This window comes from Cryptomeria japonica, chromosome 1, assembly GCF_030272615.1.
Source record: "Cryptomeria japonica chromosome 1, Sugi_1.0, whole genome shotgun sequence".
NCBI classification, from domain to species: Eukaryota; Viridiplantae; Streptophyta; class Pinopsida; order Cupressales; family Cupressaceae; genus Cryptomeria; species Cryptomeria japonica.
Window position 1 is genome coordinate 205489685 of NC_081405.1, and position 144179 is coordinate 205633863.

Consider the following 144179-nt stretch of genomic DNA (forward strand, 5'->3'; position numbering starts at 1 on the left):
CCTTTATTTTTGTAATTTCTCATGGTTATGCAAAGACTTCGAGACATTTGTCCCAAAATACTTCTTGTTGGTTTCATAACTGTTTACGGGGGGTGGTCGAGTTTTCAGGGAGACCTTCCCTGTTTTAAACTATAAATCAAGGAAAAGTAGAGGGTATAGGGGTTAGATTTAGTGACTAATTCTGGGAGTTTTTTGCTCCGTTTTTGGTATTTTCTATTTTATCAAAGGAAGAATCAGACTATTAAACCTGGAATGGAAGAAGATTTGTAGATGTATTTTTGTGTCTTTTTTGCATAAGTATATATATATATAAAGTATGATCATATTGTTTTTGGGAGAAGGAAAATCTGTGTGTTTTGAATCCAAATAGATGCATGTCTTTGCATATCTTTATCTGATCAAGTAATAGTAATGATCTTTCCATTACAGAAACTTATTATTCTTCTGATGTTCTTTCCTTTGAATGTTTGTTTACTTTAGAAAAGATTCATGATCGGGAGCAGATTTAGTTTTCCTTAAATTTGTTCATTCTTTATTAGATTTGTGAAAGAAGTATATTGAACTTTGTTTCAGTTGTTGTGGCTTCATATATTGAAAGTGAGGAAAATGGCTTTTCGTCTTTTTGAAACATGTGAAAAATTTCAGCCTTTCATCCAAGAATGAAATAGGCGGCCTTACACGCTTTCGGCTTAAAAGCTTCTATTCAGAAATAAATAGTTTAGCACATTCCTTGAAGAACTAAGATAGGGAGCTGTACCTATGCAAAATTCAGAGGGAAGTGATTTGAACAACACTTACCCAACTGTTTAGTGAAACACTTGTTCTTAAAATAAGGTAACAGAGTTCAAGATTAATCATTTGGAAAAGAGAGCAAATCTATTCACTAACAGTCATCGTCATTGTGTTCATCATCGTCATCGTCATCACCATCACCGTCACCATCACCATCACCATCACCATCACCATCAGCAACAGCAGCATCATCATCATCAGCTTCTTCTTTGTGTACATTTCCATCAGGAACATCATCGACTAACTATCGATCGTGATCATCATCTATATCATCTTCTACTTCTTTGGTATCTTATTCTTCCATCACATTATACATTATCGGCCTTCCTCTTGGATCATGTGTAACAACAAATGACCAACCTGGTTTATGTGGAACCTCCGAGTAAAATACCTGCTCACATTGACTTGGAAGAACATAGGGCTCATCCCCAACTTGTTCAAATGACCTTGTATTAACCATTGTAAATCCATTATCATGTTCGATAACAGTTCTATCGGGATCATTTTTATTCAGTCGTAGCCTATACCATTTGACGACGAACAGAACTAATTTGAAGGAATTAAAGTCACACTCAAGTATATCATCCAAAATGTCATAGTATCGATTTTGAGATTATTGAGGATGTATGTCGTTTCTAGATGAAATATTGGTCACCTCAAAGACTACAGTTATCCCAGAATCACAAGTTTTCTTCGTGTCATCCAACTGTTTGATGCGAAATTTATGACCATTGCAGCACATAGCCTTGTGGTGTTTGACCTGCAATATGTCTAACATATTAAAATTATTGCATCATGAGTTGATAAACATACGGGTGATTAATAAAATTATACGTACCTGTTGATCTCTTAAACCATATGTTAAATCAATTTTCCTTTGTGTAACATTGGAATCTCCATTACGATGAGCTTCTTTAACTAATGAAGCGACACCATCCCATGTTAATGTGCGACCAGAATGTTGACATCGTTCAATCCACACCGTCATCCAATCAAAATTGTTTGCAATATACAAATGTAGCGCATCCCACTCCCGACCAACTATACAAATAATTAATAGACCACTTACAACTGATTTATTTAGAAAATGAAGAATTAATTTACTACAATAAAATCTTATAATTACCTCTCACTTTCTTCAATCTACCTTTCCCCATCAAGTGCTCCCCTTCGAATTTATTAATGGGGTTGGGATACCAAATGCGATCTACGTGGATTTTTGCTGCAAACTTAGGAAGATATTCAGTAATGTACACCATAGTTTGGTATACCATATATCCCTCCACCATAGAACCCTCAGGATGTGCTCTTTGTCGAACCAAAGCCTTCAAAAATTTCAAGTGCCTCTCAACCATCCACATTGACCTAGTGTGTACAGGTCCACACAATTCGATCTCCTCAACTTGGTGTATGAGGTAGTGTTCTTGTGCATTGAAAAAAGTTGAAGGTAGACACTTTTTCATTTCACACATTAGATGAGGGATTTTTCTCTTCCAATATTTTATATCTTCCTTGTGGATTTCTTTAGATGACAACCACCTAAAAGAGATTAAAGACGCAAAAATATATAAACGAGACTTTACAAAATAATATACAATATATTGCATGACAAGTAAAACAAATGGCAAATATAATATCTATACAACAAATTGAACAAACATCACTACTTACCTCATGTATTTTCCAAGATCATATATGACTTGCTTGATATTATTGTCGAAGTGGTCTGGGAGAGATAGAGGTAGAACATACTGCAACAATTATAAAATGATCTTTTCATTGTTTTCTAACATAATACAATGAAAAGTACATGCGCGGTATACAAATATATAGTAAATACACAAGAACGCGAATTACCTTAATGAAGGTATGCCAATCATGCATTTTCATCCCTGGCCCAAATTCACTCTTCTTTGGTATGAGATTGTTTATGTTCGCAGCAAATCCTATGGGAAATCGAATTTTTCGTATGACTTCTTTTATAGAATTGCTTTGCTGCTCCATTAATAACCAAGGAAGGGCACGTACATTAATCTGATCTCCATTGCTATTTGATTGAATGACATTTTTCATTGCATGATTGGATTCCACAATGTCACTACAAATTTTGATAGTTTTTTCTTTGTCACGCCTTCCATCCAATATTTTCCATAATGTCTCTGTTATATTCTTTCCAATATGCATTGTATCAAACAAATGCACAATTTGTAGCTGCTCGTAGTAAGGCAACCTACTGAATTGTCTGGGATAACTTTTTAGTCCCTTTCGAAGGTGGTCATCCATGCCTTGACGACCTTCAGTATCATCAATTACATCATCAGTAAACAAAACACGATAGAAAAATTCAAATTCCAAACATAAACCATTAGATGGAATTACATTACCTTGACGATTAATTCTATTATATTCCAACTTCCATAAGTGAGGAGTCATTCTTCGTGGCTTTGATGTAGTCTCTTCTTTCCCATTGAAAAGATGTTTTTTCAGTATTCCGGTACTTATGATTTTTGTGAAGGAAGTGCCTATACTCATCAAACACTTGCTTTCCTAAACTTTTTGAATGACGGGATTTCATCTTTGGACCACAAACTGGACATGCAAATTTTCCCTTTGTTTGAAGACCTACAAGATAATGTATAATTCTATTAAATCTATTAATTTTTATAATTATAATTATCATGTGCAACTTGAACACTATAACATACCACAAAAATGTGTTAGCCCTGGGGCATCATGTATTGTCCATGCAAGCATTGCATGGACTTGAAATTGTCTTTGTCCGATTGGTCTAGAGATGTCATACATGGTCACACCATTCCATAACTCCAGCAAATCGTCAATAAGAGGCTCAATTATATATACATTCATATCTTTAACTTGGTACTTGCCTAGTGGAATGAACAAAAACATTACATAATTATTATGACCATTTTACTGCAATATTTATAATTAAATGTAGATGACTATTAAATGATAAAATACCTGGAACAATCATTGCCAACATTATGTGCTCCCTCTTTATTGACATCCATGGAGGAATATTATTGTTGATAACAAAAATAGGCCACACCGAGTAAACAGATCTCAACTCTCCAAATGGATTGACACCGTCCACTACCAATGAAAGCCTGAGATTACGAGGTTCTTCTTTAAAGTGTGGCCACTTTTCCTCTATGTCCATAAATATTGAACCATCCGCAAGCATTCGAATAATGTCATCTCAATTTCTATTGCGTGCATGGTAATCCATAAATTGTGCCAAGCTAGTGCACCTGAATAATTGTTGCATACGTGGAATAATGGGAATATAATGAAGAACCTTGCGAGGCACCTTTTTTGTTATTTGATCTGTTCGATATCTACTGATATGACATTCACAGCATTCTGTTCCAAATTCATGTTGTTTATGATATATAATATGATCATTGGGACAAGCATCTATTGTTTGATACTCCATTCCAATATCTTTCATAATCGCAGATAATTCTTGATATGAGCGAGGTAGAATATTTGATGGTGGTAAGAAAAACTCACCTATCAATCTATAGCAAAAAAAAAAAGTTTGAGGTGTTAATATAAAGAATATTAATGGTACATGATTCACCATTTATTAACTGTAATGACATGTATGACACACCTTAACATACGTGAGATTGTTATGTTGGATAAACCATTCATAACCTTCAAGTTCACCAACAACAATACAGCAGAGAGAAGAGTTGTTTGGGAGCCTTGTAAAGGGGCTCATATGCCTTCTCAAGAAGAGGTAAATCATGAACATCAAGGTCATCCTGATCATCATGATCAATTGTGCCAGTACTAAATGTGTCATGGATCAATGTATTTGTACCATCATCTTCAATTATGTTTTCTGGTGCATGATCGTCATCTTCCATGGGATCATTATCTTTAGCTTCGATATTCACACCTCCATGTTCCTCCACTTTGAAAACCATATTCTTCAGGTTGTGTTGGTCCATATCATGTGCCCTGTGGTGCTCGACCTATATTAAAATGATCAACATAAATAAACCATGATCATGATCTCATTATCAAGTGATTTCTTATGTATATAAATTGTTAAAACGATATAATGAACAACTTACCAGTGGATGATAATCATGTCCCCCTTCAATGTGACCATGTTGCCTACAATGTTTCTTAGTTGTTTTGATTAGAAGTCTTCTAGTGTTTAAGCCCTTACAAATTTTGCAGGGACAATAACATTTCCCATCACCTTTTCTTTTCAAGTTAGACCATAATCTAGCAATTGTCTCCTTATTTTGTTCTTCGCTGATATTATCTGACATGGTCTTTCTTCACAGGCAAAAAAATCAGGCTATGGAAACTTCAGTGCAAAAGCTTCACAAAAATTGCAAATCGAACCAAAACCATTTAACTCTTTTTTTTCATCTTAAAACATTGAACTTAATAGAGAACGTATTTAATGTAGCTGATTGTGTGAATTTCTAAGCATTGTGTCTGCAAATTCTTACTAAAGGTTTGCCTGTTGTAGACTTTCTGAGAGACATTTTTCAGTATTCTAAGCCTTGGTTCTTGTATTTTCACTGGTGATAAGTTGGAAACTTTATGGCAAACCTGTAGCCAATCGATCTAATTTTGACAAGTTATACACCAAGCAAACAGGCATCTAGAACTAGCATTGTTTGCAGGTCACCCCTACCCTATGCCATGGGGATATGACTACCCAAAACTCTAGTTTAAGCATCAATCCTTGAAATGATCGGTATATGACTACCCAGAACTCCAGTTTAAGCATTAAGTTACATCATTATTGACCTTAATTTGGGATGTTATGTATGAGATTGGAACCTTTTGTAAGGTGTGATCAATGTGCTATCATAAATGCAAAGCCAAAACCATTTTGATGAGATCATGATCCCACTAATACTATTTTGCCTTGTTAATTTTGCACCCACAAAAATGATAGAACCAGATATAATATGCCATCAATGCCCATATACCAACAATGCTCAAGATGAGCCACTTAGAGGTAGAGTTTAACCACTTTCCGTATAGGTAGATTATCTCTAACCTCATTTTCCCTATAGGTAACTGATTAGGTTCATTTTAGAGTCTTATTTCCAAATATGTACCTCTATGTTAGCTTTTTGCTTTATTATTTGCCTATTTATGCTTAATCTTGTCAATTGTGCATAATTTTACTTAGTTCTTGCATCTTCAATGAAATTATATCTAATCATATCCAATCACATCAAAATGGAACAATTAATCATATTGCTGGTCTCTCCTAGAGGAATTAAATTGAACCAAATTGACTATTCCCCAATAAAATGTTTTGAAATGGTGAATGTATAAGTTTGTAGTCTACTTTCCTAGACTAGGACCCCATTTTGTCAACATTTCACTATGAAAGCATAAATATTTTTTCTTGAAGAGAACATCTTACAGATTATGCTTCAATGTATAACACATTTTCATAATCAATCATTCGACTTCACATGGATAAAAGAATTCACATATTCTAAATCATGATCTGATGATGTGAACAACTCATATGCAACTATATGGCATGCAAAGCATTTATTTTAACATACACTTATTCATCCACATTGCAGGGATAACAATACAAGGCTCACATATTAGTCTAAGAGGATGCCATGGTCTCACAAAGTAACCAAGAACCTTATGAAATGATGGTCTTGAATCCACACACAACTAGGGAGGATCCATATGATTATGTATGACTTCCCCCTTGTTTGTTTAATGGGATTAGCCTCCAAGACATAGCTGTCAATAATCACTAAGAATGTGCAAGTGGATCATAGCTACCCATACAACAAACACTTACCCCTATCCTCAAATTTTCCCAATGTTTGATTCCTTATATACACTCATCCAAGGTTATCTAAGTTGATCTTGGTGAGGAATCACATCACAACAAAGAAGGCAACATTTAAAAATAGCAAGAGTTTCACTAAACTACCAAAGATCATAAATATTGAAAGAAAGAAAAAATAGTACCAATAATAAGTCAAATAAATGTGTTCAATTCCAATAGCAAATCAAACATAGCCACAATAACTACACAATAGAGAAAACTCACAATAGTGATTAAACTAATTCAAACAAGATAAAATAAAATTGTTGGCCCATGCAACAAAGATGAGAGATCATCAATAATTGAAGGAAACTTCACAATCCTTAAAAGTGCACATTACATAACTATACGACTAGAAATTGTGGCTAAATAGAGTGAAGATTCATCATGACTCCAATAATAGTCCCTTATGTGTGCATTTGTGGCATGAACACAAAAACTCCCACATGGCATGGCCATGTACCTAATGGAGAAGACATGCCTAGGCTACATGCCCAAAAAACATGACTATAATAATAGTCCCTCATGCATGCATTTGTGGCCTGCACACTACAAATCCTAACATAACATGGCAATACACCTCATAGAAAAGATATGCCTAGGGCCACATTGCACATAGCAACGTGCCTCACAAAGAAGACATGCATAGGGCACATGCCACATAGAAATGTGTCTTATGGAAAAATGTGCATGAATTCACACACCAAAGCTATATGTATACATCATGAGGCACATTCATATGTTATCAAACACAACCTATTGTATCTAACATGAGTTCCTCTCTACATGTATGCAAATATTCCAACACTAATCGCCACTAAGAAGGAATAATATAAAATGCATCTTCAAATATTTGTGTGTGTGTGGAATTGTGTCTTTGAACCCAAATCGCTACCATCAACAACATGTAACCATCACCTACACTATATCAAAACATAAGTATGGTGTGACATCATATCTATTTGCATAATGTCAAAACACATGCAAACATGAAAATCATCATAGCATGACAAAAATCAATCTCCACATGTTGGAACAAAGATATAAATAAGATAATAGGGTAAGAGGAAACCCGTACCAAGAACCACATACCAACTACCGGCAATGCCATCAAGATAAATGTAGGATAGGATACCACTATGAGCCATCCAATGGTCCATTCTATGAGGAGAACTAGGGGATACTATCTTTGAAAGGTGTGGTCAATAGAGATAATCCCTACTAATGCCACAATATGTCACCATAGCTTCTTGAGTTTTCCATTCTTCTACTTAACACCACATTTATTGAGTTCCTCAACAACAAGGTTGGTTCTCAATAGGATGCACAAACATGTAAACACACAAGCATGGTTTCATCATACTTGTACAACAATACAAATTCATTTTTCTAGTTAATTACTTAGTGTAAAAATAGCTCCATTACATAACATAGGGCAATAATCACCATAAGTTTTCAAATAAACTGACCAAACATCAATTGGAGTTACCCTTTCTAAGGTACAAACATAATTTATTTATAACTTCAAAATTAAAATAATCACAATACATCCAAATAAGTTCAATAGTGCATGGAAATAGACAACATGATCCATAATTAAACCCATAAATTACCCTAATTGGATATGCTAATAAAATGGTGTCTCAAATAATAGAGATTATGTTGGACCTATAATAGAGATCTGGACTTTGTTTCATCATACTTGCATCCAAATACACCATTCATAGATAGGTACTCAGTACCACAATCTCGTGGGTACCCTTTTAGCTGAATTACCCTATATTTAGGTGAATCTACCCTTGTATCATTCCTTGATCTAGTATGTCATTCCACCAATCAATAATTTTTCCATATTCTTGGGAGAATACGCTATCCCTTAGGTGAATATGCCATATCCTTAAATGAATCCTCCTTGTCATCATCCTAAGTCCTCTTTTTGTTAAGTCTTATCCCTTCATCTTTAGGAAAATCCACCTATCCTTATGTGAATCTACTTTCTCTTAGGTGAATCTATTTCACATAAATCATTTATCTTATCCATCTTTCTTACGCAAATGGTGAATTTTTCCTATCCTTAGTTGACTACACTCCCATTTAGGTGAATCTATCTAGTTTTAGTCTCCTTCCATTATTTTGTCCAAATTTGTATCCTCTAGTTTACATGAATCTACTTGTTCTTAGGAAAATCAACCCTATCATTCTAAGGAAAATTCACCTTGTCATCATCCTTAATCATCTACCTTTCAAGTGTATAGTCCATCCATCCTTGGGAGAATCTAACATATTATTGGGAAAATCCACTCCCTCTTAGGTGAATCCACCTTTTCCACCTTTTCCACCTCATTAATCTATTATTTGTTCTAAGAAGGACACAAAAGTGGATAGAAAATAATAGAGGAGATAGTACTCAAACAAGTACTAAGGAATTGCATTAGTGACATGTCACAAATGTGAGTTATACATGTTCCAAATTGATTGATTCTCATGAAGGAACTAAGTTATCTACAATAAATAGCCACCCAAGAAACCCATTTGCTTTAGGCAAACTATCTTCTTAGTAGTAGCTTAATTCTTGAGACACTTGATTTAGATATGATCTTGTAAATGGTGTTAAAAAGAGTAATTAGTCACCAACCAACCACACTCTTCATTTGTATATTTAAGAATTAGTTTGGTCAAACCTTGATTGTAACAAGCATAACCAAATCCTCCATGATAAAGTTAACAACAAATATATTATTGCATAACCAAATCTTTGTGGTGGGTGTGTTCAACAAATATATTATTGTGTGAATTGCTTTTGTCCAAAATGTAGGAACTTGATCTACATATCCATGAAGGCATGATTAGGTCTCTATACAACACTGTTTTGTTGATGCATATATGTAGTGGTTAGTTGTTTTCTTTTAGTTGTGGATAAACCATTTTGAGTGATTTTCTCATTTACTTGAGCATTTTGCATTTAGAGAACAACTGGATGACCATTCAACAAGGGGTTTAAACTCTTTGAACTTCACAAATGCTTGAGCTTTTCTTGTCAAGCAATGTACCCACATCTTAAAGACATCAAATTATGAAAGATGATAGTCCCAAATCTACAAATGACTGTCACAACATAGTGAATAAGGGAAATCCATAGATACATTAATGAGTAGCCCTAGATCAATACAAAGAGAGCACATGCATGCTAAGGGAGCATTGAACAAGCCTTTTTCGGGATAATATAATGGTAGTAAAAGAAATCAATAAAGAGCATAAGTTCATCAAGAACAATTCTTAGCCACAAAGATCTAAGGTAATCATAGAGGAGCTGATAATAAGTAAGTTCAAGAAGACACACTCAAGCCTTCATCACATTCCATAACAAGAAAATCATTATTCCATATAATTGGAAGGAAATGATATATTGCAAAGATTACTATGAAGGTCTAAAATAGTAAAAGAGATGAGACTAATCTTTTATTTCTACTTACAACAGTGAATTGGTTGAGATATACTCATAGACAAAGTGAATGACATGTATGAGAACAACCTCAATAAAGGTAAAAAGGACAATAAATAGTAGTGATAGATGACAGTGCATTGAATGTGCCAAGAAAAAGACACTGGAAGTCATGGAGAAATCACTATCAAAACAAAGCCATTAAATAAAACTATGTTGGTGCAGCTTGAGAAGCACAGTAGAACAATGAAAAAAGAACACTACTTGGTCCTTGAAAAGCATGTAGTCGCAATGATTGAAAACCACAATGACAACATAGAGGGCATGAATGTTTGGAGTATTTCCATTCTTAAGAATCTCATGATAGTCCATTATTAGGATAGGTGAAGTGCACTATGAAAGTGTCTTAAAAAGCTAATATAGCCATAAGTGATAGTGCCAATGCTTTGAGTTCAAATCCTCATGAAATACAGTCATGTTTATCTCAATGCAACGTTTGCCAGCATCCTCCCTGCGTGTGTTTAAAATAGGAGCTTTGGAACAAGGTATGGACATCCATCAAAGCATAATCGAAGGGGGTTTTTTGTCAGAAATTAGTTGCAAATGCTCCAATAACAAAAATCGCAAAATGGGGTAGCATACACATGGCATGTGAACTGTATGACGGAATACCTCAAAGAGATGTCATTTCATGGAATTTTAAGATCGCAGGATATGCACAAAATGGATTAATTCACAAAAAAAAACCAGTTGCCCTTGATTGCGAAAAAAAATTAGTTGCCCTTCATTGAAAAACAAAGAGTTCCTTTGATTGCAAAAAAAACCTTACCTTGCTTGTGCAGAGATCGCTCCGGCGGGGGGGAGAGGGAGGCAACACAGTCGCCGCTTGCTTCGGTTTGCTTTCAAAATGAAAATGCGTTGTGTTTTTTTTTTTTAATAAAATGCTCAAGGTCGTCAGAATTCCGACGAACACGAGCATTTTTTTTTAAAAAAATCAAATTTTCACACAATGCTTCTTGTCCGTTGGAAACCTCCGTCGGAATTTGACCCCAAATGTATTAGTGTTCCAGTATTCCATTTAGAAATGTTGACTTCACATCCATCTGATATACTTTGAATCCCCTATATGTTGCAAATGCAAGTAGAGTCCTAACACCTTCCAATCTAGCAACTGGTGTAAATGTCTCGCCATAGTCTTCGCCTTCTTCCTGTGCATAACCTTTGCATACCAATCTTGCTTTGTTTCTGACAACTACTCCATCTTCATTCAGTTTATTCCTGAATACCCATTTAGTACCTATCACATTTTTATTCACTGGTTTGGGTACTAGGGTCCATGTATTGTTCTTCTCAATCCAGTCAAGCTCCTCTTCCATAGCTTTGACCCAGTGATCATCTCCAAAGGCTTCCTTAGCAGTTCTAGGCTCAATAGTGGAGATCATACAAGAATTCTCTCTAATTCTTCTTCTGGTTAACACACCAACATCTTTATCTCCAATAATCTGGTCAGGATTATGGTTGAGGCTTACATACCTTGGAATAACATGATAATGGCCTCCAATAATCTGGTCAGGATTATGATTGAGTCTTACATACCTTGGAATAACATGAATAATCAAGAATATCTCCTTGCATGGTCTGGCACATCGAGTTTATGCAGAATATCAATCCTTGATTGGAGTAATGTACAAACATTACCACACAGTAGACAAAGCTCCAAATTTGCTTCGTAGGTTAAGTGATATAGAGACAATCTTAACCTTTAGCAGGTCTTCTCCCTATGCTAGAAGAAATGAACATTCTTGTGAAAAAAGCCCAAGAAAGAGCTATGTATATTACAGAATATGCTAAGCTACATAAAATGGCATGCATGACCCTCGATAATCTCTATCAATAAGAACAAACAATTGTAGATGTAAAATTTGCTAGCTGGTAGACATTGACAGATTTGAACAATCCTAACAATTTTTTTCAGTTTAATGCAAATAGAGAGTTGTGTTTCAGTGTACGTGGATTTGAGATACCAATGCACCACCTTGCCATGATCACGGAACCAGGAAAGCACTCTAAGAAACAAGAAGTAAGTGTCACAAGGGAAGATTTTAGAAAGATTGTTGATTTTGTGACTACTAATTTGATGAAAAATGTCTCTTCTATTTCTTTAAAACTTAGAAAATGATTCCCTTGTGATGAGTTACTTGAAGCCATGTCTATTGTGTTTCGTCAATATTGGGAACACAACAATCCTGTTGATTATCGTCAGAGGATAATGAATTTGATAAACCATTTTTTCAAATCTGTAGAAATCAATGGACAAACTATAGAAGGAATCTTTAATGAAACAATTCTTAGAGAGAAATCAACCAGTTTTGCATTAACTATGAAACATCATTTTGAAAATTTGAAAAACAAATGGAGAACCCCTTGGAAGAGAGATCAATAACAAAGGTTTGGACAAAGATAGGTTAGAGCCCACAATTGGCGGATTCATTATCAGAATTTCTCAAACTTGTTGATTTATGTCAAAACATGATATTGGGTTCAGTGGAGAATGAGAGAGTTTTCAGTGCTTTGGGGTTCTTAAAATCAAAGATAAGGAACAAACTAGACAAGAATTTGGAAAACTGCTTGCAGCTGTATACATCAAGGTATGATGTCCAAAGTTTTCCTTATGAAAGGGCACTGGGAATTTGGAAGTTCAAAAATAAAAGAAGAAAGTTGGGCAACACTACAAACCAAAGTGGGACAATTGACAATGACAAAATGAATGCCGGTGACACATGTACTAGTAGTTTTGAGATGCAATTAAGTGGAGGTATGCAGAGTGAACAAAACATTGACAGTAATCAAGGAAGCTCTCCATTTGATGAGCAGGATGAAGAGATGATTTGGCAAGTTTAAGAGATTTAGCACTAGCAGTTACTAGGTATTTATTAAACTTTTACTGCATAATGTATTTCATCATTCATATCACAAAATCCTAAATGTGGTTGATGATATTTTATGTTTCTATCAATGTCATTTAATATTGATATGCAATTGCATTTTTTTAATTTCTATTTACAAGTTAATAGTTTAATGTACCACTATTTTTCAGTGTTTAAGAATAAGGTTGCATTAGTAATTATTTGTTTATTCAACATTCAAGAATTAAAAAAGTGTAGTGTTGCATTAGTAATTACATCATAATCATGGAGATTGTTATCGTTTTTTATTGCTACCTTCAATCCTAGGGAGAAACACAACACTAGATTATGAGATTGGTAACCTAGAATGTGAAATAAAAACTATCAATACTATCCATAATCAACCTATCATACTATCTATTGGTTCCCAAATTACAGTGTCATTAACAAAGTAATTCCCAGGTTCCATTAGAGAAGACAAATTACATTGTGATTAACATAGTATTTTCATACAACACATACACAAATAATAGGGGCAATTTGGAACTGATTTCTTCTATTGATTTTCAAAAGATAAGATTTTTCAAAGAGATGTCTTTCTCTGTTGATTTCAACTCCTAGTACATTCTACTTCAAAAAAATTAGAATCCTTTCTTACTGGCCTTGATTTCCCTTTTATAGGACAAGGGAGCAAAACAAGCTTCGGGCCGATTAAGACACTTGTCAAAAAATGATTGCTAATTACAATAGAATATGCCAAAAGGTATCTTTCATAGGTACATTCAAAAAATCCCCTTGGAAAGAGGGGCGGAAGGCAGCTACAATAACTAATTCTTGGAAATGGTGCAGCAAGCCTGATAGGAGTGGGCTAATATGTCTTCATTCTTCTTCTCCTATCATTGTCAAAATTTGAAAGTTGGTGTTGGAGGTGGCATGGGACTGGGTCAGGTATGCATTGATTGTGTACTCGTTAAGACACCTACAAAAATAGAAACCTGCAAAAAGAATGAGGCAGACACAAAAATGACAAAGATGTCGACTATTCCTCTTCTTTTGGTTGCTCCTCAAGCGAGTAGTATTGCTTATGCTAGTTGTCTATCTGCTCTATAGTAGGCCAATCAAAAGCTTTTAGACCTTGAAACTTGCTCATAGCTTCTTTTGTTTTGTTCGCAGGTATAGTTGTAGCCTCTACAATGAATGTATGGTACAAAGAATCAATCTCCAAAATTCTATCAATAATCAAATGATAAATATCTTTTTGATTGTTATCTCCTTTTACTAATGAATTCAAAACTGAATTTATTGATTCTTCAAATTAGACCCTCCATTTGTCCAAATCCTTGATCCGATTATCCTCTATTAAAATATTGGAGGTATCCCACTTTTACAGACCCCTTAAAGATGTGATATTTGCCCTCAGCAATTTGTCTTCATCTTCCTCGTGGGGGGGTTCTCTATCAATGTATTATAATTATTCCACGTCATCCCCACAACTTTGGTTGCAGAAGGTTCATTTTTCATTGCCAAAAGAATTTATTTCAATGTGGTGGCCTTTGGGAACCAGGTGGTTCTCTGTGGCTGGAAGAATGAAAGAATATCACCCAATTGGGTGCACACCTGGAATACAAAAGAGTATGAGGCATGCACCTCATTCAGTTTATTCATCATTTTATTGGTTATTTGCAAAATTCTTGACCTCCTGATTCTACTTTTGCTTGTCTTTTATGCTTTTGGTTTGTGGATTGACAAACTATTTATCTTTTCTTTCTTTACACTTCTTATTGCATGGGCTTATGCTCTTTACCCTTATCTCCTTCTAACTTAATTTCAAAGTACTCTTTTCCAAGGATTTCTTCCCAATCTACTACTTTATCTTATTTCTCTTTCGTTTATTTTGTTTGTAGTATCTCTTCAACCAAAATTCTTCCACTCTAATATGGCTTGGGGGATGGGTCTTGGTCTAAGGGTTGTGACTCTTCATAACATCTCTTCATCTTTTTATTTGTTAGTGACATTTCATTAGTTAGTGAGCCTAGTTCTTCATTCCAAATTTCATCTAATCTTCTCTTCTTTTTCTATTTCCTCTATCCTTGATTTTGTCATGCTTCTATAAACTAATTCCTCCAAATATTCCTCTTGAATGGACAAAACCCTTTTCAGATTTTTTAATTTTTTGAGAAATCTATCATCCAACTTGATTGTTAGGTTAGATAGATCCAATTTGATTTTAGGACTTTTAGAGAGTTGTGATAGGAGTGGAGCCTCTATGCTACTACGATCTTGACATTTTTTTTACATTTTCTATAATTGTTTTTGTCCTCCAAACTGGTTAACAGTTGTCCTACTTTTTCCATCTTGATCTTGATTTCTCTAGCATCTTCCATTCTTCATGTTTTCTTTTCTTTTCTTTTCAACAACACCCACCTTGGTGCATTCAGCAACACCCTTATTGGTGCACAATCCTTATCTTTTCCACAATTTCCATTCTTTTGCAGTGTCTCCCCTCTCAACATTTTGTCTTTGTATCCTTTCTTCTCCATCCCTTGTTTCCTAACCCCCTCTCACAAGGCAGACACCAAGAGGATAGTGTCACAAATTTTCATAACCCTCTCATCCTTCTTTCTTCTTTTGTACCTAGCTTTAACATATGAAATTTTGAGTGAGTCCCTACTATCCTATATACAAGCTAACCAATGTCCTGACAACATAAACAATGTTAGCAAGAATAACGGGGAACATAGACCAAAGTTATGATCCCAAGTACTTTTTGAGTGTTGTACTTAGACCACAATTTTACAAAGGGAGCAAGGAGTTGATCCAGGCAAACAACAAACTAGTTAACTAAACATAAAATAATATATTATAACACAACATATATATAAGATCAATCAAGTACATTTGTTCATCCTTATATATATGCATGTGTATGTGTGTGTGTGTGCATGTGTGTGTGTGCATCAAGATCAATCAAGTACATTTGTTCATCCTTATATATAGCGCGTGTTCTCTACCCTTACTATATTCATACACATATCTTCCCTCTTTGTACATATATCATTTCATATACATCCTAGATGGTGTTTTTCAAATATCGGTATGCTTTCGTGTGTGTGTGTGCACGCACGCACATGCATGAGTATGTATGCGCGCGTGCGTGCATGTGTGCGTATGTGCGCGCGCGCGTGCATGTGTGCGTACGTGCACGCGCGCATGTGTGTGTTTTCTACCCTTACTATATTCATACACATATCTTATCTCTTTGTTACATATATCATTTCCTATTACATATATCTAGATGATGGGGTGTGACCCATCTATCCTATCCCTGTCCTAGATGGTGTTTTTCAAATCTTAGGCTCTGTGAGCTCCTTGAGGTAAAATGTGGTAAGAATTGCTCGACTATGTCTGCATTATTCTACTTTCTGCCACCAATTCTTAATAATCACTAGTATTTTCTCACTATTGACGCACTTATGACTTTTTAATTGTTTTCTATAACTTGATGTCAATATAGGCAATTTTCTCTTTTCTTTAGCTCCTATTGAAAAGAGGTCTTCATAATTTGTCTTGGATTAAAGAAGTCACCACTTTTTTGTCAACATGATTAGTCACATTTCTACACCTCCATCATGTGGTTTAAACTTGCATGGATCTTCCAATGGAAAACTTTTCTTGCTTAATATGCAGCACATATTGCATAGCTTCCCTAATTGTACAAGGTTCCAACAAATGAACATCATGCTTAATTTGATCATTTAGCCCATTGATGAAGAATTGAAGCATTTGATAATGTGTCATCGTACATTTTAATTGTGAATTTCACATACTCAAAATTATATTTCGCTACAAATCTTATTCGTTTCAAATTTGTCAATTGAATGAGAAAAAATCCCTTCCATAGCTACTCATGGTGAGTTGCTAAGTCATTTGCAAATTGTTTTCAACTAAGTACCTACCCTTGCTTGTCACTCATCATTCAACGACACCATTAATAAGGTTTATATTCTAAACGTGATAAGGTTGTGTGCATTTTAAAAGTAATGAAACTATGTGCACGCTCTCAACATATATTTCATATTTCATTCTTAGCATATTTCATATTTTATTCCTCATTTGTGCAAGTTATTCCATTACATGGTTTGCAGTTTGGAACCAAAGTAAAGTTGCTCATGATGTATCTGATTCCAGAGTTTCATGAGTTGAGCTTCAACAAATAGAAAGTTAGAAGTGATAGAGTGGTCACTACATGAATTGGTCGACTCGATTGTGGTTCCATAATGATGTGCCAAAGGATTGTAACGTATGCTCACAAGAGATAGTGAGTGGATGACTGCTAAGACCAAATAATAGTGCATTGGATAATGCATAGCGTGTTCTTTCTTATGTTATAACATGTGGGATTTTAGACCTGGCCTATTGCATGTTTGGTGAAGGATTATGCTTGCGGCCGACTTGTAGATGCATTAATCTTTTTTTAGGCTGACATGTGAATGTAATAATCATTGTAACACATAAATATATAGTTGATCTAGGTTCATTGCTAGTGTGTCCATTAGTGTAATATCTAATAGTTGAATGATTAATGTGTAGTATGTGAGCGATGCCATGTGAGTTGCATCCCAATGATTGTGTGGTTTCATAAGAAGATATATAAAGTGGGAGAGTGTTTTGAAGGTTGTTCAAATCAAAAGCAAGTTGTGTATTCAATCTTGAAGGCCCACAATTCACCATTTGTATTCTTAGCAGGATTGGTGTCTCACATGTTGAATTGGTGCTTGTATCTTGGTGTAAGGGATAGGTGTGTCCGAAAGATTGGCGCCTACAAAAGAACTTGGGGATTGGTGTCTCTGGTAGATTGATGCCTACTTCATATTGCAAGTGATCTAGCCTTTTGTGAGGTTGGATTTGGATATAATATCCAAGCAGCTATTCTCATTCATTTTTCCCTTCAAGGTTTGACGTACAGCTAGTGTTCTTATGTGTTGATCTGTGATTGTGTTTACTACTTAGCTGCACTAATGTTAAAGTAAGATTGGTAACTGTTCTAATGATTTGGATTTGAAATTGGTTGTGACATTTGGAGAAGTTATTAATGGTAATCAATATTCATTGAGTTTGATATCTGTCATGGGCAAGAAAAGACCTCATCCTTCCAACCCTTAGCCCACCCCTTGAGCCTAGGCCCATCCAATTTGCAAATACTACCTAGATTTCAAAATTGACAACTTGGTATATTTGCTAGACTATTGCTGATTAATATTTTTTGATGGATTGGCAATTCAGTCTTTAAATAATATTTAAAAGCTTTACAAAGAATTGCTGCTTGAAATTATTATATTTATTGCTGATTGTATATCTGACTTGTTCTAGATCGACGATCTGAATTGATATGTTGAATGGATTGTGAGTTTATTGTAATTTGATGCCTTCTCAAATGAATTGTTCTCCTCTTTTATATCTTCAATTGTGGGGGAAAGTCACTTCTCTTCATTAAGATAATAACCTTTAAAAGGGATACATCCCTTCATTATTAATCACTGTAATGACTTTTGATGAGTTTTCTTTGCATGTTTTGTGGAATCACTGCCTAACAACATTCCTTAACTATTCCCCATCAACTCCTTTAAAGAATCGCCACTATTGATATCTCTTTTGTCAAGGATAAGGCAGCGATCTAGATTTAATAATGCTGTGATTTTGCCTAACATGGCAGGAGCATGACAATAGTGCCTTGCAACTTCAAGATTAATAAACTTCTAAATAATATCAAATTCTAGCTGCATGTTGGAATGTTGATTATAAATATATCACGGAGATTGTTGGCGACACAAAAGGGGTTGGTTGGGGTACTACTAGATGACGTAGATCCTCATACTGCGAGTGTTTGAAACTCCAATTTTGATGCAATGATAACATATGAAGCTTATGTGCAGTGGCAGATTGTTTATGTTTTCATAATTATTTATAACTTGTAGCCCTTGGGCATTTTGTTGTAATTTTGACATGATATATAAACACATTGACAATGAAAACAATAAAATTTTGTTAATTTGTGTCAACTCATGTAAATTCTCAATTTAGCTCTAAAGTTATGTAATGTAATTCTATAATGTATTTGATGGATGCCTTATATATGAATAGTTGAAATTTCCTATATTTTGAAAATTTTCCTCATCTTTTTAATTGTCATCCCTTTAATAAAGGTGTCACAGCCCCTGCTGTGTTCATCTCAAAAACTCAATGGTACATAAGAAAATGCACTAAATAATATGGCATTGAAAGGAGCTACAGTATATAATTCAAAGAACTCTGAATCTCAAACATTATCTGCCTCTTACAATCTAACTGCCCTAACCCGCATGGATATTTGAAAGTCAGAGCAAACATAGACTCTCCTGTTGTCGTCATAATGTGACATGGAGGCTGTTCATCGTACAGAGAATATTGAGTTGCATAATTTTGAAGCTGACTATTGGAAGCAATGACCCTGTCAAATGACCACCAAAACATTCTCTGCTGGAATTTGATCATCACATTAAGAAATACAGCTACCTGCTACGGGCTCCTTACTGCAAGAACATCTACTAGGCAATTTTAAGCTTTCCTTTTCTTCTGCATCCATAATCATAACAACATCCTCATAAGGTGTTAAGCCTGATTGAATAAATATAAAATTAGATGATCGGATCACGCATGTTATGAATACCACTAACCAATTCAGCAGGTTTTGCAATGCGGTGTCTTTGCTGTTTTTGTGGTCTTGGTGATGGCTTCTTTGTCTCTGTTGGTGCAGCTTTGCGAGGACTTGGCCTATATAGTATAAAGGTACGACCAATTTGCCCAACCACTACTGATCTTGTTGCTTCTTGCAACTGTGAAGCTACAGCATCTGGCTCACCTGGACAAGTGCCATGCACCTTCAACTGCAACACAAACCATACTTATTAAATGATAATCACTTGAGATTACAACTCTATACAGAATCATGTGATGACATGATTCCAATATTTGAATAATTAAAGCCAGCATTCCTTTCAAAAATAGCATTTTATTAACGAATTGTAATAAGCAACTGAACCATGCTTTTTATTACTTGCTAGTCACACAGAGAATTTGGAATGGACCCTTTCTATCATTCCGAGAAACTCTACAAAGGGAAATCCCAACAATCTCAAACAATCTCAACCCATAACTGGAATGACTAACAGGAACAGATGTATTGATCTACTTGTTTCATAAACACGTAGAGATTCATACCCTGACCTGTGGTAGTTGTCTCCCTACTGGAAATGGATCCATCTCAAAGACACATCTGGGGATGTCTCTAGATGTAAGGAGTAAAATGAAGTTCCTGAGCATCTGTATATGTCTACTAGAATCATATCTTCAAAATTGTTAAAGTTCCCATTCCAGTTTCTTAGATATCTCATATAGATTACATTGTTTTTTTCCTCCAGTGCTAATATCTGATTGACAAGAGCTAAAAGAACCCAAGAAGTACACTAGCAGACTTGTAATTTCTACTTTGAGCATTAAATTTTACAAGTTCTTTTACAATATCACGCACGCGCACACACACAAGGTATGTATGTATATTGCCATCTCTAAGTATCCATGCACCATGCTTTTAAACTAATGGCATACCCTTCCCCATCCACATCTTCTATACCCACAAAGTATCCCATCCTCAGGTAACTATGCATAAACATATCACAAAGGCTCTTATAAAGAATCAACGCTGTCAAAATTTATTAGAATTCATGAGGAATTTTGTAGTTTTGCTCAATGTTGGAATGGATAAGCAGAAGCTACAGAATTTTGTTAAATCTTTCACATTCCAAGACATGTACTATGGGTGTTCCTTCATGAGGAAAGAAGTCCAAATTGGTGCTACTTCTGTAGACTGATACCAATGGATGCAAAGGGCAAATGCTAGTGGATGTACAGAGTCATTTTGCCAGTCAGTCAGGCCAAAGAAGATGCCTTTATAATGATGATAGAAATTTGTTGTGTTTAAACAAAAAATGCAGGAATCAACTTTTTCGCACATAATAGCAACAATTATCACTATTCATGTCACTTTTACTTCCAGGTATCATCAATCATCAGAACTTATGCATGCAAATGAATAGAAGCTTCAGAAAATACCAAACAATGGATGGATATACACAAGATTTATGGCACATATACTGCCAAACTTTAAAAACATACTGGTCTGGTAACTAAAGATATCATACAAGAATGTGATGACTGAAGAATGGATTACATAGAAAATCTAAAAATGCATGCCTACCTTTACTCAAATAATATGGGAACTTGCAAAATGCATGTCATTATTACAATATCTATAAGCTTAAAAAAATAAGAACTTTATGATCATAGCCATTCCACAAATTATGACATCATGTAAGCTATGGATCATCAAAATCATTTTACAGATTTTAATAAATCGGACTCCTAATGCCTTTCGGTTTTTGTTTTGCAACTCTAGTTATTTACAAACTATGGAATTGAATTGGAAAAAAATTTTAAAATAGCTGATGAATGGCATTAAAAACCTAAAAGGTCACAGTTGGAGAATGAACAAAGAGGCAGATAGTGGAAATCAGTACCAAATCCTATGGGTTGACCATCATCAGTGTAAGAGTTGGCATAGAATGCTCTATTCCATGCAAGATTGGCTGAACATTATAGCCATCCAAGATCTAAACACTTCATGAAAGCACATGAGAGATCAGCTATGAAAGAATAATGCTATTCTATCAAAGGATGAAAATCATAGATTGATAAAACGTAATGAGATTACAAAGGGGACCCCTTGGTCATATAGGCCAAGGTGAACAGATTATGACATGCGCATTCATCTTTATGACTTGCAATGACTAACATGATAACCTAGGAAACAAGAAGTAAATGTGATAAGATCACATGACAACTAAGACTTCTAGAAAGATTCCTAGGACCTATGTGCATACCCTAAGTAAACTTAAGTAACATATATGATTAGGACCTAGGTGATGAACATGATAGGTAAATGCCCCTTTCACACCAACAATCAACAATATTTTTAATGTCAAATGCTTTTCTCCAAATGTATAATACACTCCAAATATATAATTTTACACGTGCTTTTTCATCTAATCCCAATTCTTTAAAATTCAGCCACTACATTATGTTGTCATGTAGCTAGTTATGACATAGGTTATTATGAGATGCATCTCCAGACCCCTGGGACACGTCTCCAGTACAGGGGACGTGGTCAGGGACATCCCTGGTTGCAGGAGACACCACATCAGAGTCTCCCTGCATCTCCTACATCTCTCACACAAAAAGAAAAAAAGAACCCTAACTAAAACCCACATTGCATGAATTTCTTTTCTAACAAACATGCTGCCAAAGGAGAAAACGCACCACCGCAAGCAGGAGCAAAGATGTTGTGACCAAGAGAAAAGGAGCCAAACAGATGCCACGACCCCACTTCAACATGTATGAAAAGCTTCATTTATTTAAGGTTTTGCATTTGACTATATGTTTACGCCATATCCAACATTTTTAACTGCAAACGATCATTTAATAGGTCTGGTTTATAAGATGTTTGAGAAAATCTCAAGATGGCATAGTTAAACATAGCTCATAGTGCTACCATTCCTGCATATAGCAATAATAAACAAGCTAATGCATCAACAATGGAGGAGCACAGTGTTATATTAACCATGGTTATGTGTCTTGGCAAGCCTGCACCCTTGACTTGAAGATTAGGTTGAGTCTAAGAGTTAAAGCCTCGTGAGTCCTGACAATCAGAATCATGAGTTCACCAAAGAAACAGAAAAATAATTCCAAATTTGAAAGCCATTGAATATATTTTTTATATTTCATATTTCACAGGATGTGGGTGTTTGCTAGGTTATTTTTGCCAAGTCTGAGTCCAAAAGGCCAGCCAAGTTTGTGCCCAGTCTGAATCTTCTGATCATGATATTGATTTAATATACCAATATTTCCTTTTCACTAGATTACAACAAGAAACGTCTCTTGTGGCTTTCACCATAACTTTGATCTATCAAAAGCCCGATTGGAACGACTTTGCTAGGTTTAGCAAAAGAACACCAACCGAGCCACCCATTTATTTCAAATTTTCAGGAAATTTATTGAATTTGAACTATATTGGACATTGAATGTTGTTGCTTGCATCTTGTTGTCAAACCTAAAAAAAATTATTTTTTGTGTGGAATGTTGAGTGGAGGAAAACAAGGCTTGTACCCATTGTGGAAGTATTGTGATCGTGTTAAAAGGCCAAAGGGTTCGGGTGGAACAACCACGATCACATGTAAGCTATGTCAAATGCCATGGCAAGGTACTTATACGAGGGTGAGGGTTATTTCCTTCCAATTCCTGAAAAAGGTGTTGATCCTTGTCCAATGAGGTACAATGATATGATGTTGTGAGGGATCAGGATGCCGGTCAGCCCTATGGTTCACTGAGTTTTGCCCATTAGTGCCATTATTTCCATTGTTTCCTCTGTTGTTGTCATTGTTGTTGTTTTGGTTATTGTTGTGCCATTAAATCTGCCAAAATAGATATACTCTGTTGAACATCTCGTTGTCCTCTATCAAGATCATTAAGAATATCCCTCATGTTGGTATCTACGTGATCTCTCTGATTCTTGTCACCCATGTTCACTTCACCTATCTCCCAAGTTTGGTTAATCTCTGGTTGATTTCCAAGGTTTTGATTTGATCTATTCCTCCTGAGATAATAATTATGAGTGCTGCAATGCATTACTCATCCCAATAGGGTGTAGAAAATTTTAAAACTGCTGCAACTCAAAATCAGAATAAAGAGCCAGAGGTGGATGTGTCTTCTAGAGATGTAGCACCACAATATTCTCGCAAAAGACCACACGTTGGCAGCTCAAACCCAATTGGAATATTATTTGATGTGCAAGGTTGAGAAGCGGTTGGTACAGCAATTGCATGATTCTTTTATGCAAATGGAATACCATTTAATGTTGCTTGCTCCCCTTTCTATGGAGAGATGGTCCAAGATATCAACAATGGACCAACAAGGTATAAACCAACTGGGTATGAAAAACTTTGCACTACTCTGATTGATAAAGAAAAAATTAGACTAGAGCAACAGACTACACCAATGAAAAGAGTGTGGGCTACAAAGAATGCAATATTGTGATGGATGGCTGGATAGATGCTAGAAATCGTCCACTACTTTATACCATGGTAACACATGCAGCAAAGGGCCTTATTTTTTGAAGGCAATAGATTGTTCAAGGCAAGAAAAAAATGTAGAGCTTTTCCATAACCAGCTATGTGACGGCATTGAGGAGGTGGGGGCATCACATAGTCCAAGTTGTTACTAATGTTGCCTCTCTTTGTAAAGCAACAGGCATGTTGGTGCAAAAACAGTACAAGCATATATTTTGCACACCATGTTGTGTGCATTCGATTAATAACGCACTCAAAGATATTGGCAAGTTCCAATGGATTTCAGATCTCATAAAAAATGGCAGAAAAATATAGATGTTCGTATGTAACCATCACCACACAAGCCATTTATCGAAAATTTGCCAAGGTGGAACTTCTCAAACCTACTAATACAAGGTTTGCTTCTTATTTTATTCTTTTTGATTGTCTTTGTGAAGTCAAAGGAGATTTGTGTTCCACAATTGTCAGTAATGCATGGGCAACTTGGAGACAATCTACATCAAATACTACAATTGAGTTGAGAGGTATGGTTCTTGATGACCATTTTTGAGTTAATGTTAACTTTGTTGTGGACTTTATTAAACCCAAATGTGTGGTGATCAAATTTGCAGATTCAGACAAGGCATGTTTGGGAGAAATTTATGAAGAAAGAGATTCCATGTGTGAAAGAGTCAAGAAGATAACAAATGCAAAAGATCTTTCTCTATATCCTTTAATCGAAGAAAAATTACATGGAAGATGGAACAAACTTAACACACCCCTTCAATGTGCTGCCTATGCCTTAAATCCTAAATAGTATGATACAAAAGTGACCAATAAGAGGGCTCCATGTGAGCATAGAGAGGTAATGAAGGGATTTTGGGCTGCAATAAAAAAGATTTATAGCCGAGGTGAGGATGCTTCAATTATGAGTCAGTGGAATAAGTTTCCACATGGACAAGGTGATTTTTCTTTTGTGGAAGCTTTATATGATATGCAACCAAAGAAAGACACTATAGAGTGGTGGTGGAACACTAGAGGTGAAACCCCTGAATTGCAATCATTTGCAATAAGATTGCTCTCACAACTAGCTAACTCTTCATCTTGTGAGAAAAATTGGAGTACTTAGGACTTTATTCGTTCACTAAAGAGGAACTGATTAGGGTCAAAGAAAGTAGGGAACCTAGTGTACATTTATAGCTCACTTTGTCTTCTCTCTCGTGCAGATCCTGGGTATAATGAGGGTCCTTTGACAAAATGGGACGAAATTTCATGTGATGGAGAAGTTGCAACCATGTTGAATTAAGTAGTTGAAGCTAAATTACCTGAGGACGCATCCCTGGGCCTTACAACCCTGTCCCAAAGATGCGGGGATGGCCCGAGAAACTCCTCAATTAGGCAATTTTCACAAGAGACATCCCAAAAACCCAAGGACAAAAGGGGACGTCTAGGACGTCCCCTGACCATCTCAAGGACGACCGGATGACCATAGTGTCCAGACGCAATTTAAAAAAAGAAAAACTCAAGTTATAAAAAAGACATTTTCTTTATTCCCTTGTGGGCCCCGACTTCCCAGCTCGCCCTAAAGGTGAATAGGTAAAACATTTTGACTCATTTCATCATTTGTGTGAGAGGAGCAAAGTGGAGCAACAAAAGGACTTGAAGCAAGCCATTGAAAGAGGAGCAACAAGGCAAATATCTTGCTTGAAGCTTGAAAGAGGTAAGTTTCATCCTTTCATTTTTTTTGTTTTCCAATTTTTTTCAAAGCTTGAAGCATGAAATGTCTGATTTTCATTAAAAAAAAATTGCATTTTTTCAGTTTAAAGTTGCATTCAATACCAAAACAAAAAGAGCAACAATGAGGGTGATAGTAGTAGTGAGAATGAAGTAGAAGTGGGTGGTGGAGATACAAGGGCAAGCGTTGAGGGTGGTAGTGAACAGCCACCAAATCTATTTAAGTGCCCTTCAAAATTCATGGAAAAATATGCAAAGGGCCCTTTCAACAAGAAAAAACCTCTTCTCCAATGTGTTACAACTAAGGATCAAAAAAAAAAATTCAAGGGGAAGTAGAGTGTGGAATTGTCATGTTTTCTTGACAGATTTTAGATATAGCTACACAAGGGCAAGGTCTCATTGTTTGGGTGTTACATGCCATGGACTTAAAGTTTGTCTAGCACTAAAAAAAGAGAAGATAGAGTGCCATAGATTGCACATGGAGGCAGAAATGGGGAAACAAGGTGTGGCAATGCTGGCACCTTTTGCAAGTGCACAATCATCTTTGCCTATGTCATCCACTATTGGTAGTAGTCAAGTTGGCACAAGAGGAAAGAGGAAGGTTTTGGGTGGTGACAAGGGAGGGTCAGTAGAAGTGTAGACGGTAGATTTCTAATTTTTGTTTTTGTTTGTGTATCAGCCTATCAAGCTATCAAGATTTCTGAATTTCAAATGTAATCTTATCTAATATCAAATATGTAGTGTGAATTATGAACTCTTTGACTCTTTAACACTCATTTGTGTACTTAAACTTTAAAGTTAATGTTAACCTTTACCACTATTCTTGTTTTGAAAGTTCGATGTCATGATATTTTCTATAAATTATTAAATTATATTTAACAAAGGGTCTCCAAGTACCCCCGTCTCCTATTTTGAAAAATAGCTGTACCAATTCAGTACCATTACCAATCTCCTAGCTGTAAATGTTATTGCAATTTCCAATTTAATGAACAAGTTATATGCAAGATGGTGTATTTCAGATTTAGGTATTATGACTATGATAATAATATTGTTGTCTTTCTTTTGCTGCAGGTATAGAGGATGAACATGTATCGATTTCAATGTCATCCCCTTTCTTTTGAATGATGCATATATAGTAAGGTAGTCACGATCAAGTGGCACCTTGATCGGACATGTCTTTTAGACATGTCCGACCAAGATGTCACTTGGTCGTGACTCTTCCATATGGCAACCAATCCATTCGGTGGCTACGATAACTAATCTGTGCCATTGTAAACACACCCGATAATGAATCGGTATCAAAGCAAACAAGCCCGATAACTAATTCTGGTCAATTCTAATATAACCCGATTATATATCAATAATGTTTTGGACATGTATTAATTGCAATTCGATAGTGAAGAGGTTCGATATATAAATCATTCATATGAAATATATATCTGCATTACCGTCTTTCTTCATTTGATATAAACAGATAGGTATATAGTTTTATCTGATCGATGCTACTTGAATCAACACTCCCTCTTAGCTAGGGAAGATAAAGTTACCATATCTATCATCTCATTTCTTATGATGGTCAGGGTTCCTTATGAGGTTTCATAATCTTACTCTACATAGGATTATACCATTCAATTATGAAGTATCACCTAAACATGTGATACAAGGGGTTAGTCAATTTGTAATGACATGATATCACCTAAGCACGTGATATCAGTATTGCCTACACACGCAATACTAAGGATAATCATATGAAAATAATTAAATTTTCAACATATCCAAGTTGTGATAAGTGCACTAGCATTCTATTTCAAATGTAATATCACAACACAATCATGGCACATCCATGACATACCAGAGATCCTATCACGATAACTGGTTTGAACATCATAAGATCGTCACCTTATGATGTTCCCATACAAGTGTACAATATTTGAGAAGTCGTCACTTCTTGAATATGAACACAGGGGGTTACACCCATAGAAGTCCTAACACATTAAACATCTTATTGATATGCAAGTATAGGTTACAAAACAGATTACCTTTCTATCATACCCAAACCTTTTCTGAAGTGATCAACCTTCACTCTGGAAAGGGGTTTGGTCAGAATATCTGCAGTCTGGTCTCCTGTATTCACATACTCCAATTGGATCACATTTTTGTCTACCATATCTCGCACATAATGGTATGGAATCTCAATATGCTTGGATCTATCATGGAACACTGGACTCACTAAAAGTTTTATGCATCTTTGATTGTCACAATGGATAATAGTAGGCTTCATAGGATCACCAAACAATCCCACAAGTAATTTTCTAAGCCACACTGCTTCTCGAGCAGCCATGGAGGCCGCAATATATTCAGCCTCGGTGGAACTTTGCGCTGCAGAAGACTGCTTTTTGCTGATCCAGGATATCATGGTTGATCCCAAACTGAAGCAGCACCCAGAGGTTCTTTTCCTGTCAGTCACACTTCCAGCCCAATTTGAATCTGTGAATCCGTGTAGATTAAGATCAACTTTCTCATACTTGAGACCAAGATTCAAGGTGCCTTGTAAATATCTCATAATGTGTTTTACTGCAACCAGGTGTACCTCCTTTGGCTCACACATAAATTGACTCAAAGCATTCACTGCATAGCAGATATCTGGTCTTGTATTTACCAGGTACATAAGAGACCCAATCATCTGCCTGTATAGAGTGGGGTCAGTAGAAGGTGATTCTGCTGCTGCTTCTTTAAGTTTATGAAGATTGGTTTCCATTGGAGCGGTCATGGGTCTGCAGTTTAGCATTCCAAATCTCTTCAGGATGCCCAAGGTATACTTGCCTTGGTTTAGAATAATGTTATCAGAATTCTGCCATACTTCCAACCCTAGGAAATAATGAAGGAATCCCAAATCCTTCATATCAAATTCTTTGGATAGATCTTTCTTGCATTGATCTATAAGGTGATCTTCTCCTGTGATTAATAAGTCATCAACATATAAAATCAATATTAGCATATCACCTTTGTTCTGTTTGTAGTAGAGATTAGGATCTGCATCATTTTTAGAGAAACTTAGTTTTGATAGGTATGTGTCAATTCTTTCATACCAAGCCCTGGGAGCCTGTTTAAGCCCATATAGAGCTTTCTTGAGTCTACACACATGAGACTCTGCATGATAAATCTCAAACCCTTCAGGTTGCTCTAGGTATACTTCTTCAGAGATCTCTCCATTAAGAAAAGTTGTCTTTACATCCATTTGGTGTAACTTCCATCCCTTTGCTGCTGCAATGGCTAGCACAGTCCTTACTGAGGTATATCTCGCTACGGGAGCAAATGTCTCTTCATAGTCTATTCGTTCCTTTTGAGAGAACCCTCTGGCTACAAATCTTGCCTTATGTTTTTCAATATTGCCATCTGCTGCATGTTTGATCTTAAAAAGCCATTTAGAAGAAACAACAAATTTCTTAGTTGGCCTAGGAACAATCTCCCATACATCATTTTTCATTATGGATTGATACTCTTCAAGCATAGCATCCTTCCATACTTGATGTTTAAGGGCATCAGTCACATTGTCAGGTTCATTTTTAGATAGATCATTCATAAGAGCAACATAGCTAGTAAATTTATTAGGCTTTTTGCTTTCTCTGAAGGTTCCTAAAGGAGCAGCAAACCTCTGAGCTTCTTCTACTGTTTTGGTGGCCCATAGTGGTCTTTTCTTGAGATTTCTAAGTGAGTGTTCATTTTCATTTTCAGTTTCATCTAGATTCTCCCTCTGAAACTCAGGAGCAGGATCTTCATCTAAGTTAGAAATAGGGACATAGATTTCAAGTTCTATGGAGCTCTGAGCTCTTTTGAAGGCTAAGTCTTCCTCAAAGATTACATCCCTACTTAGTTCAATATTTCTTTGACAAGGTACATAGATTCAGTAGGCTTTGGAGGTTTCACTATATCCTACAAGCATTCCTCTTTTTCCAGAGGGGTCTAGTTTTAGTCTTTTTTCTTTAGGTACATGGATATAGACAGGACACCCAAATATCCTAAGGTGGTTGATATCTGGCTTAATTTTAGTGAATACTTCCTCAAGAGTTTTATCTTCAAGATGGGAGTGTGGGCATCTGTTCTGTATATATACAGCGGTGCTGGATGCTTCTGCCCAGAGATTTGTGTTAAGGTTTTGATCTAGAATCATGGCCTTGGCAGCTTCGACTATAGTCCTATTTTTTCTTTCAGCTACCCCATTTTGTTGGGGGTTATAAGGTATAGTAAGCTCCCTCTTAATCCCATTATCTCTACAAAATTCTCTAAACGAATCTGATGTGTATTCTCCCCCATTGTCAGTTCTTAGGGTTTTAACTTTGTTTCCAGAGTAGTTTTCAGTTAGTGATTTAAATTCTTTAAACCTAAAGAGGATCTCTTCTGATTCTTTACATTTCAGAAAGTAGATCCAAATCTTCTAGAGTAGTCATCAACAAATATTACATAATACAAGAATCCCCCTAGAGAGGGTACGGACATAGGTTCGCATACATCAGAATGAACTAACTCTAGAACTTTACTAGTTTTCCTAGTACTATTTTGGAATGTACCCTTGGTATTTTTACCTAGGGCACATCCTTTGCATGCCCCTGAATGATCTTGTTTTAACTTAGGTAGACCTATGACAAGGTTTTCCATTGAAGATAAAGCCCTAAAATTCAGATGGCCTAATCTTCTATGCCAAACTTCATTTGCATTATTGGCTTCATGGATTAGGGCTAGGTTGGGTTCTGTGCACAGCTCATACAAATAGCCCTGTCTCTGTCCAATGGTCTTTGCCTTCTTGATGGAAGAGTTCTTTGGCCAAGCCAATACTCTGTTGTCCATGAATGTCACTCTGTATCCGTTATCTTCCAGTGCCGATATAGAGACTAGATTCCTTTTGATGTCGGGGACATATAGTACTCCTTCGAGTTGTAAGGATATGCCTGTCTTCAATTTGATGGTGCAGGTTCCCATTCCTCTGACTGGATGTGTGGAGTCATCTCCGATGGTTACTTCCTCATTACTCTCCTCTGTCATGGAGTCAAGTACTTCTCTAAACCCTGTAATGTGCCTGGATGAACCATTGTCAATCACCCATGAGTTGATCTTGTTAGAAGCTTGGCTTGTGAGTGCTGAGTAGAATACATACTTTTCGGAGTCATCTTCCGCTTTAGTCTTTCCTGCTTTGGCAAATGTAGCATGTTGCTTGGTTCTTTCTGGGCACTTTGCAACATAGTGTTCGAGCTGATCACATCTGTAACATTGGATGTGAGATAAGTCCTTCTTTGAAGTGTTCTTGCCTTGACGACCTTTTCTCTTCCTAAACTGCCTTTTCTTGTTTTGCTTGGTGGAGTTAGTGTTTAGGACTTGTAGGTCTTCATCTATATTCTTATGTTTTATTCCTTTCTTATTTAGTCTAGATTCCTCTTGGAGACAGTCATCTCTTAGTCTTTCAAACTCGGGATATTTGTCCCTTGCACTGATGCCCTAGACAAATGTTTCCCATGTACTAGGTAACCCATCTAGAGCAATGAGTGTTAATTCTTTGCTCTGGATCTCATATCCTAGAGTAGCTAGTTCATCTCTTAGAGTTGAGATCCTCATGAAGTAGGCATTTACTATCTCTCCTTTGTTCATGGTTATATGATTGATTTCTCGCTTCAAGGCCAGAGGTCGACTTGCATTTGATATCTCAAATGTGTTTACAAGTGCTTTGAACATTTCAAAAGTCGTTTCATGTTTCTTTATAATGGGCATTATGTTATTTCTCACCCCATCAACAATAATCTTGATTGCTTTTTCATTTCCTTCTAACCATGATGTTTTGTCGGGTTCGGTCTCTGGTTCCATAGATTCAGTCTTGATAAAAGTTTCGACTTTGCTCTCCCTTAGAATCATCTTGATTCTAAACTTCCATGCGGAGAAATCATCACCCACACCAAGTCTATCTTCGAATCTCATAGCATTGGCCATTAGAGAAATAGAATGCTTGATATAAACTAGTTCTTAAATTTTCCACAAAATTGAATAGCCTCAGGTTCTATAACTTGGCTCTAATACCATGCAAATGTTATTGCAATTTCCAATTTAATGAACAAGTTATATGCAAGATGGTGTATTTCAGATTTAGGTATTATGACTATGATAATAATATTGTTGTCTTTCTTTTGCTGCAGGTGTAGAGGATGAACATGTATCGATTTCAATGTCATCCCCTTTCTTTTGAATGATGCATATATAGTAAGGTAGTCACGATCAATTGGCACCTTTTAGACATGTCCGACCAAGATGTCACTTGGTCGTGACTCTTCCATATGGCAACCAATCCATTCGGTGTCTACGATAACTAATCTGTGCCATTGTAAACACACCCAATAATGAATCGGTATCAAAGCAAACAAGCCCGATAACTAATTCGGGTCAATTCTAATATAACCCGATTATATATCAATAGTGTTTTGGACATGTATTAATAGTAATTCGATAGTGAAGAGGTTCGACATATAAATCATTCATATGAAATATATATCTGCATTACCGTCTTTCTTCATTTGATATAAACAGATAGGTATATGGTTTTATCTGATTGATGCTACTTGAATCAACACTAGCAACCTTGGATATGAATGAACTGGTTTCAGTGATTGCGCTAACAGTTGTGTCTGCCATTGAAGTAAAAGAAAAAAAAAATTATGAATTCAGCAAAATGCTTTCTTTAATTTTAGAGCATTTTAATCTTTTTTGGCCATCTATGATAGAATTTTTCAAGGCAGTTCCACAGGATATTGAATAAATAGTATGTATCAAAGGGTAATTTGGTCTTCCTTTGCTTTTTGAAGATGATATGCTTCCATAGAGTCTAGTTGGATCTATGCAAGCTATTTTGGTATGAACTTATAGTTTCTTATTTGACATTGTGGTCTTAGATTCTTAGGATTCCATTTGTTATGTAAGTGGGACCACTTATATTCTGTGCCACAAACTGGAATAGGTTAGGGTTAGGGTCCAACCCCTCTTCTTATAAAAAATATCTCCCATCTGATGCATCAATATATTTCTATCATCTGTACAAATCTGTGTATTATCACATCTTTTTAATGGAAGCGTATTTCCTCTAACTTAAGGATTGAAAGTGTGAGCACAACCCATTTCTTGCGTGTACAAGTGCCCTCGCTTTACTTATCTTTGGTATAGTAAATGATAATCAAACTTTAATTTATATACAAATCAAACAACAGCCTTGCAACCTTGATGTACAGTTTTGATCTTGAATTCAAACATCACAGAGACCCTTTCAATGGTGAAAATGATAGCCTTTTGAACAAAAAGACTGGATTAAATAACATCCCTCGTAGTCCTCAAGGGCCAGTTCTATCCTTTTCTGCACTTAAGTTGGCTTCAGATTTTAATAGAGGATTCAGGTCCATGTTCCAATGTATTCCACATACTTTGCATTTTCTCTATGTCAAGACTCATTAGGAAAATGGAATAAACTCTATTTCACTGCAAGGGTTCTCCCTTGAGTGATTATTAAGCAATTGCATACTGTGACACTAACAGATTATGCCCATACGAAGCAAATATAAGTACAAGAAAAAATTATGGCAAATTGGTTAAGACATAAATCCATATCTAGGACTAAAAATAGAAATTGGCTAAATCACCTAGTGATTTATCAAACATCAGGGCTCTACACCCACTACAACCAATTGCATTCCCGAGGAGGAATAAATAAAAACACAGGCAAGAGCAGGAGCCAGAGCAATGATGGTCAAACAGGCATGGAACAAACAATTGCTCAAACAGGCATGGAACAAACAAGATTGACCTTTTCCATTTCTCTGGAGAAGCACGTGTGCAGACTTACCCCTTAATTGAAATCACAGGTGTGCTTAGCCCTCAGGGGCAATACTGATTATGATGTTTGATCTTCCTTTCTAGCACACATTACAATCATAAATATTAAAAATTATTAGAGACCAGGTGAGTTGCATGCTTAGAACAGCTTATGGAATACAGATGAATGGCAATGGATGGCATCCTGGATGCCAACAATCTCAAGAAACAAAGCACTACCAAAGAGCATTATGTTCACATAGAATAGAAATCTTATTGCCGAGCCTACATTGTCAAAGTTGCTGTCACTGAGTTTATTTTAACTTCAAGAAATGCATGATAATCATGCTTTATCCATATCATTGATTTTGATTGAACAAAAGCATGACAATCTTGCCTTAAATTTCAGCACTTAAAACTAGACAATTTAAAGATATTTTTGAGTACAATGATTTGTTAATACAACAACTAAAAATATGGCAAAAACCTGAGAATTTAGAGATCCTTTTGAATACAATGACTTGTTGATATAACAACTAAACATATGACAACCTTTAGACAAATGGGAAATGAATTGCTCAGATTCTCTAGAAGATTTAAATCCATGGTCCTGTTCATTTCAGTTGGTTGGAACATTCTGTATGAGAGTTTGTTGTCTGAAACATAGAATTATTGCTATATACAAAGGCAGATTTTCTCCCTGGAGTGATAGCGTAGCAAATGCAGACTCAGACACTACTGACTGTATCTCTAAATACAAGTATAATGCAGTACTCACCATATACCACATACAATTAGGAAAACAAGTATTTGGCTAACTCACCTCAAGAATTTGCTTGAGTATTGAAGGTTCATACCTCATATCACAAATTGGGTACCTGAGGAGGTCTACAAAAAGGAAAAGAAAATGCATGGAGCGGACAAGATCAAACTTTCCCAGGTCCTTTGAGAAGCACAACCTGTGGGCTTCAAAGTAGCCCCTAATTAAGAAACAGTTGTCCTCAATTTCCAAGGGAATGACAGAGGTGACAGCTTTAACATTACCAATATACTGGTATCATAAATAGAAAGTTATCTCCTCTTAAAATACATCTCTTGCTCTGATTTTTAAACTCCCTGACAGTGATAATCATCACATCTTTTTGCCTGGTTTACTTTAATATAAGTAATTGTCTAATAATGAGAAATTATCTACCACAACATTTCGTCCTGTGTGTGAATTTCATCCTTGCTAGGGGGATGTTCAAGTCAGGAATGGGTGAATGCCAAGTTTGGAATCCCAACATTTGCATGTGGAAAGAATGAAATAATTTAAAGATGCTGTCAAGGAAAGGTTGAAAGTGAGAGATGGAATATGGTATACCTTTGATCCATTGAGTGAGAGCCCTTCCACATGGGATTCCCAGATCAAGGAATTTCTCTAAGGATAGAGTTACAATGAAAAATCATGTTTGAGGTGGGTTTCCCTTAGGAAATCTGCCTCTAGATTAATTTCTCCCCTCAAAATTCCATGTTTGAAATGTCTAATTCCATGTTGAATATTTGAAAATCTTGAATTAGAATGTGAGATTCCTTATTTAAATTGCAAAATCTTTCACCATGTTAAATTTGCACTATGCAATCTTTCTCCAAGGCGACGAAAAGTTGAAAATTCCATCTTTAAGTTGTGAAGTGCGTGTAATTTCCTTGTCCAAGTCTTGGAATACAAGAAATTCCTCTTCCAACATACAGATTGCAAGATTATCCACCTCTAGGTCATGAAATTACAACAAATTCCTTGTCTGAATCATAGATGCGACTTAAAAAATTTCCCCAAGGCAGGAAAATGCTGGAAAATCCTTGACAAATCCTTCTCCAACATGAGAAAAGTTAGCAAATCCTCTTTTAAGTCATGGAATATAAGAAATTCCCTTTCCATTGCATGGAAATGCAACAAAATCCACTTCCTAATTGAATTGGTGCTCAAGGAATTACCTTTCAACACTTGGAAATATTGCCAAATTCCTCTCTAACGTGGATTTGCGCCCATCAAATTCCTCATGTGGAAATGCGCTCTCAAATTTCCTTCTTCATGTGGAAATGCACTCCAAATTTCCTCTCCAAGGTGAAAACGCTCTCCCTTATTCCTTGTTCCACATGAAATCGCACCCATGGAAAATCCTTCTCTCCATCGTTTTTGCACCCATCAAATTCCTTCTCACCTTCGAATTTGTCCTCTCAAAGCTTCATTTAGTTGGTTTCAAAGGTGCATAAACAAGGTTTTAAACAAATAAAGGCACAAATCGGCCTTGTCAAAAGCAAAGGGATCAATCAACATAGGGCAGACCTAGATTGAGGAAACAAGGCAAAACGTGTGAACTAGGGCAGAATTTGCATAGCAAAGCAGACCTAGGTCGAATTTCTAATTTGGAATACAAGGTTGAAGTGTGGTAGTGCTAGGTGAGCGCTCACCTTATACTTTAGCATCCAAGTTAATGAAAATCCCTCTTCAAGAGAGCCAACCTGAATTTAAATATTAAATGCAAAACCTATCTTGGGAACCTGGCTGACTTGATCAAAAGGATGAGAAAATTTTGAAGTTTTTGAAAGCACTTCAAAGATGCAAAACAAAATGATTAGACTTAGCTGACCTGAGTTGAGCATTCAAGGCTTTCATATATAAAAGAGCTCTCCTCAAACCATTTTATCATCCATTTGAATATGAAAAAGAAGAACAAGAGCGAAATTGGAGCAAAAAGGTGTAGATCGAAGGATAAGAAAAGAAGAAATACAGATTTAGTAAACAACAATCAGGTTTCAAATCAGCAAATTGTTCCAGCAAAGGTGCAAATCTGCTCAAGGAGAGATCAATCATTCCTTCATTCACAAAATCATTTGCAAAACAATCCAAATCAAAATCAAGGTAGACTCCAAAAGGCAAGTTCTAAGAGCAGATCAGCAGAGAGGGCAAGTTCGAGCAGGAAAACCAGCCCTGGAACGTCAACATTTCCAGATTGGGAAGGGTCTGAAGAACATGATTCTTGAAGCATCAATGTCCTTTCCTTTCGTTTCATAATGTTTTTAAGAAAGAATTATGATGAAAAAAGCTTAAGGTCCTTCATCATGAATTAAGTATGTGTAAGTTTGAGTTTTATTTCATTCTTCTTGATTTAAAATCTGTTATTTTTCAGGTTGGATACAAGGAAAGATGCATGGAGTGATGGTGAGCTAAGGATGAAAAAGTGAAATGAAAGACTCAACCACATGGAGGAGACAACAAAAAAATCAAGGTCAAAGTCCAAGTCATGCAAGGAATGGAAAGATGATGGAGAATGCAAGAGAGTGGATTTTTCAAGATAATGGAATCCATGATGAACATTTCAAACAAGCTGATTAAAACCACCTTCGATTTCCTTTGAAAATCCAAGATCAAAGGAAGAAACTCAACAATGTGAAGGAGGAAAACCACACAGAATATACTACAACAAGAAGGAGATTCAGATCAAGGTCAAAGACATCAAGGACCAAGTGTTGGATATTTTATCATTGATGTCAAAGGTTTGTTGAAAAGAGAATTGGAATGAAATACTAGTCAAGCTGCTGATTATTCATTAGATTTTCATCAGCTATTTAGTTACTTGCTTGAGCCGGTTGCTCATTTGCTTGAGCTACTTGGTTACCTAGTTGAGCTACTTGGTTGTGTACTTGAGCTACTTGGTCGGGTGCTTGAGCTGCCTAAGTGTCTACTTGAGCTACTTGGTCAGGTGCTTGAGCTGCCTAAGTGTCTACTTGAGCTGGTTGCTTGTCCACTTCACCTGCTTGCCTGTCTACTTTATTGTGCCAAGTCAGAAGTATCTACCACGTTGTTGATGTGTTTTTTAGGCACACTCAAACACAGAATAAAATACCAAAAGTATTTTATCCTCTTTTGATCAAAATCTTCCCAAATGCTAAATTGTGTGATCAATTGGAAGACTAAGGTTTCTATTGTTATGTCTCGACTTGGGGATAAACTCAATTGGTTGATGTGATTGCTGTTAATCCAATGGGCCTTACGTACTTCTTAAGGAATAGACGTCTAAATTTCAAGGAGTACTTTTCGAATGATATGCAATGTAGCTCTCTTACTATCACTACAAAATGTTTGATAAAGAAAATGCAAACGTTTGAGGATTGAAGGATGCTAGACTACTCCTAAGAATGCAAAGATGAAGGATGACATTTGATGAAACTCTATTAGTCTTTGCTTTGACATACAAGAACAATTCCACAAAGGTTAATGCAATCTTTTGAGGAAATTAAATGATTTTTGAATTATTACCAAACATAGACACCATTAATTAAATGCATATCAATGATTGAAAAACAATTGAACTTAAGCACATTCAAGAATTCCAGTTGACCACACAAGGCGAATTTGCAATCAACAAACTGCTAGTGGTATGGATTAGGAGTTTCACCATGAATTATATTCAACATTCTATCATTCAACTTAGATACTTAAACAAATTTAAAGCTTGAATTGAGAAGATGAATAACCATGCAAATACTTCAAAGATTGAATAGAAAACACCACACTTCAATGTCTTTATTCATCTAGTAGCAAAATAGCAACAATTGTCAAGTCTCTAATCTCCTATAAATGAAAATGAGTGGGGCTTATATAGTGCTCCCAATTATGACGAATGGCCAAGATTGAATGAAGATCAAGGGCCAAGATTTTGCCACCCAAGCCCTAAATAGGGTTTACTACAATCAAAACCTATCTAGATAAACATCATCAAAAACATCAGCCAATGGGAATGTGACATCCATTTGGCACAAGTTATGAGGAGGAATCCTCCAATAAGAAAATTCATTGCCACCTAGGATTATAGCAAATTGTCATCTAGAATCTTGTTCCCTTTTTCTTTTTCCCATTTTCTTTTTCCCTTTTGGCAAATTCAATGAACCTAGTCGTTATGCATTCCATTTCTGTTACTGGAGCTACTAGTAGGTTTTTCAGTTGATCTTCCAAATAACTAACTTCCTCAACAGGGTGAAATCTCTTGTTTTGCTAACAAGTGCCATGAGTGCATGAATGTCATCTATTTGCTTTTCTGTTATCAACCCATCAGTTCCATAGAAGATGACTTTCAATCCAACTCATTGATATCTATGCGTGTCTCGGCATCTAACTTCTTCTCAAGAATGATTTGTGCTACTTCACAAACTTGTTGTGAATCGAGTGGATTGCCTCATCAACTTGATTGCACCCATTGTTGATGTCTCCAAAGATAACCTTCCTCATGAGAAGCAAGTTGCTCCAATGCAGAAAGTCCGATGACTGCCCATCTTTCAATATTCCTTCTTTCGCCAAAATTTGCTTAGGCGTTTTCCTTATTTCTTGCAAAATAGGGATAGTGAAGTCCCTAGTGTAGACAAAAGCGTCAAATGTTGCCATGAGAGCTTGAGTTTTTCTGAGGATTCTCACAACTCTATCAAGTATCTTCATTATATCTCTTACGAATTTGTTAGCCTTCTTGAGGGATTTATTTACCCAAGCATCCATTTGATGTGCTGAATTTCTTACTTTCTCCACATGATCCATTGATTTTGGAGGAAGCAACGGCGATGGTGTGACCGATGGATCATGTTGCCTTAATGGCTCCTTGAATTGTTAGAAGTAATTTCGCCATGCACTTCTCTCTCCAGTTTTCTATTCTTTTCTACTTCCATCCTAAGCATATCATGAACTATTTTCACCGAATCATTCATATCACCCAATGCTTGCTTTGTGGTAGGCAGACCCAAATCAATAGTTTCCACATCATACTCTTATGCCGTGATCTCACCTTCAAATTTATCTACCCTTGGGGTGGCCATTTGTATGGCTCGAGAACATGTATTATCTCTTATCACTTTGGACATCTTTGTTGCTTTCTTCCTTTCAGTGATTTCTTGAGTTTGATTTAGAAGACTATCCAAATCACCCAACGGTTTTTCCTCCACTGCTATTACTTCTTTCGCGAGCCTCTCTTTGAGCCATGCTTGGATAGAGGATCTTCCTTCTTCCACTTGTGTTTCTTCGAGCAATTGTTCATCTCTAGGAGGAGAGGTCGTCTCATCACTATCTTCTCCTTCATCCTCATTGTTTACTTGGATGTGGGGAAAGGGATTATCTTGATCTTGTGGCTGCTTCCCCTTGTTTTGTTTCTCCCTTCTGTCACTTTGAATTGTCGATTCCATTAATTCATTCACTCCACGACTCAAGTCTTCTTCAAGTCTTTGGTTCTCATAGCCTCCATCTCTACTTAACGCCTAGAAGAGAGACTAGTTGAAGGATGACCGGAATTTGATTTATGCCTCTTACGTGATGATCATGTTTCTTCATGATTCTCCTTTCTCTTGGAACCTTTGGAATGGGTTGATTGGGTGTCACTTCCACTTGCACTTGTCTCTTCTTCATTGTCATTTGACAAGTCTACTCTTCCCACTAAGTCAAAAGTTAATTGCACATTTTGTTCTTTCAACTTTTGATGTTGGATATCTACCCATTTACGTGTGTAAGTCAAGACTGGCTTCATCAAATCTTTCAAATCTGTGATTTCTACATCGATCCAATTGACCTTTACTTCCTTGTCCTTCTCTTCTTCGTAGGTAGGTTGGAGACATTTATCGTTGTCTTGTGCTTGATTGGTAATATTGAAGATTTTACATCTCCGAATGATGTCAATGGGCAACCTAGAGTGCATCCTTCTTCTCACTTCGAAATCATCTTGAGCATTCATCTAGTAATCCTCCAATTGACATTTGTGTTTATGCTTTTTCCCATCGGCTTTTTTTATGTTTCCATAAGGATCAAAATTATCTCTAGGAACATACTATGTGAGTGAGTAGGATGACAATTCTTCTTCGGCATTTTCAACTGCTTGTAGAGAGAGGCAGACTTTTGTGGACTTTCCAAGTGTAATAGGAAAAGAAATACTAGTCTTGTGTTTATTCCTTTGCACCTTATCATAAGCCACCAACTGCCTTACCACTTCTAGTAACACTATCTTATCCGTAGGATAGCGTGGCAATATGTAGGGTGGGCAAGAGTGTTGATGTATATATCTACGCGAGTCTCCTTGGGGACCGATTCCGCCAAATATGCAATTGGCCTTCGGCCTTGCATATTTCATGTTGCCCGATAATTATCTAAGATGTGTGATTTCTTAATTGTGTGCAAAATAAATATAATAAATATATTTATTAAAGGGGGCCGACTTTTGGGAAAGTCCGCCACCCTTAATGGAAGGATACTTTGCTCTGTATGGATTCAATCTAAGAGAGCCGACTCTTCATGGAGAGTCACCTTGCACGGGTATAAAGGGAGATCGATTGATTTCTCCTTGGCATTCGAATCACACACCAAGCAGACCGAATAAGATACACAGCAGATCGGACTTCTAAGGCAGATCGTATATCTTCATAAGCAATTTGTATATCCTCTTCAGCAGTTCGTGGATTATTTGGTGATCATCAAACAGCACATTCAGATCAGATTGTGTGTTATCAAGTGTTTGCTTCTAGCTTCAAGGAGTGAAGCGAATCTATTGTAAAGACAACTTGTTTTCTGATAAATATAATAAGAGACATTTTGTTGCTGGGTTTTTCACCTTCAAGTTGGAAGGTTTTCCCAAGGTATATGTTGTGCAAATTTGTGTAAGTTGTCTTATATCTGTATTGCTCTAAATCTGATCATAAAAATTAACAAGGAGCACCCTTGAATTCTTATATATGTGAACTTTGGGAACTAAATGAACCAAGAACCAAATTGCTTGACCAGTTCCTGAGTTTCCGGAGATAATCTTTCATGAATTCCACCTTGTAGGTTCTTGTGATATGCATAATGAAGGTGTCATTGACTCTTCTATAATGTGGCTTACTAGGATATTGCAACTGTGTATGATTCACACGCTCTTATTTCTTCAGGTCCTCTTCCAACTGTACCTCTATACATCAATCAAGCATACTCATAATTTCAGGCAACAGAGTATATTTCTATAATGTAGATAAGAATTATTGCAGTAAATAGAAATAACAGAGACAACATAGAAACACACCATAACACAAGATATTTAACGAGGAAACCCAGTGTGGGAAAAACCTCGGTGGGATTTGTGACCCACAATATTTACTCATTGGCCAATGAATAAATACTACTTACAATGAGGGGCCTGCACATGCAGGGAGGCAAACATCCTAGAGCTCACTGCCCAATAAAGAGACACTGACTACAAAATGGATTATCAAATCCAATACAATGTACTGCTCAAAACAGCATCTCTCATGCCAAGTTCGGTACCGGTTTAAGCTCAGTCGATAACCAAAACCTTCGCGGTCAACTATATCACCTTATACAAAATTGCCTTATCACACATTATAACTTTCTTCCATCTACATCCAAAAAAATGACCTATAAGATCTCATACGTATATGAGTCTTTTACAATATACCATGTCGGCTTTACAAAAGATAATTACATTACAAAACAATTCATATAAACAAAACTTTATCCCATGTCGGCTGGAGTGTTGGTATGCTTGTTGCCGATGTAATCTGAATGTCAGTGAAGTGCCTGCCGGTGCCAGTGTCTGCCGGTGTATGAAGTTTGTGATGTCGGGCATGTAGAAACCAATTGCCGGTGACTTTCCAGTTGGTTGCCAGATGGTTGCCATCAATGACAACATCAACTATTCTCATAAGAGTGTAGAATGCCAACATTAATCTGATATACATGCATAAGGGATTCCTAATATTCAGAGTTTATTACTTATGGAAGATCAAACCCTTCACCACACACCCGCTGAAACCCACCGTACGGTTATACCACCGTACGCCTCACCCCCACCGTACGACACACATCCACCATACATCTCCACCGTACCTTCCCACCGTACACCTCTCACCTCACCGTACAACTCACCCCACCGTACATCATCACCATACATCCCACCGTACACCCTCATCTACACCATACGGTTCCACACCCTCACCGTACGTAGAACCCTCACCTGCCACTTCACCTCCACCATACACCCTCACCCTCACCATACGGTCACACCCCATACATTCACAGTCTTGCTGTACATTAGCAAAGGAACATTACAGCAATGTAAGTTCAACTATAGTTCAAAGATAGAATCAATTTCGGATTGAATTAACTCAACAATTGTGGGGAGAAAAGGGAAACCCAGGTATGTGAATTGGAGACCCAGAACCAGCAGCATGAAGAGTTCCACTTGAATGACTCTCTTTAGCCCCCCATTATAGAGGAGGTCCCCTACATAGACAAGCAATGGACCGAAGGGAATGTATCTGATTGAGCACCTCTCACATTTGGAAATTTGTACAACTTTAGTGAATATTGTCCTATATATGTGACAGCAGAGTTCGACAAAGAAGTATAGAGCAGTGGGCACTGGAGGAGCCTAAGAAGAACATTGACACATAGACAAACCCAATGCAACACTTGTGAAGGAACACCTTGCATCTATGATTAGCTGCAGGCAGCATCTCTAGGACAGCTTTGTAATGTCGCCTTTTATTAAGTGCCCTAGTTTTTGCCCTAAATCACATATCCTGGTTGAGATTCTGGATCTGATCTGCTCCTCTTTGATTATCTCCTTTGATCCGATTCTCTTTTTGCTCCAGTTTCTGCATTAATCTCCTTTAATTTACTCAAACAATCACCTTAGACTTGCTTCAGATCTGCTATGTATATTAAATGAAATGCCTTATGAGAATTCTTGATAATCTTCCTACTGCAAATCTGCTCTTAAATAGGAATTGTTTTTCAATTGATTTTTATGGTTGAATGATCCATATACACCTCTTATTTATACCTTTCAAATCACACCTCTTCACCAAAGGTTGCAACCTTTCTAAACAGGTCGGCCAAGGCAACAAACTTATTATATCTTTTTTATTATTTTATTTTCCTTAATCACTGCTCAAAACCTTAGGTCAGCTCCTTAATCCAGGTCGGCCCTATATGCGATTTTATTATTTATTTACTTATTTATTTTTCTTTTCTTATCCTACTAGGCCGGCCCTGCTTATCTGGGTTTTATGGCTGCGACCCTTTTTAATATACTTGCAGTTACACAAATTGACCGGACATGACAAGCTTGGTGCTCCTTTGGCATACCCAAATAGGAGCTGTGCCCAGGGGACCGTCTTCTTGAAGAGAGAGCATCCCTGGGATGATCCCTTTTTGTCTGGTTTTTTCAAAACAGCAGGACATATGTTTTGTCCCTGTCCTTGTCCCCACGTCCCCAGAGCATCCCTATTTCAAGAAATGCCTGAAAAGCAGAGGGGACACATCCCAAGGGTACACTACATTTTTGTGTCCAAAAGTATATCTATGGCACCAGTACCTTACATGCCTTATGCCAGCCATTTTTTTATGTTGTCTGGAACTCTTCCCATACAATGACAACCAAAAGAAACAAAGTTTTTGAGAACTTGTGCACTTTCTCTTTAAACATAATTTTAAATCTACTGTTGTTAACCCTCTAAATAGATCGTTATTCAACTTTCCCATTCTCTCGTAACTTCTTACATCAACAAAGAAGATTAACTTCAAAGTCAAGAGAGAGAAATTTGTATGACAAGGAAAAATAACTATACTAGTACAATGTTCATTTATGTCTATTTTACTTAAAAATTGCATGAAACGTGAGAGGCACAGACATTTGCCACAAGGCATAATCTAATTTTATGAGTGTTCAATTAATTTGCCTCATAGATAAAAGTACAGTTTGTTTTTACATTGTAGCACATGCTCATACCCTGCCACACAGATACCATGGGAGGCAGCATGCTTACAACACTTGCCCTGTTAGAGGCTTCTTTGCTTGCCTAGACTAAATTAAAATTTAAGAGCACACAGAAACTAATTCTGCTGAAAAATTATTCCCTGCAAAAGAAAATTAGAAGAACTTGCCTTTATAAGCTCATTGGCTTCCAGTGCATCACTGACAGAAGTTTCTAAAGATGAAGTCACGCCTGACTTGCCAACCTGCAAGAAAAATGAATATCAAATATAAGACTGAAAGCATTAAGAAGGCTATCGCTCACAGCATGAGATTTCAATAGAGGAGCAATATGTGTGGAATCTATTTTCAATAATGGATAAAGATGTGATTAGTTGGTCATATATGTAGTGACTTGGAAGGTAGTAATGAGCAAAAAAGCCTTTCTCAATGAGGTTAATTAGAACTTTTGACAAACCAGTAAAAATGAGAGTTGTCAGCTCATAAGCAAAGATGTACACATGGGTTTTGAAATAACCACATCGTGGAGCTATTGCACAAAAAGAATCTGAGAACATGAATTATGCAAACACATCGGAGGATACATAAGAACAATCAGATATCATTTTTTATCCATTTGAAGCCCACTTAAAAGTAAATTACAATTGAATTTAAAATATGTTTCTTCTTACGTATCAGGTCAGCTGCATGGCCAAATGCTTAATATATAGAATAATTATTGAATTTAGAAAGCATTTAACTGTTAAAATGAGAATTACAAAAGTCCAATGAGTACAATTACTAGAAGTTTCTACAATTTATCCAAATGCAAGTTACAGGCAATCTTTTTGGGCTTCTCCAAAGATATATAAGCACTGGAGCTTTACCATGTTCACAAAATCATATTCTACACACAAGGTTGGGTAATCAAACTCTTGGCTTAGATTCTATGGTAAATAAATATTCAAACAAGACACAAAGAGACAACATAAAATAAATAGATCTCCTAGCATTCATTCAAACTAGTCCTTGTACACATATTTATGATATTTTGGTGCCTAATATTTCATTATGGCTAACACCAAGAACATCCATCAAACCATAGGCTTACAATACAATAATGCAAAACCACAGAAGACTATAGCTAGCATTACCACAAAGACTCAACACATACATATAACCATTTCCCGTTGTATAGCTTGACTTGCTCATCCATAACTCTTTAAGCGAGGTCCTGATCCGCTACAAAACTGGTCTGGGTATTGGTGCCATGATGGGAGTAACCTGAGTTCATCCAAGGTCCCACCTGGGCACCTCAAGTTCAAGGACCCGCAGGGAATGTAGGGTGCCCAAGCAAGATCTTGGGCTAACCCAAGCGACTCCTGAGTGAACCTAGGGGAATCCAAGGGCTGCCCCAACAAAATAATCGTTTTTTTGAACATTTTTATAAACAAAAATGTCAAATACCTAATTTCATCCTTTAGTGATAAAATTGTGAAAATGGCATGCACAATGAAAGTTTGTGTGGTTTCAAAGGCCTTGATTTGGGCTTGGTGGCTGGGGCTCTAGCCCTCGACCCTACCTTGTATCATGACAAGGAATGCACCAAGGGCATTGCCCCTAAGTCCCACAAGGAGTGTTGCCCCTCAACCCCAATGAGGGCATTGCCCCTAACCCCATTGGGATCTCCACTCCTAGAACACCACTAGTTATTGAGATCTCTCACCCTATAAGAAACTTGATTACAATGAGCGGTATTGTGACGTTTTCACACATTGCCCATTGCAAATGGGGACCCCCTACTTTTTAGGTCCTTTGGGTCTTTTGGTTTTTGTTCTTTGGGTCTTTTCGCAACAGTCTCCTCGGTTTGCGAGTATTTTGATGAAATTTGATCAAGTCTACAAGTCATTTGAGTGAATTTGGCTAAGTCTGGAACTTGTTTTGCCTATTTTAGGGTTTTGCCCTTCAAACTTAGACTTGAAGTCTTTCCCTTAGGGTTTTGGAAAAATTGAACGTTGCATTGGAATCAAGACCCTTCAAGGAACCTACCACTGAAATTTAAGGGCATTCTGAAAGTTCCTATTTTTTAGGGATTTCACTGCCTCCCGGATTGTCTTATTTTGCCAAAAATCAAACTTTCTATTTTTAGCAGTTTCTATTTTTAGTGTCATTTCGTCATGTTTTGCCCTAATCTTGACATTTTGAAGTACTTACTATTTATAGTAAGTCTATTTTTGGCAGGTTCTTCACAAGCAGGGGTCCTATCGCTGAAGACTGAACATTCTTGAAGATTGTCTAAATCCAGAAAATCAAAAAGCATGCAGTTGATTGAAAAATGGCTATGTGGAAATCATTCCAAAAGTGGAAAGGTGTTGAAAATCCTCCTAAGGCAAGAAATCACTTCAATTCCAAATATAACATCTTGATCCGAGAATGAGCAAAAAATTGACTTAAGTCTGATGAGAAATCAATGATAAATCCTTGCCAAGATAGAATGGCTTTCAAGGAGGTGGGCACCAAATTGAGGGTGTGGAGGAACACCACTTTTTCCTTCACCTTGCCAAATTCACGCACATGTAGAAAGTTGGGTGCCAAAATGGGGGTGTGGAGGAAATTTCCTCCACCCCCAAAAATCCTGCATCACACCAAATTGGCACCTAAGGTCAAGGATGAGCATCAGAATGAGGGTGTGGAGTTTTTTTTCCTCAACACCCAAAATTTCTCCCTTGCATAGAAATTATGCCAGACAGGAAGTTGGGCACCAAAACAGAGGTGTCAAGGAAAAGTCAACATTCCTCCACTGCACAGAATTTGCGCCTAGGCATCAGGACAGAGCGCTAGACAGAGGGGGTGATGGAATTTTGTCCAAGGCATAGAATTCCTCCACAGGGTCATTCCAGTGCCCAGGATTGAAGGTTGAATTCCAAGGCATGGAAATTTCAAGGCAAAGAGAAGAATGAGAAAGGAAATTCCCCTTGGGAAAAATTTCAAAAATCCTCTTTCAGGTATGAAAATTCATCTGAATTTCAAGATGATGACAAAATTGGCTAAGTGAGAATTTTCTCTCTCCTGGACCCTGGAACTCAAATTTGAAAAAATTCCTAATAAATGGGAAAGGTGATGAATTGATCAAAAAAATTTCCTTCAGGATAGAATTCCAGGAAAGTGAAAAATTGACTAAGTGTTGGAAATTCCTTCCTTCAGGACAAAATTCTAGGAAGTGAAAAATTGACTAAGTGTTGGAAATTCCTTTGTTTAGGACAGAATTCCATGAAAATGAAAAATTGACTAAGTAATGAAATACCTTCCTTCAGGACAAAATTCCAAGAAAGTGAAAAATTGACTAAGTGTTGGAAATTCCGTCCTTCGGGACAAAATTCCTGGAAAATGTGAAATTTGGCTAAGGATTGAAGAAATTCCTTCCTCGGGGGTAAAGTAGAATCAAGGTCAAGAATGGGTGCCAAATGAAGGGTATGGAGGATTTTTCCTCCTCAAGCAAAATTCCTTCACCATGTGTTTTTAGCGCCCAAGTTGGAGATGAAGTGTTGGATAGGAGTAAGGAAGAAATTTCTTTCCGAATGAAGAATTCCTCCACAACATGAAATTGACATTGGAAGAGAAGCAGGGAAATCCCAGTCAAGGAAGAAATTTCAAAATTCTCTCAGAGAAGAAATTTCACCCAGAATGAAGAAATTTTGAGGCAAGGTAAAAATTGGTCAAGGGAGAGAATTCTCTCTCCTGGATTTTGGAGCTTAGAAATGAAAAAATTCCTAAAAAATAGGAAAGTGACAAATTGATCAAAAACCTCATTCAAGACAAGATAAACACAAAAACACGAGAAAATTCTTTCAAGACAAAATTTTCTCTCTCCAAAATCTAGGCATACAAAATCCTTTAGAAGTGGAAAAGATTGTTAAAATTCTTGTAAGGCAAGAAAATCTTCCATAATGTCTTTTGTGAGCCCAGAATGGAAAGATTCTTGTAAAGGATGAGTTGGTGACATGCAAAGAGAATATTCCATATTAATGAAGCACAACCAAGAAAATTATAAATGACGACAGGGGTCTACTTGCATGGCAAGAATCTATTGAACGCATGGCAGCATGGTGGAGCATTCATTGCCGAATATTTGACCAAATGGCGACTGAGTCAATGCATGGCGAGGTGGTGGAGCATCATTTGCATGTAGCCGTTGTGTTTGGGAGATGATGGTGCATTTATGGCATCATGGGCAATTTTGCATGGAGGAATATTTATTGCATTTATGATGTATTGGGTGAATTTGAAATAAGTGGTGCATTTAATGAACAATGGACGCCATTTTTGGTAGGAATGTAATTAATTATAAGCAGGCATGATGGGCAATCTTTTGGGTCAAACCCTAATTAGGGTTTGCATGTAATCAAGGTTGGAGGCCTATATAAAGGGGTGACCCCTTCATTTGTAAAGCAGGGAGATTTGTATGAAATTGTTGCGATAAGTTATTGAGATAATAACAGTGAAACATTGTTCTCTGATGGTGTCCACTTAAGTTATGTTTTCAAAACTTGCATGGTTTCACCTTCCTCGCTTAGAGTAGAAGTAGAGTAGTGCTTTGATTTCAATAGAGAATGTAATGGTGTTTGATAAATTTCCATGATTCATACTTTTTGCATCTTGTTGATTACAAGTTGCAGTGTAAAGTTAGCCTGAGCCACTAAATTTGTGCTAAGTTCAATTGTGGATAGTCATTTGGATTGCATCGTTTTGGGTATTCAAAAGAATTTTCTCGATGTGAAAATCCTTCAACATCCTTGGAAGATTGCACCAGTTCTTGTGGAGTTGTAGTTAATCTTGACGAAGCAGAACTTGGTTTATTTGGAATTCGTCCATTAGAGCATTATCTATTGGTATCACTACCCTTAGGAGTAGACTTAGATCCTTCTAACCCTTTTCCCCTTTAATTTCACAGTTCATTTGAAGCAGAAGCATCACAGAATTGTTATATTTGATGATAAAGTTCCAGCCACAGCAAAGAAGTGAAAGAATGATTCAAACATGGGTCCCCTTGGATTAGCAACATATCACATCAAGCCAACTGAGTCACGTCCCTTGCATAATCGGAACCTTGGAGTCAATTGTTTGAACTTGTCGCAATCTTAGCAGACAATTAGACTTTGATCGAGAGAGAGTAAAGTGACCATTGGAAAACTTTATTCCGTGTTGCGCGTGGTCACAAAACGCATGTCAACAAGCAGGTGACGAGGAATTAGTATCTAACTCTTGGGTAGGATAGCTTAAATATTATTATTGCAAACTTGCCAAAAAGCTCTTTAGATGAGACAACTTCTACATACGACATGGCTAGTTGAAGTGGCATTGTAACTCATTGTGTTTAAAATGAAATTGAATCATATGTTGACTCTGATGCTCTCGATGAAGAGCAATATGGAGATTATTGAATATCGATTGTAATTTTCTTATGCATTGAAATTTGACAGGGCATTGAATTATAAAATTATGAGTCTTTTCTTTGAGGCATTTAAACATTTTGTTTATTGGCAATTATGAATATCATTGGTTTTAGATTTTATAGTTTTAAAACTTAAACACACACACATATATATACAGCCATACTTAGCAGTATCATAGCCAAGGAAAAAGGTTGCCAAACCCCATACCCAACACCATACTAGAACCAACAACTTGGTCTTTAAGTTATAAAATAAATTCAAGTGCATCCCATCAAGTTTTGTTTGCTACAACTATAGATTGATAGAAGCAATCATTTGTTTCACACTGAACTCAAGTAAACATTATTGTACACAACCATATTTCACTTTAAAAATGGAACTCTCTAAGATCTAAATCGGATCATGGAAGTTAGTAAAATCACTTACCCTTGCTTTTGTGGAATTGGCATTGCATGCTCTTGATGAAGAGTAAAATGAAGATTACTGATTGTATTTTATACAGATTCCACATTTGACTTTGAATTATCAATTATCTTCATCACTATCAATTGTGTTTTCAATTCTGTACTTTTGTCTTGGCAAATTATAGGTAATTTTTATATAATTTTAATATATATTGTATGACCTTACCCAACTGTCCCAAACCCAAGAAAATACAATTGCCATACCAGCAAACCAGTAATTGACCCCATACCCAAACCAGCAACTTAGATTCAAATAAATATAGTAAGCAAGGAGGAGGAATTGGAACCCAGGGATTCTCCCTATGTCAGTCCATTCCAATTCATTAGGGACACCAAAGAACCCAGTACTAGTACCTCTTATATATTATTTTGACTATCAGTTGCAAAATGATACAAATGAGAAGCAAGATGCTGATATATAGCCTCCCAATAATCAATTGAGGGCAATATCAACTAATTGCTATACTGATACTACAGAACCTAACAAAAATGCAACCAAATATGGGCTGCCGTGTAATATACAACAAATGATCAACACATTCAATAGAATATGTTTCGTTAACCTTCAAAGTCCCATGGACGAAACACACACAACCAACAGATTTGAACTTCTTTTAGCTTGGATTTACAAAATAGTGTGTTTCTTAATATCATGAAGATGTCTGCTATGTTAAAGCCACCAACATAAACAAAGCCAATCTGTCTCTGCCAAATTCAAATCAAATTCTCGTAGCTTCAATCTCAATTTTATGTATCTATGGGGAATTATAGCTGTGAGATTAACATTAAAGAACTATCATCAAACATGATACCGTAGTCCATAGAACACTAAATATGCTTCAACCTCAAGCACTTCAGAATAAGGTTTGTTTTATGGGTATCAGTAAAACCCTCTTTCCTGTGAAAAGAAACATACATAATGTTGATTGAGAATTTTGTACACCTGAGAAGATGTGCAAAATTGTGGTTTCAGCCACAACGTTAGTTAAAAACTCTCCTAATTTAAGGGAAGGCTCACCCTTTCCTACTATTACTAATTGACTAAAAACTAATATAACTTGGGTGGGACAACATCCTTTTCTCTTTCTTCAAGAAAGATTATATTATTTTCTCTTTTTAGAAGATAAACAGCAGTTAAGAAAACAAATACAGCAACTTGAGGAACTTTAACAATTACAAGAATGTTTATACAAAAAAGAAGTGAAGTTTCCGTGAAAGCTCAAAGTCTTCCGTCACTTCCCCGAGACAAGAAAATAGAAATAAAGCTCAGTCCTTACTTTCCACTATCTTATCTACCTTTTCAAAATGATTAGAATAAGAACAATGTATGGCATTCAACAACACAAAGTCTGCTAATATAGTGCACTACTAAACTACTACAAATGGGAGCAACTACAAGCACAAAGTCTTACAATTCCTCTCTACTATGAACACTTAATTGTAATAATTTAATCCTTAATACTTGTAGCACAAAGTCTACAAGAAATCAGACCAAAGCTCCTTTCAACAATCTCGTTAGAACCTCAAGCAAATGGAGAAAAATATACCACTATGACACAAGAACACAATGGATATAAGAGTAGGACTTCAACACAAAGTTTGAACTTGAGAAACCAATTTACAAGTATGAAGCACAAAGTCTTCATGACTGTAAATTTTTGCAAAGTTTTCTTGCTTGCTAAAAAGATCGATAATACATAGAGCACCCTTCGATACATATAGGAGAGGGGCTAAGAGCAAAAAGTGGAAGAAGTCCAACTAACTAAGACTTATTCCAAATTACAGTCCTCTTGTCTTTCGACTTGTAATTTGTTTACATGTAATTACAAGTTACAAGAATGCAAGTAATGTGACTACTTGCAATTACAATTTTTGGCATTACATGTAATTTGTCAAAGGGAAATTACAAATGCATAATTGAAATTAATCTAAGTGTCCAAGACACGACTTTATTTACATCATCCTTTGTCTAAGAGCTCTTCATGTTGCTGGCAATTGAAGTATTCAAGATCGATGAAAGTATTTGTCCAGGAATAGCAACTTGCATCATTTGTCCATGAATAATAATGACAGTGACCTCATGAAGATTAACCACTAAACTTGAAGATAATTAACATTCTTTGTTGGTCACTATGACAGTGAAAGTCACTGCTTTTTACCACATAGCGCTCTTATAATGCATTGTAACAATGCATTCTTCTGCTACATTACTCCTTCATTTGTCAAGTTCTCTCTGCTTCATGGTTCATGCTATTTTGATCCTCTTTGTGCATATGACAGCGTACTCTTTTCATTTGATGTCATCAACATATGACAGCACTAGCTTTTGTTTACTATATTTACATGCATTGAAACCTCTTGCAATCGAGTTTTAGATACCTAACTGCAAGTATTGACCTTGCAAAGGGAAAACATAGCAATGAGAGTATGCGAGAGAGGAAAAACTTTCACACTTTGCACTTGCAATCGGGTCTTAGAGACCCGAATGCAAGTTAACAAGTCTTGCATGAAAGTGTTTGCAAATGAGTGGCATTGTATAGGCTTGCAATCGGGGCTTTGAGACCTGATTGCAAGTAAACACACTTGCAAGGATGGTGAGAGAAACAAACTTGCAATCGAGGTTCTAGGACCCGACTACAAGTGGGAAGGTTTGCAAGGGAAGGACAAACTTGAAATCGGGGTTTCAAGACCCAATTGCAAGTAATCAAATTGAAATGTTCATACAATAATGGCTTGCAATCGGGTCTTAGAACCCCGATGTAAAATCCCTTGGCTAATCTGACCCTGTTTCGCTTATTTGAACCCCAAGGAATATTGTCAAACACTTGGCATACAATGTTTGAAGCCGCTGTAGTGAATTCTTTATTTGTCTTCTTTGGGTTTGTAGGCTGCAAATGAAGTTATGGAAAGCTTCTAACAATGCAAAGTTGTTATAGAAATGATATACTAGCTGTTTTAGACCTTTACACACACATGTAATGACTGAAATTAACTAGTACAGCTCGTTGACATTAAGACAAACACTTGTCATGCATCCCAATGTATACCTACAGCCATTAGGCATTTAAGCAAACAATTGGCATGAAAGCTAAGTGGCTGATTAATGTTGAGTGTTACCATGAATGTGGAATATGCAAATTATATCTCCATTAAACATATGCAACCTCCAAGTATTTCATGATATAATCAGAATAGAAAATGATGCAATGAAGTAATGATTTTCTAATACAATGACCATAGATAGAAAACCTGGAATTTCAATGGTTGCCTTGATATATTGGTTTGATTCTCCTCATACGCAAAGCCCTTGTCAAATATATATAGCTGTTCACCTTTCTAAATCCCCTTCTATAGAATTCAAACTACTGTAGCGCACTGTTCACAGCACTGTAGTGCACTGTTCATGGCACTGTTCATGCGCACTGTTCACAGCACTGTAGTCTCTTTCAATTTACAAACAAAATCTGAAATAAACCCTCCAATCAGCTCAATATTGACTTCTGAATGAAGCCAACTCTCACAAGCATAATCAGATGATATTGCACACCCTCTATATGCTGTTACAATGAAGAAGCCACGCTCTCCAATGCCGACAAGCCTTGAATCCTGCAGAAACCCTTGGTATTCTACACTTCAATGCTTCAGAGAAACTTCAATCAAAAACTCCAATCACATAATCAATCCCCCTTCTCTTCTTTTCAAAAGCCTTATATATATTTCCCATGAAGGTTCGATTTTCTCCAATAAGGCATTAAATCAATTAATGATATTAAATGACATTTAATGATATAATATTTTCACTTTGTCATTTAATATTTCACCTTGGTAAAAGAGCCACAATTAATTAATTAAATGGTCCCCTTTAATGATACTTGGACCCTTAAGTTATAATATAAAATTATATTTTAACTTAATAATATAAGCTCAAAACATTAATGTTTATTTAAACTAAATAAACATTAATATCTCCATTAATATTCAACATTTTTGAACGCCGTCTGAACTGGGAGCTGACATGATGAAGCTGCATATGACCATACCCCCTTTACTAAAAATAGCAGGGGTCCATCTCTAACATCCCAAGACTTACTAAAAATAGGAAGTAGAGCAAATGATGCCCGAATGATGCCAAACGAAGACCAAACTGAAGTACTCTGAACACTGGAGATGATACCAATCCTCAAAAGACCCTCTATCCAACACATTAGCCTACGAGGGTCAGGATAATAGGCTAATCTCACAAAATCCAAGTCTGCTAAAATGGGGACATTACACCTGATTGCAAGTGCAATTGAACTATGAAGACAAGGCAATGAACTAGAAGAACATACTTGCAATCGGGCCTTAGAAACCCAATTGCAAGTAAAACAAACTTTATAACAATGAGCTCACTTGTAATTGGGATTCTAGAACCCGATTGCAAGTAAAGTTCATTTACTTGCAATGACATCAAAAAGTTCCTACTTGCAATGACAGCAAAAAATTCCTACTTGCAATGAGGACTTAAAACCCGAACACAAAAAGCTAGAAAAATGAAAGCAAAAACCAACCAAAACTTGAACAACGATGACAAATACATTCACTGATGATTTGACATTAACAAATATGAGTTTTAGACCTCATAAAGCATGCCTTAGAGAAGAAAACTACGAATTTTCAGTAAAAATTTGTAGGGGTTATCTATTTTTTAAAATTCAAAAATTGAGACAACACATAACACATAACTAGGGCAGTTGCAGCTTATGGAATATGTGAATTACTCACAGACTCATGAGTATTCATCTGCCAAAAATGCTCATCCAGTTACTACCAAAAACTCAGTTGTTGAGTTTTTAGTCTGTAGTCGAATTTTGGTGAGTCTTTCACCAAGTTTTTGCTGCATAATCTCCAGAAGCTCTTCAACTAGCAGAAAAAAAAAAATTGTGTTCTTTTTTTTCTAAATATTTTTTCATTGTTGTGGATGTGAAAAATTTTTCAATAATGTTGGTGTAATTATTTATTCACATTGGATATGGTTACACTTTACTTAAGTTTACTTAGGTAAATGCATTTCATTGTAGTTTGCATATGAGACACTTAGGGAGGTGTGCACATAGGGATGATGTATGTAGGAGAAATTCCAACTTTTGTAGTCTTATCTTGTTACATTCCACCTTCGGTGGATAATCCACCTCTTGTGGAATATTTTATTATTTCTCCTACCTACCCTTGCTTCTCATTGAGCCACATGTCATGATTGTGTGCTCACATATCCATATAGCCTTGTCTTTATAAGCAAGCTCATCTACATTGTATGTAAAGATCCAGTTGATAGTATTTGCATCTTGATTAGAATACAGTTTATTCTTATCAAATCTATTGTCTCTCTCTTGTGCAATTCAATGTGCTCTAGATCTTGGCTATATTTGGCAAATTCTTACAAATAATTATCCCATTAAATTCTTGTCTTATGCTTTTTAATGGCATTTTGCATGTTATTTAAGTTCATTTAAAAAAATTATCTTCTTTTTTTAATATGCCAAGATTTTGCTCATACCAAGTCAAAATTTTGGCCTGTTAAGTTTTTGAATTATAAGAATAAGTGTGCAACCAATAATTTTATCATAAGTTAATCAAACACCAAAGAAACACCAACAGACCTTCTCCAACCAACCAAAGCTTCCATGTTTGTGAGAGGCTTGTCTACCAAATTGGAGACCCTAGATGAACAAAGTAGGCTTTTTGTGATACACATAGATCACACTTTCCAACTAGTGGACATGCACACACATAAATACCAACATGCTTCTTTGAGAAGTTGACTGCATCCAATAACAGAAGATAATGGTGTCAAGGTGTTTAGGCTAAACATATTTTGTTGTTTTGGTGATGCATGACAAGATTGACTCTTCTCTCTACACCAACTTTGCAATTAAAGTTAGCCTTGGCATAAAAGTTAAGACAGACAAGCTTCAAAATTGAGCATTCAAATAAGCATGGGCTAGCACCTGCAAGGCTTATGTGGAGAGGGGATGCTGCACCTATTCTTATGCCCTAGTTGGTCCCAGGCAACATATTGCATTCCCAAAGTGGAAGTAACAAAAACTTTTTAAGATGCAAAGTTTTTGCTCAGTCCAAGTCAAAATTTTGGCTTGCTGAGTTTTTGAATTGTGAGGATACAACCAATTGATTTATCATAAGGAAATCAAACATCAAGGAAGCACCAACTGACCTTCTCCAACCAACCAAAGCTTCAATGTTTGTGAGAGGGTTGTTTTCCAAATTGGAGATCCTCAATGAACACAGTGGACTTTTTGTGATATATTTGGATCACACTTTCCACCTAGTGGACATACACACATATATACCAACATGCACATATGAGAAGTTGACTGCATCCAATTACAGCAAATAATGGTTTCATGGCATTTAGGCCAAACATATTTTGTAATTTTGGTGAATGCCTGACACAGTTGACTCTTCTGTCTCTGCCTACTGTGCAGCTAAAGTTAGCCTTGGCATTAAAATTAGACAGGCAAGCTTAAAACTTGGCAGTCAAATATGCATGGGTTAGCATCTGCAGGGGTCCAGTGGAGGGGGGATTCTGCCCCTATTCTTATGCCCTAGGTAGTCCAATCCAACCTGTTTCATTCCCAAAGTGGAAGTAACAGAAACTTTTCTTAATTTATGGAGCAGCTGCTTAGGAAGAATGATTTCAGCCCAAGCTACATGTGAGAGCTTAACATTTGCAATTTTGAAGCACCTGTACATATACAATATAATTTCTTTTTGCCAAATGGCAACTGGACATTTAAGTTAATTTGTTTAATTTGTTTGAAAAAAATTATGGTAGATTTTGACAGCAATTTACTGTGCCAAAGAAGAAAATGATGCAATTTATAGGACCACATTCCTGCAAAAACCTCCTAAAACCTAGTTGCAACATCTGCAGATTCTGCACAAAACAATTTTGGTGTGTTCCCCAAACGGCACCACCAATAGCCAAGCCTTCCCACCTAAAAATATCTTGGCAAAGGGAAAACTTGCCAGAATCAGTTTTCCATTTAATAGAAAAGTCTGCTAGAAAGAGCCAGTCTTGTCTAAGTAAGGTCTATTAATTCTTACAAGTTGCTAATGGGAACCATTTCCATTGTCCATAACAACAATGAAACAAAATGACGAGAGCATTTTACATTTCGATGTGATCGATGGCAGATTTCATTCTACTGTCTCTTCAGAGGAACACAAGGGTCGTTATGAGATCTAACTGTTGGTCTTGTTGAATGGTAGAATGGTCCACAATACTGAGAGGGGGGGTGAATCAGTATTCCTACAATAATAAAAAATTTCCTTTGATATTAACCTTAGCAATTAATCTCATCATCATGAATCGGCAAATGCAGAATAAACGAAAGACATAATCACAAGATAGACACCGTATTTTTACACGTGGAAAACCCAAATGGGAAAAACCACGGAGAGGGTTAACTCTTAAGATAATATAGCTAGTTATATGGTGTTTACAAAAGGGTGGCTCACTGCCTAATTACAACACAACTTACTACCGGAATGCTCACTGCCATAGAAATAAATGAACTGAAGTAGATTGCATCTACAAATGCATGAGATCAGTTTCAAGATAAGCTCAAGTAACAATACAATTCCTTACAGCAGATCCAGTAAGGGATCTCTGTGATACCTTCTCCAATCTGTCAATACAACTACTTGCAGCAGATCCAATAAGGGATCACTGCAACATTGTCTTCAATCTCTCTCCAGTAATATAACTACGCTCACACACTTCTCACTTGCACACACCTTCACTCTTACATACGCTACCTTCAATGATCTTCTACACGCTTCCTTTTTAATTGCCAAAACACAAGCTTCAATTACCAGAGCAAAACAAGGGTTTGTCGAACCCATAGACACGAATTCCAAGCATACCAACTTCCACCTTCAAGATACAATTGCCACAGATTCCGGTGCATAGAATTCATAGATCATATTGCAATACAAACATCAGGATAGCAATTCAACTGTCGCAACTAATACCAACACTTGATACAAAAGGAAAAACTCAACCATGACAAGCAAGGCACTAGATTTCGGAGCAAAGGATCTTCCGAAAATTACTCCTGTAATCCATACATACCTCGCTGCTCAATATCACATACATACCTATCTTCCACTGTTACTCAACCAACTACATCCTGTCCTAACTGGATCACAAGGTTTGACATCAATGACAAGATTCACACAAGTCTAACAAGTCTTTCATTGGAGACATGAACCAAAATAGATTTTGTCCCTTGAGTGGTGTAATGTCCTATTGTGACCTATTTCACACATCACTCCCAGTAGTTTTGCTTTTTAGGGTTTTGTCTTAGCTCTGCAATTTCATAAATCTTTATTTTTCGAGAATTTGAGTTAGAGTTTCGAGAGTCATCCGGGCCAAATAGAGAACCCATGCTTAGAATTGTGTCTGGACACCACCAAAGTGCTTAGAGGGCCCGAAGGACGAAGATTGCAATTGCTTAGGGTCAATTCTGACACCTTCCTATTTTTAAGGAATTCTGTTTTTTTTCTTTTATAGCTTTTTTCTTCTTTTTTTTATTTTTAGCACTTTGAGACCAATCCGGGAAGCAACTTGTTTTTTGCTTTTTGTTTTTTTCTGTTTTTTTGAAAGTAGACCTAGGATTGGGTCCCACAGGTCATGGCGACAACGTTCATGTCTTCAAAATCCAAAATTTTTGTCTCCAAGTGTAAAAAGCAGGGAAGAATCTCCAGGCAAGGGTTTGTTCCAGATGTTCCAGAAAGTCTATCAAGTGTCTGCACCAAGGGTGTGATCATAGAAGAATGGCTTATTAAGATGAAGTCCTCCCACCTTATGGCTGGACATGTATGAAGTCCGCCCCATCCAAGATAGCAAAATGGCCGCCTAAGGGTAAAGTCCGCCATGGGGAAAGCAAAGAAGATGGCCAAACATTGGCCAAAGTCCGCCTTATCAAGATGAACACAAAATCCACCATGCCTAAACCAAGGTCAAGACCGCCCAAGGTAGGGAATGGCAGTAGATTGGCAAAGTCCACCATGGTATGAAAGAAGACAACGTCCAACACAAGGCAAAGTCCGCCCAAGGAAGGTTGGAAGCACATCAAAGTCCACCCAAGGCTAAATGTCCAAGAGGTCTTGAAGTCTGCCTAGCAAGGTAAAGACAATTGTCCAAACAACAGTGAAGTCCGCCCAAGAGGAGATGACAAAACATAGGCCTAGTCCGCCCAAGGTGGCAAGCAAAATGGCACAAGTAAAGGTGAAGTCCGCCAAGAGGAATGTCTTATAAATCTTCAACTCTGCCTAGACCATGGCAATGTCCAAACTATCTTCAAGTTCAACCTACCACTTGGCATGAAGACCTTGAAGTCCGCCCTAAACTCAACATGGCCAAACAACTTCAAAGTCCGCCCAAAGGAAAAGCAAGAGGTATAGATGGCACATGAAGCATGAAGTCCGCCCTACCTAAGTTGGATGTGTCCAAAGAAGTGTCAAGTCCGCCTAAGGTCAAGGTGGCATAGATGAAAGAGGTTGGAAAACCATGAAGTCCACCTAGGTAGAATGGACATGAAGATGACCAAATTCGCCAAGAGGGAAGAAAATGATAAGAGAAATAATAAGTTTGGCATGAAACACATGAAATCCACCATGAACAAAGGTTCAACCAAGTTTGAAAATTGGACAAATAAAACCAAACACTTGGAATATTTTGAATATTTTCCAACACTCGGAAAATCTTCGAAAAAGTTCAACACTTGGAAAAATTTTGGAATTCGAGAGAAGAAACTAGAAGATTCTATGCCAACTCGCTTAAAGGAGAAGATTGAGTTTCCATTTTGGGAGAAATAGAACAAGTCCAAGTTCGATGAATATCAATAAAACATAAAATCAAAAGAAAAACAAAAAAACATGGAGTTTCTAAAAATCGAATTCCCCAACTATATATCTATTCGACTTGTCACTTTCAAATTCATTATCAAGTTTGAAGATTGGAGTTCGATTGTGAAGAAGTTTTCTCTCTCTTGAGGTTATGAAAGATTATTTTTTGAAGAAGTGAAATTTAAGTGTTGGAAGAAGGAATAAGGTGCTTTTTCTAAGTCAAAGACAGAATTTACAGAGTTGAAGGCAGATTTTCGTCAAAATCAGTCAAAAGTAAAGTCTAGAAGTTCAAAAATCATATTTTTGACTGATTTCTTTCATTCTTCTTTTGTCTTGATCATTTATTTCACGAAATTTACCAAGCACTTAGCCAAATTCATCCATTTTCAGTCTGATTTTTCACAAAATTCTAGCTTTTTGACAAGCTGAAGTGAAATTTCGAAGTAAAACATCCAAAATCAAAATTATAACTTTTAAGTTTTCTCGAAAATAATGTTAAAATTTTCATGTGTATTGCAAGTTAATGACCACCAAAGGAGGACCTTCACGAAAAGCCCAGATGAAGTTTGCCAGTAAAGGGTTGCAGACGGAATCAAAGATCAATTCCAAATGGAAAAACATCACAGACACCAACCTTGGCAAGTGGACTTCAAAGATTTCAAGAGAATGTATGGGCTAGATGGATTTTTGCCAACACCTATTGCTCGCCAGATGATGAGAAATGGCATCATCCAAGCGGTTGGATTTCCACCAGCTATGGAATGTGCTGAGCTTATGGTCGAATGTGCCATACACTACAATGCTCAAGAGAGAGAAATCGTGGCACCAGATGGAAGAGTATTGGCTCATCTTCGAGAGTTAGCCATCCAGGAGGCATTTGGGATACCAAATTACAACAAGACTTCCTATAAAACCAAAGAAGACACCCAAAAACTTTATGAGGACCAGCTCGAGCTATGCGCAACAAATGTCAATAAATCATGGCTAGAGAAGCCGAGGCCCAACCTCAAGAAAGTGCCAGGGAAGTTGTTGCGCACGAACTTCAAGGAGGAATATGGTGATATCATGTTCAACCCAACAATAAGGATAATAACTCTAGTTGAAGTCTCAACCTAAAGTTTGGACATTCACTCTGTGAAGTTACTATCTCCATAGCTGGTGTTCATTTGATTGTCAACCCAGGGACATAATACTTGAAATGGGTCTGCACTATATATGCACTAAGTTCCTACGATAGCTACCCAGCATTACTGCAGCAACTAACATCTATGTGGGAAAGGTAAGCAAGAATAGAAACTATTGAAAGGCTACAGGAAAAACTCTGCATTAACATAAATTCATTCAAGAAATACTAGCTAAGTCCAATGCTGCCAAACAGGAATTACTCTGTTTGATTTGGCTGCAAGAACAGTCAATGCAAGAACGTCTACTGCAAGTAAAGAAGAAACCTAATTTTAACAAAGGCACAAGAACATTCACCAAGTGGGCCCCCTTGGATAAGTGTTTCCAGGCTTCCAAAACAATTCTAAGTGCTCAGAATAACATATCTTTATTCATTGTTCCTCAAAAGTCATTACATGATTCAGAATCAAAAGAAACTCAAAACACTTGTAACTTTATTTCTAAAATCCTCTGCTCCGTTTCTTCTCTTTTCTTTCTAACCTACGAAAAGAGATAAAGACCCTTGTTTAAAAGAAGACAACTACTTCTTAGAACACAAATCACGCCGATGAGAAGAGGTGGATAATTATTCAAGAAAGGAAATAGCCGGAGTTAAGTCACTGATAATGTGGATCTAAACCAAACCACAATCATAACATATCGTGGCGGTATTTACAACACTAATGCCCACTTGAGTAAGACATCAGTAAGTATTGCGCGCCTACTTTTTCTGTCATTCCTTACGCTCATCAACTCTTCCGCTGATTCGATCTTTCAGTCACCTTCTTGAATATCTCTTTTTGCAATTGGCATGACAGGAGAGCTTTCACAACAGCATCATTTTTATTCCTGCAATTCAAAAGAAAGAACATACACATCTATTTTAATTAATCAAAACATCTATTAATTTCACACATGATATTGCCTAAGACAATCTGCATGGCAACAGGAATGAATAACATGGTTGCAGGAACAACTGGCAACGACAAAACATGATTTAATAGGCTCAGGTTAACATCTGAAATGCACAGTCAACTTTTAATACATCATCACTATCCCATCATATAAATCAAAATATGGGAAAACTTAAGAGTTTTGGGGATAAAAATATGCTAATGTCTGAACTCATCATGCCCCCCAACTTAAGGTCTTGTTGATCCTCCAGCAAGAGGATTCCTGATTTTGGCACTAACCCTTAAGTCACTAACGGTTCCTTGACTTGTTCCTCCTGAAGCTAAATTCCAATAAAACCCCTTCATCTTTTCTAGCCTGGACCATCTGGCCTCTTCTGTAACTGCTTCATAGCGCTTATCTGTAACCTTACATCCCAACAATGGCCACATAAAGATAGGGCGCTGAAAGATCAAAGGTAACCAGTTATGGTTTTTCATCCTGCCCAGTTGGATATATTTAGGGGCTCTTTGTATAGCTGCTTGAAAATTTGGCAGTGAATGAGGTTCTCCTTGTTTCAATTCCTCTGGCAAACTGTTCCAATGTTGAGTTAGGCAGTCAATTGCATCTGCACTTTCATTTTGAATTAAGTGTTCATATGCTTGAAATATTTCTTCCCTCATTGGCAATACTTGGCCCCTTACATCTGGCCTTGCCAATAGCTTTTGCCAATCATAATAAAGAACCCTTGGGTCTTTTGCTTCCTTCCTCAGTGGTAATGGACAATCAAATTCAATATTCTTATGTTTTTTGGCCTGTGTTCCCATGTTGATCTCATTCTGAATCCATGACATTAAGGCTTTTATGTGGATATCATCAATGTATAGCAATGGATTCCACTCACTGTCAGACGTTATAGCATAGTTATGCAAATAAAGTTCACAAAATAAATTTCTCACAGCTGTTGGGGAAGTCTGATAGGCATCATAAAATTCCTCAAGGGTTTCTAAAGAAGGGATAAGGTCCCTGATAATGCGGTTTAATTTAAAATTTAAATACCGCTCCTTCAAATGCAGAGCATAAACTCTTGGCGGTGCCCTACATTGCATTAACTTAGGGACCATACTAGTGATTGCATCAACTTTGGCTTCTAATTCTTCAATTTTATTATCCCTTTTTTCTATTTCCCTTTGTTGCTTGTCAATAATCCCCTATAATCTAGCCCTCTATCTCCCACTACCTATAGAATGTTAATGCAATAGATAAATTAGTGAGAGATGATGGAGGTCTAATAGCTGTTACCTTAGGACGTGGGATTTCTTCAACAGATTCCTCAAGTTGTTCCGCCACATATGTCAGACTTGAAAGTCTGTCAACATCATCCTCCTTCTGAATTTCAACCTCTGTTGGGCCCTCTTCTTCTGATACTTCCACTGAAATAACCTTTGTTGCATCACCTACTGGACGGACTTTTTGGGTACTACTCCGAGTCCTTCTTGCATAAACCTTTGGAGTGGCTGCAGGAACGGTTTCTACCTATGGCTTTGCTGCAAGGGTATTTCTCTTCGACCTACGCCTCTTGGCTGCAGGGGAAACTTGAGTTGCCTGCGGCTGAGCCATAGGTTCATCATCTGCATTAATTACTTCTAATTCTTTCCCTTTTCTTTTAGAAGATACCGCTTCTCTTTGAAAAGAAGTGGAGGGCTGCTCAATGTTTGTTTCAACCATCTCTTCCTCCGTAATAGTCAAAGCTCCTTCGGCGATAAGAGATTCATTCCCTGCAGAAATTATAGGAGAAGAAGGTTCTCCCATATCCTCCTTTTCAACTGCTAACTCATCTGCAACATGAGCATCTTCAACCCTAAACTGCAGTATGTCTTCAAATACCCCCCATTCCATCTGTGAAACATCCCTAAGAGAACATTCTACCAGCAATTTTATCAGACCATGATGGCTGACAGAACGATTTCCATTCTTTCGTGTTTCTTTGGCACTTGTGGAAATGAGGTGGTATAAAAAATTTGGAACATTCACCCTTCAGCCTGTTGTGACCTTTTTCACACATCGCCCCATTGCAAATGGGCACCCTCTCTTTTCCTGCTTTCTAGGGTTTTGTTAGTGTCCCGTGGCCTTCCGCTTTAGTTTTGTCAAGCCTTGCTCAGTTTTGAACAGTTCAAGTCCAAAAGTTTGAAAGTCATTTTTTGCAAGCCAAGTGATAACAAAGTCTAGATACCTAGAAAGGCCAAAGGACGAAGATCGCAATTGATTTGGACGAATTTGAACAACTTTCTATTTTTAGAAAGTTTGCTTTTTTCCTATTTTTTAGGAAGTTTTGTTTTTGGCATTTCTAGCCCGATCCTCGATATGGCTATTTTTAGAAAGTTTTTCCTATTTTTTAGGGATGTCTGCTTTTTGCTTTTTCAGAATGGGAATCTAGGGTTTGCGCTGATACCACTGACCTGCTTCGACCGGGATCCAAAATTTCCAAGTTTTGACCTAAAAAGCCAATTCCCTACATTTTAGGGGTCATATTGCTTCAGATGGTTTGCCTAAGTATGGATTTCAAATTTCAAGTTAATCTGGTTAAATTTGGTTAAAATGTGAAATTTTGAAATTTTCCAAAAAAATTTCTAAGTATGGCTAATGGATAAGGTTGAGTGTCATGACAGGTGTTCAGAAAGTCCGCCCAAGCAAAGGTCCGCTATGTTGGGGAGATGATGAAGGTTAGCCATGGTTGGAAGCCATCAAAGTCCACCATGATGAAGGGAAAGCAAAAGTCCGCCCAAAGAGAGGTCATTCAAACTCCACTCTATGATGGGCGTGATCAAAAGTCCGCCATGTTAAAGAGGCCGCAAAGAGGGAGCTCTAAACTCCGCCATGCCTTGAGAAGCCTTTCAAAGTCCGCCATGCTTGTTGGAGATGCTTGAAAACTCCGCCCTAGGGAATGCTCAAAGTCCGCCCTCCTTGGTGGAAGCCTAAAACTCCGCCTTGGTCGAGGTCTCTCCAAACTCTGCCCTATGTTGAGAGGTATCTAAAGTCCGCCATGTTGACCCCTCAAACTCCGCCCAAGGTGATGATGCATGGTGAGCTTCCAAAAGTCCACCCAAGAAGGACACCTTCCAAACTCCGCCATGCCTTGAGAGGTCTAAAGTCCGCCTTGGTAGTCATGCCTTCAAACTCTGCCCTATGGTGGAGATGTCATAGAAGTCTGCCTTGCATAGAGATGCTTCCAAACCCCACCCTCCTTGATGTCTCATGAAAGTCTGCCATCTTGAGAGCCTTCAAAAGTCCGCCTTGAAGAGAGAGCTCTAAACTCCGCCCCATGATAAAGAGGTGCTCAAAGTCCGCCATGTTTGAAGAGGTCTTCCAAAGTCCACCCTCCTTGGTGTCCTTCCTAAACTCCGCCCAAGATGCCATGTTGGAGGTGTTCAAAAAACAAAAGTCCGCCCAAGTTTGATAAAGAAGATGGTAGCCATCAAAGTCCGCCATGTGGGAGCCTTCCTAAACTCCGCCATGCCTTGTGGAGTGGAAAAAGTCCGCCTTGGATAACCTCAAAAGTCCGCCCTATGCCTTGAGAAGGTAGTGAAAAGTCTGCCCAAGTGTGATGAACACGTTGGAGTCCTACCAAAAGTCCACCCAAGCACGAAGATGAACACTAAAAAAACTCCGCCCTACTCTTGGAAGTCAAATAAAGTCAATAAAAATTTGTGTGATGTCATCAAATCTTCAAAAAAATCGAACTTGCAATCAATTTAGAAAGTTGGAAATTGAGATTTTCAAAGATCAGCGAGTTAAGAAATCAAAATGGAAACTCAAAATTAAAATGGGAAAGAAGATATTTGCAGATCAAAATGATTTTCAGACTCAGTCCCAAATTAGAAACTTTTTGGAAGATACTATTTTATGAGCCTAGTTCGAGTTAATAGACTAAAAACAATTTAGAAACTTGCACAAGTAAAAGATTTTCGAACTAAAGAAGATGACAACACTTTCCCAAGATTTGAGTTAGATTTAGAAACAAGTTTTGAAGAGATTTTCCGAGTTTCTAATTATAAAATCAAACCCTCATACAAATATTTCATTCACTCTCTCATTGTTATATACGTGAGGTTCGAATTTCTTGAGCAAGTTGAGAACATTTTGAGAGAAGTTTTAAGAGGTTTGCAAGTTGAAAGAAGATTTTAAGGGTGATTCCAAGTATAAGTTTGAGATTTTCAACCATTTTCAACAAGTTCACATGCAGATTGGAGGAGATTCTTAACTATTTTGAAAAGAAAATATACATATTTTCTGAAAAAAATTGAAGGTGATAGGAAGTCAAATTTCACTCCCAAACCTTCAAATCGGAGTGTTCGTAGCTTGTTGAAAGCTAAAAATGTTGAGGAAGTGGAGAATCAGAGCACACTTTGCCATCAAACCTTCAAAGTTTATGCTAAAAATGAGGATTCTAACTTAATTTCCTTTGGTTTTACAGGTCGCAAGAGGAAATAGAAGCGGCATCATCATAGAGATCACAGCCATTTCAAGCCAAACGGAGGATTGAGGACAAGTTCATAGGCAAGGTTCATTCGAGCGTGAAGATAGCCAAAATTTGGCTAAGTATGGGAAATGTTTCACAAAGAAAATGCCAATTTCCTCAATTATGATGAAAGTATGGAGAAATTCTTCTCCAAATTTCAGGGTATCGAGAAGGAGGGCATGATCACAACGAATGTCTGAACAACTTGATCCCATCATTTCATATTTGCAAGGGGTTATCTAGAGCTTTTACCCTCCTCCCGCGCAACATAAATTGGCAGCTGAAGACAGGATCGTCATAGAAAACACAAATGGAGTTTCAAGCCAAATTCAGAATTGAAGACGGGACCACGAGCAAGGTTCGTCCAAACATAGAGAGGGCCAAAATTTGGCTAAGTATGAGAAATACTTCACGAAGGGATTTCTTCTCCAAATTTGAAGCATTTGAAAGAATCTCTAGGTATTAAGAAAGAAAAGTTCTCAGACTTGGTGAAAATATGGAAAAGTTAAATAAATTTCCAACTTCTTGAAGGATTTCATCTCCTGAAGAAATTAAAAAAGACAAGCTCCCAAGTAGAATCGAATGGCGACAAGAAGGAATCAAATTTCCATACTTAGACAATTTCTTGACACAAATTGGAGAATTCAAGGAAGACATCCAGCACGTTGAGGTGGCGCCTCGTCATCTTCCAACCAATTAGATTGTTCCAAGTCAGCATGTCCAGGTGTGATGAACCTGACTTATCCAAAAGCTACTAGAAGGGCACACTTGACAATGCAACAACCTTCTATTTTCCTTGATGGTTCATTTTTAACAAGAAGGACAAGTGTCCCAAATGTAATTTTCTCATTGGTAGAGGGTAGTTACTTTTGGGAAACCCTAATTAGGGTTTGTAGCTTTCAATCTGGGCCCTTGATCACTGTTTGAGCTCGGTCGTTCATTTATTTTTGAGAAACTATATAAGGTTACCTCCTCTCATATGGAGAGTGTGAGGTTTTTGATGTATTGTTGCGTAAGGTCATTTCCAGATAATATATTGCATGTGCACTTTCTCTTAAGTCTTTGTAATCCCTATTGTTTGAATGATTTGCATGGTTTCAATTTCCTCAACACTTAGTTAAAATTAATCTAGATTTGCTTTCATTGTTGTTAATTTGAATGAAGGATTTGATAAGTGTCAATTGATGGTGTATCTCCGCTCATACTTTTGGTGAATGGATAATTTCTATTTCACCGTGCAAAGTTAGTCTGAGCCCATCCTCTGTGCATCCTAACATTTTAGTCATAAGCACAATCCATCAAAGATTGCACCAACTTTGTGTAGTTGTCCCTAGTGTGGTGAAGCGAAGTTTGGTTTCCCGAGAGCATCCAGTTGATAACGTCTCTGGAGTTCTGTTGTGACCATTTCACACATCACCCCATTAGAATGGGGACCCCTCTTTTTTCTAGGGTTTTGCTTTTCCTTAGTTAGGTTTTCTCTCTATGCTTGTTGGGTTTGGAGTGAGTGAGTGGTCGCCTGGGCCGGGTAGATTAGGGTTTCTTTCTGAGGGCTCGTCTTAGGGTTTCTTTCAAGTTGAGTCCAGCCTGGTTTTGGGAGGTCATTAGTTGTCTAGCTAGAACCCTAAAGTTTGCCTTAGTGGATATTTTCCTTTCAGGGGAATGAAGATGGATAGGATGATAGGTCTCAGGTCAGGGTAGGTCTGGATTGGTGGTTTTCTTGTCAGAATCTTGTTTTCCTCCCAGTCAGAGCCTATTAAGCAGAGTCAGTGGTCAGAGAAAGATGGAAGTGGCGATTTCAAAAGCTGATGAGCAAATGCACTTGATGATGATTGAAGGAGTTTTGAAAGGATATCCAAGGTTTGAAGTGTCAGAATAATGGAAGTTAGCCTGAAAGAAGATTTTTCGCTCCTGACCCTTCCAAAGGGTCCAGAGCGAAATCCTCACCTGACCCCCAATTTTGGCCCTAGACGTGCAGAATGAAGTTTTTTGGGTCAAGTGGATGGCAAGTAGACGTGATGATACTAGGGAGAGATAAATTTGATCAAGTCTGGATTGAGAAGGAGTGGAATTGAGTGTGAAATCAACCAAGAATAGAGATTTTGCTCCTAACCCTTCCAAAGGGTCCAGAGCGAAATCTACCCTTTTTCACTTTGCTCAAGGATTTGACCAGAATTGTAGACTCTTGGGGCATAGATGAGAGAGTTGGATGCATGTTTGCCTTAGGGAGGAGGTTTTAGACCTTGTGATGATGAAAGCTAGTCTAAGAGGAGAATTTCGCTCCTGACCCTTCCAAAGGGTCCAGAGCGAATTCTTCCCTTTTTGCCTTCCTTTGACCTTAAAACCTAGTTTGACCTTGCCTAGACCCAGTTGGATGGAGGTTTGTCTTGATTGTGATGAAAGGAAGATGATTTGACCAAGTTTGTGTGAGAATGAGTTGAAAGGAAGATGAAAATCAACTTGGGAAATGATTTTCGCTCCTGACCCTTTCAAAGGGTCCAGAGCGAAAATCCTTGAAGACCACAAATTCTCACTTATCAAGGCCAAATTTCTAGTTCCTAAGGCATGTTTGAAGGTATTTTTGAATGTTCTAACCTTAGGGAGTGAGTGAAGATGAAGGATTCCAGCCCAAAAGATGAATTTTGCTCCTGACCCTTCCAGAGGGTCCAGAGCGAAATTCTTGAAAACACTCATTTTTCCCTTGGCTAAAGTCAGGATCTTGGCGGAGATGCAAGATGAAGGATCTATGTTTGTCCCCCAAAGAGGATTGGAAGTGAAAAAGTCAAGAATCAAGCTCAAAACATGATTTTCACTCCTGACCCTTCCAAAGGGTCCAAGGCGAAAATCCTTATAGCTCCGGATTTCTTCCTTGTTTGGGTTAAGTGTGGACATGTTTGGACTTTGGAAATGTTTGAAAGCCTTGAAAAAATGAACAATCAAAGCCCAATTGTGATTTTCGCTCCTGACCCTTCCAAAGGGTCCAGCGCGAAAATCCTCCTAAGGCTCATTTCCTCCCTAGTTTGACCAAATTTTGAGTTGCAAGGCATCTTGGAGGGAAGTGTGGACATGTTTGGACTTTGGAAATGTTTGAAAGCCTTGAAAAAATGAAGGATTCTAGCCAAGAAGGTGAATTTCGCTCTTGACCCTTCCAAAGGGTCTAGAGCGAAATTCCTTGCAAACCTATTCTTTTTACCTTGTTTTGGCTTTAGACCTTATCCCTTGGGTGAAGAATGATGTTTAGTTGCCTTCTAGAGTGGATCGGAGTTGAAAAGATGAAATATCAAGTCAAGAATGAGATTTTCGCCCCTAACCCTTCCAAAGGGTCCAGAGCGAATTTTCTCAAAACCTCTCTTTGCTCTCAACTTTGTGCTAGATCAAGTATGGGCTAAGGTAAAATCAAGAAGGAGATGTCCCTAAGAGTGACTTCAAGTTGTTTGAAAACATTGAAAAGTGAAGGATTTTGAGCCAAATAGTGGAATTCGCTCCTAACCCTTCCAAAGGGTCCAGAGCGAAATTCCTAGAAACACCTTTTTTTCCATTAGAGGAGGTCTAGTCCTTGGATTTTTATGGCGTGGATGGAAGTGGGATATCAAGACTTTGCCTCTTGAGGTGGTTTGGAGTTGAAGAAATAGAGAATCAAGCCTAAGAATGAGATTTTTTCTCCTAACCCTTCCAAAGGGTCTAGAGTGAAAATCTTAAAATCACCTTGTTTTCCTTACAAAATCAAGTCAACTTTGACTCTTTATAGTTTGGATGAGTGTGAGGAGAGGTGTTCTGGTTTGGAGTTGAAGAAATAGAGAATCAAGCCTAAGAATGAGATTTTTGCTCCTAACCCTTCCAAAGGGTCTAGAGTGAAAATCTTAAAATCACCTTGTTTTCCTTACAAAATCAAGTCAACTTTGACTCTTTATAGTTTGGATGAGTGTGAGGAGAGGTGTTCTTGCCCTGTTGAAGTTGATTGAGGTCGAATGATGGAGGAGTAAGCTCAAACCAAGGATTTCGCTCCTGACCCTTCCAAAGGGTCCAGAGCGAAAATCCTAGGATCACCTACTTTCTTTGCAAGACAAGCTCAAATTTTGATCTTTATGGTCTAGATGGGAGTGAGGCGATGTGTCCCTAGTCTTGGAGGTGGATTGAAGTCAAATGATGGAGGAACATGCTAGAAAACTTGAAAATCGCTCCTGACCCTTCCAAAGGGTCCAGGGCGAAATTGTGCAAAACCTATCTTTTCCCTTAAATTTATGCCAAGTCTAGTGAGGATTGAGATCAAAGAAGGCCTTAAGGATGGCTTCAAATTGCCAAAAATTATCAAGTTTGAAGGAATTGGGTCAAATGATGAAAATCGCTCCTGACCCTTCCAAAGGGTCCAGGGCGAAAATTCTACAATCACCTATTTTTCCTTGCAAAATCAAGTCAAACTTGGGTTGGATGAGAGAAGAGAAGTGTTTCCTTGCCTTGTGAAGTGATTCAAGATGAAATAATGAAGGAATGAGCTCAAAACAAGATTTTCGCTCCTGACCCTTCCAAAAGGTCCAGAGCGAAAATCCTTAAACACATCCTTTCTTCAAGAGTTTGTGCCAAGTCAGGCCTGGATCAAGTGAAGGATGCTCCTAGGATTGCCCTTGAGTAGTTTGTTGCCTTCAAATGTGCTAGTTTCAAGCTAAAGAAGGAATTTCGCTCCTGACCCTTCCAAAGGGTCCAGAGCAAAATTCTTCCAACCTCCTTTTTTTCCAAGATTTGAGTGAAGTCAGGCCTAGACTAGAGTGGGAGAAGCTATTTGGAACGCCTTGGAAGGATTTTTGACCACAAGGGATGCATATTTTGACCTAAAGAAGGAATTTCGCTCTTGACCCTTCCAAAGGGTCCAGAGCGAAATTCATCAAAATCACTATTTCCCCATCATGTCAAGACAAGATTTGGATTCCTATGGCATGGTTGAGGTTGGAGTGACATATTCTAGGGCAAATTGAGGTAAAGGAAGTGCAAAATGAAGCCTAAAGGAAGAATTTCACTCCTGACCCTTCCAAAGGGTCCAGAGCGAAATTCCCATTATCACCTGATTTACCCATGTGAGAGGCTAAAAGGATGGATCCCTGGACTTTGTTAGGCCAAAAACAAGCATATGCACACCTTTAAGATGATTTTTGGAGTAAGAAATGAGGCAATTAAGGCCAAATCAAGGAAATCGCTCCTGGCCCTTCCAAAGGGTCCAGGGCGAAATCCTTGAGAAAGCCTATCCTTCGCCTTGTTCGGGCTAGACAAAGAACATGAGGATATGACAAGCCTAGGTGGTGAGGATTTTGACTGATGGAGTGAATAAGCCTAGATGAAAAGTTCAAATAAGCCTTGAAATAATTTAAGCCTCCTCATATCTTAAGCATTCTAGTGCTTATGGAGAATGAGCCTTCATCAAACCTTGATCAAGCTTAAGCATCCACTAAGCTTTCTCTTATCTTTTCACCAAATTGGCTAATTAAATCTTATTTGGGGGGCTAAGACAAATTTGCATGGGTTAAGGCACTTATTAATTGATTAATTAATTTTCTAAGCCTTAAAATAAATAAAAAGATCAACCTTAGGCTTTGAAATTAATTTGAAAAATCAAAAAATCACATTTTAGCGCCCAAAATTTATTATGTTTACCTATTTATCAAGTCGGCCATGCTTGTGGAGGGGTTTTTTAAATTTATTTAAGCCTTTACCAAGTCGGCCTAATGGCAAAATAAGGTGAGCGCCCTATATAAGAGAGGTGTATTTTGAAATTTTTAAATCATTCATTCATTTTCCCTTGTGCGAATTTGAGGAGCAGAAGTTTGAAGGTGCGAAATTGAGCAGATTGGAAGATAATTTCCAGATCTTGAAGGCTAGTTAAAGGCGAATTTCTGATTGGAGGCAAATTTCCAGATCTTGAAGGCTAGTTAAAGGCGAATTTCTGATTAAGAGCAGATTGAAGGTTAATTTCCAGATTTTGGAGAAAACTTGAAGGCTGGTTGAAGGTGAACTCCTTGCTGGAAGCTGATTGAAGGTTAATTCATCCAAGGGGAGAGTCTAAAATTCAGAATAAAGACCTCTTATCCAGCAAATTCCCATTTTCCTTATCCATTCTTTTCAAGGTTGATAGTTAGAATCAAGGAAAAGGTATGTACAATCGGATTTTTGAAAGCTTATTCAAGATTTAATTTAATTTTTCATAGCATGGTTAAGTCTTTCACAATCTGATTTATTTCATAATTAGTATCAATTTGAAAATTCATAATTCTAAAGGTTTATCATATTATTTTCAAATTGTAATCTTCTTATTTCCTTGAAAGGTATCAAAAATCCATGTCTTAAGGTATTATCCTCAAACCTAACTTTAAGCCTTTCTTGTAGGTACCAAATGACGACCCCCAAGGCTAGTGGATCCACTACCCAGCAGGCCCTCATCAAGGAGGATCAGAAGAGCGATGAATTGGAGACCAGGATCGTGTCCAAGTGGAGCAATATAGGAGACACCAATCTAGGAAACTTCAATGTGAAGAAGTTTCAAGAAGCGCCCTACATCGGCAAGCCATCACCTATTGCGAAGAGAATAATTGAGAGTGGCATCATCAAGGCCGCGGGTTTCCCTCTTGCAGTCAAGTGTCACGAGTTGATGATCGAATGTGCCCGGTACTATGATTCACATTCGAGGACGATCGTAGCCGAGGATGGAACTATCTTAGCCTACCTTTCGGAGGAAGCTATAAGCGAAGCTTTTCATCTCCCAGAGCAGAGAGACGTGATCTACAAACGTCAGGAAGGAGCTAGGTCTATATACGAGGATGATCCTAATTCCTGTCTAAACTTCATCAACAAGAATTGGTTGCTCAAAAGTCGACCTCGCCTGAACAAGATTCCTAATACACCGCACAGGATTGATTTCCAGGAAGAGTTTAAGGACTTGATAACCATGCTCAATCGGGTTACTGGTGCCTCTCAAGCCTTCTTCTTCGACAAATGGAAGTTCTTCTTCATACAAGTGATTGTACAAGGAAAAGGAAAGCTCAACTGGGCTAGAATCATTAGTAATAACCTGGATGTGCAGTTGAGGAGGCTAGCCCCTACCAAGTCTTTTCACATGAGTTCATATGTCATATATTCCCTAGTCAGAAGTTTTGAGTATGCAGGGCTACCACACAGAGGAGTTGTTGGGAGAGAACCCAGAGAAATAAGCGCTTGTGATTCTTATATTCAACTACATCATCCACCAAAGAATGATTACAAGCTAATCAATGATACCTTCACGATGTATATCACCAGGACATTGCAAGGAGGGATTCATCACCGATTATCTACTGAGGCACAAGAACTCGTGAAGAAGCATGGTGCATGGTTCATTCAGTTTCCAAAATTCACATACATCAGAGTTCATGGATGTCCTTCACCTCCCTACATGTTGCCGAGATATCCTACAGACAGGATAATATTACTTGAAGTGACTAGACAATTGGCAGCTTATGCTAGAGCGTCAAGACATAAGCATGGAAATGGAATTCCCGTGCCTATCCTGCTGGGAAATTCAATTGAAGTGTGTCCTAATACTCAAGCTGCGGAAGATGCGGAGAAAGAGTTATCTCTATATTCATTCACATCCTTTGCCTCGAGGGAGAATTTTGACCCTCATGGTCACATGGAAGAGACAGTCGGAAAGAAGAACAAGCATGAGTTTCAAGTTGAGGACTTTTGGATGAATGTCCAGGATGATGTAGAGGTTAAAAGAAAGATGCATTCTAGATTACCCTTGGATCTCATCGAGAAATGCAAAATTTACAGAGTAGCTGATCAAGCCCAGGACAGTGGTAGATACCTCCAATCATCCTATGAGAAGGAGGATAAGGAGGTGAAGATAGATTGGAATGAGCCAAAAGTGGCGGACCTAAGAGCATTGATGGATCCTGTTTTAAAGTGCACTCGTAGATGGGTGGACGTACAAAATCAAAAGTTGAAAGAGCAGAATGTATCCATGACATTCACCCTGGAGACAAGAACAGAAGGAGAGGCAAGTGTGAGTGAGAATACTTCTCATTCCAAGAGTTCAAAGAGAAAAGAAGGACCTAAGAAGAGAGAGCCTTCCAAGAAGAAACAAAAGGTGAATCCTAATCGTCCACCAAGTACATCTTCTAGGCCTGAAAAAGAAGCAAGTCCAGGAGAAGATCAAAGGCAGATAGTGTATAAAATTGATGAGTCTATGGAATCCATGGTGCAGAATGATAATCGAGGTAAAGGACAGGCACCTCAGCATTCATCTAGTCAATCTCTTCAGGTTGGTGCTGATGAACAACAAGAAGGAAAGAATGATGATGAAGCAACATCTCCTTTCAGGGAAGATAGACCTCTACCTAAAGAAATACAAGTTAGGGAAAGAAAGTCTTCTATTCCAGATTGGCTAAAAGAGAGGCTAAGAAGGGTAGTTGTGGTCGAAGAGGAGGAACAAGTGTTCGACTTGGAAAGTCTCATAGGAAGTTCTCATGAAGAGGTAGAAAAGAAGAAGGCCACCAAGATGTCAAAAGTGATTAGAGATGAAGCAGGATCCCGAAAGGTCTAGATAGCTACACCATTGGTAGACAAGTATGAGGATGAGATCCTAGCAGAAGAATATGATCTAGATACAATTGATCTTGGCCCACTTACCTCCAAGCAGGCTATGGAAGAAGCAACTGCTTCAGTGAGAGCACTTAACGACAAACTCAAAGAAGAAATGGAAAAGAATGAGAAGCTAGAAAGAGAGGTCAGTGCTTGGAGGAATTATTTTAGCCATCTTAATCAACCTTTGAGACGACAGGATCCAGCAATATCTCCTTTGCATGCACTTCCTCTTGAGTCAGCAAATGAGGCAGAAAGAATGAAGAGCTTAGCTCAGATCATGAGTTCTTGGATTGATGAATCTTACAAGGTTGCCATTGAATTTGCAACAAGGATGATGAAGACGGTCCACCGGGCTATCCAAGTTCTTAAGATCATCCATAATCTATTGGTAACTGTGGATGCGTTTGCTCACACTAGAGATGTTGTCAACCCGGTCTTGCAAGTGATAAGGAGGACACCAAGACAGATTCTAGCACAAGAGAAGATAATGAATGGAGAAGCCCATAGTCTTCTATAGTGGTCAACTTTGCTCCAGATAAAGGAAGTTCTTTTTGAAGATATTAGTTCCAGGTGCAGCCAAGTTGAGGGAACTATCCACCCTATTCAAGACAAGGTATTTGAGGTATTGTGTACGATCCTTGGCAAAAGAATTGAGATCGAGACGGATGTAGACATCCAAGAATTGGAAGACAAGATCAGGATCATCTTTTGCAAAGAGAACACAGTCACCGAAGAGCAGCGAAATCAGATGCATGCTACTATGTTCCTGATTGAGAAAACAAAAGAGGTGGAGCTTGGATGGGAGACAACTCTTCTCACTACCTTTGATCAAGTTCTTCACTTGGAAGAAAGGATGAAGAATCTTCCTGAGATTCCCATTGCTGAGATTGAGGCGATCACGTCCAGATTCATTGAACATGCTAGAAAAGTGCATAGAAAGGGGAACAAGGTTCTAGAAGAGAACTTGTTATAAAATGATGTGGCAACTTAATTCCTATTGGTCTGTCTCCTCGTTATTTGTGCCAATTCCTATTGGCTATGGATTGATAATGCTTATCTAAATGGGGACTTTTTTGTAGCAAACCCTAATTAGGGTTTAGGTGTCAAAATCTCAGCCATCGATCTTCTTTTGATCCAGGCCATTCATTGTATTTGAGAGTTCTATCTAAGCCCTCACTTCATTTTAAGGGGTTAGAAAAAAGAAAAAGTAAGAGAGAGAGTTAGAATTTAAGAGTTTAATATTGTCAACAGTAGAGAAATAAGTGGTGAAGAGAGAAAGTTGAACAATTGTTGTTTATTTGGCTATGAGATCAATGAAATATTGAAGTTATGGTGTTTTATTGCAATCCTTGTGGCTATTTTCATGGTTGTTTATCTTCTTGAATCAATCCTAGTAGAGATAGCATTTAAGTTTTATGTTTGAAGGACAAATGTTGTGCTTGATCTTTGATAAGACTCACATTCCAAACCACTAGCTCCTTACTGATTGTAAGAACACCCTGTGTGGTCAACTGGAAACATTGAGATTGTTTAATAATTCAATCATTGTTGGAGGCACTGATATGTATCTTACTGATAGTATCTATCCCCTCAGTGATTTGAAAATCATTGAATCCCCTTACAAGATCGCACCAATTCCAGTGGAGTTGTAACCTCTTGGCAATACTGAAATTGGTAGAGTTCTATCAAGACCAAACATCACTGAGTCATTCTTAGGATTAATTTAGTCTCGCCTCCTTGAAACCTTTATCTTTTGATCTTTTTTGAAACATCAGTTAGCATTAGGAGAATCCTGTTTCCTCATTTGAAAAGTAGTCGCACGAACAAGCTTTCCCTGAAAGTACGTAAGGCCCCTTGAAAAACAGTAAACACAACGACCACTGGTGCTTATCCACGAGTAGAGAACCTACATAACAAAACCTTGAAGTTTCACCGATTGATCCTTTTTGCGATATCTTCAGCATTCGGAAACTTTACTCAAGAGAGGATAAGATACCTCTGGGTATTTTATTTTGTATTTGGTCGTGTACAAAATACACATCAACAAGTTCCTAGGATTAGATTAGCTTTCCTAAACCCTATCTCTTTTCTCCTTTTTGAAAGTCTAAACCCCGAAAATCCCAAAAAAAGAAAGAGCCTAAAATTGCTAAATCCATCTAAAGTCCAACAATTCAAGACATTTGTTAACGTAAGTCCCCCTTGAGATTTTCAGCATACACTACCCAAGAAGCTATTCCACTAAAGTCGCTTATTCACACATATAGACCTTGGAATCAGTAGTGATTTTTCAGGAGAGGATAGAATACCTTCGGGTATCCTATTCTAATGTTTGGTAGATGATAAAACAGACACCAACACAGCCATGCTGTAAATGACTAAGCAATTTGAAGTGGGCTGAATGTAAATTTGAATACCTCCCATTGCAAGTAATATACTTCATTATATACAAGGCCACCTGGGGCCATTCTTCTCAAAGGGATACCCTTCTGATTCCTTGCTTGTCCACTATTAGAGGTCCATCTGTGGGGCGTGTAAATTCTGCTCTGGCGCTTCTAGCATCCTTTGATTCAGGAAACAGTTCTCCCTCCTGCAGCAACCCCGTAACCTCAGCTATTCGCTACTCTGTAGCAATGACCCTTAATCCTTTAACAGTAGCCTCCCCTTGGTTGAATGAATGCATAAACTCAGAGGCAATTTCTTCATTATAATCTGTTATTTTCATAAAGTAGACAATCCAACCATGCAATCGGAAATAATGCTCACAAAGAGCATCCTGTAGCAACGCATCATGGATTATTGGTTCATGGCGGATAGGATCTCCACCCATGTCTCGCTCTGTTAATGTAACAATTTCTGCAGCTGAGAACGAACAACTGAAATACTCTATAGACTGAAAATATTTGATTGAAACTTCCTTACCTACTTCCAGTTTTGGCGGCAGAATTCATTACTTTCTTATGCCAAAGAATATCTCATTAAAAGAATGATGGCAAGCAATAAAATCAAGGTACTGAAAAGGACGAATAATTACTAATTTTGGAAATCGGACCATAAAACACCCCCCCCCCAACTTATTTTGGCACGTGTCCACACATGCTGAAGGGATTTAGGGAAGTGTACGCGGATTTAGCAAAGGCAATAATCATAAATGCCTAATTAAAAAAAAAAAAAAGTACATACCTGCAGTCGTGCGAAAAGAATGGCGAAATGAAATGATTTGACATGAATGAAATGACAAATAAAGAAATGAGATGGGATGACGTGGATGGAAAATTTAGCTATGGAGAATAATATTTCCATAAGACATGGAAATATCGTTATGAAATGACGCTTAGAGAATTATGAAGTGGTAGGGATGTTCTCTATAGAGGCTGCAGGAACCGTGCCCCGAATACTTTCTTCTATTGTAGTAGAAACTTGCCCAATTGCTGCAGGACCCTGTGTTTGATCTTTCTTAACGAATTGCTACAGGAACTGCTCTTTGGTGGCAAGCTTATGATAAAGACGCAATCTGTGACCATTTACTAAAAGCTTAAACCGAACTGGGTCAATTGTGGTCAAACGAACAACTCCACTGTTGAAAACTTCCTCTATCTCATATGGGCCTAGCCATCTGGTTTGCAGCTTTCCCATAGTATCTTTATATCTTGAGTCAGTGCCCAATCACCTGCTTTGAACTTTTTCTCCTTGATGTATCTATCATGCCACTTGGCTCTCTGATTTTGAATCAGTGTCTGTTGGACAGCCATTTTTCTCCACTCATCCAAAGCATTCAATTGCTGAATACGGTCTCTTTGTGCTTCAAAAAGTGTCATATTTAATTGCAAAGTTGCCCTTAGAGTTTTATGCTCAAACTCAATAGGCATCATTGCTTCTTTTCCATACACCGTCTCAAAAGGTGTAAAACCAATTGGTGTCTTCCAGGTTGTTCTATATGCCCAAATTGCTTTTGAAAGTCTGTGAGACTAGTCTTTTTTATGAACAGCCACTGTCTTGGTAAGAATAGCTTCTAACTCCCTATTTGTGACCTCTGCTTGTCCATTGGCTTGTGGATGATATGGGGTAGATTTTTTGTGCCTTATATTGTATTCATTGACCAGGGCTGCAATCAATGTAGAAGTAAATTGTGGTCCTTGGTCTGATACAATTTCTCTTGGTACTCCATATCTTGTAAATATCTCCTCATAAAGGAACTCAGCCACCTTATTATCTCTTGCATGTGTCATGGCTCGAGCTTCCACCCATTTGGTTACATAATCAGTACATACCAGAATGTAAGATTTTCCATTAGAAGGGGGATCAATTGGGCCAACAAAATCTAATCCCCATTTATCAAATGGTGCAACTAATATTTGTGGGTATAATGGCATCTCATCAGATTTAGTAGGTCTCCCCATGTGTTGGCATCTGTCACATTTCCTTGTATACCGTGCTACATCTTTATATAATGTTGGCCAATAATATCCTATGTTCAGTATTTTGAGTGTTATTCTCTTAGCAGCAAAATGTCCTCCACATGGCTCATCATGACATGCATGCAGGATATCATATGTTTCATCTTCTCTTACACATCTTCTCATGACTTGGTCAGGTCTAGTATAAAACAAACAATCAGCAATCCATGAAGAATTAAAGCTTTTCTCAACTAGCAACCTTCTTTCTTTAGGAGAGAAATGAACTGGCATTTTAGCAGCAGCTAAATAATTGGCAATATCAACATACCAGGGAGTATGGGCTTTTATAAAGAAAAAATGTTCATCCGGAAAAGCATCATCTATGGATAGGATCTTCCTGCAACTGAAGCCTTGAAAGATAATCTGCAACCACATTGGACTTTCCTGGTTTATCAATAACTATGATATCAAATTCCTGCATCAACAGTAACCAGTGAGCTAATCTACAAGTAATTGAAGGCTTATTCATGAGATATCTGATTGCAATATGATCAGTGTGCACAAATATGGGATATCCTATTATATAGTGCCTGAATTTGTTGAGTGCATATATAGCTGCTAACATTTCTTTTAACTCAGGCCCCTACAAGTTCTTGCTGATATAATATATTGCACTCTCCAAGTTATCAACCTTTTGTCCTAAGACTGCTCCTATTGCATAATCAGATGCATCCATGTGAATTTGAAATGGCAAGGCCCAGTTCGGACCTTTAAGAACTGGTGCTTGGGTCAAAGCTTGCTTGAGCTTTAAAAAAGCTTCATTGCATGAAGAAGTCCATTTAAATTCCATATCCTTGGTCAGAAGAGAATATAAGGGACTTGCAATTTTGCTGAAATCTTTGATAAACCTTCTATAATATCCAACATGACCAAGAAAACTTCTGACATCTTTCTGCTTTATCGGTGCATTGATATTTTGAATAACTTCAATTTTTGTTGGGTCAACCTATATTCCTTTTATAGAGATATGATGACCAAGGACTATACCTTCCTGCATCATCATGAAGCACTTTTCATTATTCAATGACAAATTATAGTCTTCACACCATTGCAAAACTTTCTTCAGGTTCTCTAATGCTTCTTCAAATTCTGAACCATAAGTTGTAAAATCATCCATATAAATTTCCATGCTGTCTTGGGAAATATCTGAAAATATGATTATCACTACTCTTTGAAAAGTAGTTGGAGCATTACATAATCCAAAAGGAAGGACAGAATATGCATATGTTCCCCAAGGACAAGTAAATGTAGTCTTTTCTTGATCCTCTGGGGCAATTTGAATCTGGTTGTAGAAACCGAATCCATCAAGAAATGAGAAGTATCTCTTGCCGGCCAAAGAGTCTAATACCTGATCTACAAATGGCAATGGAAAATGATCTTTTCTGGTTGCTAAGTTCAAGGCTCTGTAATCAACACATACCCTCCATTTTCCTCCTTTCTTAGGAACTATTACCAAAGGTGATACCCATTGACTATCAAAAATAGGATTGATAAATCCAGCATTCAACAACTTCTGCAATTCCTCCTTAACTATTTCTCTTAATGCAGGATTGATTCTTCTTTGTGGCTGTCTAAGTGGTCTATAGTCTTCTTTTATGTAGATACGGTGGGTACAAGCTGTTGTATCAATTCCATGCATATCCTTGTAATCCCATGCAAAAGCATATTTATGACATTTGAGCAAATCCACAAGTGCCACTCTTTGAGCTTCCACAAGATTATTGTTGATATTCAAATATTTATTTGAATCAACTTCTATTTTGACAGTAAGATCAAATTGGAATATATCAGAAAAATGAGAAGTACAGACTTCCTGCGGCAACAGAGTATGCAATATATTAGTGGCTGCAGGAAAGTCTGAGTCTGCAGTATTTGGTACTAACTCCTGCAATTGCTACTCTTGTGTTAACTCATTTGTCAGAATTTTATAAAGAATTGAGTCTTTATCATGAAATTGCATGAATGGTCCTCTATTAATCATCATAAGGTGATTGATAGAGTCAACTCCTTCTTCAAATTCTTCTCCCAAATTAGGCCAAACAGCCTGTTGTTGATCAAATTGGGGCTGAGCAGGAGAATACAAAGCTAATGTTTTGGTAGAGTTCCCATCTGAAATAGTCATATCCCCTAAACTACATTCAATATATGCATCAGCCGTAGCAAGCCAAGGTCTTCCCAAAATCACCGGATATCCTCCCAATGTGGCCTTTGGAGACAGGATCATAAAGTCTACAGGGTATTCCCAAGAATCCAAAGCAACAACCACATCTTCAATCATACCATCAGGTCGAACTGTAGAACTGTCAGCAAGCTATAGGTCTGTAGGTGTAGGTCTGAGACTAGTGATTTCAAGCTGCTACATTATTTCCCTTGTCATAACATTAATGGCTGCCCCTAAATCGACCAAAACATTCTTTATCTGAGTGTCATTAATGACTATATTCACAACAGGACTACCAGGATCAGCATACTTAGGAATTGAAACTTTTCCTAGCATGATATCTGTCAGTTGACCCATTACATGCATTGTTTGCGAATCTTTCTTCTTTTTGCCGGGCTTTTTTAGACATGCTTCCCTAAGTGCCTTACTGTATATAGGAACATCCTTTATTGCTTGTAACAAAGGGATTTTAACACATACGTGTTTTAGTTGATCTATAATATCAAAACTTTGCTCCTGTTCTGTAAGAACCTCTTTTTCTTGCAACCTCTAGGGAAATGGGAGTAGTTGTTGTTTTCGAGGTATTGTGACTGTTGGACTAGAGATTTCTTGTTCTTTGGGTATTTCAATTATAACTAGAGGGGATGGATTAGGCAGAGTTGTCCCAGATCTGAGGTGAATATCACTTATAGATAAAGAATAGGTTGGGTATTGATTAGGATCAGCTAAATAAACTTGTTGTTGTTGCTGAGATTTACTATTGGGATTCGGCATTGGTTGAGTGGGCAACTGTGTAGGTTTAGGTGGAACAATAGTGGCTGCAGGGGGAGGCATTATTGCAGGCGGTTGTGGCTATTGACTAGGCTGTTGATATCCAAAAGACTGATTAGTCCATGGTTGGCTCCCCCTTCATTGAGGAGCAAGTTGCCAATTTCCTTGAAATTGCTGCCATTGTGCCTGAGGTGGAGACCAATTTCCTTGTGGTTGCTGCCACTGTGGAGTTTGACTAGCAAAATGTTGGTCTTGGCCTTGAGGACCATACCAGTTTGGATAACTACCAAAATTTTGAGCATATGGATATTGCCATTGATTATTTGGTGCATAAGAATTCCCACTATTTCCAGAATAACAAATTGGATCTGGAGGCATACCTTGTCTTTGAAAATTTGGCCTACTTTGAGCAACATAGAAAACTTGTTCATCATCACCTTGTATTGGCTTGAAGTCAGGAACCTCAAAATTTGCAACCATTTTACATCAGCAGTCTCTTTTCCTTTGTCTACAATGAGGGCAGAATTCTGCAAGAACTGCATCAGCTTCTTCATGCTTCTTCTTAGCTGAGAGTGTATCCAATTGAGTAGCCATATTGTTTATGATATCCTCCTTAAAGTCCTTCAACAAATGGCTAAGTTCCATTCTAGAAACTCCAATACTAGATGTTGATGAAGAAACTCCTAGTTTTTTTAGAAGCAGATCTGGAATACTTCTTACAAATTTGTCCTATATCATTCCATGTGGATTGTGTAATGTCAACTCCTCCCATAAGATCCAGAGCATCAGTGCATTCATCACTGATTCCCCTTAAAAATATCAGCTTGAGGGAATCTTCATTTAGAGTGCTATGCTTGGACTTTTTGACACTAAACAGAAACCTTTCCAGATAATCTTCAAGACTCTCATCTTCTTTCTGTGTCATTCTAAAAATGTCATCCCAATGGCGATCAGTGCCTCTACAATAATCCTTGTACTTTGCGAGAAACAATCGTTTCATCTCTTCCCATGTAGTAATTGTGCTACTCCCCAAGCTCATAAACCATCTTAAAGATGATTCTTTCAAAGTGGCAGGAAATATTTTGAGTCTATGGGGCATCTGTAGTATAATCAAAACTCCTACAGAGAACATCAAACTCAAACAGGAATGTATCTAGATCCTCTGTCACTAATCCATAGAATTTAGGGAGGGAAGAAGCCAAAATGTTCTTGAGATTAGCATTATCATGCTGATCAGAGATAGGAAACTCAAATGTTGGATCCAAAAGTGGGGGTGGATTATTTCCACCAGGAGGTGGATTTCCTTGCATTGGACTTGTAGGGGGGATTACTAGATGAAATTCTTCTTCTGGAGGTCCAAAAAGGAAATGGAGGTTGTTCTCAAGAAATTCAGATTCGGGGTGGTTCAAATTCGCTGGGGTTTGATAAAGTTCAGCAAAAGGATTTATATCTGGGTACTCAATTTCTGCATGATTAGGATGACTAGGTAGAAATCTACCTAGAACATCTCTTCTTCGCCTATGCATGCAGGTTCATAAAATCTTTTTGAACAATTAGGTCTATCAAAAAGAACAATTAACTGAAAACTAAAGAGATAATAACCATAACAGGTTCTTAGTTTGACACCACCCCGGCAACGGCGCCAAAAATGTTCAACCCAACAATAAGGATAATAACTCTAGTTGAAGTCTCAACCCGAAGTTTGGACATTCACTCTGTGAAGTTACTATCTTCATAGCTGGTGTTCATTTGATTGTCAACCCAAGAACGTAATACTTGAAATGGGTCTGCACTATATATGCACTAAGTTCCTGCGATAGCTACCCTGCATTACTGCAGCAACTAACATCTATGCGGGAAAGGTAAGCAAGAATTGAAACTATTGAAAGGCTACAGGAAAAACTCTACATTAACATAAATTCATTCAAGAAATACTAGCTAAGTGCAATGCTGCCAAACAAGAATTACTCTGTTTGATTTGGCTGCAGGAATAGTCAATGCAAGAATGTCTACTGCAGGTAAAGAAGAAAACTAATTTTAACAAAGGCACAGGAACACTCACCAAGTGGGCCCCCTTGGATAAGTGCTTCCAGGCTTCCAAAACAATTCTAGGTGCTCAAAATAACATATCTTTATTCATTGTTCCTCAAAAGTCATTACATGATTCAGAATCAAAAAAAACTCAAAACACTTGTAACATTATTTCTAAAATCCTCTGCTTTGTTTCTTCTCTTTTCTTTCTAACCTACGAAAAGAGATAAAGACCCTTATTTAAAAGAAGACAACTACTTCTTACAACACAAATCATGCCGATGAGAAGAGGCGGATAATTATTCAAGAAAGGAAACAACCGAAGTTAAGTCACTGATAATGTGGATCTAAACCGAACCACAGTCATAACATATCGTGGTGGTATTTACAACACTAATGCCCAATTGAGTAAGACATCAGTAAGTATTGCGCGCCTACTTTTCCTCTGTCGTTCCTTACACTCATCAACTCTTCTGTTGATTCGATCTTTCAGTCACCTTCTTAAATATCTCTTTCTGCAATTGGCGTGACAGGAGAGCTTTCACAGCAGCATTATTTTTATTCCTACAATTCAAAAGAAAGAACATACACATCTATTTTAATTAATCAAAACATCTATTAATTTCACACATGATATTGCCTAAGACAATCCGCATGGCAACAGGAATGAATAACATTGCTACAGGAACAACTGGCAATGACAAAACATGATTTAATAGGCTCAGGTTAACATCTAAAATGCACATAGTCAACTTTTAATACATCATCACTATCCCATCATATAAATCAAAATATGAGAAAAACTTAAGAATTCTGGGGATAAAAATATGCTAATGTCTCAACTCATCAGTGATATCATCTTACTGCTGAATAGGGTAATGGGCAGCCCTCAAGTTGTGCCATTTGAAAAGTAGATGTACTACTTCATTGATGAGATCACCTCAAGTGTTAAAATGTTCAATTGGTCCCGAATAATCAGTGATAATCTTGATGAACAGCTGAAGAATTTGGAAAGGATGAAGTCCTTCTACATGAGCTCCTACATTGTCTATCTACTCGCAAGAAACTGGAGATACACTAGATTGATTTGCAAAGGCATAGTAGGCAATGGTGAAAATGAATTTAAGTCCTATGACTGCTATCTGCAGCTGCAGCTTACCGAAAAGGCCCACTTCAAGCGGGTAAATGATGTGTTCTTGATGTATATCACCAAAACATTGCAAGGAGGAACCCATCAAAGGCTTACTCCAGAAGCCAAGAGCCTAATAAGCAAGTATGGATCTTGGTTTATCAAGTTTCCAAGATTCATATACATAAGAATCCAAGGATTTCCCGGATGTCCTTACCGACTTCCAATCTACCCTACCAATAGAATGGTCTTGCTTGAGGTCCTTAGACAATTGGAAACATATCAGAGCTTCCAGAGAACGAAGCAGAAGGCGGCCATTTCCTTTCCATTCTTCATCGGAAATATGTTGGAGTCTTGCCCAACAACACAAGCAGTTGAGGGTGCCAGATTGGAAATGTAGTGGTATCCATTCACATTTTACAACTCCAGAGCTGATTTCCATCCACATAACCACATTGGATCGGTGAATGGAGAGAAGTACAAATATAAGGTTGATTTGGATGATTATTGGGCAAATGTTGCTAATGAGTTTGACATCAGGAAAAGACTATGGTCTAGACTGCCAGTAAGCTTGATTAGAACAACTGAACTTTTCCATGTGCCTGATTAGTTGAAAGATGGAGAATACACTTAGTCGCACTTTGATGAGAATTGGCCTCTTCCTCCTGTACGATGGTCAAAACCTAAACTCGCAGATCTAACCGACTTGATGTGACCAGTTGTTAAGTATTCACAGTGGTGAGTTGATCAGCAAGTCCAAGTGCTAAGGTGAAGAAATTTGACTCTTACTTTTAACTTGATGGGCGAAATGGAGTCATATTCTTCAAATGCAGAAGCATCTTAAAGTGTCATGCCAATCGAAAGCATCAATTCAAGAAAAAGGAAGGAGAAAAATGATGATTCTTCAAGGTCAAAGGGGAAGGAAGTAGTGAATGAGAAACTTGCTCAAAAGAAGCAGAGATTAGAGCCATCTGATTCTGCTACGTCTAGGAATTTGGACAGCATAATGATTATTGAGGATCAGCCACTTGATGAAATAAAAATTCCTTCTCCAATCCATGAGGGAAATGTGATGATAGTCCAGCAGGAAGATGATGAACCTCCATCTCCTACAAGCACAGAGATATTGGAATCAGATAATGAAATGGATATTCTGGGCGATGAATTTCAAGAGGGAATGATTTTTGCTCTTCGAGGAAATCAGGGTATACCATGTGAAGAAAGTAATCAGGAAGAGGAAGGCATTGAACAACCTAGATTCCTGATTGGTTGAAAGAAAGGTTGAAAGTAAAAGTACTAGTGTAAGTCCAAGAAGAAGAAGATGACACGGCAAGCCAGATTAGGAAAAGTTGCTGCAAAGAAGCCTGCTAGGAAGTTTTCCACAATCCAAAGAGATGAGACAAGCTGTCGTACAGTTCAAATTGTTGTACCAAAAGTGGACAAGTCAAAAGAAGATATTACTCGTCAGGAGTATGAAATTACCACTTTCGAGTTGGGACCAACTATGAAGGGTCAAGAGGTGGAAGACTTAGACAATTTAGTCGCTTCCATGAAGGCAAGAATAGACAAAGAGGTAGGAAAGAAGAGAGAACATAAAAAAGAAATTGAGCGCCTGAAGGAATACATTCAGCACTCAAACAAGCCACTTAACCAAGGCGGTATAGCAATTCCCCCACTTTTGAATTCTTTGCAAGAAACAATCAAATATTTTGGAGAAGTGATGACAACCAGGGAAACCAAGGAGCGGATGGAAAGCGTAAGTAAAGAAGCAGCCACATTTGTGGAAGGATTAGCATTAGCCTATGGACAAACTTCTTTTTTGTTTTCTAAAATTGCAAACATGGTGGAAGCATGGGCTAACCTCCAGGATGTTCAAGACAAAATTATCCCGTGCCTTAAGAGTGTTGAAGGGAATTCCGAAGCAGAAATTGGTTGATGGAAAAATGATCACATCAGGGGCTGCATTTGACTTCAACAATTGGCATTGGACGTTGGTTGCACAAAGCGAAGTCTTGGAAAAAGTAAAGGCTGATAGTGTCAAAGTTGAGGAGCAGATAAAAAAGATTCAGAATAAGATCTTCCTTGTAGCTGCAGATGTCCTTGAGAAGGAAACAATCCGAGAAAATGATATGCAATTGGAAAGTCTAAAGCTCAAAACTCGGGAGATTTTCTTTGCCATCACTGGACCAGTCCTGAAGCGAAATTTGGCTAAGGCATCGAACCTCTTGTCCATCTGAGATGCCTTCCAAAGACAAGAATTGGAGTGGGAAATTGCTTTTGCAGTGTGTGTAGATGAATTGGATGGGTTGGAATTTAGGGTCAAAATGCTGCCACATGTCACGATGGAGGAGGTCAACCTGATTGTGTCCAGATTCATTAAACATTCTGCTGCTCGAGAAGATAAGGATGCGCCCTCCTAGAAGATAGCTCTTCACGCCACTTGTCTAGCATGCATTTGTCTTTGGTTTTATTCTAGGAAACCCTAATTAGGGGTGTGTTGTCTTAATCTCAGCTGTTGATCTTAGATCAATCTCGGTGTTTCATTTGTTTTCAAAAACTCTATATAAACTCTCATTCTCTCATTTCATTGTGTTGTGGAGAGATTTATGAAATTGTTGCTTAGAGCTATCTTGATAATAAAAGTTCATTTGCAGATTTTGCTTTGAAGTCTTATTGTTATTAAGTGGTTGCATGGTTACATACTTTCTTCAACAATAGAATAGATTTGCTTAGAATAAATTTTGCTTTCAAAGTTGTTAGATGAATGAAGGATTTGATAGTTTAGATTGGTGAAACTATTGCTCATACTTTCTTTGGATGAATGATTTTCGTTCAATGTGTAAAGTTAGCCTAAGCTTATATCGTGGATGCTTAACTTCTACTATGGATGAGTATTGTTTGTTGGATGGTATCATTCGTAGTCTAAAAATTTCAAGCACAACCTTAGAAGATTGCACCTACTTTGTTTAGTTGTCCTAAGTGTGGCGAAGCAGAGTATTGTTATTGGTTTCACCTAATCTCTACCGTCTCCCAAGTTCTTAGGAATAGTATAGAACTTCTAAACCCTCATCCTATTTATCCTTTTTTTGAAGTCCAAAACTGAAAATCCAAAAAAGAGAGCATTCATTGTTATATTCGTCTAAGTCCTAACTTGTGATCAGTATTAGTTGAGTGTAAGTCCCCCTTGTATTTCAGCATACATAACCAAGGAAGCTATCCAACATAAAGTCGCATGTTCCCAAATATACACCTTGGAGTTGTCGTGTGGTCTTTCTCGCAATCTTGGCATACGTAATGATTTTGTTCAAGAGAGGGTAGAGTGTCCTTGACATTTTATTCTAATGTTCGGTGAATGATAAAACATACACCAACATGTCCCCACTTCGAAATAGAATTTAATAATAAATAATAATAAAAAAATTAAAATACAAAAAATTAAAAATTAAAAATTAAAATATAAAAAAATATAATTAAAATTTGGTGAAAGTAAATGAATGATCAAAAGGCATGAAATGATAAATTGTGACTCCCCCAAATATGAGGTATAAAAGGGAGAAGAGAACTCATTTGAAGGGGGGATAATTTGGGAATTAGGAGTGCAGATCTGATTTAAATAAGAAGTGCAGATCTCATTGTGAAAAGTTGTGTCCCCTTCAAAGGGCAGAAATAATGAAGAGTTGCACTCTTTCAAAGGGTGCTAATGGTCGAAAGGGTGTGTCTCTTGCCAAAGGGCATACATTATAAAGAGGTGTGACCTCTCCCTCACATTGAGAGATATAAAGGAAAGGAATCAAAAGCTACCAGTGAGATCACCATCAATCAGATCAAATCAGAACTGTTATTAAGTTACAGGCAGTAACATCCTTGTTCTTGGTGATATGCATAGGGATGTCCTTAATATGTATGCTTGATATATGAAGCTTGATAATGTTCTTATGCATAATTTGATAGTAATATTAATATAGACTGCAATATCAATGACAGTCATACTTAATTTTAATTGTTTACATATTTATTCATAATACATTAGAAGTTAGTGTACTCATCGCCCAATTACTTAATCATTTCTATTGCCTAACCCCCCCCCTTCCCCCCACCCAATAAGGAAAGGTGTGGTGTTGTTAGGGAGAGGTGGAGTAAATCCATCCCAAATTAGGTGATCCCCAAGGGTGGTCTGGACGAATATTCCTGAAACCTGGGCCCAACTATGGAGGTGGTGTCATCGCGCCCTAGACAAGTAAATCCCTATCCAAGGTTGAGGATTAGAAAAGAAGTAAGAATTGGGGCTTGAATATAGCCACTATCAATTCTACTATGGATAAATATGGTTATCTAGTTTAATAAATTAATTTTAAGGCATGATAATATTAAGTAATGGGTGTTGATTATTGGGAAATTGGCAGCCTCCTAGTAGGGGACATTACAATTGGTATTAAAGCTTTGATCCTGTCATCCTGCAGGGTAAACATAAATCAATGAATCATTCTAGTCAATAAGAAGGAATCTAAAACTACATGTATTTGCGTGTATGCTCCGTGTTTGCATATATCCATGTGTATGCTCCATGTTTTTATGTGTATACTCCGTGTTTGGATCATGCCTGATATGTTTCCAACATGCTTCTTCCATGTGTGTTTCCAAAGCCATTTCATATTGGAAGTCATTTTGAACACTCCCTAATCATTGCTTGAGGACAAGCAATCTTGGGTGGGGTGGACTGTAATGTCCCCACTTTGAAATAGAATTTAATAATAAATAATAATAATTAATATTACAATACAAAATAATAAAATTAAAATATAGAAGTATATAATTAAATATAATAAAAATTTGATTAAAGTTAATGAATGGTCAAAAGGCATGAAATGATAAGTTGTGACTCCCCCAAATATGAGGTAGAAAAGGGAGAAGAGAACTCATTTGAAGGGGGGTAATTTGGGAATCAGAAGTGCAGATCTGATTGTGAAAGGTTGTGTCCCCTTCAAAGGGCAGAAATAATGAAGAGTTGAACTCTTTCAAAGGGAGCTAATGATGGAAAGGATGTGTCTCTTGCCAAAGGGCATACATGATGAAGAGTGTGAGTCGTGTGACCTCTCCTTCACATTGAGAGATATAAAGGAAAGGAATCAAAAGCATCCAGTGAGATCACCATTGATCAGATCAGATCAGAACTGTTAATAAGTTACAGGCAGTAACATCCTTGTTCTTGGTGGTATGCATGGGGATGTGCTTGATATGTATGCTTAATATATGAAGCCTGATAATCTTCTTATGCATAATTTAATAGTAATATTAATATAGACTGCAATATATATGACAGTCATACTTAATTTCAATTGTTTACATATTTATTCATAATACATTACAAGTTAGTGTACTTGTAGCCCAATTACTTAAATCATTTCTATTGCCTCCCCCCCATAAGGAGAGGCGTGGTGTTGTTAGGGAGAGGCGGACTAAATCCATCCCAAATTAGGTGAGCCCCAAGGGTGGTCAGAACAGATGTTCCTGAAACCTGAGCCCAATTATGGAGGTGGTGTCATCGCACCCTGGACAAGTAAATCCCCATCAAGGGTTGACGATTAGAAAGGAAGTAAGAATTGGGACTTGAATATAGCCACTATCGATTGTTATCGTACTATGAATAACTATGGTTATCTAGTTTAATAAATTAGTTAAGGCATTGATAATATTAAGTAATGGTTGTTGATTATTGGAAAATTGGCAGCCTCCTAGTAGGGAACATTACAAGTGGTCATCAAAGCAATTATTTGTCTCAACCTCTAACCTTCGGATTCATTTTTCCAATCTCAATTTCAATGGGATAAACAATCTCCTCAATAGTAGGGCAATCCTTTGTCGCAACCTTCAACTCCAGATTCATTTTTTCAACCTCAATATTGAAAGCGTAAACAGGTTCATTGTTTCTTTTATTAATCACAGTTTGGCAGGGGCAGGAATCTGAACAACAAAATAGTAAATTGACTCAAGCTATTATTTTATGGATTTTTTATATTTCTTCCTTTCCTCTACATGTCTTGTATTTTTAATGTATTTTTTTCTCAGTCCCATTGACCTAATATGATTGTTAGTAAGCATTAACATAAATTCAAAATTCCATACATCCCAGACGAAACTAATGCAATTCTTGATTTCGTCTGACCTAGGTGAAATAATGGGTACGAGATTTGCCGCTAACCAGATCTTAAAATTCCCCAAAAGAATCGGGCCCATATCACTCCTAGAAACGAACTGTTGCAATGGAAAAGCACTTAATGAACCCTCATTTTCTCGCTAAGACAGTCTACTAAAAATAATCCAAACCCCTTGCAAAAACTAGCGTAAGCATACCCACTGGAACATACTTTTACAAAAGAAAAACATCAAACAAAGCCGACTTTCATCATATCGAAATTGCGCCCATTTCAATCTATGCAATAAACAAACTTACCTGATGACATTTAAGCTTCTTGCCAAGGCCATGAGCATATGAATTGAGCTGTTTCTTCTCTTTTGGTGTTAATTGCGGAATCCTTCTCGAAGGAACTTTTGAAGCATGTGTTGATTGGTTTTGTTCCAATGAAGAGGCCACCTCATCGTTTTCTGGAATGTCATCAGAACTGTCATTTTCTTCGTCACTAAAATTTTCATCTTCTTCCTCACAATCTGTGTCATCTTCATAATCTTCATTTTCAAAAGGTAGCTGAAGTTGTTTTTGTTGTTGGTCTTTGATCAGTGCAGCAGCAGGTTGGGATGTTGCAGTGCATAGAAGAAACCTATATGATGATTGGGATGGGGTGTGTGGAAGATAATGCTTGGGATAAGATAGATTGAGAAAAAATCGTGGTGAAAGTAATGGTGGGGAGTGCCAAAATAGGGATTTAACATGAGATACAAAGAGGTAAGTGGACTGGATCGGTCTCCCGAGAAGTTGATGAGCCATGGGAAACAATGAACTATAGTGGGTAGCCTACCTTATCTACGTTTCGGCTGCAGCTACAAAAACATTTTTATTTCCCTTTGGTATCTTTTTAGTTGGAAACAAAATGCCTAAATTATAGTTTAAAAAAAACTTATTAGGGAAGAGCTAGCTCTTCTTGTATCCATATTAAGGGAGAGGGCCCAATGGGGTTGTGTTGTGAGAGAGATCTACGTCGGGTCTAAATTAAAAATGTCACATCATAGACGGTTCAATTGACAATTCAGAAAATAAATTAGCGTTAAGTTTGTACATGTTTCCCAAGTCAAATCATATGATTTCCAAAAATACCTATATTTGTTGCAAAACATTTCGTCAACCAAAACTAGATGCATGTTATTTGGATACTTGTTTACCACCAAGCCACTCTCTACAAACTTTAAGTGCAGTAAATGCACATTTACTTCCACATCTCTATCCATTGTCAACCTTTTTGCATCCACTTTGGCGCTATTTGCATCAAATAGGGTTTTTTGAATGTTCTCTACAAGAACATTCATTCTTCATAGAGTAACATGATAGCGTCCACCAACAGACTAGTAGTGGTGCACTCTAGTACCTACTACTGAGAGGTTAGGAGCCACTAGTGATGATAGATTTTTCATATATGCTAGTGTTTATCAACACTTGCATCTCCAAAGGAAAGAACAACACTTCAAAACCCCATCTAAGGTTGTCTTTTAATCTCACGATGGCAATGATCCTCCATTCTATGCCTATTTCAATTGGTTTGGCAAATTTCTTTATGGTTATATAACTTTTTTTTTTTTACAATCATTTAAGTGTTTCATGATGTCGTATACTATGTCTACAGTGTTATTTGGAGTGTTTCAACTAGCTATATACTCTGTGTATATGAACTGCAATGTGTATAGATAGAGTATATATATAGCATAACAGGGTATTCATTAATTGCATATTAGGGTAGCATAAAATTGACATATATTATTTATGGCTTTGTAAATTTTGTTTCATGGCTATCTTTTAAGTGTTTTATGCACCTATATAGTGTGTGTATTCGTATTGCAAATGAATGTATGGTGTACTCTTAAATGTTGTATAGGGTGCAATGCAACTACATACTCTATGTTTACATAATGTAGACATATATTGGGCTTTGTGTAAATCTTGTATTTTCAATGTTCTTTAGGGTTTCATATACTCAGTTGTCAAGTGTTGCATTTCAATCTTTCAAATAGTTAGTTGAAAGGGTTTCATGATATACTATTTTATTGAATTTGGAACCAATATACTATTTGATTACATATTACAAAAATATATATGCAATATATAATCATATATCGCATTTCCTTTCTCATTTACTTAACTATAAAGGGTTTCATGAACCTATCTTTTGGCCAATTGTGTGTATACTATTGCAAATCAAAGGTTGCATATCATACTTTCATATAGTTGATTGTCAAGGGTTTCATGATATTCAGATTGATTACATTTTTCAGCAATATATTGTTTGATTACATGTTGCATAAATACATATGCAATATGTAATCATATATTGCATTTCTATTTCTCATTTACTTGACTATAAAGAGTTTCTTGAACCTATCTTTTGGCCAATTATGTGTGTGTGTGTATATATATATACATGTATATATCTACATGTATATACATGTACATGTATATATACATGTAGATATATACATGTATATATATATATACATGCATGTATATATATACATGTATATATATATGCATATACATGTATATACATGCATATATGTATACATGTATATATATATATATGCATGTATATACATGTATATATATATATGCATGTATATACATGTATATATATATATATATACATATATATATATACATGTATATGTATATATATACATATATATATATACATGCATATGTATATATATACATGTATGCATGTATGTATATATATATATATATGTACATATATATATATGTACATATATATATATATATATACACACATGTATACATGTATACACATATACATATATATATATATATATGTATATGTGTATACATGTATACATGTGTATACATGTATATATGTATACATGTATACATGTGTATACATGTGTATACATGTATATATGTATATATGTATATGTGTATACATACATACATACATACATATATATATATATATATGCATATATATACATGCATATATATGTACATGTATATACATGCACATGCATATATATGTACATGTATATACATGTATATATGCATATGCATATATACATGTATATATATATATATATGCATATGCATATATGCATATGCATATATACATGAATATATATATATATATATGCATGTATATACATGTACATATATATGCATGTATATATATGCATATATATATATATATATATATATATATATATATATATATGTACATGTACATGTATATACATACATATATATGTATGTACATGTACATGTATATATATATATAGATGTACATATATATATATATATATATATATGTATATACATGTACATGTACATGTATATACATATATATATACATGTACATGTACATGTATATACATATATATATATATATATATATATATATATATATGTACATCTATATATATATATATGTACATCTATATATATATATATGTGTGTGTGTGTGTGTGTGTGTATACATGTACATGTATACACATGTAGACATGTACATGTATATATATATGTGTGTGTGTGTGTATATGTACATGTACATGTGTGTGTATATATATATATATATGTACATGTATATATACATGTATGTACATGTATATATATATATATACATGTACATGTACATATATACATATATATATATATACATGTATATATGCATATGCATATATATACATGTATATATGCATATGCATATATATACATGCATATATATGTACATGTATATACATGCATGTATATATGCATATATACATGCATGTATATATACATGCATATATATGTACATGTATATACATATATGTACATGCATGTATATACATGTACATATATATGCATGTATATATACATGCATGTATATATATGTATATACATGTATATATATACATGCATGTATATGCATGTATATATATGCATATATGTGTGTGTGTGTGTACATGTACATACATATATAGTGGGTTGTTAAGGTTTTCATGCATGATAGTATGCTTCAATTACATTAAATGCTTTGTAAATTGCATTGCGTGCTTCTTTAAATACTTGTTGCATTTATATGTAAATCGATTCAATTATATTTATATGTGAACAAATTGAACATTGGATATAATAGAGTTGAGCATGCATGAATCCATATATGAAATATAGATAGTCATTTTTTAGAAATTGATTACCACGGGTATATATGGATGCCTATATATATATATATATATATATATATATATATATATATATATATATATATATATATATATATATATATATATATAGCAACAATAAGCAAGACACAACATTATGATGGATATACTTGATCATTCACTATTGAAAACAATCAATTAGGTATATTGGTATTGCAAACGTATTTGTTACTCTCGTAACATAACAATTCTCGAGATGAGAACTTGGTTCTTTCAATGTTAAGAATAGTTTCAAAACATTGACAAATACAAAATTGTCATGCATTCTACCATGCTATGTTAATTTCATAATGTTATGCCAATACAAAAAATATTGTTCACCCCTTCCATTGTAACATTACTATCATGTAAACCAAACTGGAAAAGAGAAGCTAGATGTTGGAAATCTTTGTGTTGATGTGTTGATGTGTTGATGAGTTGATGTCCTCTAAAGTATGCCCACCAAACTGCCCATCCAAGTTTGTTACCTCAAAATCTATAGGAATGGAACTTTCTTAGGTTTGGGTATTACCTTCCTTAAGAAATGATGGAGAATATTAGGGGCAATTGTTGGAATCAAGGAGCACTGAGAGGGGAGGGTGAATCATTGTTTTGTAATTTTTAACTTTATTAACATGTTCTTTCAGCCACTTAATGCAAATGAACAAAAAAAAGATACAAAAACGCAAAGCAATCAACAAGAACACCATAACACCAAGATTTTATACATAGAAAACCTAGTCAAGGGAAAAACCATGGTGGGGATGAAACCCACAATATAAATATACTTTGTAAAAGTATAAAAATATTACATTGGGAATGCACATGCATTCAGACACGTTGCCTAGAGCTCACTGCTCAAAATATCAAGGTCTACAACCCTAGGAAGACTCATTGTCTTGCAATATCTTTTTAAAAAGATAATTGGAATGTTTGAACTAAAAACCAACATCTACAAATGCCAAAGTACAGTTCTAATTAAGCACAAAACACTTAATCTCACATTTCTCTGTTGCATTACTCTATTTCGTTGTTCTGCAATATTCTGGAGCATAAATCCTTCGCACAATCGATCACAAACACTTTCCACACACCTACCGATATCCAAAATGATCATATCCATTGGTCTTATATATTCGCAACATGAAATTAGGTCTTCTACATGTCGGCTTCAAAAACACTAGACAAATGATGAAACGTGCATACATAGTCAGCTCAATTCGAACTCCAATGCATATGCAAACCAAAAATAATTGTCCACATGCTTCCCAAATGATGACCAAACATCCTCGATCACAAAAACAATCACCAAAATTACTCCATCAATTCCGCACAACGATCAACTATCCAAGACGTCCATACCTCGCTATTCAACCCAAAAAATTGTACACTAGATCTTCTAACTCATATGACAATCATCACCGGAGGCTAAGATTTTGAAATAAGGTACTCCAGACATCTAACTATCTTCCTCTATCTCCACAACACAAATTATTCAACATAAATGAAATGCCAACCAAAATACTACATTCTATTGGATACTCTGTTCTAACTCACCAGACTTAACCAAATCTTCATTCTGAATTCTGGTAGGATCATATCACACACTGCAAATGGAATAATTGACTTGAGTTGCCATCAATGACAACACTGGATGACCTATACAATGTCTCTTGCCAACAATTCCCCCCTTTGGCATTGATGGCAACACCTAGTAAAAAATGACTAAGTGTCAGAATCAGTGCCAACATATATACACTACAAAACTAAAAAATGCACAATTCCAAAATTCTGGAACTCCCCCTAAGATGAATACAGCATTTTTCACTTTCCTACACTCCCCCTTTGACATTAATGGAAAAGGTAGGAATCCATATGCCAAAAATTTGTACAAAATTCTATATACAATGGCATGTGTGCACACTAACTTACATAAGCTTAAAAATATCTGCAAAAATGTTTTTCAAAGAGCTCAAATAACAGTCCCAGCCCTTCTTGAGACATTCAATAATTGATATAAGACCATTGAAGAGGTAAGCTTGCATCACTAGTGACTTGAGATTAGAGGGGTCACCTGAAGCTACAACATCCTGAGCATCCTTCAATACAATGAGCACTGTGTCCACCTTGGGAGTGATGAGACTCTGAAGTTCGCCAACTCTACCAATAATCTTCTCCTTATCATGGCTTAAGCTCTTAATTTTGTCAAGTAAGGATATTACTTGGTTTTCATGACTAGCCACATAAACTGACAATGGATCAAATGACTGAGATATCCCGACTAATTGTTTTTCATGCTCCTTGGATTGCTTCTCAATATCCTCGATGAACTTTGACAATGATAGACAAGATTTGTAAATATTACCTCCTTTGTATAATGCATCTTGAATGCTCTTGATACGGGTATCTAACATAAATCTATCATCTGCAATCATTCTCTTCAATGTCCTAAGTCTTTTGGCATTAAATTCATTACAGACCTTGACCTCAATTGACTTCTCTAATGACTCAAAATGAGTACTTACCGAATTGATCAAACTTTTCAGCTGGTCGGAAAGGGAATCAGATGTATCATTTTGAAATGTAGGCATTATTTTCTCCAGGATATCAGATGCAAGACTCACAAGCTCATTGTCCTCTATGTGAGACTTTAAGATCTCCTCTCTTGCCTTATCTTGTGCAAGTGATGATAGCTTTAGTTTCTAGATGGGAGAGAGAGAATCCAAGTTAATTGGCCCTTGGGACAATGCCAGATCATCAAAAATTTGCTTGTCCTTTTCAAGAAAATCTTTCACATCATCTGCAATGTCTTTTTCTTCAACCCTTTTATCTTTTGCATCTATTTATGTCTAGACCTCTTTAAGACCTACATCATCAACAACCAGAGCTTGAGTCTCAACAGAGGGCATTGTGTCCATGGGTTGATCTGGAGGATTATGTGTATCCTCATCATCATTATCATTACCTGTCTCCTCTTCACCTTTATCCAACTCATCTCCCTCCTTATCTTTAACTACATCTTTCTTTACTGGAATAGAGGGAACACTTATATTAGCTTGATCATCTTTGGGCTTCTCTTTTTGTGATGTTTGGGCAGATGAGACAACATCATACTAATTCCTTTCCAAAATTTGCTTCAGGATTGCCTTGGTACCCTTTATCACCTCATCTACTTGCCCAATCATAATCTTATTTATCCTAGTTTTACTTCAAAAATGTTGATGGGCTTCCTTGAGTGTTCTTTTTATTTCCTATACTGCCATTACCAAACATATATTAACTGTTACATATTCCTTCATCCTTTCATCTTCAGCTTTAGCAGTTTGTCTTCTCATTTCCAAAATGTCATATAAACCTTTTGGAATCTCTGACATTATTTCTATAAGTGCCCTATTGTAGATGTTCAAAGATTTAATTGTAGCTTCCTCTAGAGTTATTTTTCCATCGTCATCAAACTTATCATAAAAATCAAAAAGAGTCTTTAGATTACCCTGTACTATTAATGCTTCTTCCACCTCTTGGACTGACATGCCAGGCTTGTTAGAATCTGCCTTCACCTTCTTCTCATCTTGGCCTTAACCGGAGGGCTTGTCCTTAGAGACTTTTGTGACTTTGGTGCCCTTAGTCTTCATTTTCTTCACCTCTTCATCAGACTCGGTCTCCTCATCATCCTTCACTAAGACATAAACTCTTGTGCTATTCTCTTTTTTCCTCTTCTCACCCTTGCCGAATGGCTTGACTAGAATTTTGACTAGCTTAGCAGAACCAGAGGAGGGTGCAGAGCTCCTAGTTTGCTTTGGCTTGGGGGTAGAGACTTCCAGTTTAGCCTTCTTCTCCTTAACAGGCTCCTCAGCAGGTAGTATGTTTCTCTTTCTTTCTTCCCAAATAGCCTCCTTAGAGATCTCTATGCTCTTTGCATATGCTTCCACTTCATCACTTTCTTCTGAATTTCTGGCTTCTTGGATTGCTTGTGCATTTTCAAGCTCTTCTCAGCATAAGTCTCAAATCTCTCCTTAGTGGGATCTACCGGCTTGCTTAACAAATGTTGAGCATATAGTTCCAATATTTGCTCATCTACCTCATACCCCACAGGCATGATCCATACAGTCCTAGGTTCAACAACCTCCATCAAACATTAGTTTGCATCCACCATGAAGTAAATGGTGTCGTGATACTTCTCAACTACTGACTTGGGGATTCTTTCCCTTTAATGCATTTCACTCTCAATTTTTCTGAAATAACCCTATAAAACAACTTTTCAGGCCTTAGTGTCACCAATGTTATACAACAATTCTCTAGTTTGCATTCCCACAGGTTTGTAATATTCCCATGGGACTTGACCAATTCCTAGAACTCCATTCATGAAGTAGAAGAACAAGCACAGGATCAAATTTTCGTATTTGAATGGATGTTTCTTGTCTTTCTTGATTTTGGCCAAGTTCTTCATCAATTCACTCCGAAGCAACTAACATAGGTCATACTTTTTATTTTCCCGGACCATCTCGTAAGCTGCATATATTATTGTTTTGGATACAAAATTCTCTTTATTGGAGTAGTAATATTATACCCAACCACCATTGAAGCAAATCTGACATCATACTCCAAAATATCATTGATTGCCATGTTGGCATTTGGCATAATTGATGCAGATTAGGTCATGCAGTTGAAGTTGGATGACTGCACTAGTAAAAGTTAGAAGTCTATTTGTGATGAAGAGATTGAGATTCTATGATTAGATGACATGATCAATTATTTGTGTTGTCAATGTTGGCAATTGATGCTCCTGATATTTTGTTTTATCATCTAAGTGATTTGGTTTATCGGAAGATAGAGTTTACCGACAATGAACTAAAGTATGTGAATTAAGACTTTAACCAGTAAAGCAGAATTGTTTTGATTGGATCGGTCGATTGGCAATGATTGGTGATTTACAGTTTGGATGGTGAACTTGTATCATGGAAAGATGTATGTGACCAGAACCAGAAATTGTGATGATTACCAGAAGGTGTGTTTCAATTTTTGATGAAGTTTTGCTAAGGTTTAGTAGGGTTTAAGGACCGGTGAAGAAATCATCAAACTGGTAATGATTTATGTTATGATGGTGATCAACAACGAGTCTACTTAAAGTTGGTAACATGACACAACCCGCGTGAAATATTTAATAGATGTTTTAGCGCGATTCAAGGAAGGTTTTCTTGGAAATCAGTGAAATGCTTTGGAGAGTGTTTTGAGGATACAAATCGAATTTCCGTGATGAGTTATGATCAATAAATGATTGGTATTGCATTGTAATTTGTTTTTATGATATGGATAGCGATCTACGATGATCTTTTATGATTTTATTGTAAATTCATGATGTAATTAGGTTTTGTGGCCGACCTAGTTGAGATGGTTATTTATGTTGACATAATTGATGTTTATTGAGTCGGTGGTCTTAGAGAATGTGTTAAGTTGTCCAAGTGAAGTGTGTAATCTACCTGAGAGTTGCAGGGTGTTGTGTATAACTGGATTTGATCAAGCAAGAAGAGAAGTGCAAGAAAACAAATCATTTTCTTACTATTGTTCCCTAACAGTTGCAACAGGTTAAATCCCTTGATCGGGTAGGTTCTAACAGGCCTTAATCATTTAAGTCCCCTAACAAGGAAGCTCTCAAAAGAGAATTAAATCCTCTCATGAGGTTGATCCTAACAAATCATCAAGCTCCTAATTGAGTTGCAAGGAAAATCTCCTAACTGGGTGTCTCTTGATAGGGTCTGCTCTTAACCAGGCATTTTGTAAGCTTCTAACAAGGCGTACTTCGAAATAGTACAAATATTTGTGGGTGCCAACTCCCACCGTGGTTTTTTCCCTATTTGGGTTTCCATGTCAAAAACTTATGGTGTTCATGTATGGAATGTTTTTTATGTGATGTTCTTGTTTACATTTCATTTCATGCATTATTTATGAGAAACCAGTTATGATGTTTTATCAGAAGTTTATCAGAGGTTACCGGTACTGATAAGAAGTTGTTTGAGAATTTTTTTGATCTTATTGATAAGGTTAATAAGATGATAATTGATCAAGTTTATATGATTACTTTGGTGGTGAAAGTATTGGTAAATGTTTTGATTAATGTGTTAAGCAAATATGGTAAAGAGGTTATTAGATCTGATTACAGAAGTTGAGATATTTATTATATAGTTTCATAGCTGAGATAAGCTTAAATAAGTTTGATTTTGAGTTAAAGTTTGAATTGGTCTTAATATTGATTCACCTCCCCCTCTCAGTATTAACCAGATCCTCATAGGATTAACAATTGGTATCAGAGCTTTAGTCCTCTGTGAGCAGAAAGCCTAACTGCTTGAGGAAAAGATTCTGAGGAGTTTAAGATGATGAAGAGAGAGGGTCCCAAGTTCAACAAGGATAAATAAAAAATCTGGAAGGATGGGATGAAGATCTACATTAAAGGTCTTGGTGCACAATATTGGAAGCAAGTTGAAACAACATATGTTGCTCCTACCACTACTCCCTTGACACCAGATGAACTTAGAGAGTAGAAAGATAACATGCAAGCCCTAGAAGCTATTGTAAGTACTTTATCTGATTTAAAATATATTGATGTTCAAGGATTGGAAACTGTAGGTGAGGTTTGGGAAAAGTTAGAGACAATATATGGAGGAGATGAGCATGTTCAAAGGAAAAAGAGGAAATCTTGAGAGGAAAGTTCGATGACATGAGAGAATATTGGACAGTATGGTCAGAGAATCAAAGAAATTGTTGGCAATATTAAGAGTGCTAGAGGCAAAATCAAAGATGATACAATAGTAAGTAAAATGCTAAGAACTCTTCAACCTCAGTATGCTATAAGAGTATCAACAATCCAAGAAATTAGATCTATTTCAAAGGATAAGGTAACTATTGATTCATTTATTTGTAAGCTTACATCTCTTGAATTAAATAGTTTTGACAATAGTGTGACAAAATCTACAAAATCTGCCTTTAAAGCTTTTGTTACCGGTTCATCTGCTAGAAAAGGAAAAGATACATATCAAAATCATGAGTGTAGGAAAAGTCATGGAAGTAACCGAGGAGATGAAGAAAGTGAAAATCAAGTGATGGAACTTGAAGCATTGTTAGCAAAGAGATTTCCAAGAGGCATTGGTAAGTATAGAGGAAAGCTACCTTTCAAGTGTTTCCCTTGTAATAAAATTGGTCATATTGTTGCTAACTGCCCTAACACCGATAAGAAAGAAAAGTTTAGAAGATTCAAAGGAAAGGGAAAGAAACATTGTTATGTTGCAGTAGATGAAGATGCGACCGATGAGGAGTCAGAAGAAGAAGATGGCAATGAAGAAATTGTGTTTGTAGTTGTGAAGGAGGAACTGTCTGATAAAAAGGCACTAGTATCTCATATGGAGAATAGTGATGAGTGGATTATAGACAATGGATGCTCACACCACATGACTGGAGACAAAAGTAAGTTCATAACCCTTAATGAATTTGATGGAGGTGTTGTTAGATTTGGAAACAAGTATCCTTGCATGGTGAAAGGTAAAGGTTCTATCTCTCTAAATGAAAAGAGTAATGTTGATGATATATTTTGGGTTGATGGTCTTAAGCATAATCTTTTAAGTGTTGGTCAACTCAATGATAAAGGTTATTTGCTTGAATTTAAGAGTGGAGTTTGCAGAATTCTTGGAAGTAATGATGAACTGATTGCTACTGGGAAGCAAACTAGAGGTAACTTATTCCATTTGAACAGTAATGTTAATAATTGTCTGGTTGCAAGAATGGATGACATTTGGTTATGGCATAAAAGATGTTGTCATGTTAATTTTGATAATTTGATTAAGATAAGAAAGTCAAGTGTTGTAAGAGGATTACCCCAACTTGTCAAATCGGATAGTGTGATATGCAAAGATTGTCAAATTGGTAAGATGACCTCTATTTCTTTCAAGAGCAAGAATGGTGTTTCTGAGAATGGTTTAGATTTGGTACATACTGATCTTTGTGGCCCTATGAGAACAAAGAGTTATTATGGTGATAGGTATTTCATGATTTTCATCGATCACTATTCTAAAATGATGTGGGTAACATTTCTAAGAGAGAAATCAGAAGCATTTAATAAATTTAAATCATTTAAAGCTTTGGTTGAGAAGGAAACAAGTAAGAACTTGAAGTGTTTAAGATCAGACCAAGGTGGTGAATTCACATCTGATGAATTTGTTAAGTATTGTGATTAATAGAGTATAAAGAGACAGATGTCAGCTCCGAGGACACCACAACAGAATGGCATTGTAGAAAGAATGAACAGAACAATAGTTGAAGTTGCAAGAACTATGTTATTACAGAGTAATGTATCCAAAATATTTTGGAGAGAAGTGGTTAGTACTATTGTATACACTCTTAATCGGGTACTGGTAAAAAGAGGTAACAATAAGACACCCTATGAGCTATGGTATGGAAAAACTCCTTGTGTTAGTTATTTTAAAATCTTTGGAAGTCAATGTTTTATTAAGAGAAATAAGTACACTGAGAAGTTTGATGCAAAATCTAATAAGGGAAATTTTCTTGGTTACTCTTCTAAGAGTAAAGCATATAAATGTTACAATAAGAGGACTAAGAAAATTATTGAAAGTGCTAATATAAAAGTTGATGATTTATTTGATAAGTCTGAAGGTACAAGCAGATTTGAACCTGAAAAGGATGATAATGAGGAAAAGTTTTTGATCATTGAACCGAAAGCAAAGAATAATGAACAACCGACAAATGCAGAACTAGGTGCTCAACCAGTGAGCGATGACAGTGAAGATGAAGAACCCAATGAAGAAGATGCAGAACCGACACAGGCAATACCTAGATATATCAAACTGAATCATTCACAAGAACAAATAATTGGTGATAAGAATGCATGTGTGCAAACCAAGATAAAGATTAGAGAGAATTCATGTTTGATGTCTACAATTGAACCCAAGACAGTTAAGGAAGCACTAAAGGATGATGATTGGGTGAAGGCAATGAATGAAGAATTAGATCAAATTGAGAAGAATTAGACATGGTCACTTGTTCCTAGAAAGGAGGATAAGAATGTAATTGGAACAAAATGGGTCTTTAGAAATAAATTGGATGAAGAAGGAAGGATTGTAAGAAACAAGGCAAGGTTAGTCTGCAAAGGGTATGTGTGTGAGCTTGAATTTCATCCTTAGAATATTACCTGTAATAAGTTAGTTTCACAAAATACAATGAAAATGCATACAGGAAATCCAAAATCCACCAATGAAACTACATGAAATACATACTAAAATAAATCATTATTTTACCTTCATGGCTTATGTCTCATTGTGTCCTAACTCCACTATTCCTAGTTGCAGATGGTGTGCTCTCAGACAATGCACCGTTGGCTTCCAAGATGGCATGTGAAGAATGGACTGATAACTTGTAGTTAACTGATAGTATGATATGCAAAGCTACATGATTGTGCTAAAATGATTATGCTATATGATTATATTGCTAAAATGATATTTTCTATTTGCTAATTGCTTAAAAACTCACAGATGCATATGATTGATTGAAAACTATTTCGAAGACTAACTTCCTCTTAACTGAAGCTCTTGGTTTTATGGACTTTGAGAGGATAAGATGATGTGGCTTAGATCAACGGTCTTGATCAGATCTGCAATTTTGAATGGCTATGAGCAAAGGTGAAGGTTGAGAGAAAGGGGGAAGGAGAAGACAAGTGTCACTCATCTCACCTTGACTGGGTTGCTGACTGAGAGAATCTAGGGATGGTTGGAGGAAATTTAGGCATGGTAGGACAAGTGGACTCAAGTCCTTCCCAAGATGTAGGGGGTGTTGGAGAGAATATAGGAAATGGTTATGAAATGTGTGTACGTACACAATTTCATTAATTTTGGAGGTTGAAGATAAATGATAAATTAATATTAAGAAATATTAATTTCCTTAGCCACATGTTTGATGAGTTGGCAAAGGGAAGATGAAGTGGAGATGGAGGGTGAGTTGGATAAAGGATTAAATAATTTAAGAATTATTTAATATTTGATACTATAGGATAGGAGAATAATTATTAAATATTAGATATTTAATTGCTTGGAGGAGATAATTAAATATTAGATATTTAATTAACTAGAGGAATAGGATAGATGAATTAATTAATAAAATATTAATTAATTGAAAGACACGAAATGAATTAAATGAATTAATCTTTTCAAATTAACTATTTAATAGAAGAATAATTATTAAATAAATATAAATATTTATTTAATTGCTCATAGCCAATTTTAGGTGTATACAGTATGATCAAGAGGAAGGTGAGGACTATGGTGAAACATTTGCATCTGTTGCTAGATTGGAAAGTGTAAGAATGCTACTGGCATTTGCTGCATATAAAGGATTCAAAGTCTACCAAATGGATGTCAAGTCATCCTTTCTAAATGGGATTATAGAAGAAGTATACATTGAACAACCTGATGGATTTTCCTTGACCGATGATAAAGACATGGTGTGTAAATTGCACAAAGCTTTGTATGGTCTTAAGCAGGCACCAAGAGAATGGTATGAGAGATTACATGCACATTTGATCAAGATTGGATTCCAACGTATCGGTAAGGACAACAATATTTATTTGAAGATTGATGGAGAGAAGTTGTTGATAGCAGAAGTGTTTGTTGATGATATATTTTTGGTGGCAATGATGATATGTGTATGGACTTTGCTGATATAATGAAAAAGGAATTTGAAATGTCTCTAACCGATGAAATGAAGTTCTTTATTGTCTTACAGGTCCAGAAATTGGATGGTGGTATCTTTATTTGTCAGACCAAGTATATCAAATAAGTGTTGAAGACTTTCGGCATGGAAGATTGCAAATTGGTAGGTACATCGATGGTGACTGGTTGCAAGTTGTCAAAGGAAGATGATTCCCCTACTGTTAGTGAAAAAGAGTATAGATCTATGATTGGAAAGCTACATTATGTTGTCCATAGAAGACCAGACATTGCTCATGTTGTTGGATTAGTTGCAAGATTTCAAAAAGAGCCTAAAGAAAGTCACATGGTGGCTATGAAGAGATTTTTTTGGTATCTCAAAGGCACAATATACTATGGTTTATGGTATCCCTATAAAGGTGATTTTACTTTTAATGTCTTTACTGATGTTGATTGGGCAGGTAATGTTGATGATCGGAAAAACACATCCGATGGAGCTTTTCTACTTGGAGGAAGATTAGTGGCATGGACGAGCAAGAAACAAACTTGTGTTTCTCAATGTATAGCTGAAGCTGAGTATGTTGTTGCATTCATGAATTGCACGCAGACAATATGGATGAGACATGTGCTAGAAGGATTCAAGATAGATATGTCAGAACTGGTCACTATCTACTATGATAATACAAGTGCAATCAACATTTATAAAAATCATGTGTTACATGCTAGAACCAAGCACATTGAATTGAAGTATCATTTTATAAGGGAAAGAGTTCAAGATAAGGAGGTGAAGATGGAGTATGTGAAGAGTAAAGATCAATTGGCTGATATCTTTACTAAACCCTTACCAAAATGATATCAAAAGGCTATTTTTGAGTTTCTTAGAGGTAAACTAGGGGTTAGACCCCTACACCAGAAGAACTAGAATGATAGAGATCCATCAATCCTGTGGATTTCATGTTTATTTTACACTAAGGATTGATGAAGGTATGAGCTACTCCTTTGGGGAGCAATTCTGATGTAAAATTCAAATTTAATGCTCTATTATAATTTTTTGATTTATGTAGCAGAGATGATGAAAAAGGCAGCAACAAAATTAAAGACAAGTGATGCATTTACATATTTGGCATTGTTGTCAAAGGGGGAGAAGAAATGAATAGAAATTAGATTTGGCATACATGTGAGAAGTTGAAGATTAGATTGAATGAAGCATTGGTTTAGGGGGAGATGTAAAAGTGAACCAGCAAAAATGTGATTAGAGATGTGATATCGGTAAGCAAGTTGATGATGATGATGGTATATCTGATTAGTGTTGCCATCAATGCCAAAGGAGGAGATTGTTGGCATTTGGCATAACTGATGTAGATCAAGTCATGCAGTTGAAGTTGGATGGCTGCACCAGTAAAAGATAGAAGTCTATTTGTGATGAAGAGATTGAGATTCTATGATTAGATGACATTATCAGTTATTTGTGTTGTCATTGTTGGCAACTGATGCTCCTGATGTTTTGTTTTATCATCTAAGTGATTTGGTTTACCAGAAGACAGATTTTACCGGCAGTGAACTAAAGTCTGTGAATTAGGACTTTAACCGGTAAAGCAGAATTATTTTCATTGGATCAATCGATTGGCAATGATTGGTGATTTGAGGTTTAGATGGTGAACTTGTATCATGGAAATATGTATGTGATCAGAACCAAAAATTGTGATGATTACCAGAAGACATGTTTCAATTTATGATGAATTTTTGCTAAGGTTTTAGTAGGGTTTAAAGACTAGTGAAGAAATCATCAAACCGGTAATGATTTATGTTATGACAGTGATCGACAGTGAGTCTACTTAAAGTTGGTAACATGACACAACCCACATGAAATATTTAATAGCTGTTTTAGCGTGATTCAAGGAAAAATTTCTTGGAAATTAGCAAAATGCTTTGGAGAGTGTTTTGAGGATACAAATCGGATTTCCATGATGAGTTATGATCAATCAACGATTGGTATTACATTGTAATTTATTATTATGATCTGGATAGCGATCTACGATGATATTTTGTGATCTTATTATAAATTCATGATGTAATTAGGTTTTGTGGCCGACCTAGTTGAGATGGCTATTTATGTTGACACAATTGATGTTTATTGAGTCGGTGGTCTTAGAGAATGTGTTAAGTTGTCCAAGTGAAGTGTGTAATCTGTCTGAGAGTTGCAGAGTGTTGTGTATAACTTGATCAGATCAAGCAAGTAGAGAAGTCCAAGAAAACAAATCATTTTCTTACTGTTGTTCCCTGACAATTGCAGCAGGTTAAATCCCTTGACCAGGTAGGTTCTAACAACCTTAATCATTTAAGTCCCCTGACAAGGAATCTCTCAAAAGAGTGTTAAATCCTCTCACAAGGTTGATCCTAACAGATCATCAAGCTCCTAATCGAGTTGCAAGGCAAGTCCCCTAACTGGGTGACTCCTAACAAGGTCTACTCTTAACCGGGCGTATTGTAAGCCTCTAACAAGGCTAAGATCCTAACAGGGTGTACTTCGAAATAGTACAAATATTTGTGGTTGCCAACGCCCACCGTGGTTTTTTCCCTATTTGGGTTTCCACATCAAAAACTTATGGTGTTCATGTATGGAATGTTTTTCATGTGATTTTCTTGTTTATATTTCATTTCATGCATTATTTTTGAGAAATCGGTTATGATGTTTTATCAAAAGTTTATCAGAGGTTACCAGTATTGATAAGAAGTTGTTTGAGAAAGTTTTTGATCTTATTGATAAGGTTAATGAGTTGATAATTGACCAAGTTTATATGATTACTTTGGTGGTGAAAGTATTGGTAAATGATTTGATTAATGTGTTAAGAAAATCTAGTAAAGAGGTTATTAGATCTAATTACAAAAGTTGAGATATTTGTTATATAGTTTCAGATCTGAGATAAGTTGAAATAAGTTTGATTTTGAGTTAAATTTTTAATTGGTCTTAATAATGATTCACCCCCCCCCCCCCCCAGTATTAACCGAATCCTCATAGGATTAACATTTCATGGCTCTTTTGTCAAATTTTGATCCAGTTGCGTCTTTGACAATTTGGTTCTTCACCGAATTCAATGAGGGCAGCTCACTAGTTGAGCATGAACCAATTACGACCCTAATGGAATTCTTAGTGATCTTGAAAGGCTTTTTCAACCATATGAACTCATCGTGCATTATGCTAAGAATATACCAGACCCATTCTTGTTCATCAAACATAAAAAATTTGGCGAATTGCACAAAACCCTTTTCCTCCAACACTTGGAATTATGGTTTTATCCTTAAATTCCCATCAATCAGTTGCTTATTGTAGATATTCAATAGATGAGAGCTTCCCAATTCCTCTATGTTGCAGTTAGTGTAAACCCTAATATCCTTGATATACAAAACACCGTGTGGTACCGATGAAAATGCACTCTTCAGATCATCTTCCATAGAAATAAACGGGTGTTTCTTAAAATCAGGCCAAGCTCTCTCAGTAATATCTACAACTAATTGAGTCACCACATCAGAAGTAGCCATTTCATAAATTTCAAACTTGAAAAATTTCACCGATAAATACCTCAACCACCGGATTAGGTTTTCACATGGGAAATTGCTTTGACGCTTGATCTTGCTTGACAATCTTCTTGCAGAGCACTTCAGACCTCTTCTCTTCAAATGCAAAGTGAAAAATAAAAGAGTTAAGTCACCTCTTATCATCCACATACCTAATCTTTTGGTGTAATAAATGCACTTTGCCCTAATTCTTTTGGATACCTTGCACACACAAATAGTCTCTCAAGAAATCTTCTGCAGATCTTCAAATTTGCTCATACTCTTCCTAAAAAGATCTACACTACCAAAATATAGCTATTGACAATCTGTCAATCTTCTGACACTAACTTCTAGTAGGGGAGAGAATGATTTGCATGAAAACTCCCCTTAAGTCGGAGTCCTTAATTTAATTCCCAGAGGAATTTGCAGCACTGGAATCAGGTGAGAACCTATTTCCAACATTTGAATCACTCTTCTTCACCCATCTCTTCTTCATCTGATCTTTGATCTCTTCCATAGTCATTTTTCCTTTTCCCTTGTCGTCTTTCTGCACATTCTTACTCTTGTCTGCCAGACCCTTCCTATTCACATTTTTGCATCTGCAAAATCTTGTAATGTGACCAGATTTATTGCAATTGTAGCATATCACATTTCCTTGTCTAGGCCTAAAATTCCCTTGATTTCCTCTTGATCTGCATTGGTTAGAAACATTTCCAAACCTACCACATGCATAACATCTGACATTGCTTCTATTTTTAAAGTTATTCATCATACTTTTGCATTCATTTGACTTATGTCCATACTTGTTGAATTTAAAACATTGATTGGAGAAAAAGATGGACCATTTTGATTCATTCTATTTCTACATTGACTAGCCATATGACCAAATTTATTGCAAACAAAATAATTACCATTGAACTTATGGGCATTAGGTTGCCTTACCAAAGACCTTTCAGCTTTGTTCTTTTGATTTTGAGACTTAGGATTGCTTTGACCAAATCTAGAGCTTTCACCTTTTTCAAATCTAAGTCCTTGCTTGTCATCTTCACTCTTCTGACTTTGCAGTAGCACATCAAACTTAGTTGAGCTAATATTGAATTTCTCCTTGTACTCATTTGCAACAACAATTTCATCCCTAAGCATGATAATCTGCCTTTCAAGCTCTTTCTCATTGATCTTGGATTGTAGCAATTCAAGCTTCAACTAATCATTCTCATAGTTAAGTCTGCAACATTCATTAGAGCTATCTTTCAGGGATTGAATAACACTCTCTTCATTCTTCTTTCTTCCTTCAATGTCTTTTGTCAATCTCATCATTATAGATTCCATCTCATTCTTTTGGACCGCATTATCTCCAGTAAGTTTCTCACACTCTTCTATCTTTTCCTTCAAGGCTTGGTCATCTATGCTTTGGCTTTCTTTATCCTTTAGCTTATCAACAAGTTCTTTTCTCTTATCCCTAGACTTGTTCAAATGATCTTTCAATGACTGGATGAAGTTCTCAACATCCTTAAGATTCACTTTGATTTGTCGGACCTCGGCTTGGGATTGATCAAGATCCTCAAGTGCCACAATAAGTTGATATTGAAGACTACTAAAATCTATTGATTCACCTTCCTAGATCCTCGTCAAGCTGTTAGGCTTCTTCCGAGTAACTAGGCTCTAATACCAATTGTTGGAATCAAGGAACATTGAGAGGGGGGGAGGTGAATCAGTGTTATGTAATTTTTAACTTTATTACCTTGTTCTTTCAACCACTTAATGCAAATGAACAAAAGAAAGATACCGAAACACAAAGCAATCAGTAACAATACCATAACACTAATATTTTATAGGTGGAGAACCTGGTCAAGGGAAAAACCATGGTGGGGATGAGACCCACAATATAAATATACTCTGCAAAAGCATAAAAATATTACATTGGGAATGCACATGCATTCATGCACACTGCCTAGAGCTCCCTGCTCAAAATATTAAGGGCTACAGCCCTGAGAAGACTCACTATCTTACAAGATCTTTTACAAAAGATAATTGGAATGTCTGAACTGAAAAACGTCTACAAATGCCAAAGTATAGTTTTGGCTAAGCACAAAACACTTAATCTCACACTTCTCTGTTGCACTGCTCTGTTCCACTGTTATGCAATATTCCAGAGCATAAATCCTTTGCATAATAGATCACAAATACTTTCCACACAACTATCAATATCAAAAATGATCATATCCATCGGTCTTATATATCGCAACATGAAATTAGGTCTTCTACATGTTGGCTTCAAGAACACTATACAAATGATGAAACATGCATACATAGTCAGCTCAATATGAACTCCAATGCATATGAAGGCAAAAAATAATTGTACACACACTTCCCAAATGATGACCAAACATCCTCGATCACAAAAACAATCACCAAAATTACTCCATCAATTATGCATAATGATCAACTATCCAAGACGTCCATACCTCACTATTCAACCCCAAAACTTGTAAATCGGATCTTCTAACTCATATGGCAATCATCACCGAAGGCTAAGATTCTGGAATAAGGTACTCCAGACATCTAACTATCTTCCTCTATCTTCACAACATAAAATATTCAACATAAATGAAATGCCAACCAACATACTACATTCTGTTGGATACTCTATTCTAACTCACCAGACTTAACCAATTATTCATTCTGACTTCCGATAGGATCAGATCACACACTGTGGATGGAATAACTGACTCAAGTTGCCATCAATGACAACACCAGGTGACCTGTATAGTGTCTCTTGCCAATAGAAATGAATTGAAAGGTCCTACAAAGTGCATGTTTTTCTAGCAAGAGATTTGAAGTAGTGCTAATAGGCCTTTCCCTTGTAGCTTCTTTTGTAGCCCATTCATCTTCTTTGTGTATTTTAGCAACTTCATGTTCTTTCCTTATTTTCTCCTTTTTTTCTTCCCTCTCTTTATTTTGCTATTCTTTTAGTGCGTTATTTGCTTGTCGCTGAAGGTCCATTTCAATTCTAAGTTTCTCCTTCAGTTTCCTTGTGTTCTTTCTTCCTATCTTTCAATAGTTGAATCTCTCTCTTCCTCTCCTCTTGCTCCATTAGTAGCTTCATGTAGTCATTATGGTGAGGAGCTAGGATCCTCTACTAAGATGAATCCCATGATCAAATTTATTTTTTAACCTATCCTTCACCAAATGGATAGGTAATTTCAAGAATAATTGGGATATGTGTGGACTCAATTGACCTCCCAAAGGCTCAATACTAACTTGTTATTTTTGAACTTCACCTTCACAAATAGGTTCTTCACCATCCTCACCTTCTTGTAATTGAACCGGTTCACATTCTCCACAATCAACATAAAAATAAATTAAGTCAACTGGTCCTTGAATTGTTGGTGGAGATGGCATTGATAAACTTTTCTCTTCACTCACATTTAGATAAACACCAATATTAGGAGCCCCCTCAAACAACCATGATGGGTTATTAGGAGAACTTGGTAGTGATAGTGACACATCCACATCCCTTGGTTGCTATTCTCTTGTGACGTATCTATTGGAGTATGTTTCTATTCCATACCAAGGGTACCTATTAGAGTATATTTCTCTTCCATATCAAGGGTGCCTATTAAAGTATGTTTCTCTTCCATTTTAGGTGATTCAATTGGAGTATTTTTCTATTCTAATTCAAGTGTTTCTATCACTAGGTCAGCTCTGGTGTCCCTTGTGTTATCCTTGTTTTCGTTTTAGGTGAAAACAAGATAACCCCCTACAAATTTTTATTTAAATTCATTCTCATTTCTCTAAGAGTTAGTTTTTCAAGGAATTTTTGTCACCTCATTGGTCTTTGAATACTTTGTATTCATTTTTTAAATATTGTTTTGTTAGTTAAAATTTAAAATTTAAAATTAAAATAAGTTTTTCATGTTATGGTGCAAAATCAGACTCTAAACCCGATTTTAGACCATCTTTTTCTTCTTAGGTGTAAAGTAGAACTTCGGATCTGACAATGCACTTAGCAATCTTAGTTAGGTGTATTTTAGACTTATAAGTCTGACTTACACCTCTTTTGGTCTTATGGTGCAACTCAAGCTTTGAAGTCTGAAACATACCATTATTATGCATGTATCTACATTTATGACTTGCAAGGGGTTTGTTTTCACTTTGGCCTCTTCTTCCCTTTTTTTTTTTTTGGTTATTATTTCTTTCATCTTGTTTGGAGTTGTTTGTGGGATTCAGATTATTTGCTTGAGGCCAAGATTATATTTTCCGCAGTATGGTTCTTTTCTCTATATTTCATTTGTGCTTTCTGAGTTTTCTTTACTTGTTTGACCTTTGTTTTTATGGCATTTTAGCGTAGGCCAGGATAATTATCTTGACATACATTGAAGCTAACATTGGATGTATGCCATTATATTATCTCACTATGCACTGTGGATGTGTGTCAGGTTTCTAAGCCTGACATACATTATTTTATGCTTGTCGATGCCCTAGTTTTGGTGTGCACCGAGGTTGTAAACTTGACACACACCGAAGTCCTAACTTTTTATGTGTTGGGTTTACCCCTGACTCACATCATTGTATTTTGAATGCATTTCTCAAGTGGTGGATGGTAGAGTCATGACCCCACCATGCACTAAACCCTTAACCAAAGGTGCATGTCAGGATCCTAGCTCCGCCATGCACCTTCTTTATTAATTGCATTTTTTCCAAGTGCTTAATGTGGGTTCAAATTGGGGTTGTAACCTCAACTTGCACCATGGTTCTTTGTTATGTGTAAGTCAAGCTTATAACCCCAATTAGCACCTAATATAGTTTTTCATTTTTTCCTATGTGTTTTAAAAAAAAAGTGCATGTCAAACTTACAAGTTCGATATTGTAGTGTCATAAAATTATGACCCTTGCATTTTCCAATCACATTAGGGTCTTCACATTGGCAAATTGAATTCCCAAGCCTGATCGAAGATCCAAGACCTGCTCAATCCCTGAAAAACTATACTTTTTCTATCCCCCGCACTACTTGAACCTACTTCTAGACCTGAGATAAGGGTAGGATAGGGGCATGGCGCCCCTATCCCTACCCTATTTTGGGGGCCCCTCCATCCTATCTTTGCATTGGTCTTTGCATTTTCAATGGGAAAACTTTCCCTATGTCAGCCTATGACAAAAAATAAGTCAGTTAACCCTAATTGACGAATATATAAGTCACATTTGTCCTCTCATTTGCATAAGTTCAATAAGTGAAGAGTGGACATAAGTTCAAGAAATCAAGCGTACAAGAGAATTCAAGCATTCAAGCATCCCTTTCAAGCATTGAGCATTCTCAAGTCTCCCTTTAAGGCTAGGTGTTGCATTCAAGGCAAGGATTCAACCATTGAAGAGGATATCCCTTTCAACATTCAATTTCATACAAGCAATTCTATCTACAACCTCCCTTGAGGTGATTTACATTTTAGTCTTTCATTTACATTTACTTACAAGTACTTTCTTTCATCATTTAGTTAATTCCAAAACTAAGGTTTGACCTGAAGGCAAACCCCCAATCCCAACCCCTTTTCCTCTCTTTTCTATATGTAGGTTGCATGTGCGCAACTTTATTTGCAAATTTGGACTCCATTCATAGAGGCGGAAAAACCCTTTTCATTTCATGGATTTTTTGGAGGATCGTGTGCACTTTCAACATGGTCCCATCAACTTTTCCTTGAATTCGCAGGGCAGCTTCGTCTCGACATATCATAGCCAGATCCAGGTGCACAACTTCATCTCACGTTTCTAATTCAAGTTATAATCAATTCTTTGCTACTTTTACACTTAGTCTTAAAATACATAATTCAACCATTACTCATTCTAAAAGAGGGGTTAACTTGTCATTTCACATCATTATCAATTCATTTAGTATTCAATCTCTTTCCTAAGAGGTTGGATCTAGTGAATTTCCCCCCTCTTGTAAATGTAACGTGGATAAGTGTTTGAAGGGAAATCCACAGTGAAACTTTCATCTCTCCTTGGAGGGAAGAAAAGCTTTCCTCTTGATCTCTCCATCATTCACTTTTCACCCCATTACATTTTGGTGAGCCCGACGTCTTGCATGTTTTATTCTGAAAATCATTGCATATGTTTCATTTACAAGTTTAGTTTTTCTGCAAACTTAGTGGTTAATTCATTCAAAGCCCTAGATTTTAAAATTGAAATTGAACTTGTGTTTTGTAAAAAATTGTTTGCTATTGTCTTAGATCTAAAAATTGCTTTGTTTGTCAAATTCAATTTCTTCATTGTCTTGTTCAATTTATAAATCAAATTCAAAAAATTATGAGGTTAATTGTCAAAACCCTAATTTTCAAAAAACATCTTGAAATTGTGCAAAAATTGAATTTCCATTTAATTTTCAGATTTGTGACTATTTTCAGACTTATCCTCTTTCCTAAAAATCAAAATTTCAATTTCCCTCCTTTTTCAAAATTCAAAATTTCAAAAATTAAGTGGTTAGGTCCTAAAACCCTAATTTTCAAATTTAATTGGATTTTGTGTCATTTTCAATCAATTTCAATCAACTTCAGTTTTCTAAACATTTTTTAAGGTGTCCCTATCCATTAGGTTTGCCCTTTTTCAAATTTGCAATTCAATTCCTTATTTTTCTCAAAACCCTAATAGGGTCCTAGTTTCACATTCAAACCTTAATTTATCCTATTTAGAGATCGTAAAATCCACTAATTTATTTGGGTTATCTTTAAAATCATCATAACTTTCATCCCTGATAATTTCAAAAAAAGTTGGTCGGACCGTGTGCACTTTCAACATGGTCCCCAACTTTTTTCCCGAAATTTCAGGAGACTGTTATGACTATATTTAATAGCTTAAATCCAAAAGATTGGCCGATTTTGTCGATTTTTAATCTCTCTAAAATAAAAAATACCTTCAAAATTCAACATCTCAAATTTCAAGAAATTTTTTAAAATTAAGGGGTTAATTATAATTTGGCCTGATTTTAAAAATTTTGATTTTATCAATTTTATAAAAATTAAGTGGTATCCCATTGGCCCTAATTTTAAATTCCAATTTCCTTTCATTTACCATAAAATTATTGTTGGAAATTGTGTCATTTTCTTCTTTCAACAAAGTTCAAATTGTAAAATCATTATTTTCTCAAATTTTGCATTATTCAATTTTTGTGCACTTTGTTCCTATAATTCAAAATTTCAAATTTTCCCTCTAGTGCATGAGTTTTACCACTATTAGTCCTACCTATACTGTCCTTGTTAGACAAAGTATTATAATTAAGGCTTCCCAAGGTTTAATTACCGAGGAGATGGAGCATAATTTGTGTGACTTCTTTAATGAGTATAATGGTAATTCTTCCCATCCTAATCATGTCCCTATCTATCCAATTGATGAATCCCATGATGAACAAGAAGAAGCTTTGACTAGAGTTTTCATAGATCAACTTTCAATATTGGACAATCAATTTGATAACTTTCAACAATCGATGTCCAAAGAGTACCCTAATAGTGAAGCTCTTCCATTAGTTGAAGGACTTAAATGCACGATTCAAAGTGATAAGAATGGGATTGATATATTATGTCGCATTGCTCATTTGTTGATTCCAATGTCATGACTATAAAGAGTTGTGCCGAAACCCTAGGTAATTCATAACCTCCTACATAAATCAATTCTTTTATTCCTTTGACTACTCTTATGACTAGTGTTCCTACTTTTACCTCAAACATCATGGCTACATCAACTCAACATGTCATACCTACAACTATTAGTCATGGGGGCAATCCCTCGTCTTCATTTAATCCTCCATCTTTACCTATGTCTTCAATAAGCATTCTTGTTATCCCTCAACCAATCAATATGATGATGGACTTGTAAAGCATTGAGAGGGGGGGGGGGGGTGAATCAGTTACACCAAAAACAAGACTACTTTAAACACTGACTGGTAGAAATACTTAATAAGTTTGTTAAACAATATGCATGCAATCCAAAATGATATAACATCATCGACAATAAGTATAATATCCACCATAACACAAGTGTTTATATATGGAAAACCCAAATAGGTAAAAACCATGGTGAGATGGGACTCATAAGTTAACTATTTGCAGTAATAGATAAGTGACTAGTTAAGGTCTACAAAGTGCTTTGATAGGAACGAATCCTGTTAAAGATCCCAAAGCTTAGTTAAAAGCTATACCCTATAAAAGGTAGTACCCTGTAAGGAGTAACCTCGATGGAGGATTTCAGAATCCAAACTAATGGATCACCTGGTTAGAGGATTTGTACAATGAAGCTTGTTAGAGCTTACTCGGTTAGGGGATTTGACTGTTGCAATGATTAGAAAACAATAGGTAGTGTGATCTAGTAATAGCACAACTTTCTTGGATAGATCCTCTTCTGTGCACTCAACACTTCTTTACCATCATACTCTGCAACTTAATACTTCTGCTTTTGCACATAACATATCTCCTTCGCTCATACAAAATAATTCATTGTGATGTTAATATATAGACATTTAGATTTCATGTCAGCCTCTAGAAATCATATCACAACTACCTAGGTGCAGTGTATCTGGTCAAACAATCATAATGCATCATAAAAATACCACGAAAACTTGTCGGTAAGGATAACTCATCATGACTAGTGATAACTCATTACATGATCAATGAATACTGGTTGGAACAATCAATACCAGTTGGAGTTTAAACATATAAACGGTTTATCCTTTGATGCTCCTTTGATAATCTCCGTTGGATCTTCATGTTGATGTCAAGGTAAGTATAATCACTGGTTGTCTCCATGCATATACCAGTTGTCACCATGTACTAGTTAGATATAAACCTCTAGTATATCGGTTGTAATATAAACAACTTTGAAGTCACACTGGTAGATAATATGAACATATGTGTGTGTATGTGTTTCATCGATGACAACATATGATGAAGTTTAATCATTACAATCATCATCAAGCCAACATGTGACACAAGGGGGCAATTCATTCAACAATTTTATTCCTCCTTTAAGTGTCCCATTTCCTACTCAATCATCACCTATGCCTACTTATCATAATGTCCCACCACCTTATTCTTAATCAATGCCTTCATTCAATAACATCATACCTCCTTCTCAATCAATCATGTCTAACATCAATCCTTCTACCGAAGCAACCATTAACAATCTTGCTCAAACTGTGTCATCATTACAACAACAAATCATATCTATGAGTCAATCCAAGTTTAGTGTGCCCACGTTCGACGTTGCGAGCCTACTTTCTCTTGATATTGTTAGAGTCGTCCCTCCTAAACATGTTGAGGTCCCTCAATTGGAACTCTATAATGGAAAAGGTGATCCTTTAATACATGTCAAGACATTCCAAACTCTATTTATTGACGCTGCTTATGATCAAAGATTGCTTGCAAAATTGTTTACTAGAACATTGAGAGATAAGGCTTTACAATGGCATTTCTCTTTACCTTCCTATTCTATTACTTCTTTTCAACAATTAGCAAATGCTTTTATTCAACAATTTCAAAACAACATAGGTCCTAAGATCACTTTGACTAATTTAATGCATTGTAAACAAGGTGTTAAAGAAAAAGTGACTGATTTCATTGGTAGATATAAGCATTTGTGTTCTCAAATTTCTTTTCAAGTGCCTGATAATGATATTCAAACAATTTTCAATTCTAATTGCAAAAAGATATTAGAGACAAACTTCTCCTTTCTTAGTTTACTTCCTTTCTACAGTTGTGCACAACACTTCACAATTATCAACTGACTGTGAGTGAACTAGAGCAATCCACTCCTATGGCTCCAAGTGATAAGGGTGACAGTGCTCAACAACCATTTGCCAAGTTCAAACCAAGAAAAAGATTCATCAAATTCAATGACAACATCAACAATAACAATGTGAATGCTACAATAGGTGTGCCTCCTTTTTTAAATTTTTTTAAAAGAGAAAGACAATTTACTCCTTTGAATGAATCTTTACATAGAATTATGTCTTAGTTGTTACAAAGAAATGTTATTAAACTTCCTCCCACAAAACCAGTTGACCCTTCTAAGGCAACCTCACCCTACTTTGATAATAATTATTTTTGTCAATTTCATTGTCAACCAGGTCATTACACTAAGAAATGTTTTGCATTGAAAAGTAAGATTCAAGATTTGATTGATAACAATACTATATCTGTGGTAGGTGTGAATTATAAAGGAAACAAATTTCAGTAGCCCCTCCTAATCAAAATCTTAAGATTTTTGCTGATCCTTTGCCTTCTCATACCTCTAACGTGATTGAGACTGAGCATACCTCTTTCTCTCCTTCTGATCTTACTACCACAACTCCAAATTTAGTGAATATGGTAGAGAAACAAGAGACACCTAAGGACCCTTATGTTACATTTGACCCTAGTGAGACCATTAAAGCACCCGATGGCCCTTTATACATAGTTGTGAAGGTTAAGGACATACCTTGCCGTGGTACTCTTGTTGATCCCTCTTGCATGGTTAATGTCATCACTGAGGAGTATCTTTTTACTTTACAATTGCATAAACCAATTTATGATGATACTAATGTGGTTGTGAAGTTATTTGATGGATTCTCTTGTCCTACCATTGGTTCTATCACCCTTCCTATTGAGGTTCACACTAAAACTATGGATGCCAACTTTGTTATCATTCCTTCCTGTGAGGAATTCCGTGTGAAGTTGGGCTATCCTTGGCTATCTTCCATGAAGGCTATTGCTTCTCCAATCCATAAGTGTTTGAAATTTCCCCACAATGGAGAAATCATAATTGTTCACCATAGATTATTTTGACCATTTGAAAGAAGCCTTAGTGTTCCTATTGATTTATTTTGGCCAAAGCAATTTCAATCTCTTTCACAAAGGAGCGATGCTCTTTTCCAATCTTATCAAAAATGAAAGAAAGATATGCTTTTATCCTTGAGTCAACCTAGATCTCCAACAATTGACATTCCCATCCTTCATGAAGATGAAATCCTTCCCCTAACGGATATGACTAATCTTCCTCAACCTACTCCTATGGATGTAACTATGCCTCCTCCTCAAAAGAACAACAATATTTTTTCTAAGGTTAGACCTGTACCACCTCCCCATGATGGACCTGGTCTCCTTCCTACACCTAATATTCCTCCTTTATATGGTGCAATTCCACCTCCTTCCTCTTATAGAGAGAAGAGGCCCGCCTCTCCTCTTGTCCAACCTAAAAGACCTCAACCTAAACCTTCAATTATCAAAGAAGAGACTTTTCCTCCTTCAACAAATGTTCCTCCTTCTTCTTAGATTTCTGCTAAGACTCGATGAAATCATTGTGCAAGAGATCGCCAATGAAGGCGTCATGCTCGAGCTCATGAAGTTGTTCCTCAAAACATTCAATCTCCCAAGACTCCAACAATTGACATGGTTCCCTTTTCTCCTAAGAAAGATTTTGAACCTACATCTCCAAATCGTAAATTTCAAAAAACATGTGATGGTTTTACTGCTATTCGTGTTCGCGCTCCTCTTTCTATAAATCTTGATGAAGAAATGAGTGTAAATGTTATTCATGAATGCAATACAACTCCTAATGCTTCTGATAGTGACTATGAATATGTTGATGTGGACAAGCATTTATCAGCTGAATTTTCAAAAACCCTAATCTTAGCTCCTAGTATCGAACAAAGTGACTTAGCACATGAGCATAGTCCTTGTTTGGATCTTGTGATAGCTCCATCTGCTGTGCTTGATGTCGCTCCTCTGGTGTGTTGCCTATCTTCCCAAAATAATGATCAACAAGATTGGGAGGTGGATGACGTGCTCGATTAGCAACATCAACATTATCAATCTTCTCCTTCTCTCCTCTCTTTCTCTTTGTAACTATTCTTCTATGTGTATCCCTATTCTTCTTTTTTTTCCCTCAATGTCTACTTGTGGATGATACAAAGCATTGAGATCTCTTTTGGTCTCTTTCATGTTGACTCAAAAAGACATCCTCTATTCCCTTTCTTCCAAGGTAGTGTCCTCTCTTTGGGGAATTATGATTATTATATGCACATCCATATATGATATACATGAGTTATCATACAACATACTGACCCCAAGGAAAGCGAAACTATCTCATGTTTAGTGTTCATTATCCTTGGGTTTATTCCTTGATTTGGGGCTAAATCCTTGTGATAACTGCTCCCTCTCTCTCTTTTTCTCTTGGGTGCATCCTACCTTAAATAAATTGCTCTCGATGAGGCGTGCACGGTCACTTTAACGTGGGGGCATACACTCCGCTCATATTTTCCTTCTTGATACTTAAAGTTACTTAGTGGATTGGGTTTTTCTTTGTAATTTTTTGTATCTTTGCTTTTTCATGACTCATAGTGAGGGGAACCTTGCTACTTGTAGTCATGGTTTTCCCTTCTTGATCTTCCTTTTTACTTTGTCAATCGATGTCGTAAGATCCTAAGTCCACTGGGGGCTTGGTGTATCTTGCCTCCTTGATGTGGTAGAAGTCTTTCAATCTTGTTTCCTTGTACTTTACTGATAGTATTGGCGTACGCTTATACTTCCGCTAAAGTGGGGCTAAATGTAGTGTCATAAAATTGCGACCCTTGCAATTTTTTATCACATTAGGGTCTTGGTGAATCGAATTTCCAAGCCTGATTGGAGACCCAAGAATTGCTCAATCCCCAAAAACTGCACTTTTTCTGCCCCCCGCACTACTTGAACATACTTCTTGTCCTAAGATAAGGGCAGGATAGGGGCGTGGCGGCCCTGTCCGTGCCCTATTTTGGGGCCCCCTCTATCCTATCTTTGCATTTTCAGCGGAAAAAATTTCCCTATGTCGGCCTATGACAAAAAATCACTCAATTAACCCTAATTGACGAATATATAAGTCACATTTGTCCTCTCATTTGCATAAGTTCAATAAGCAAAGAGTGGGCATAAGTTCAAGCAATCAAGCATACAAGAGGATTCAAGCATTCAAGCATCCCTTTCAAGCATTGAGCATTCTCAAGTCTCCCTTGAAGGCTAGGTGTTGCATTCAAGTCAAGGATTCAACCATTGAAGAGGAGATCCCTTTAAATATTCAATTTCACACAAGAAATTGTCTCTACAACCTCCCTTGAGGTGATTTACATTTCAGTCTTTCATTTACATTTACTTGCAAGTACTTTCTTTTACCATTTGGTTAATTCCAAAACTGGGGTTTGACCTGAAGGAAGACCCCCAATCCCAACCCCTTTTCCTCTCTTTTGTGTGTGTAGGTTGCAAGTGCACAATTGTATTTGCAGATTTCAACTCCATTCATGGAGGCAGAAAACCCTTTTCGTTTCACAGATTTTTTGGAGAACCGTGTGCACTTTCAACATGGTCCTGATAACTTTTCCTCGAATTCATAGGGCGGCTTCATCTTAACATATCATAGCCATATCCAGGTGCACAACTTCATCTCATGCTTCTATTTCAAGTTATAATTAGTTCTTTGCTACTTTTACACTTACTCTTAAAATATAATTAGTTCTTTTCTACTTTTACACTTACTCTTAAAATACATAATTCAACGATTACTCATTCTAAAAGAGGGGTTAACTTGTCATTTCACACTATTATTAATTCATTTAGTATTCAATCTCTTTCCTTAGAGGTTGGATCTAGTGAATTTACCCCCTCTTTTAAATGTAATGTGGATAAAGTGTTTGAAGGGAAATCCACAGTGAAACTTTCATCTCTCCTCAGAGGGAAGAAAAGATTTCCTCTTGAGCTTTCCATCATTCACTTTTCACCCCATTACAGATATGAACCTTGTTTATGTTTTTCACTAGTTTTTAGTGCAAATTGGACTTATAAGTTTGATTTACACTAAATGAACTCACTTGAAAATTTAATATATAAATTCAATTTGCACTCAATCAGAGACTTTTTTCCTATCAATTGGGATTTTGCAATCCTTGTAAGGAGGCTAATTGGCTTAAATATGGTGATGACCTTTTTCAAATGTCACAATGCAATCATATTCAAATGACAAAGCCATCACCAAGAAAATGAGCAATGGAGTTCAAAAAGCAAGACCCACATCTGGTATTTCCTCCCTCATCCATGTTGTCTAATATTGACCATATTAGGGACATGGAAATAGGACACATTGATCTAGAGGAATTCTTGAAAAGGGTTAAATAGTCGCTAGTGTCATACAAAATGGAGGCAACCATCAACAATGGCATTCATTTGGTTGAGGCCTTTCCCATGTCAGCACAAAACCCTGAGTCTATGTTAACATTAGCTATCCGATATGATCTAGTGAGTAGATTAGTAGAGGATGCAGACAACAATAACTTACTATGATAATAAGTCAGAAAAATATAGGAGAAACATCAATGAGAATTGGTTGAAGACTCCAAGGCCCACAATTGCAAGGTGGCTTGAGACTATTCACAGAAGTGACTTAATTGAGGAGGTAAATGATTTGATTACTCTTCTTAGTAGAGTACAAGGACTTCAAGTATTAGACACTTATCATAAGTGGATGTATCAATGCATCCATATAATTCAGTAAAATAAGAAGAAAATCTACTAGGGCTAGGGTAAACAGATTGTTGATGCATTGTGTGAACAATTGACGAAAGTTCCTACCTCCTTGAAGTTGTACATGACTTCATATCTTGTACATGTAGTTGCCTCAATGAGGCATTTTCCAGGATTATCTAGTACAAGAGACAGGATTCAAGTTCATGTATATCAATATTTCACACAATTGACTCTCAAGGAGAATTTACATCATTTCAAGAGAGTCAATGACACTTTCTTCTATTAGCACATGTGTATGTTTGAGAAGGATCTTCAAAATAAGAGAGTATCAGATGAAGATTGGAATGTAGTTGTTGGTGTAAATAATTATTCATCATGGATATTATTACACTTACTTAAGTTTACTTAGGATAATGCATTTCATAGTAGTTTGGATATGAGACACTTGGGTGTTTGTGCCACATTGGGATAGTGTGTGTAGGAGAAATTCCACCTCTTATGGTGTTGATCTTGTTATTACACTATCATATCCACTTATTGTGGAGTGATAATTCCACCTTCGGTGGGTGATCCACCTCATGTGGAATATTATATTATTTCTCCTACCTACCCACACCTATTTCCTACCTACCCTTGTTTCTTATTGAGCCACATGTCATGTTTGTGTGCTCATACATATCCCTAGCCTTGCCTATATAAGCAGGCTCATCTACATTGTATGTAACAACAACTATTGAACAACCATTGTAACAGTTGTTGATCATTTTCTATTGATGAGAATACAGTTTATTCTTGTCCCATATTATGTCTCTTTCATGTACATTTCAATGACTTCTTGATCTTGGCAAAATCCAACATGGTATCAGAGCAATTGGAGCTTCATTGATTCGTCTTGAAGAGGCATTATTGTGACGTCAAGAGGCAGATCTGAGGAGTATCGTCATTTGGAGGCGTCCTAGACCAGATCCGACCTCTCCATTGCGTCCGGAAGGCCATTTCCATGAATTTTGGTTATAAAGTTGGCCTATTTTGGTGAGGAAAAATTTTTTCCCCAATTTTGCTTATCGTACGGATTTTCGAATTTTATATATAATTTTTTCAAAAAAAAAAATTTTTTGCAATATTGTTTCGAAAAAAAATCAAAAATAAAAAAATTGAAAAAAATTCGAAAATATCAAAAAATTGAAAAGCAAAGCAAAAAAAAAAAAACATTTTTTGGGGGGTCCGCAGACCCCCCCCGTGCTCGTCGTATCCTGTCATCCGCAGATCGCAGGTACTCTGCAGCAGAACCCGTACCTGTCCGGCTGTCCTTTCTCCACGCTCGCGCCAGCGCCCGTACCGTCTACGCATCGGCCCCCGCGAGCGTCCTCCGTCCCCGCCGCGTCCTTCCTGCGCTGCTCCTGCCGCTCGCTATCTCCTCCCGGCGCCTCCCTGCTCGCCGTGCCGACACCGTCCTGCAGCTCCGCCTGTCCGCGCGCTCCTCGCCGCCACCCAGCGGCGCCGCTCCCTGCGCGTCCTCGGCTCCTCCGGCGTTCCCGTCCTCCGCCCCGGTTCTTCGCCTCCGCCAGTGCTGCGTCCTCCGCTCCCGGTGCCACCTCCGAGTCCTCTGTCTGCCGACGCTCCGCTCCTCCTCCGGCGCCGCTCCACGTAACACAGCTACGTGGCAAGCCACGCAGACCGCAGGTACACCCGTCCAGCGCCAGTCATCCGCCACGTGGACACCTGACACATCATCGCCTTCCTACGACACGCAGAAAACCGTACGCACAGTCAGCAGTACGGACCGCCACATCAGCAGGGTTTGGAAATTTTTTGACCCCCTCTCATTTGCATTTTTGATTTTGCAGTTCAACTTCAAATGGCCATAACTTGCTCATTTTTGCTCCTTTTTGGGTGCAATTTTTTTTGAAATGGGCTAGAATTTCGTTCTCTCCGCAGTGGTGGAAGAATTTTTTGATTTTGATGCACGGATTTTTCAGAAAATGCAGTTTTTGGTGACTGTCCCTGAGTAATCCTAGTTTTTGCAACTTCAGAGGCTTCGTTTGGGGTCATCCGACCTCCTTTTTAGGTGCCGTTTTTTTTGAAAGTGCGTATTTTTTCATCTACTTTCACATGATGCTATCAGATTGATGTCATTGTAAGTAGAAATTGTACTTTCAGATCTTGGCCATTCTTGGCTCTCTTGGTACTTGTATATTTGCTTGAATCTCAGTTAGATTCATTGCACTATTGATTGAAGTCTCTTGTATCTCATTTGAGAAGTTGTAAAATTTGCATCATAAGTCCACTTTGCCTTGTTTTGCAAGTGGCTCATTGTAATCGCACTAAGTATAAAGTGCCAAAATCATCACTTTTGGGGGGGTACTTTGATTGATTGAATTTGGGGGGTGTCTCTTGTGCTTTTGTGCTCTTGTGTTCTTTCCTTTTTGCTGCTATGAGTTCTTCTAAGTTTCCTCTCTTAACTCCACATAATTATGCTACTTGGAAAATTGATGCATGGAGTAAACTTATGGAAAAAGGACTCACTCATTACATTGATGGAACTATTGTTGCTCCAGCTGATCCTAAGGCTGATCCAGTTGGTCACTTAGATTGGCTCACCAAAAATATCATGGCAATTGGTACCTTAAGAAAGTATGTATCAAAGGATCTCATTTTTCATATTGAGAAATGCACTCTAATCAAGGATGCTTGGCAAAAGTTTCAAGACTTGTATGGTCAAGTTGATGAGATTAGGGGATATCAAATTGATAGTGATCTCACCATGTTAGATCCCAAGAACTTTGATACTATACAAGATTATGTCACTAAGGCAAATGAGTTGAGGGCACAACTCAAAGATTGTGGCATTGATAAAAAGGATACTCAATTGATATTCAACTTGATAGGCAAGCTTCCACAAGAATATGCAGCATTTGTTTCTAGTTTCCAAACTCATAGAATGACAATGGGTTCAAGCTACAAAATGCCTACATTTGATGCTTTCAATGAAATGTTGATGATGGAACAAACTAAGTTGATAAGCATGGGCATTCTTAAGACTTCTTCTAAGTCTCAAGCATTGGTGGCAAATCAAGGAAACAAAGGAAATCAAGGAAAGGACAACTCAAACAAGAAGAAATGGCAATCAAAGCCTAAGGATAAAGCATCATCTTCTCCACAACAAGGAGATTCATCTTCTTCCAAGAAAAATAATTCACCAAAGAGAGAGAGACCTACTTGTGCTTATTGTAAAAAGATTGGTCATGAGGAACATCGTTGCCATACTAAGAAGATTGATGAGCTCACACATATCATCAAAAAACATAACATTGATTTGCCTAAAGTCTACAAAAAGGATGATTCATCAACTTCCACTTCCTCACATTCAAAAGGAAAAGGGCAAGCATTCATGGCTTCTACAAGTGGAAAGACTCACTCTTTTGGAACAAGAAAAGGACAAGCTCTATGTGCTACAACAAATCATACTTCAGAGAGATGGCTTCTAGATTCAGGGGCTTCTCATCATATGGCATCTTCACAATCTATGTTCTCAACATTTGAGCCTTGCACCATGCCTCAGATTTTGATGGGCAATCATACATACATGGATGTGATTGGGAAAGGATCTATTGACATTGGGGATAACTCCTTCAATGATGTGTTGTGTGTACCCCACTTGACAAACAATCTCCTTTCTATCTATCAAATCACACATGGCGCAACTAAGAGAGTTGTGGAGTTCACACCTGACTCAGTTTTTATTAGAGACATGGAGACTAGAGCTATCATTGCAACTGGGGTGGTTGATCATGCATCTCGGTTATACTCCTTTTCAGATTTTGTTGATGATGATGATTACACATTTGATGATTCTACACATGTTGATCACACTTATTGTGATGATTCAGATTTTGAGGAGAACTTTGGACACCTGAACTTGGGGATTCTCACATGTAACCCCGTTCTTGAGTCTTGTACTTCATCTTCTCATATTGATATCACATCACCTATTGCACCTGATGATGCAGATAGTGCGACAGTTTTGCCTACATGTGATTCAGTGCAGCAGGATATACATTGTCTTCCAGCTTCAGATTCATGGGATGATTACATGACAGATATTGCAGGTTTGTTTGTGGAATCCTACATTGCAGATTTGGGAGACATCATTGATGACATACATCTTCTCTTTGATGAAGATGATCCTTCTTCGATTGTTGCGAGGGCACACTCTGACCCTCTTGTTCATTCTCTACATGATCATTCTTTCGAGGTTGACATGATTGTGGATACTTATGTACAGCAGTTGGAGGAGGTCTCTTTATGCTTTGAGGAGACACATGAGTCTTTGGACATTGTTCTACATCCATCTTCACTAGATGTTGGAGTTCCTTTTTCAGCAGTATGGCACAGTTTACCATCTTTGGAAGGGGTATCTTTCAGCATTGACATGGGGACACTTGAGCCGTTTTCAGAGATTCCTTTCATCATGAGTTTTCTTCATACATCTTCCCTTCATGATTGGGGAGACTTCATGGATACACCTTTGGTTTTGTTTCTTCCTAAGAGGAGGAATGTTGTTCGACGTTCGTGGAGTAGTTTCTTCATACATCGAGCTTCTATCTTTGGTGCAGATTCTTCATTGAGGGATGATCACAGTTTGACTTCTCTTCTTCTCTCGTATGGGGGGGACCTTTTCCTCACATGGGGTTTTGTTCCTCACATACTTCTTTGAGAGTTTTTCTTGTATAGCTTTCATCTCTCTTTTGGGGGAGGGTTTTTTCCCATTGGGTTTTTCTCTCTTTCCCCACTTTGTGAGAGATTTCATTTCATTGGTTTGCATGCATTTGCATTTGTTCATGGGTACCTAACATGGCCTCGTAGCCGGGACCCATCTTGCATTGCTTAGTTGCATTGTAGACTTAAGTGCATTCCCCTAAGTTGCACTTAAGGGGGGGTGTTGGTGTAAATAATTATTCATCATGGATATTATTACACTTACTTAAGTTTACTTAGGATAATGCATTTCATAGTAGTTTGGATATGAGACACTTGGGTGTTTGTGCCACATTGGGATAGTGTGTGTAGGAGAAATTCCACCTCTTATGGTGTTGATCTTGTTATTACACTATCATATCCACTTATTGTGGAGTGATAATTCCACCTTCGGTGGGTGATCCACCTCATGTGGAATATTATATTATTTCTCCTACCTACCCACACCTATTTCCTACCTACCCTTGTTTCTTATTGAGCCACATGTCATGTTTGTGTGCTCATACATATCCCTAGCCTTGCCTATATAAGCAGGCTCATCTACATTGTATGTAACAACAACTATTGAACAACCATTGTAACAGTTGTTGATCATTTTCTATTGATGAGAATACAGTTTATTCTTGTCCCATATTATGTCTCTTTCATGTACATTTCAATGACTTCTTGATCTTGGCAAAATCCAACAGTAGTAAATCAATATGGGTGCATATTCTTACAATTCCCCACATTCACATATCTTAGAATTGGATGTTTTGATAGTGAGCCTTTCATGCTTCCTAGGTACCCATTAGACAAAATTGTACTCATGAACCTAGCTCGTCAAATGGTGGATGTGAATGAAGGCCAATCTAGTTGTCAAGAGACTGGTCTCAAGCTCTCCAATACAATTGGGGGATACTCAATCAATTCTATCTACAAGGATTGAGCCATGGAAGAAGAAATGAGAAGAGTGAGAATGAAATTCTTTAAGGCTAGGAAATGCTTTGATTATAGAGGCATGAAGAACAAATTAAAGAAAAGTTACACTCATGTTCATCAGGTAGAGGATGTGTGGATTGATTGTAGGACTGAAGAGGATATCAGGAGGATTGACTACTGCCATTTGACAATGGAACAAATTGAGAACCTGAATCTTGTCGATATCCTTGAAGATTTTGAGGATGATGGTGACATCTTAGATCCTATGTATGATAAGAACAAAGTTGTCGATTCACCTTTGCCTCTGATTCAATGGTCCCAAAAAGAAAACACTTCCATAAGGACTAGGTTCCAAAATATTCATACCAATTGGCTAACTCAACAAGGTATTCAGTTGAAGCCTTTCCAGACTGAATCTAAAGATGATACTGCAAGGCTTGTGGGAAAGACTTCTGAATTAAGATCAAAGAATATATAGGAAACAACAACCCTGAAGGCTCCCAAATTCAAATTCATAGTTGGGTAAGGTTCTTGAGTCAAGGGGAATCCTCAAACCAAGAGACTCAAGCCCATGATGGAGCTTAAGGAGAATAGCTTAATGAAGAAGGTGAAAAATAACAAGAAGAAGAGCCAGAGAAGGAACAAGAGGAAGAGGAATATGATGAATAGGGATTACCAAAAATTCTTAGTCTGAGGGGACACAAGAAGCCATCCCTCCTTCATCACATGATGCTCCAGGTAAAAATCCTCCTTCAGTTCCAGTTTCTACCCTCGTTCCGTTTGGCTCTACGTTTTAATATACATTTGAGGCTCTTAGTGTGGTAATCCATACCATTCCATCAACAATAACTAGTGAGTCAACTCTTGACAAACCCTAGGACAATATTAAAATTGTATTCCTTTAATTTGATCAAATTTCCATAATCCATAACTAAATCAGTAAGTTGTTTCTGGATTTGATTGTGTACATGTTTTTGCATCAACATTTTAGATCACACTCTATGATCCATCATCAGGATGAAAGAGAGTGTCAAGAGATGTGTTCTTTCCTAACTTGTTTGAAGTTTCCTCTTCTATGCTAGATGATTTTGATAAGTTTATTTCAAAAACTAAGCTTCCCCCTAAGATTTCACTTGCTGACAAATCACCTACCATTGCGACTTCTACTCTGCCTATTATGATCACTACTATACACAATCAAGAAATTGCATCCCAAGTATTGGCCACTCAAGTAGAAGAAGATACACCTTTACTGCCTTGGCTAGTACTAATACCCCCCAAAAGAAAAATAAAGCCATCTCCCTAGATGACTTCGACTTTAGTCAGTTGATTCTTGTCAAGCCTAAGGGTACAAAGAAAGCCAAAAAATTATCCAAGGTGATGGTAGATAGGTCAAAGAACAAATATGTAGACATGGCAATTCCTCCTCCAGATACAAATTTCGATAAAGTGCAGCCCACAAACTATGTTATCAATAGAATTGACCTAGGTAAGAAGGTACATGAAGGAGTAGTAGAAGATGCTCAAGCATCTTTTGACTATCTTGTGATGATGTTTAATGAGGAAAAGGTCAAGAAGGATAGGTTGAAGAAATAAGTGGATCAACTCACCAACGTCTTGATCAAAATAACAAAGTCATCATAGGTAATTGAACTAATCACCTCATCAGTTGATGAATAGATCATCAAGCAAGCTAAATAGATTAACTCATGGGGGAGATCAGTTGGTGAGTGGATGGCTAGGTGGCTGAGTCAAGGGACTCATCTTATAAGTTTTATAGTTGTTTTGATAAATAATTTGGAAGAAGTCAAGTCTAAAAGTAACAAAACATTAGATATTTTCTCACAAGAATTAGAAACATGAGAGAAGAACTTCAACTCATGGTTGAAGTTAGAATATTTCTAGTTATATGGTCTAGTTGATAATGAAGTATTGATCTCAAGGGACATGTATATTGAATAGAGAGGGGCACTGGAACATCAAATGAACACCTTGGAAATACTTATCAAAGATATGAGAAAAGCCCAAAAGGAATGTAATGATAAGGGAAAGGACATCATTGAGAAGATATCAGCACTTCCATGTACATTCCTTGATGAAAACCAAAAGCCTCTTCATGAAGATGCCATTATCAAAGAATTCATCTTGCTTATTGGCAAAGAGGTTGATAAAGAAGTGTTCTCGTTATCTTCTTTTGACAAGTTAATAGACATACAAGTTAATCTAGATGGTTTAGCCTCTCTTTTGAAAACGCATAAGAAATGTTACATGAGCCACATATATTCTCTCACCAGGATCAAAGTCATTACAAGCCATACCAAGGGACCTAATGAAGAAGAGATGAGTGTAGTTCTATAGAAATTCAAGGAGTTCATGAAACGAGACCAAAATAGAGTGTCTGGCGACATGTATTATTTTCCATAAATTAGAAGTTGTAGGTGCATTTTTGTAATAAGACTCTAACACCTCAAGTGTCATTTTGTATCTATGTTTTTACATCTAGAGTATGCATGAGTTATAAGTCAAATAGGAGTCTTCTTTGATTTATTCATAGTTTTCCTATATTATCTCATTGCACCTCACCTATATATATGAGTTTTCTCTTTGTAATTAGTATCTTTAATTTTATGGAACAAAACTCTATCAAAGTGAAGACCAAAAAGTGAAACTTTGAGTCCCTATTGTTATTTTGCAAACTTGATCAAATAAGAAGATACCTTCGACATTCAAACTTTGTGTTGACTTCATCGTGTTTATGGTAAGTGTTCTTACTAATTTAATTTGGATTAAGTAAAGTTGTTGTGGAAAGATATTGTTAAAGAGTAGAGAAAGTTTTGATTTGTCAACTTTCTGTCATATTTCAGCTCTTGTTAAATAGAATTAGTAATAGGTGAAAGAGATAATATTTTGAAGAGTTTGAGCTTCATCTTTTTATTTTAAGATAAACTTAGCTAAATTGTAATAAGATAGCATTTCAAAGACTTTGTGCTTTGATTGTTACCTTGGTAAGGAGGTAGTCATTTGAAGACTTTGAACTTCATATTGTTATTTCAAGAAAAGATTATCAAAATTTGTAATATGATATCAAGATAAAGACTTAGTGCTTTGCTTTGATTATCTTAGTTAACACCGTGGGATGCATAAGTTATTTGATGAAAGGTTGATAAGATAATAGTGATTTATAAGACTTTGAACTTGAGCAATGTTTTCTCATCCCGAAGAAGCAACAGAGGACTTTGAGTCTTCATGGAAACTTTGCATCTTTATTTATATTTTTCATTCACGAGTTATTTCTTTGTAACTTATAAATTTGAATAATTATTACTGCTCAAGATTGTAAATTCTTTTCTAAAAAAAGAGGAGAGAATAACATCTATTATAAAGAGAGTGTATACACATAAAAATGGCTATGAGCGATTAAATAAATATTTTATATTTATTTAATATTTATTCTTCTATTAAATTGTTAATTTGAAAAGATTAATTTATTTAATTCATTTCGTATCTTTCTATTAATTAATTTAATTGAAATATTTTATTAATTAATTCATCTATCGCATTCCTCTAATTAATTAAATATATAATATTTAATTATTCTTCTGATCAATTAATTGAATATCTAATATTTAATTATTTCCTCCAATCATTTGAATATCTAATATCTAATGATTATTCTTCTATCCTATAGTCTCAAATATTAAATAATTTCTAAATTATTTAATCCCTTATCCAACTCACCTTCCATCTCCACTTCATCTTCCCTTTGCCAACTCATCAATCATGTGGCTAAAGATATTAATATTTCTTAAATATTAATTCATCATTTATCTCCAACCTCCAAATTTAATGAAATATTGTGTACGTACACATATTTCTTAAATTTTCCTATATTCCCTCCAACATCCCTACATCTTAGGAAGGAATTGAGTCCACTTTTTCTCTCATGCCTAAATTTTCTCCAACCATCCCTAGATTCCCTCAGTCAGCAACCCAGTCAAGGTGAGATGAGTGACACTTGTCTTCTCCTTCCCCCTTTCTCTCAACCTTCACCTTTGCTCATGGTCATTCAAATCTGCAGATCTGATCATGACCGTTGATCTGGGCCACATCATCTTATCCTCTCAAAGTCTATAAATCAGGAGTTTGAGTTGCGAAAGAGTTAGTCTTCAAGTGAATTTTCAAAGCTAATCATTTATGAAAACTTATGCATCCATGAGTTTTAATCTTGAAGAAAATAGTATAATCATTTAGCATTGCATATCATAGTATTAGTTAACTATTAGTTATTAGGCCATTCTTCATATGCCATCTTGGAAGCTATTAGTGCTTGTCTGAGAGCACACCATCTACAACCAAGAACAGTGGACTTAGGACACAATGAGACTTAAATCATGAAGGTAATAATAATGTTTTTATTTTATACGTATTTCATGTAGTTTCATTGGTTGAGTTTGGATTTCCTGTAGCATTTCCTTTGTATTTTGTGAAACTAACATGTTGCAGGTAACATTCTGATGATGAAATTCAAGTTGACACATTTTGGTGCCCATCGTGGGGCTCAAAGCCTGGCATATTCTTTCTAATATCCTATCTAATTATCGCAAAAAGAAAAAATAATGCATTTGTAATACAAATTCATGCCTGTGTGAGTTCTGGCAATGCCTTTATTTGATAAGTTAGCGCTTTTGTCCTGCAGGTTAGCACATTTGTCATTTAGGTTAGCGCTTTTGTGTATAAATCAATGCATTTAATCTTCAGAAACAACGCTTTTGTCCTTCAGGTTAGCGCATTTGTTAGTTTGGTTAACGCGTTTGTCAGAGAATTCTTGCTTCTTAGTCCGCAGAGCAGCGTTTTTGTGTTTTAGGTTAGCGCTTTAGAGGTGAAAGACATTTCATTTATTAGGATAGCACTTTTATTTGCAACTGACATAATTTTCTTGCAGGTTCGAATGTCCAAGAACTTAATTTTTTTTTAACTACTGACATGCATGTGCAGGATTGTTTTTAAAGCAAATTTCATGCATTTCCTCACCTAGTTAATTAAGAGTTCTATTTTGGAAAGTAACACATCATGTCATGCTCATTTAGCTTAACTAAGGGGGATAAATTAACAGCATGCAACTTGCATTTTGAGTGACTTCTTTAAAATAGTTGCACATAGACTTTAGAAAAGATAAAATGGACTTGTGTTTTCCATGCTTGATGAAGTAGTAGGTAAGTATGCTCTCACCATCATACAGTGATCATAAAACTAGACCTACTTTCTTTTATGCATAACCTTTAGAGGGCCTGCATTCCTGAGTTGCCTTGAGGGGGCCAGTGAGAGGGGAATGACCCAAAGTGGAAACAGGCTAATACTGAGTCCTTCCAATCCACTCTAAATAAATCATGTTTGTGATGAAAGTCACAAGCAACATGTGTTGATAAGCTCATACTGACACTATGTTTTCCCATAAACCCTATGGAGCGTAACCTCTATAGACTGAGAACCTTCTATATTTATAGAGCTAAAAGTGCCGCATGTATGGCCACATGACCAAAAGCCTTTACTAAAAACCACTTGTACTAGTTGCCAAAATCCTTCTAGTTGTTGGCGCAGGAGGTTGGACCTCTGAAGTGACTCACACACATACAGTTCTTAGTAGAGATATAAATTTTGCCATGGGGAGTTTTCATGAAAACTGGTGCTTGGCTGCCCTAGAGAAGTGAGTGCCAAGGGTGGAGCCAATGGGGTGAAGCATCTAAATATCCTCTTTGAATAGCGTAGCCTCGGGGGAAACCCCATGTGAGATTCAACAATTATTGTGTCAGCCTGCCATAGGATTTGTACTTGCTTATGCATTTTGTTTTTTCAAAAACATTGTGTCTTCTATGTCTATGACATGTTCAAAATGGTCAAAAATTGAAGAAAATCATCATCTAAAATTGAGCGAAAATCCAACAACTTGCTGAAGGATTTGAGAAGAATCCTTGAAACATAATCAAAATAGCGCTTTTAAGCAACAAAATAGTGCTTTTATCCCATAAGTTAACACTCTTTGCTACAAGAGTTAGCACAAAGGCTTTTTCACATCTAAAAAGCATATCAAACCAAAATTTCAACATCAGTATCAAAACACTTCTTGAGTAGATTTGACTCTAAACCATCACAAATTTTCAAACTAGTTCAATAATTGGGTCACTAATCCAACATGCTATTTCTGAAAGGTTTCCACAAGCATAAACATTCAACAAGCTAGTGATTCAAACATTTTAAGTGCAAAAATCAACATCATTGCCAAGTTTCTCATCAAGATATATCAAATCCTCTATCACGAAGCTTGACCAATTCATCTTGTGTTCATTATCTTGGACCTATCTTTCCTATTTTGAACATAGGTCATATCAAAATCAAAATTGCACCAACATTGGAATCAAACAAACTTGTAAACTATCAAATGCTTATATGACTTTTAAGTATCGCCTTAAGAAAAGAAAAACCAGTTATAAAGCTACTTAGAAAAGAATAAGATTTTTGTATATCAATCGCAAGATCTTATTAAATCATAGGACATTGCTACACCATTTTCATCACTATTTACGTGGCTGCAGGACAAAGTTTGATGAAGAAATTTTGTAAGGACGTGTTTTTCAACAAAGGGATGCTTTATCACAACGAACGAACAATAGTGGTAAAATCAACAAAGCATATCTTCCTAAACCAATAATCACCTATTGACTTGTCCTTTCGAAACTTTAAATTTTTTGAAACAATCACATGCCAGTTTGGACTAGAGCTCAATACGAACAACTTAGAAAACAATAAAAACAAATGGAGGAAGAAGATAATCCGACATTCCAAACTTTTGGGTATACTGTTGTTGACGAAAAGCAATCAATAACGCCATTAGAGAGCTTGAGAAAGATTTCAAATTTGATAGACTAATGGAAAAATTATTGGCAAAACAAAAAGAGAAATATCTTTTGATGTTAGCAAAATCTGTTAGGAATCCCACAAATACTGAGAGGGGGGGGTGAATCAGTATCTAACCGGTAATTAGAATTTCTTAACTTAAAACATGCAGAACATATTATAACAGAGTACCGGTATGCAAGAAATAATGCAATAAATAGAATCAAGAACATCCACATGAAAAGCACACAATAACACAAGGATTTAACGAGGAAACCCAGTGTGGGAAAAACCTCGGTGGGATTTGTGACCCACAATATTCACTCACTGGCCAATAAGAGAATATTACTTACAATAGGGGCCTGCACATGCAGGAAGGCCAACTGCCTAGAGCTCACTGCTCAATGGCAAGTCTCACTGACTTACAATGTGGATTATACAAATCCAATATCTTGTACTGCTTTAAAATAGCATCTATAATGCTAGATCCAGTACCAGTTGCTGCTCTGCTTCTTACATAAACCTTTAGCCTATATTTCGCATAATAGGTCTGCCTTATATTTTTTTCTTTTTCTTCGCTTTTCTTACTTTCAAAATGTCTACAATGATCTCTCTTATATATAAGAGTCATCTTACAACTTGCCAAGTCGGCTTACAAAGTTTTTACAATAATAAACAAAATATAATATAACAAAATCCTATCGGCCTCTGTGCCGGTATACTTCCTTTCTTTGTGCCGGTGTAGAGTGTGATCTATTGATGCCGGTGCACTATCTTGTCGGTGTAATGCCTTGGCGATGCCATAGGATTGCAAGGTTGCTATCAATGACAAAAACTTCAATCACCTACAATGTCTCATTGGAGTGTACATATGCCAACAAAATCAAGAGCTAAATTGCCACAAGAATTTAACATAGAAATCTTGAAACAAGATGCGGAGGCAAGTAACACCCAAAACACAGATGATCCAAACAACTAATATGTAAACAAAGAAAATCATGAAGAGACAGGAAAAGAATGTGATGACACAAGAAAAGAGCGTAGTGATAAAATAACTTACAAAGAAATAAGGAGAAACTATATGGATAATCCGTTATTAAACCTTACTCAACAAATACAAACTCTACAACAACAGATACAAGATATGAAAAATGGAACAAGCTCCAATAAGTATTCATTAGAAGATATCTGTCCATATCCTTTCGATAAAAAAATGAATATGGTACCATTTCAACAACATTGCGAGATCCCTAAATATGACAAATACGATGGAAAATCTGATCTTCAGGATCACATTAGTGAGTTTTGTACTATGAGTATGGAATTTGCGCACAATGAAACTTACCTAATACGTATTTTCCCTAGGAGTTTAAATGGACAATCAATGGAATGGTTTTCAAGATTACCATCCGGAATCAAATATTTTGAAGAACTCGTGAATAGATTTATTACACAATACTCCTACAATGTAAGGAATGAGATAATAATGCTGGATTTATGCAATGTTAAACAAAAGAGTGGTGAATCTTTTATGATCTTCTTGCAGTGATGGAAATGAATGTTTAATAGGTATCCAAGAGATGTACCTAATCAAGAAAAGATGGACATATTCATTGATAATATTTTCAGTGAAATGAGTTATTGACTAAAAATGCAACGTCCTCCCTCCTTCGCCAAGATGATTGAGAATGGTCTGAAAATAGAAGACAAAGAAAGGAGAGCTAAAACTTTACAATAATTCTCACAACAACAACAATAGTAACAATGATAAACCCAAGATCTGGTCAAAGAATAGGAATGTCATCAATGGAGGAAACGACAACAATAGTGCTACAAAACAACAACCAATTTTTAATCTATCAAGTCAAATCCCAAACAATAACAATCAAGAAAGCAATAAAACCAAGTCTTTCATCTCCAATCCATGTGGGAAATTCACAAACATTAGAGAACCATTGGAATCAGCTTTAAAAACTCTTCTTGCAAACAAATTGAGTGTTTTACCAGTAGAAAGAAGTTATGAACCACAAGTCAAGCCTAATTGGTGGAATGACAATCATTTTTGTAATTACCATCAGAATAAAGGACACCAAACAAATGATTGTCAGAGATTGAAACACCTTATCCAGTATCTAATTGATAATGGAACTATCACGGTGGATAGACATAAGACAAACGAATCACACCTAGCTTTCAAAACTCCACTTCCGAATTATGACAAAGGTCAACAATCCCAATTAAAAGATGAAAAAGGAAAAGCCAAAGTGAACTACACTTATACATATGATGATGTGGCAAATTTCATCATTGTTAAAGATAATCCACCTTCAGAGCCAATCAATGTCATTATGAGAAGCAAAGCGAAGGTCACCTTTCTAGGTATAACAAAAGACTCAACATCCACTTCACAACAATACAATTTAGTAGAGCAATTACAAAGAACACCTGCTCAAATATCAATTTTGGAACTTCTCAAAGTTTCACCTATGTATAAGGAATTTTTGGAAAAAGCTTTAGTGGAAACAACAGTTTCAAAAGACTTGGATGTGGATCAGTTCCAAAACATGGTGGGACACCTTATAGCTCCTCATTGCTTACCATTTTCTGAAAATGATGACGCGTCCTTGTAACATCCTCACAATGCTCCTTTACATGTTGAAGTCACCATTAATAAAACTCGTATCAAACGCGTACTCGTAGATGGTGGAGCGGGCTTAAATATTTGTGCATTAAGTTTAATAAAAGCTTTGGGATATTCAGAAAATGCAGTAGATCCAAAGAAGAAAATGACTATTAAGGCCTATGATGAAGCAGAGCATTCTTCTAAAGGAACTGTGGTGTTGCCAATCAAAATAGGACCTGTGGAAAAGAATACATTATGCCAGGTTTTAGATTTGAACCTCTCTTACAATATTCTTCTGGGAAGACCATAGATTCACACCATGCAAGCAGTTCCTTCTACATATCATCAATGTGTAAAATTTCCTCATGAAGGACAAGAGGTCACTATAATTGCAGACTCTAGCCAATATTGCAATAATATGAAGCCAACACAAGATACAAGAGTTCCACATAACAGAGAATCAGTATATCCTACCAAAGAAATTCAAGAAAAGTTATGGGAAACCTTTGAGAAAAAGCTCAAATTGAGTGATGAAGGAATGGGAAAATATTCTTTGCATAATTTTCCACTTTCACCTAAGTCATATGGAAAGCCTTCAAATATCCAATCAAAGACCTCAGAGAAATCAAAAGACATGTTTAACAGAGCATTTGTTAGAGCTGGAACACTTGAAGAAGAAACCAAAGATAAGGAAATTCTTGATTGGTTGTACAAAGATGAAAATGAAACTATAGAAATAGCTACAAAAATCAATATTCCTATAGAACAGTATGGCAATGGTTATAAGATCATGCAAACAATGGGATATGAAGGAAAATGACCAATTGGTAAGCGACATCAAGGTATTTCAGAACCTATTTGTCCCCACTCGCAATCTAAAGAAGATAAATCGGGACTTGGATATCTAAAATCAAATCAAAAGCAACATAATCATCAACAGCCAAAGTGGAGAAAGAAATCAGTCTCTAAAGAAGAACAATGGTAAGAAAAGCTACATCAAGCAGCATAAATAGTAGCCAATAAGAATAAACAAGAAGAACATGAGAAACAAGAAGAAGAGATTGCAATCAAAAGAAAAGAAGAATCTTGTCAACAAGTTCAAGGAATACAAGCAAGTGCAAAATTTGAACAAGATATTCCAGAATCAATGAAAATCGAGATGGTAGAAATCAGGGAACTCTTTGCACCATACGACATTCCTGTGTGGTACATTGGTATAGTCCTAGACAATGGTTCAAAAACAGATTCAAATTAATATGAATGGGGTCCATATGTCTCATCTAGTATATCAAGTGAAGAAAGAAATGAAGAGCAAGCAGCTACCACAAAAGAAGACTTGTCTATTACAAAACAAAAGATGGAGTTAGAAAGAAGACAAGAAGAACTTAGAATCTAGATAAAAAGAGGCATATACAAGACAACAAAAGAAAGGGGATGACAAAGACAAATAAATAATGCCACAAGAAGCAAAAATAGATATGGATCAAGCATTTGGAAATATCAGATTTCTATCAAATAAAGAGAAAGATGTACCAAGGTATGGCATAACCATAGAAGAACTAAGAGATAGTCAAGTAGAATTGACTATTAGTTCAAAAGAAGCTGAGTGTGAAAGAAGACAAAAGCTAGCAAAAGAATTCTCTATATCATGTGCACAAGTATGTCAACTTCAAAATGCAAATGAATTTATTGAAAATAATCAAGAAGGAACTTGCAGTATTAAAGGCGTGTGTGTTTATATAATCCACTCGTTTAAGGGACAAACGTCAGATGAAGAGCCATTTGAGTGTGAACTACAAAATACTAATACTGATTTTGTTAGAACTAATTGTAGAACACTCGGGAGAGATAATCCTCAAGATCATTCTATCTATAACATTACATACTCTATGCCAAATTATGGCCATTATGTCATGAAATTTGAAGCACCTAATGATGACAATGATTATGACTTACCCCTTCTTCATCCTGAACTAATTGATTGGGATAATCTAGAAAACCTTGAATTAGATGTCTTTTCTGATGATCATGAGTTAGATGTGTATCTTAATGCTATCGAACCCATAACACCTAAGATATCTTCCATTATGGAATCAAGTAATGTTTCTTGCAATCAAGAGAATGCCAAAATTTCCAGTCGCAAAATTGAAATAAAACAGGGAAAGAGACCTATTATTGAAAACCATTTCATGGCAACACTAGATCAATCAAAAGGGAAAATAAAGGACGTATCTGACAATGAAAACCTCTTGGAGGCACCAGAAGATGGAAAGTTTGATATCCTCCTTGCATATTTTCAGGAGAGATCCGCTATTCTAATAGAACCAATAGAAGCAATAAACATTGGAACATCAAAGGATCTCAAGATACTTCATTCTGTTGTCTCATTATTAGATAAAGAGAGGAAAGAATACATAGAATTCTTCAGACAAAGACAAATAAATTTTGCTTGATCCTATGCAGACATGCTAGGACTTAATCTAGATCTTATAATGCATCATCTCAATGTGGATTTAAAAGTGAAACCAGTTAAGCAAAAGCTAAGGAAGATGCATCCACACATCACTCTTCTTGTAAAATCCAAGCTAAAGAAACTATTAGATGTGGGTTTCATAAGACCTGTTGCCTATCCATAATGGGTTTCAAGCATTGTACCAGTGTCAAAGCCGGATAAAAGCATAAGAGTGCACTGATTTCAGAGATTTGAACAAAGCATGTTCCAAAGATGATTTCCCACTACCCAACATTGATATAATTGTGGACTAATCAATAGGGCATGAGATTCTTTCATTAATGGATGGCTTCTCAGGATACAATGAAATAATAATAGCCCCTGAAGATCAAGAAAATACAACATTCACCTGTGCATGGGGTACTTATTGCTGGAATGTTATGCCATTTGGGCTTAAGAATGCAGGAGCGAATTATCAAAGGGCTATGATGACAATTTTCCATGATATGTGTTAGGCCCAATATGGAAATCTAATGTACTAAGAGGGGAGGGGTGAATCGGTACTTCAAATCCTTTCTTGAACAAGATCTTTGCTGTTATGCATAAACCAAAAACTGTTGTAACATAACATAAAGCTAAAACAAATAAATAACAATCATACATGATTCACTCCATAACACATATATTTTGGTTACGCAGAAACTCTTGGTTAGAGAGAAAAAATGCGGTGGGGATGGCACCCACAACTTTACTACTGCAATAATAAAGGTTGCTCAGTTAGAGCTACATGTTCAACTATTTCTAATAGCTTACCCTTGCTTATAGCATACCTCGGTAACACATAAAATAACTCGGTAAACCCTTCTATTTACTCTGTTCCTTGACTGTTCTCTAAAATCCTTCTCGGTGACCTCTGTGTCTCTAACAGTCTCAATACTCAGTGCTTTCCCATGATTTTGCTTTTCACATATGTTTGTCTTCACACTCATACACACATGCCTCTATATCTCTATCTGATCCCAACCCATGCTGTATAAATAGATCTCTTATGTTAGTGATCTGGTTCATTGCTTCGATCTTACAAACATGGTTTATCGAATGAATAACTATACAAAATATTTCATTGGATAGATGACCTCAAAATCATACACAATCTAGAAGTGCAATTTCCAATGTGATAACGGTTCTTTGTTCCTCGATCTTGTAACATGTTTCCACACATGTGTCTAGGTTCAATGAATCTGGTAAAATGTTTCACTTAGTGTATATCAACTCGGTGTAACATTATTGCTGCTTAGTAGACATAGAATGTTACTCAGTAGACAGCTCGGTGTATAC

The 144179-nt window shown here is 36.6% G+C and overlaps 1 protein-coding gene across 1 annotated transcript; it reads right to left on the reverse strand.

Moving 5' to 3' along the window:
• Positions 1-19092: 19092 nt before the first annotated feature.
• Positions 19093-93125, reverse strand: LOC131054177 (uncharacterized). Its single transcript, XM_057988639.2, has 4 exons — positions 92533-93125; positions 44723-44797; positions 19717-19926; positions 19093-19615 (listed from the first exon to the last, which is right to left on the reverse strand). The coding sequence occupies exons 1-4, from the start codon at positions 93022-93024 to the stop codon at positions 19598-19600; spliced, it is 795 nt and encodes a 264-aa protein (XP_057844622.1). The 5' UTR covers positions 93025-93125; the 3' UTR covers positions 19093-19597.
• Between the last annotated feature and the right edge of the window lie 51054 nt (positions 93126-144179).

What these genes read in the sequence shown, in the direction of transcription:
- LOC131054177 (XM_057988639.2), bottom strand. Translation starts at nt 93,024, where the DNA reads ATGGCTCATCAACTTCTCGGGAGACCGATCCAGTCCACTTACCTCTTT. An exon ending in AGAAGCTTAAATGTCATCAG is followed by an intron (nt 44,798 to 92,532) that starts GTAAGTTTGTTT and finishes TTTTTCTTGCAG; the next exon opens with GTTGGCAAGTCAGGCGTGAC. An exon ending in AAGCCAATGAGCTTATAAAG is followed by an intron (nt 19,927 to 44,722) that starts GCAAGTTCTTCT and finishes TTTGTGTTGCAG; the next exon opens with TTGAAGGTGCATGGCACTTG.